Source organism: Sylvia atricapilla, chromosome 5 (assembly GCF_009819655.1).
Source record: "Sylvia atricapilla isolate bSylAtr1 chromosome 5, bSylAtr1.pri, whole genome shotgun sequence".
NCBI classification, from domain to species: Eukaryota; Metazoa; Chordata; class Aves; order Passeriformes; family Sylviidae; genus Sylvia; species Sylvia atricapilla.
In genome coordinates, this window is record NC_089144.1 from 10,631,012 (window position 1) to 10,744,748 (window position 113,737).

Here is a 113,737-nt window from a genome sequence, read left to right on the forward strand (position 1 = left end):
AGTTCATATACTGTACTACTTTCACAAAGATCACACTTTTTTTTTGCAAAAGACTTATTATATACAATACTATATCAAATGAAAGAAGCTTTAAGCAACTTTACAAGCGAAAGAAATACAGTATTTACAGCACTCGTCCGAGACATTAGAAACAGTCTATACATTAAATTACAATTTCTGCAAATAACTGATGAAACAAAAAGCCATGTCCACACCAAAACTATAAAAATCTGTATTGCATTGTTTCCTATCTCTATGCACACAAAAAACTGTTGACAGAAAATGGAAAAAAAAAATTGTTAGTGCCATCACTTAGCCTGTGTACTTATTTAATTACATATGTATAAAAGTAATATAGAAAACTTTCACTAAATGAATTTAACTGCAACAATAAAATTTTAAACATTATGCAGCATCAAACCTACTGCCAGAAAAAACAGCTGGAATGTCCACTTACAAAATAAAAAGAAATACCTAATACTGGCTTAACAGCACGTTTTCAGGAATTTTATAAAGCAAAAAATGGAAAGGATACAATGGAAGAGCACTGGTGTCTGCTTTTATACAAAGTATCATGTACAAGCTTTAAAAAGTACCTTGAATAGGTACATATTAAATATACAGAGTTTATATTACAGAACATTTTAAAAATGTTTCTAACTAAAGGGATCTGTTTTAATGCCACCCTGACCCATGGTAATTGTTCTGAAAGGTGGGCGGCACCTGTGCTCTGTGGATGGGGATCTGTCCTGGCACGGGCGAGGCCTGCTGCTGGCCCTGCACTCCGTGGGGAAGGCTGACGGAGCCGGGGTGAGGGCAGAACCCGGAAGCAGTAGGTGTTGCAATACTGTTTGGTCCTTGAGGTTGGATGTGAGGACCCTGACCGGGGAGTGGGCAATGAGGTCCTGTGCCAGCAGGCTGATGTTGAGGTCCAGGTCCTAACGTGGTGTGATGCGGGGCTTGGGAGGAGTAGGAGGAGACGCTGGTGTGAGCGGCGGCAGGGAAATGGGGGGCTCCTTGATGCGAGGGGTGGTGTAAGCCTTGCGCCGAGGGCGGGTGGTGCCCCGAGCCCAGGACGGTGGAGGGAGGGGGGCGGCGGGGGAGGCGGCGCCGAGCTGACAACGTGCTGGTGTTGTGCTTGCAAACCTTGGTGTCCCGGCGAAGGGTGGGGAGCTTGGTGGTGGGGGAGAGGACCTGGTGGCGGAGGTGGTGGTGGCAAATGGTGACCAGCAGCTTGAGAATGAATGTGTGACCCAGGAGCCACCGCCATGGCGTGAACTGGACCGACAACGTGTGCTACAGAGTGCTGCTGATGAGTACTTTGCTGCTGGACGAGGTGGGGGCCTGGAGCAGGGGGCGGTGGAGGAGGAGGAGGAGCAGCAGATGCCGATGTCTGGTGATGAATACTGGGGTTCTGAGAGGGCAAAAAATGCCCTGCAGCTACGTGGTGTCCTGGCACTGTTTGCTGACCCGCAGTGCCAGGAAGTGCTTGATTTGGTCCAGATGAAAACACAGTCTGTTGGGGTATGCTGCCCTTCAGCTGGCTGTAGCTCTGAAAGTTTCCAGAGGGCTGCTGGCTTTGATAGTAAGTAGAAGAAGGGGGTGGAGGAGGAGGGGGAGGTGGCGCATTGCTGTTCAAATTTTGTTGGTTAAACTGGCTGTAGGAAGCTGAAGATTGTCCTGATGTTGTCTGAGTGAAGAGGGGGCCGCTAGCCTGCGCCTGGTTACTGGGCTGGAGGGTTGGTGCTGCCGGGTAGAAGTTTCTGTGTGTTTCCCTCTGGGGCGTTCCAACTTGAGGTGACTGTGGATGATGAGGTCTGTATGGAGATCCCAGCTGCTGTGAGTGAGGCTTTGGTGAAAGGTAACCGTGCTGCACAGGCGGATGGGGGGTAGAAGACTTGGGGGGGTTTTCTACGTGAGGCGAAGGGGGGCAATGCAGCTTCAAAGGTGCGGAAGGCAACTTCTGTGAATGGGAAAGTTGCTCAGCAGAGCTGCGCAGATGTGGCTGAGATGGATGAGTTTTTGAAAGTGCTTGGACGCTGTTTGTCAGCTGCTTCTGTTGCAGCTCAGGTTTTGGAGGATTCGCACATTCAGTCTCAGGTGCGTTAGCTGCAGTTTCCCAGTGCGAATCCGGTTTTGTGGGTGTTTTCCCAAGTGGCTGTGCTGAAACTACAGGACTCGGTGAAGAGGGCTGCAATGGAAAGAAAGGCAGTCAGTGCTCAGAGTTCAAAATACTCAACCATGCATACGATAAAACAGAACATCTCAGAACACTCAGACTGAAAAAAAGTGCTCAGGTGCAGGATATATATTGCTGTGAAAAAATAAGAAAGTAAGCTTAAGAAGGCACTGTTTAGCAAGTATGTAGTAATAGTTCTTTCAAGTCAAAGCCTACTGAAGTATATTTTGAAGTTGTAACAGAAATATGATCCATTAGGTCAAAGTCTGAATCCATTCTTTGTTGAAAGTTTTAGATTTCTGAGTCTGAAAAAAGTAATTCCAGAGAAGACTACTTAGAGAAATAAAGCAATTTTTAGAGCGATTTAATGTTTTGAAGCTGCGGAAGTACAAGCAAACAGACTAAATGTGACATCCTGAATTACTTCATTTAACATGGCAACTACTCAACATCCTTCTCCATATTATCAGAGCCCTGACTGCCAAACCCTGGAAGAGCAAGAGCAAGCTCCTGTTAAGAGTAAATCACATCACTGCTGCTGGTTCTGAGTGTCAGTTGTTCAGCATTCTTCACAGCTCAGATACAATCTCTTCTCTGTCTACAGAGTGTAAGATCATCCATAAACATGTACAGCTACTGAAAACACAGCACATAAACCTATTTTTTAGTGTATGCAAACGTCTGTGTTAAATTACTGCACAGACAGATGAACATGTGTGTAGTAAATCCTGTGATTAACATTTTTAAAGATAAATCAGAGATGGATGGAACTATTCCTGTGCATATTGTGCAAACACCTTTCATTACCTTGCTTGCTTTTGATGGACTCTTACAAGTCCTTTGTGAAGTATCTGGGGACGGACATTCAGAAGTTGGCTCTGGATTTTCAGAATCAGGTTCTACAGAAATAAAGCAGAGAAAAATATCAAGGTGGGAAAATGAAATCTTGTGCAGAGAGTTTATATTTGACTTTAAAAGAGCTATTAAAGCTGTTGTTAGACCATTGAATATGTCAAGTGTCATACAAGGTCCTCTGCTTACTGACCTTCTGTAATTTCAGTGAAAGAAGGGACCTTAAGCTGCAACTGGGAAATGAGATTTGAATGAGATGGAGACTGAACATGAGACGGTGAGCATGGCCTACAAGGTGATTCTCCCCCTACAGATGAAGCAGACCCAAACACAGTATTAGAATTATTACAGATTACCATGGGGGAACTGGTTAGATTTATATCTCTTCAAAACAATACATCAACTCACCACTGTCCTTGTCTTTCCTATGATCACTGAGAAGTAAAGCTCTCTGATAACTTCGTTCTCTCACTTGTTCCACAGAGGTTGATGCAGTCCTGCAAGAGAAGTCCATTTTAAATTTAAGAGGATGTACTCCTGTGGACCAAATTTAGGACAATGTACAGGCACAAACTGAGTCAGAAACTTCACAGTGTTGGCTGCATGTAACAACCAAGTAACTGGTTGTGCATAAGGAACATTATTACTTAATTGGTTTGTATCTATTTTCTCCCACTTTAACTACAGCCATTTCCTGCAACCTTGTTACATTAAAAAAAGGGCATTTCCTCTTATTAAGGAAGTATCTGTAGTTATGTGGGCTTTGTCTAAACAACTGAAAAGAAAAAAAATAAAAGGTCACAGTTACTGGTTCATAGTCTCAATTTGTAGAAAACTGTCGTCTTCTAGAATTGGAAATAGTTATCTGGTTTGTTTTTAAGAATCTGCTCTTTAATAGTGGATGCATAGCTGTAAACTGTGTACTACTATAAATTATCTACTTAAGCTTCTACACTTGAATTGTCAGATAGTGGGTATGCAGTGACAGTCACATCTCTCTTACAATCCATCACATCTCTCAATCACAACCTGACCAAGAACATCCTAAGTGACAGTGCTCCACAAAATGATTTTCCTTTCTGGCAAGGATGTATGGCATCACTTCACAATACTGCTGCACTGGAATAAATTTTGGTGCTGCTCTGCAAGGTTACTGCAATATCTGAGTAATAAATTCTTCCCTGTTTGCCTGTTTCCACAATTTAGCTTCTGCACAATGAATTTAACAGCCACTTTTCAGTGAAACACTGAAGACTGCACTTATGTTCTTCCTTCAACTGACTTTACAAAAACCTTCTTTTCTGGAATAGTTCAAACATCTGAGCAGAAGGATGTTCAACACCTAAGCATGGTTCATCCCCATGACAGTGAGGCCTTCACTACAGCATGAAGAACATCTGCAGGATTTATTCTGCACTAATAACGTTTGGGAGACAGTGATCATCTATTTTGAATCTACCAAAAACTCAGTGAAAAATCTGTGCAGTGTTTTACACAGACTGAAGTCACTCTACACTCCACCTCTCCTGAGGATCAGGGGTTGTTTGGAGTACCTGGCATTGCACACACTGCCCAAACACCAACAGTGCTGTGAGTGTCACCACATGCTCCCCCCTGAGCAGGAGCTGCTGGCCAGGCTGCCTTCAGCCCTGCACAGGGCAACTCAGCAACAGCAAACATCCCACACACGTTCCAGCCTCATGACTGAAAACCAGACCTCCTAAGGTCTTCCAGAAGCCTTTGCTAACCAGCACTGATTATTCTCCTGCTGTGCCTTATGCCCTTACAGTAGTTTTGGAAAAGCTTTTAGATTTAACAGGAAAAATTTGCTTCACAGACAAAGCAGTGGAAATACAAGGACACAAATGCTCAAAACAATATCTATTTTGCCGTTAGAAGATAAAAAAGCAGAATTACAATAATTTAATAAATATGGGTAATTCTTCACATATTGAAATCATTATGAGATGTCTGCTGTACTTCTGAGGACAAAGGTAAGACAACTCTTTTACAAAGCTGGAAGAAGGGCTTCCCAGTCAGTAATCTGCAACAACAGCCTTAATGGAAAATAGATCTCAAATACCAAAGACTTAGATTTACATAAATAATTCTTCTGAATTCTAGTCCTGCAGTTTTGTGACTTACCACTGAACTTCTGGTTCACTCTTGTCACTGGAGGAAGATTCCTTAATTGCACAGCTGTTGCCAGTGTCTTCTGGAGCCGCATTATAAACAGTAGTTGGCAGTGGTACAGGCAGGCTTGCAGTGTTATCAGTTTGCTCCCCGTTTTCACCACTGTTGTTATACCCATCACTAGCACCATTATTACTACTTGTATTTGCTCCACCAGCAGCTTGAGGAGATACAGTAACCAGGGGGAAGTTGTCTGTCTTTGAGCCACTTTTTCGAGCTTCACGTTGCCTCTTACGGTATTCTAACAAGGACACCTAAGGGAGAAAAAAAAACACAAACCAACATTAGAAAGGAAGTTTTACCCTTTTTATTTCTCACAGTTTCTACTAAATGCACTATATTTCAATAAGATGTACCATGTAATTGGTTCTAAAAAAAAAAAGGGCAGAGATTAATTGAAGGTATTTCACCACATCTGCAGTGGAATTTACAAAGTACTGAGCTACTACCAACTGTTAAGGTGGTATTAAACACTTTTGCCAAAAGAAGAATTATGTGTTCTGCCTCAGCGAAGAAGCAGATGACACAGGTCAGCAAAAGGTCCACTGCTGAAGTCATTCTGTTGCTTGTAGTTACAAGGGGCTCTACAGTTTCTCCTGGAACTGTAGAATTTTAATTATAATGATCTAGTAAAGCTAATTTCAAGAGATGTCACATCCTGCTCTCAGACTGATTCTCTTGCATGAGAACCCACTACCCTTCTGCTTCATATAGCAAAGGATTCACTAAGCTCTTCATGCCTTCTTTTTAACATAGAGAATTTGCAACTTACTTTTCCCAGTTCATTTTGAATCTGTCTTTACTACTTTAGGAGATTCTGATTAAAAACATATTTTTAAGCTAACTCTATTACCAAAAATAATGACACACAGTTCCTATTTCATGTATATAAAAATCACTACACCAAAGTTCCACAGAACAGAAAATAGTTTTGCTGGTTAGTAAATTGCCTCCAGTGAAAAAAACACACATGCAAATGTTTTCACCATGAATCTTCAGAATTTGAAGTACAAAGCTGAAATACTGACCTTCAGACCTACTTTATTCAGTAACTACACTAGTTTGGTAAAAATTACTATAAATTTTCTTCCAGGTTTTAACACCCTGCTCTGAACCATACAGCATCCACACCAACAAACTAAAGTGCAATGATGAAAAAAATTAATGTTTAACTGGCTTAAATCAATAAAACTGGACATCCATTTCTACAGAGAGAAGAACCAGAACAGCTGCTCTGTTTGCAGTCCTATTGGGGTTTTGTTTGTTTGCTTTCAAACAGATCAGAGACCCATCCATATGTCAGGGTAAAACCAGTGAAAAATACCTGATTTTGCATAAAAAGTTCAGGTTAAGAACTGATCCTGCTGTCACACAATTTTGTATTATTTCCACATCATGTGACAGGGAGCCCCTAAAGAACACTGCCTTAAAGAAAGCTTAAATGTTAAGAAACCCATGTAGTGTGGCCACAGGGTACAGGTCTGTATTGGTAAAAGACTTGTGCAATAGTATGAAAAAAGAGGAGCAAATGACCACAGAAATGTAGAAATACACAAAAACATCCTGCAAAGACCTACCTAAGGATATTGCTGTCTTACATGACCCTAGGGAAAAAGCTTTTATAAGACTCCTACAAAATTCCTGAATTATCACCTTTCACCTTAGGTGGGATCCAGCCACCAGATTTTTTTTTTTTTTTTTTAATACTGTCTGAAGTTTCAAATTTTTAAGTGTCCTCGGAAATCCTGAACCCCTTTCTTTCAGGGATACAGATGCAATTTCCTCTGGTTGTTTCTTCAAACTGAGACTTTTAAACAGGAATCCAGGGATTGGGAGGTGTCAGGGGGCAGCCACACCTTTTTTTTATTGGAGGATTAGTGTAACATAAGCTCTCAGCAGTAATAACTTGGAACAATCTTTACCAGCAAGAGAAGTGGGGAGGGTTACTGAAGTATAAAGTGCTGAGATTTCTGAAGACTAATTTAGCCTTCAAAAAAAGAAGACTGTCAAGTTACAAGAATTTTGGCTTACGTTTTCTTTTTGGGTTTGCCAAAACAGCAGGGCCACAGTAACACACACAAAATCGATCAAATTGTCACACTGTGACCAGGTAAGATCAGAGCTCCTACAATATTGCTCCATTTATGTCTCTGCTCAAAGCAAGTGAACAAAAATCCTATTTTGATGGAGAACTACTGAAGGCAGACTCCTCACTGCTCCCCAGCAGGATGCCCCAGAGGAGCAGGCATGTACAAGGTGACCAGAAAACCCCAAGCCCCCTTGTGCAGGCAGGTACACACACAGAAAACTCCACCCTCCTCATCACTACTTCCATGAAGAAAATAAATCACACCTTTCAAACAAGAAAGATTACTAGAGTCTGTGATGAGACAGAAAAGGTAAGCTGGCACACTGGAGACCACTGTCTCTCATCTTTGTCATTCTTTCTGCAAAGGGAGTCAACCTGACAGTACTATGCAGTCTAAGAATTATGCAAAGTAACTTCCAATCCTGGTTTTAGTTAACCAGGACTAAATCACTTATCTACAAGAGACTACTACATTTAAATTGTGCTTATTTTTCAAACAATATTAAAAAAAAACCCACAGAAACCTAAACCAAACAAACAAACAACAACAAAAAAAAAAACACCCAACAACCTCATCAAATTAAGCCAAGAAAAATATTTCTTGGAACTAAGGATTTCGGTGCAGTTCTAACTTTAAAGTCTGAGTAGCATAAATTTGTTGTTGCAATTTCTTGCAGTAATTCATAACAGATGTTCACAGTATACGGTTTTATGATACTAGTACATATTCTGTATAACAGAGTACTGTAACACCAGGTGGCATAAGGAACCATTTTCAAAACTGAAAAGCAATTATTTATTGGGCAATTCATTTAAGACTCATATGAAATAGAATTTGTATCTTTTATGTTGAAAAAATAAATTTACTAACGGGTTTATGCAGCTTTGCTCTTTGCCCTTCATTACTTCTGCATGTCTACTACACTACAGCATGTAAATATGAGCCATCAGTTGACTTTTATTACATTGGGGTTCATTCTGTTATAGAAATACCATTAGCAGACAACAGAAAACAGATGAAATTATTCTTAAAGTTATAACCTTTTTCTTCTGTGGAGGGTTCTGGGGTGTGCAATTTCCATCCATCAGACTGTCGTTACTGACAGTCCTTCCAAAGCCAGGTGCAATTCCATCTTCTGAAGTACAAAAAACAGATGCTTCCATGAACATGCCTCTTGCATCGTCTTGAATCAGGCACTTTGACTCACTTATTCTGAATCCACCTCCTACCTCCAACTGATGTGAAGGAGTCAAGTCCCTCAAATTAGAATTCATTGAGAAATTTACACCTGTCCTGTCAGGACTTTTTACCCAGGAAGTATAAATTGTGCCCCGTCCACAATGAGCAGTTTCTAATTGGCTGTTTGAATCAGTCCTATCATGTGTGGGGGCTTCCAGGTTTTTATGCAGTGCACTTTGCTCAATTACTTCGAGTCCCAGCTGGAGGTCTGACACAGATTCCATTTCTCCAGTGCATTGCCGTGTGACATCAGTCCTATTTCTTGGACTAGAATATCCAATAGTCTTTATTTCTTGCAAGCCCATTTCTGTCAGGTTGGAATTTCTGAAAGAATTCAGTGCTAGAATCGATGTTCTGTCATAACCCTGCATGAAGAAAGAACATGTAATATTTTTTCACACTCCATCAAACCTCCAACTATTTGATATTCAGATATGCCTTTAAATGGGATTAAAGGCCTTCCAATACCATGAATATATCTCTTTTAAGAAACAATTCTACAGCCACTCAGTTCTACTTTCCCACATATTAGGTTAAAGCATTTTAATAAAATGTACATTAACCAAAGTAAAAATAAACATTAAATGCCAAGTTTTATTTATGACGGGCAGAAGAAGGGGAGGAGCTTCAAAATGAGCAAGTCTCAGGCCAGGAAGCTAGAAAGCACGTGCTTCAACATAAAAGCAACCCTCCTCAGTGTCAGAACACCTATTTCAAGGAGGGAGAAGGAAGAAGTTTTTCCAAGACACTTCAGAATTTCAGGACGAAGCCCCACGGCAGGACACATGCATCCTGCAGGCTGGGAGTACACAGGCATATTCCAGTAGCACTTGCCCTTCAACTAATCCACCACCTATGCTGACTTAGTAACTTTCTGCTCTGCTCTCACTTTGAGCGTAACTGAGATCAACAAAGACAATTAAGAAATGCTGGAAACAAGAAGAAATGTTAATCTGAATCTATCTACAGCCTGGAAAGCAAAGCCTCCACTTTCATCTATCTACAAATTGCAGTAGTTCTTTCCATTACAGGAGTTGATCCTGATCCTAAATCAGGACTTTCAAGTGATACAGAAAGAAACCAATTTAAAATAGAGAATGTAACAGGCAAAGTGGAAATATAAAGCAGTAAGCAAGTAAAACCTATGGGGAAGTTACCCTTTAAGTTCTCAGAAACTTGCAGTGGTTGGTGAAAAGCATTCACCAAGAACAGAGAAGCCATACGGGTGAAATTGAGATACCATTCACAGGTTTTGCAAATTTCCTTACCTCTTGACTGTAAGCTCGCCTTTTTATTTCTGGGGAACTGTCAGGTGAGGAAATATTCTAAATAAACAAGAAGAAATCGCAAGTCAATTAATTTTTTACCCTAGAGGAATACCTCCCCACACACATTTTGTAGCAGGAGTACAAATACTGATTTACACTGCAACATCTGAACACTTTTTCTGAATGCTCGAAAATTCGCTATAAATCTCACCTCAAAGTGCATGGTATTTCCATGTGTACATGGAGTTACAGGAGTAACTGGTGAATATATGGGTTTGTAACCATTTCGACAGGCTTCATCTTCTGTTTTCACCCTTGGAGGAGTAGCAAACAACGATGGTTCGGAGGCAGTGGTGTCAGCATGGGTTGGTGTGGCATAGGGAGAGGGAGTTGGTGTGGAGGTTTCTGAGAAGGCAGACTCCAACAGCTGATACAGTCTTCGTTTTTTTAGTGGCGTGGTTAGATCTGTGTGTTAAAATTCAGAAAGAAGTTACAGGATTTCTAGAGGTCACAATCACTTACAGTTAACTTAGAGTTGTTTAAGCACTTTATGTAATGAAATTGCGAATTCCAAATTAAAGAATTCTAAGATTGAAAAAGTCTCTGAAAGGCAGGCTTCCTGAGAGAAACTTTTAACAGCCTACAAGCTTCCTGAAAAATAAACTCTTAACCTACAGATATATCAATAACTGAATTCTGTGTGCTAGGGTGCTGGGAAGAACTGTCTATGTCTCCAGAAAAGGTAAAGTCAACTTCTATGCATTTTTAAGACTGTTCAGCTAAAAGGTGGTTTTCGTGTGCTCCGATTTTCTATTATGCCTACAAGATTACATAGCTTTTCCCCTTGTGTGCTACACTGGCCTACCAAGTTTTAAAGGGATTCTAAGTATATAAAAGTACAGAAAATTAAATTTATAACCTGACTTCTTAATACCAATACCAAAACCATTAGTCTTTTGTTGTCTGTAAATGCTAGGAAATAGAACAGTTTCTTATCTAATATACATTAAAGGGCGAAAAACTCCCAACCACTATGCAACGAAGCATCTCTTTCAAAGAAAGTATCAGGAAAACATGGAAATACCCCTGGAATTTTCATCACGTCAAAAACACAGTGCCCCACAATCAGCTACTTCAACATAGCTCTTATGTAGTGTGTTTACGAAAGCTTCACACCTGTTAAGGAACAGCTGTCATTCAGTAATAAAGGACTTTTATGTTCACCATTGATTGCCGGACTTCTGGATCTCTCTTGTGATGGCGAATTAAATCTGTCAATTGTTGTTGAATTTTCTTCTTCCAAGGCCTGCTTCAACCAACGCTGTAACACAACAAGTTCCAATTAGTGACTTCAAACTTTAATGACTAACTTTTCAAAGTGTGTAACATGACTCGTTTGCCAAACAGCCTTTTTTCTGCCTGAATTTATGCTAGTAAATAAAGACTTCTTTTTAATTAATATGGGATAGAACACTACAGCAAAGGGAAGCATTACCTTCTTACAGGAGCCAGTAATGTTTTCCACAGGTTCTTTTTTCCTCCTCTTTTCTGAAAGGAATGGGGAAGTAAAACGGATATAGTGCTTTGGAGTTGAATACACGTGTGGACTGTAAGTGAGACCAGGTAAGGAATTCAGCTGAGTAGCCAGAACTTCAGGGTCGGTGGTTATGCGCAGAGGCCTCTCTGGCAGAGTGTCTGTTGGCTTCCCTGCTTTATCGCTCTTTTCACTTAACCATTCACTAACCAAGTGCTAAACAGAGAGAGAGAAAAAAAAAATAAATAGTGTTTATGAGTGTGTTCACCGGTGGGTTTTAGAAAGCGTTTAGTTCAGTTATTTATCTAGACAACTATTACCTGAACCAGAAACAGTCTGTTTCCAGGCTCCAAGTTTAAGAATGCTTGGCAAGAATGAGGTCAGTTTCAGAGAAATTATGGGAACAGCAGAAGAAATCAGTACAGATTCACTTACACACCAGTTTGGTGGAAGGGTGGGGTGTTGTTTTGTTGTTGTAAAATCCACTTAGCTCTTTTGCATTTAATTCTCACTGAACATTACAATACAACTGCCCAGATTAATTCTATTTAGGATGTCAATTTAGTAACAGAATTCTAAAACAAAACTTAAACTTGTGCCTGAGCACCCAGGCTGAGGAGAAACAGTGTAACATTAATAGAGCAGGTTAAAGAAAAACCCCATGTCAGATTCCCATACTGTCAGGACTGTGCCTCTGTCAACAACATGTCAGGCAGCTGCACTGAAAACTCTTCAACTGTAATAGTAAATGTTTAATTTAATACAAAGACACACTGGCCTAAAAAGGCTATTCCTTCCTAGCTAGTTCAGTGTTTTAAAAAATATAACAGTAGATTTTAGTTTCTATTAACAGTTAACCAACTTCCTAGATTTTAAAATTATTCAAAATTAAGGACGTGCAACATTAAATAATATTAATATGATACTAACGCTTTAACACAAATTATAATGATATCTTTTATTTTAGACTGTCTTTGAAAATTCCATTTTTATTTTATTAATTTTTAAAGCAAGACCTTCTCTGCACTTAGGGTACACTGGGTGCCATTCAGACACTTTAGAGATACCTGAAGCCTAAATTTTACTGCACTTTTTTGCTGTTTCATAGTATTAAGGATGTCTTCATTCTCTTCTGCTATGCAACAAGAAAGAAATTAAGAAAGTTTCTAGTGTTCCTCATCACAAGAATATAAGAGTGATGCAAATAAGCAAGGTTGCAGAACGACTCAGGTACCTTTTGGGAAAAAAAATCTAAATTATGTTTGGGGGTTAAAGATTAAAAAAATCTTGAAATTTTAATTTTTCTTTTGACAAGAGGTTTTAACCTATGACTTCCTCCCCGTTCTCATCCATTGATTAGGTTTTTCAGCACCTCTTGTAAATCACACTACAAATACTTTTTAATGCGTTCTGTGAATTTTAAAGCAGAAAGCTGTACTGCTTTAGTTGCACTTGCAGATTTAAGATTTCTGAGTGTCTTTTAATACTGTATTAAGTTTTTTGCACTGCAGTCCAGTGGAAAGAAATTCAAAAGCAAAGCATCAAAGAGTAAAGAATTTTCCCTCCAGACATGCACATGCACATTTGGGGTGTTTAGATCCAGTCACTTGAGAACAGACATCTGAAAAGTACTAGAAGCTAGTGATTTCCTTGGACATACTGTTTGTTAGCTGAAACATACAATGGACAAAGGAGGGAAAGGCAACTTTTACTTCCTTGGGTTTTTCTTTACATTCAGCTTTAGTTATGTTTTGGTTATGTGTATTATTTCAATCCGTTTAGAAAGCCCATTTAGAAAACATTCTGTTCCAAAATTTCTCTGAAGATGTACTTTGGAAGTGTCTTAAACCCAAACTAATATCCACCAAAGCATGTTACACATTTTAATCTACTACCAGTGAGTGGCTATACAATGATGATTTTTCAAGAAGTGAGTAAACATTTTAAAAAACCATACATGCAGCTGCATACTGATGAAGCAGCCTATAATTTTTGAAAAACTCTTGTTAAGGTCCATCTTTTCTGCATCCCTCAAGAGACTTACCTTCTTTGTTTTTGGGTACTTAGTAGGGCATTTACTAAGTGCTGGAGCTTCTGTTTCAGTAACCATTTCTGTAACAACAGTTTCTGTTTCAGGCTCAGCTACCAGTGCTGCATTCTCAGTTTCGTTATGCTGGGAAGTTACTTCCACATCAGGAGAGGAGGGCTGGATATCTGAACACATGCTGACGGTCCTGTGTCGCCTGCGCTGCTGCCCAATGTGAGTTCTGCTCCGGGAGAAGCTTTTCCTCTGTTTAGCTCTATTAACTTTAGCTGGGGTGGGCTTGGTGGCAGCTTCTTCTTTTGCTGGTTCCTGGGACAAGACAGAAGTCTGGTAAACAGATCTAAATGCGTATACACAGTTAGAGCTACTTATCTTTATCAGACTAAAAAAAAAACCAGTCAGTTCCCTCTCCTTTTATAGGTCCAAAAAGTCTCCATCTCATTTTTGTTGCTGAACTACAAAACTTCTCTCCTTCTTGAAGGGAAATGACAGGATTTCCTACAGTTTCCTCCCAAACATGTGTTGTATCATCAGCAGTATTCACACACACCTATCAACAGTCAGATCATCACAGATTTGTGTAAGAACTGACAGTCATTCATCCACAGAAACCAACTGCTTATATCATGGTGTCTTTCGGTCCAATATCCTTTTTGTAACTCCTAGTTTACTAGGTGTACAGCTTTGTCACAAAAGGTACTTCAGAGAATGCTGACACACATAGCTCAGGTAAACAACCTGGACTGAGAATCATTATATGAGCATTTGAAAGCTAAGAAGCATCCACTGACAGTGGAGTTAAAAACTGTTTATAAAACATTAAGTATCATCTGCAAGAACTCAGAAAAAAACAGACGTTACTAATTTCCTTTAAAATAACAAAGATTGTAATACTATGCTCCCGAAAAACCCACTCAAGAAACAAATTATTCTCCAATGGTTACAGAGGGTGGCTAAGGGCAGTCACCTCCTGTGAGAAATGATAAATCTGATACCACCTCCTGATAAATGATAAATCTGGTATCACCTCCTGATAAATGCTTCTATCCTGAACTTCAAAGACACACTGAATTCTACAGCTAGTGTGTGCATGCTTGCATAAATTCATGTATCTGGAATTCTTAATTTAAGAATTATATATGTATCTTATGTGCAAAAAAAATCAGGCACTAATAAAATATAATGTCAAAAAAACACAGATTTTGGTCACATATATTTGAGTTCAGAGGAAAAAAAATTCATTTATTTTAACATGCAGCTCACCATCCAAATTGACAAAATATGCAATGTTAAAGGCAAGCTTTAAAATAAAGCTCCAGATAGCTACCTGAATAAATTCAGCATCATTGAGAATCTGTGCCTCCTTGCATTCTGATTTAACCTCCGTTTTTGCTGTGCTGATTCTTTCCAAAGCCTGTTCTCTTCTTTTTTCTCTTTTTTCTAGTCTGGCAAAAGCTTGCAGGATAGCTTCCATTTTCCGTTCTTCTCTTGTCTGACGGATTTAACAACAATCATCATCAGTTTTAGTCAATCTTTCATGTATATAAATAGGCAATTACTCTATTTTTTAAGTACTTCAAAACATGTTCGATGTACGTCTGACATAAAGATCAAGTTCAGCAGAATCTCAGATTAAAGGGACATGTTACAATCTCTGCAAAAACTAGACTTGGGAAGAAAGGCTTGCACCCACACCAGCCTGACAAACAAGAGAATCCTATTCTGGATTTAAGAACTTGCTTAATTTTTTGAATACTTATCCAAAAACAGCGCTTTTTAAGATGTTACTTTTATTAACGCTCTTCCAGCAAAATCTGAAAATCAGGATTTCTGAGACATTTTATTCAAGTAGGGAATTCAAATAAAAAAAAAGGGGAAAATCTTGATTCCCAATGCTATCTATAAAAATGGCTACTACAAATAACAAGCAATAATAGAGCAAATAATTTGATCTAAAATGGGCATGGCAGAAATCATCTGAAGACACTAAAAAATGGCATGCAATTGAAGATAAAAGCAGATTTTTGTCAGAATGCAGTGATGAACCCAGATGAACTGTTCTCAAATAGCAAGTCTTGCATTTTAAGGGTAAGTTCATGTGAGGATCTGACGTTGCACATGCGCAGATTGTACAAGTCCACAAAAAGGCAGCAATTAGCATGGGAAGAGCAGGTGTCACTAAGCCTTAATGATGCCTTTCAGGCAGCTACTTGCTTCCCAACTTACCATCTTCCTTTTCCTTTCTGCAATCTGCTCCTCTGATTCCATTTCTACTTCATTGCTAATAGGAGTTTTTTCTTCTATATCATCAATAAAATCTGGCTCCTGAAAGATAGAAATGACTGTTTTACAGAAGTTCTACTCCTCTTACAAACCACAGTGAGCTAAAAGTTACACAGAACTAAGAATTCTCAGATCACTACATCAAAAGAAACCAAACCAACAAATCAGGATCAAAGTGTTCCAGCCCCACTCCCTCATCCCACCAAGCAAAAAGAAGTATCAGAATTAAACCTTCAAAACCAAGGAAACCTCTGGACACTAACAATGGCCACTGCTCTAACTACATTATAATCTGTTAAATAGTTAGGAGTTTTATATTATACATCCCCAAAAATAGTATTAATTTTAATGAAATAGAATGAATGCTTAAGTAGATATTACCAATTACACAGAAGTTTTTCTCAGCTCAGAAGTGCATTCAGCTGAAGTCACATTTTCCATTTAAACACTCACTCTATAACCTAATGACAGTGCCATATCAAACAGAAATACAAAAGTCACCTAACTAACAGTGGATTTCTGTTTTGAAAGAAAACGCAAGCATGGATATGTAACTCTGAAACCAATTACGTGTTCACTAGTCCTATATGCAATTTCACTTTTACATAAAGGACTAGACAAAGATTTAAAGTCTGTCTTAAAATACATATCTAAACACAGAAACCAGGCAATTAGTAGCTTTTTTCCTGGGGTGATACAGATGATGCTACCATAAAGAAAGTGTATGGGAAAATGTAAATGTACTTTTAACAGCTTTTTTCTTCCCACAATTCCTTCAGTTTTGTAAAACAATAAAGGTTCTCCTGTGACTGTTCTATATAAGCACCACATATTACATTAAAAGGTCAGGAGAAGATTCCATAAATCAGCTATCACGTCTCAAAAACATGACACAAAACACAAATCAAAATTCACTTAACATCAGAAAGCTGAAATACTATGTCTCTGGCAACCCTAATTTGCAAGTCACATGCATGCCTTCTGGACTTGCATGCATTTTTAAGCTACATAGCTACTAACATGCCAGAACAATTTATCACCTTGGGAAATCTGGATGTCACTATGCTTATTTTTACCTTATTTTCTTCAGTCCTAAAATGATGTTTCAAGAAGTAGAATTGCTCCCTCCCAGAATAACTCCCTTTTCTCTGCCCCTAAACCATCACCAAAACCCATCATACAAAAAAAAATCATCACCACCACCCTCAAAATGAAGAAATATAGTTACTAAGGTAACAATCTAATCATGTTAAACAGTTGTCTTTAATAGCTGCTCTTCAAAATTAATAATTTATGTCATGAACCCCTCCCAGTAGTTCTTTCAAACTGACATATTAAAAAAAAAACCAAAAAAACCCCCAAAAAAACTAATTTAGAATTTACTATGTACATTACCAGGTAGCTTTACCCTATTACCTACAAAACACACTTTCCTCTTCCCAACCAAATTAAACATGGAGCTGCAGTCAACACCCAGTATTCTGGGTTTGAGTCCTGTTTTAAGAGCAGGGCTACATACTGCTATGTTGAAAATACTTCTGAGTAACATGGGCAAACTAACCAAAAGGCACTTCAGGATGGACTGGGAGCTCCTGAAACCATGACATGAGGCCTTCACATCAAAGAGTCACAAAGACATCCAGAGGAAAAAAGTCCAACATACCTTTCATTACAACCAAATACTAAGGAAAAGTGAAAATAATATATACAATTCTAAACAGCTTATCCATTATTTTGACTTTTGATAAATCTCCACATTGCTTTTCAGTGACTTGCTAAAACTCCTTCAGTAGCTCTAAAAAGACAGTATCTGCATCTAAAAGCTTTTATTTCTGAGCAACTTTGTGTCAGTACCTGATTATTGGAAATAGACAGCCTGAGGGGAGAGAGCTTCCTCTGTTTATTATCTGCAATTTTCATTTTGGTGGCTGCTCCTTCACAATCTAACGTGATGTTCTGATTTTGAGTCTCCTTTTCTCTGGAAGCATCTTTCTCTTTCTTTCCCTTTTTCCTTCTAGTTTCATATCCAGTATTGATGTTTTCTGTAGGCTCGGAACGTCTGAGGACTGGACACTCAGGATTTTCTTTGAGGCAAGCACAATCCACTTTGTATTTACTGCAAATAATGAAATTCAAGGAGGCATATTTGATTAGGTTGTACAGCAATGAGACCCTTCAATATTACATCACTGATATTTCACATTAAACATCTGCTATAATGCAAACCCAGCCACATTAAAATGCAGGTGACTCAAGCTTTCACCACAATATACAACACTACTGTAATTCAAAAACCTTTTCCACCAGTTAATTGAAATTTTGACTTCTTTAGTTTTGCCACACAGTAATCTTTTAAATTCAAGGTTAGTATTCTGCTTGAAAGACAAAAGGCATCTAAAACCCGAGTATCATCCTGGGTGGAAATATAACCAACACAAAACAATCACATGCATGGAAGTCAGAGAGTTCACTTTATATGCAAAGATGGCAGACAATTTACAGCACGGGCACACCAAACTCAGAGTCGCTTTGCACAATTTTAAGCTCCACTTGGATACACAGGAAACATTATTCAAACACATTCAACTGGAAGGGGCTGTCAGCTGTTTCAGGTACTAAACACAACTACTAGGTATTTTTAGAAGGAGTATGTCTACCCTTAACAGAGCCCAGTATCCTGAGACAGTCTGAATCCACTGAGATTACCACATGTACTCTGTGGTTGTACATAGCTCACAGAGGCAGCACTGCATCCAAGTTGGCTTCAGAGCAGGCCACAGAAATGCAGTAATAAAAACATGCAACTCTGCCCACGCACTCACTGTTCATTGTAAATACAGTGCCTAAGGAGCCTTGTGTTATTAAAACACGCAAGAAAGTAAATGAACAAAACCAAAGCCACTCTGAATTGCATAGTAACTTAATAAGCACTAGATGTATTTTAGAACAGCATTCTGAAATACTTACCAATTTCCATAATCAAAATCAAATGCTATGGTAATCTCTGCTCCCTTTGGAATGTTATGGATGGAGTAAATATAAAGGTGAATTGTTCCATCTTCAATTACATGCCTCACCTACAGTCAAGAGAATATTATTATATTATCATGAATCACTTTCAAGTTCTTGTATAAGAATTGTAGGGACTGCTCAAATTATCAGGAATCTCAAGGAAAAGGAGATTCCTAATGAAATAAAACCTAGTTTAACTTCCTAAATGGGCTCACCTCTGCATTTGGTGTACACGAACGCCTGATAAATCGAGCTTCATTTCCGAAAGTCCTTGCATCGACACACATTTCTAGCCCATGGAATTTGGAGTAAAACAAAACAAATGGGTAGGGCCTGAAAAACACATAAGAAAACCAGGAATTTCATCGTTTTTGAAGATGCTAAATAGTGCTTACTCTTCTTATCAGTCACCTTTGCAACATGACACTTGGCACAATACAACAAATCTGGAGGGTAATCTAAGAATGACATGTTTGTATTTAAGCTTCATGATTTCAACAGGTACATTCCTCAAATATATTCTTGGAATACCTCAAGATGGAGTTACAGCCCTGTATCATCTGCATAGGATCTAGAGGGAGAATGCTTAAAGAGCAAGCACTAGACATGGAAGTGACACAGTTCATATTTTTCAAATTTCTTACAATTTTTCTTATGAAAAGGCCCAAAATGAAACTCAGAAGTTTATATTCCACAGAAAATATTTTTTTAAAAAAGTAAGACCATCACACCCCTGCCTAACATCTGCAGCATCACTAGCGCCAACCCTCCTGAAGGAAAAGAGCCTCCAAATACTTGGTGAAGTCATGCTTATTTAAGTTCTGCTATTCCAAGTGCCAAGGAGCCCTTCTATTTTTACTGAGCAAAGGCTGTGCGTTCTATCTCCTCCAACAGGCCTTCTGCAAACTCCCAAGTAAGTGTGTTCATACAGTTAAGTGGCAGCATTGAAACCAATCCACAGGAAAGAAGGAACAGTCACACACAACTAGACAACACTGGCAGTAAAATGGCCCCAAGCTGACCTGTGTCCAATTGCACTCTCAGCCTCATGGACTTAAAATCCATTTCTCTCACAAAAGATAATGCCTTTACCATTAACATATGAATTGTTTTAGGATGGAAGAACCTGTCTACTTCCTGGTTTAATGTGCACAACTACCCCACTGAGCATGCAGAAATCCTGTAATCAGGGAGGAACAAAGAAGAGAAAACCAGCTCCTGAATAAATCTGGAAGGATATCCAGAAGAGAAATGGACAGAAAAGGTTCCAGCTGTCACTATTTTGCAAGAGACAAAGTAAAAAGCAAGACACTACTAGTAACTAAAATCCACTTGTGCTTGAGACAACAGTTTGGCAAACACCACTTCAACAATTACTTTACTGAAACATTAGGAATGAACAAACCTTTTAAAGAAATATCCATTAGCTTCAAATTGTTCTCTCAGCATGAACTTTCCTCTGTATTCAATAATAAGTGCATCAGGAGGCAAGTCTTTAATGGCCTTTAAAATTTTCTTGTTTTTTTGCACGTAACTCTGTAAAGACATAGATTCATTTATGAATTTTCACTTTCATTTTCCCACCATTAATAGCAGCTTATACTTTCACAACTATTAAACAATTTTATGTGAACTAAAATAGCCCCTCCTTTTTTGTATCTAAAACCTCCAGACTGAACTGACCAAGCTGTCCTGCTCCCCTAGCAATGGTATTAGTTTTCAGTTTAGATACGAGGAATGCTGTGGCCCTAGCTCTCCAGGACATGGCTGAAAACCAACATACTCTTGTTCTCACAATTCGAGTACTACAGCCTTTAGCGCACTTGACTCTCACCATGACTAGGATGAACTGCTGCATTGTTGTGCACAACACTTTTAAAAGGCTTCAATTTCTTTGAACAAAACAAAACATGCAGACATAAAATGACATTCACAATTCATTCAGGGAAAAACCAAGAGCGAAATAACATAATATTTTTTTTTAAAAAAAAGAATCCTGAGATAGTTTCCAAATTCATTTTCATATCTTTAGATGGAAGGATGGCTTTAATTAAAAACCAATACATACCCTGGCAATTAGTGAACTCACACCTCTCATAATTGTCATCACCAATCAAAAAGGAAGTAGCCTCTATGTAGGCAAAAGGCTCTGTAAGTAGGGATATTCCTCTAAGGAGGGTGTCCCATATGCCATGATGGTCTTTGAGAAAAAGAAGCAAAGATGCTTCCATTAATCTGCTACAGTAACCACTCCTCAAGATTTCTGCTACAAAATGCTAAGTCTTTTACACGACTTTGATTTCAAGCCAGTAACTGATAAGTTACTGATAAGTAAGGCTAGAAAAAGGCATTGTATGATTTCTTCATAAACTAGAAACGACAGGATCACAAGTTAAAAAAAAAAAAAAAATATCAGTATCAGAAACATCACCCATAAACATCCAGAACACTTACCATACCTTAAGAAAAATGTAGACAATTAAAATCTTGATAGATATAGTAGGGGAAAAAAAATTTAGTTTCATTGATTCTTTTATTCTAACCATTCCAGGTATCTCTCACAGAGAAACAGCAGCAAAGTTGACTAAAGCTGACTGTGTGTCAAGAGACAGTCTAAGGGCAACCCAATGCTCAGGCTGAGACTAACACCTAGCTAATTTTTGGAATAAATGATATGCAAATGTAAACAACCACGGTGGTACATAATACATAAAAATCAGTTACAAATACTGAAAAATGTGTTAAAATTCTGATACTCAGATGCAGTAAGACAAAGAACAGAAAGTGAATGCTAAGTCCTTTTTATTTCTTTCTCTCTCTTTTTTTTTTTTTTTTTTTTTTTTTTTTGTTAGGGCTGTTTTGATTGGTTAGGGTTTTTTTAAAGTATCTAATGTCATGGCACAAACACAGCATGCAGTAACACAACAGGGCACAGCTCATTACCTCTACTGGAGGTTTGAAAATCAGATTGCTGGTGCTGACTTCTTTTTTGTCATTTCCATTGCCTAATCTGAGAGCTATTTTTTGTGCCTCTCTCTGGACACCTTCACTGTATTGGTTATTATTTGCTTCTTCGTAACGATCCATCCATGCCTTGATTTTAGTCTCCCATCCAAAGTTCGAACTGTCAGTAGGATCAATCTCTGGAGCTGAGCCCTAAAAATTGAAGTAAGTGACTAGATATTAGAAGGTTAAGATATTACAATAAAAAGAAAAATTCTACAACAAGACACAAAATGATAGGCAAAGGTATGCCACTGATTTACGGTTCTGGTTTTTTTAGCAAGTCTGGTATAAAACTTTATATTACATCAAAACATTGAGTTAAATTCAGTCCCATTACATTTGTTCTTTCAAGAATTTTATTATTTAGTAAGTATCACCCAAGTTCAGGAATACGTTCCCTTCTCAAGAGTGATTCCTGCTCTCAGTGGGATGAGAATGGAGAGTGACACTGTTTCCTCCCACAACTGCACTGCATCACGAATCTAAGTGCAGGAACCGGAGGGTCAGATTTCCCTGCCCACTCAACTTTTGTGAACATATGCAAGTAACAGAGAACTCCAGCTTTTATCCTATAATACACAGACTTGATTTTCCCCTTTCAACTTCAAAGATCATGCCATATCTTTTCTTCCGCTGCATAACTTGCTAAACTTTACTAATCATACACCTGCTACATGAAGGTTGTGACTCTAATGTTACAGGCTTTGCACATAAAATTTTTCTCTCCTTAGCTGCTCCTCACTATACAATTTTCTTCTGCAGTGCTTCAGATCCTTTCACTTTTAAAGAAAGTGCCATTGTACCTCCAGACCTCACAAGCAGCAGCCAGGCTGCAGCCAACCAAAGCTCCTTACGGACAGCAGCAGCCAGCCAACGCTCCCTTTTCTATCCACCTGAGCAGAGACACTATTAAACATTAATAAAACACAAGTAGTTCAGCAATTCAAATTACCTGTTTACATTTCTTTTGTGAATGAAGAAAACCATACACACAAACAGCATTTCAAAGGTGTGATGCTAGGACAACCATGAAAAAACAATAGAACCTTACAAGCACCGTATTAAAAAAACCCCACAAAATTAGAGATTTTTCTTCCCCAATTCCGTCTCCGCTGCTCCCAAGGCACATCTCACACATTTGAAGCATAAATTGCATCCCATTTGCTTTTATATGTACCAAGCATGAATGGACTATGGAATACCTAGTTCTCCCATCATGCACAATTTTATGTCACAGAGAATTTAAAGACTGCTGTAACACTTAAATCTTACAAAAGAGACATTCCATTACAATTCCCTCAGACTATGCCAGTATCAGTGAGTAAAATCCTGCCAGATACACAGGAGTCCCACCAGGTCTAGATGGAGGTTTGACAGAGCAGAACCACTAACTTAGCTTTCAAATTCAACATAGCCATTTCATCATTTCACTGCTTAACAGTTATTGAAAAGCTGGAGCCACTAAGTTCAAATGAGGTGTTCACTCAATGTTACCCCCTTGCATAGCACACAATAGCCCAAATTAATCCACTGGCTCTTGAAATAAATATTTGCACTAATTATTTCAGGTAATTTTTCAGGACAAAGATGTAGTGCTCAGACCTTAATTTTAAATCCCTGTGATACATACATAATGTATTAGTTACCAAGAAGAGAATATTGTAGTGCTTAGTGTATAGCCCCAATTATACTCTTGATGCTTAGTATTAATGCCTTGTACAGTTAAGGCCTGATACAAAACTCAAACAAAATCACATTACCTTTACTCTTGAAGACTTCCTGGATCCTTCTCGAAATGCCTGGAATAAAATTAGATATTCATATTCACTGGAGGAAATACAAAATCTCTTAAGGAATTGAAAACCTATTAACAAATTAACAACTTTTCAATTAAAAATGCAAGATGAAAACAACAGAATAAACTATGCTGAAATCTCAAGAAGGTAAGAGATTACATCTCACAAAATGTATTTTAAAAACCAATTCAGCATTCCAACTTAAGTGCACAGTACTCAGGTAACTCTACCTTTCTCTCACATTACAAATTGACTCTCCAGAATTTCAGAATCCAAGCCAAAATATCAGAGGTAACAGAAGAATACACAGTAACAGATTTGTATTGAAAATCGTTCAATCAAAAGGAAACATTTTACTAAGTATTTCCGAAAAGACATCAGTAACTTATTCTGACTTTCAAGTTTTAAAGGACGAAATTCTCATCCCAACAAATGATATTAACTATGAAAACCACTTGTTTAGAAAGTTCCATGGACTTTACTTCTTCACACATATTTTGTCCTCACATATATGCTGTTTATATATCTGTAGTATAACATCAGTATTTTTTTACTCTAGTTTAGCAGCTAACTTCCTGACAGCACACTTCCACACAATTTCTACTCAAATAAATGGAGTCATATCAGGACAACCAATGGTAAACATTTCTGTCCTTAAAAACCATCACAAATTAAGAGTGGCAAAGAATTCTTCTTTGGGTATCCCAAAGCTTGTTCTGCACCACCTCTAGCTATTTCAAGTCCAGTAAATGCAATTGCAGTGCTGAGATTCTGCCTCAATTATAAAACTGAATTTGCCCAGGCAGGATATATTAATTTAAAATAAGGAAGAGTCATGGGGGTCAGGCACCCAGGAAGACTATCATTTACTGCAGAGTTATACATTTCAACCTAAAACCAAGTAGTAAAATAGACTGATTTTAAAATCAGTGTCTCTTGTAAGGAATGTCACATAGCTATAGTTTATAACACAAAGTAGTAAGAAAAATTACATTCACTTACTTTTTTACATTTTGCTATGTTCTGTTCTTTCTCTCCACTTTTTTTCCTCTTCTTATCATTGACTTTTGTAACTCTTGTAGCAGTTAAAGTAATTGTCGTTGGTGTATGTTGATAAGCAGTATACAGTTCCACAGGAACCTCATCACCACTTTCTGTTGCACTGGTGTCCCCATCTTTAAAACAAAGAATATCCTGTAAATAATGAAGTACTGCAGAAAGAACATTCACTAATTACTCTACATCCAGAGTAGATCTGTGTACATCTGTACATCTAGAGTACATCTGTGCTTTCCAAACACAAGAATTCATACTGACAAATGCTCCAAGCACTCCTATGCAAAATTCACCAACAGTTGCAACAGCATGAAAATGAAGGACCAATAAGAAACCAGTAATTAAGAGCAGTTTGTAATGCAAGGTAAGAAAAAGGTACCAGATTAAATTCCATTCTCTGAGTGGAATTAACGATTGTATTCCATTTTAAGCAAAATTATAATCAGAATAAAAAAAGGTAAAAAAAAAAAATCTGTTAACTCATTCATTTATATATATCTTTTACTTGTAATATGGTGTTTGGATTCTCTCAGATGACTGTACTCTAGAAGGGATTAAAATTAATGACTGACCAGCATTTCTTGTGAAGCTCAACTAATTAATCACATGTAAGTCATAATCAACGACTTCAGCTGCAATCTGCACTGTGAAGTGCCTTTCTCAGGGTAAATATGTCAACTTACCCAAAAGCCTTTTGTACTCAAAATCCTCTAACAGTAATGTTGTGCTACTCAGGAAGAGAAAAGAGACCATCAGACACAAACTGATAGATACCTTTTCTTTGTGCTGTGCTCTTACAGACCTAAAGGCCAAAGCCTGAAATTTAGCATACATCAGCATTTATGTCAGACAAACACACATCCTGACCTGAAACAGGATTACCCTAGTTCTGTCAAGATGAAAGGCTGTGAAGGATGGGGAGGATTGGAAGAGAGACGATGCACACAGATAAGAGACTGCTGTTTCCATGTGCTCAGTACAGGCTTCTCAGATTTTAGCAGCTTTTTCAAACACTGTACATTCAGTAATACACTCCACACCAAGCAAAACTTTCTCATACAGCACAGAAGCAGGCTGTACAAATACTTGATACGAGAGCAGAGAAAACATTCCTTCTGATCTCAGAAGGGTATTGCTTTAATCAGTGCACTCAGCAGTCCTAATTCTCAAAACCTTCTTTACTAAATAAAGAACTCTAGCTACTGGTTACTCTGGATTTTTCCTGCTCACATCATTCCTTAACAGGATTCTGCTTCTGTGCATAGCAAACAACCTCATTTTACCATCTTGGTTATTCTTCTGAACACCTTATCAGGCACATAATTACACTTCATAAATTAGGAATTGATGATGTTTCCTGAATTTGTTTACATCTCTGCTGAGAACACTTTCTAAATGAGCATAGAAAGCACACAGAAAGAAGAAATGTCTAATCAAAGAAGAACAGCAGAATAACCAATACCTGAGAAATAGAAACCTCAGAATAGAAACTTAAAATTGTCAATGTCAATGTAGCCCATACACTAGTGCCTACAGAATCATGACATCACAGCCACACACCTCTCCCCTTTGCCCCAAATCCCACAATTCCCTAAGGAATCTGTCTTCCTTAGGGAAGCAACACTTCAGTATTGTTGCCTATACTGTGCTCTAACTTACTGTAAAGAATAATTACCTCAACTGAACATGTAATTACATGGAGTTGTTTTGAGACACTCCTTCCTAACCTACATAACCTGCTTTCACTTTGAAGAGCCTTGGTAAAGCACCTAAGGGGAGATCTTGAGTTTGCATGTCAGAAGCATGATACAAACTCTCTGAATTTCACAAGCTATGGGCCCAGATTCCTTTACCCATAAGCAGCAAGTGATCTCAATAGCATCAATTTCAAGACCAAACAGCTTAAAGCAACATCCTTGTGTGAGTTATATATCTAGATGTTGTATCTTAAAAAAATTACCAAAAAAACCAAAATTAACCCACCAAGCAAGCCCAAAACATCCAGTATACAACTGAGTACAGCTTAACAAAGGTGCTCACTTCACCAAACCACAGTAGGTAATCCACTGCACAGAACTGGACTTTTATACCAGAAAAACAAATCAGTATCTCATACAACCACAGGCCTCAAAACAATGAACTAAAAATGTTGCCAGAAAAAACAGGTGATGCAGTTACACATAAAAGCTTAACACACACAATTTTCTATCACGTGAAATGTTCAATTAAAAGCTCTTTTCTTGAAGCAAACCAGCTGATCTATTACCTCTCCCCACTGTTTACCTTTGGATGAAACACACCTAAGCCAGGAACACTTTAGGTATCTTTACAACAAAAACACTATAGTCTAAAGAAGTCTCATATCTAAATGAAAAGCCCTGTATGTATGGACTTGTTCATCAAAGAGCATCCAAATTATGCAGTCTTACTTTTTATCAAACACCTGTAAATTATTAATAATTAAAAGTAACATTCTGCTTCTTTAGATACTATTGAGCATCTACAAACATTGAAAAGATCCATTCAAATTGATGCCACTTTTGCTTTTCTAACTTGAAATCATCTGTGAAAACTGCCCATTTTACTAAAGTCTCACACAGTTTATACCCAAAATCATTAAGTCCAACTGAACTGTAGAGCAGCCAATGTAAAGTGCACTCACCCAAGCTAAATGGAAATCAAGAGATGTAAGCATAGACATTCAGGTTATGTATTGTAAATCAATCTCCATCAATACTGCACTTTGACCACATTTTAGATTAAAGAGAACCATAATTTGCCTTTCTTTCAAACTGTTTTGATACTTTTACTTCACCATTTAATATTTCCTTTCCTACAAAATGCTTTTAATGGATTTAGAATACTGGTCATCAAGACTGAGGAGAGTTAAACACTAACTTCAAAGGTAAGATCTCATCAGCTCCTCCAAAGATTTTTTAATCTCTCTTCCCTTAAGTTTACAGTCAATGATCAGTGTGCCTACAAATCCCAGGAGATTATTTCAAGAGTTCAGATCATCAGCTTCCCCTACTCGTTATGAAAATCCAAGTTCAACCTCACAGTATTATCAGACCACTCAGTGAACTCATTAACTCCAAATGAGTTATAAATCTACTTGTTCTAATATTTTAGTAAAATCAGCAAAAATAATGAAATAAATTCTAAAATTTTTTAGAGTTTAAATTTGATTGACCTAGTAGGTCAACCAAAACTGTATATAATCAGCTCGGTTTTGTTAAAATTAAAACAGACCAAAAAAAAAAATAAATTGTGGTTTTGTAAGTAGGTCATTAATGCCTTTAAAAGGAGTTTAGGCAACTTAGTACCAGACAATACCAAATGTCAACTGCACCAAGAAGCACAGTTGTGCCACACATCCCCCAAACTTTCTGAAGCCATATGGAGTGGGCAGCAGGACCATATCTACATGGTACTTTTAAAAGAAATTTTAAAATACACAAATACACTCCACTACTTCAAAGACATGATCCAGAAGTAAAACATGTTCCATTTAGGAGGATGACCTCCTCCCAAGTTATTACTTTTGTAATAGAGCTTAAAAGTACCAGCTGTCAACCAAGAATTCTACAACACACTTTGGTGATGGCCAGACAGAAATCCTGACCAGAGTCCTGAGGTTTGAAATCCCCTGAACAGGTACAAGAATATTTGTATAAAATACACAGACTGAAACGGATACTTGCACCACACAACACCTTGGTTATCCAGGGCAAAAACCCCTCAAAACATCATTATTACCTACATCATATTAACTCAGTTTAGCAACTTTTCCCATTGTCTAAACAAAGCCAGAGCCATACCAAAACACCAATCTACACCCAACATTTAAGAATTAGGATTTCTTCCTGAAACTTTTTTCCAGAATGGAAGTAGATTTAGAAACCCTCTCTCATGCCAAAAGAACAAAGCTTTTCCACCTTATTTTCAGCACGTTATAGTCTAAGGAGTTACAGTTGTTATAAAAGCAACATTGCTTACTAAGAAACTCGAACACTGTTTAACAGATTGCATTATTCTATACTGCTATAAAAAACCCCAGAGTGCTGAAAACCATTAATTAAACACATGGAATTACAGCAATTCTGATAGGATGTTATCTTGGTAACAACACAGTCAAGTAAAAGGCATTGATTGGCTGAACCTTATACACTGAAGGCTCTCAAAACTGCAGGAACCATGTATGCACTCTTTAAGTCCATATATGTAATTTATGGTTATTTTATGACCTATACTAAGGAAAGAGCTTTAAATTTTACTCACCTGACATATTTTCCCTTTTCCTTCGTTGCAACAGCACTGCTCTTTCTTTATCTAAACTCCTGAAATTAGAAAATCAATCAGTGCATTTAAGTATTAAAACAGACCTCTAGCATTTCCCACTGACTATTACAGAATAAACAGTGAAGTAACTGAATGTTCAGATACTTAGAAAAGTATCACTTGAGCACTGTCCCATTTCATTTTAGAGTTCAAAATCAACAGAACTACTTACCTGGGTTGGCAACGTTCACACAGATATATGTCAGGAATATGCTGTCTGTCAATCCCCATGCAGTCAATGTGCTGCCAGACACTACAAAAACACCAAAACAAAACCCCAATTTTGAAGTACAATTTCTAAAACTGCATGCACAATACACAGAGAAAGTAAGCTATTCTTATTTTTACTGTCATCTTTATTAGATTCAATGCTGCCTAAAACAGCATTGTAATCACTGTCTTTGCCACCACTCTGCTAGCTGACTTATTTTCTCCCTTGGAAATTTTTCTCTAACAGCAGAAATAAAATTTAAATTATCACAATAGAGAACAAGACACAGACAAATACCCTCAGCAACAAGACTTATGCTTTACATGGCAACAAGTTTTAAACAGAAGGATTCAATTTTCTTTTAGAAGCGGGTACATAAAATATTTTTATATACAGAAATATACACTAAAATACAGTTTGATTTCCTTATATACTTTAAGAGAAAAATAGATACACATTTTTATACATCCTGTTATAAACTGGTAGTACTGTTGTACAGCACAGAAACAGCTTTAAATGCTTCCCAGAGTCAGGGCAGTGACTGCTTCCTAGACTGTAGGCTAACCTAAACATGTAGTTTACACTCATCCCTACACTGCTAGAAGGACAAGGGACACAAAAATAATTATCTTCCCACTGGGACAGAGTTGTGGTAAATTCACAACTCCTCACAGAGAATATAATCTTCAAAGGAAAAAGACTACCTAACTGGTGATTGCCTACAACTCCACTGCTAGAAAAACATCTCAAATAAAGAGCAAGATTATCAGAATCAAGTGCCATCAGAAATTACTAACAAGCTTGTTACACATGCAGACAGAAGAATGGAGACCAAATTAGTATTTTAATTAGCTATAACTATCCTTTTATAAATACAAAAATATCTAAAATCCAGCAGCATTAACTGAATGTAAAAATACAGGTTAATATTGAATAGAAACACAAGATTTGTCTTCTCCTGTTAAGTATTTCAGCTCTAAAAATTTCTAACCTTATTTTTCTTATTTCAAGTATTTAATAGCAGTCTCTTATTGTACTGTGATCAAGTAAGTGCTTAAGCATAAACTCAGAAGTCTAAATATTTAACTTCAGCTTCTCCAATAAGAATCTAGGTAAGTCTTTTAATGCTTATTAACTGAATCCTTTGAAAAATAAAGAGTAATCAGAAAGATCATGAACAGTGAAACCAGTATTTGAGAAGTTTCCTTTACATTGCTTTGCATCCTTCAAGTTCTTTGATTCACATATACATTAATTCACCAAGATTCTTTATTACTCAGTACATGCAGACTAAGTAATGCCTGGGTCTTCATTTTACCGTACTAACAAATAATTTGGGACAGAGTACCAGAGACATCCTTTTTAGGGGGAAAAAAGGTATAGCCTTATTAAGCAGCAATGCACAAGCAAAGGCATGGCCAAATTAATGAGTAGTCAAGACTGATTGGAATTAAATAATAAAATACTTACTGGTCTTAACTGACTATGTTGCCTATTAGAAAACCACACAATCTTCAAGCACTTTTCTGATGGAAGGAAATTTCTTGTGATTCGATGTAATTAAAACACCATTCTTTTATTTAAAACTACTTTCAGTGCAGCCTTAAGTTATACGTCACTTTTACTTTTTGATTTATTTTAGTTTGCATTACCTGCATTTGTCACAACAGATCATATATCCATCATCATGTGTAAAGCCACAAATGCATCTGGTAATATCCGTTCCATAGCTTCCATCCTCTGACGTACTGATGGTAGTAGCACTGGAGGTTTCATCGAAGTTGGGAGTGGTAAATATGCCTACTTCATTCTTGCTTATAAGCACTGATGGAGGAGGAGAAGCTGGAGGCGTTGGAGGAGGCCGAGCACCATAGTTATGGTCCTAGAATTTTGTGAAAAGGTAATTTATCATAAATGCTCATACACCAATGGTTATTCCAGCCAAAATGTAAGAATTCATCTGGCAAACAACTTCAAGCTTCTTATTTTTGCAGTAAAAGGTTAAAATTTTCGTTATATCCCAACTGATTCGTATTTTCTAACTTCTCAACTATGCTGTACACTTAAGTGCACTGTGCTCTGCTTCTGACAGACCATTTTTAGCCAACTTACCCAACTCCCACTAAGATATAGAAATATAAGCATGAGTATGTTTTGCCATATAAAAATAGCAGACTTTTACATCATACATCTTGTACAGAATAGCTGGCACAAAACTTACCGCATAGGGCAAACCAATGTAACTGTGTGAATGTGAGCCGCTGGTATACAACTGGTGAGGGTAACTGTTCGATTTTTCAACTACCACAGGGCTAGCTTCTACAGATTCTGGTCTGCAAGGCAAAAGACAGATTGAAGAACAAATGCAATTACTATGTAATTTATATTAATAAATTGGAGTTGCTTGCTGCACAACTTCTAATTAATTCCCTGCTGATTCTGTTTAAGGGAGCATATGGGGGCAGGAACAAACCTGCAGGCCCCCCCGTAGCCCCCTGATTGAGCGGTAAGAGAAGGAATTCTGCCCAAGGACTGACGATGCGTTCCGAGGGCTGCGCGGCGCTGGAGCCCGGCAGCGACACACAGCGGCAGCGGGCGGGGCCCCGACCGCTCCTGCAAACACAAACCCCAACCAGGGCAAATCCTCTGAACAAGGCAGCTGCTACTGATTTAAATTTAAAGAGAAAGATAAAGGTGATAATAATTTGTGAGATAAGGTTAGCAGCGCCTTCTTCGATATACAAACTGTGGTTTATATGCCCTAAACCACCATACAAAACAAGAAAGATGAAGAGATGGTAGAACAGGAAGATCTGAGCACAAAAAATTACATCTTCACAGCCTTTTTCGAGCAGTTATTCATGTGTGCATGACTGAGATAACTTGCAGGTTTTTTGCTGCTCCATATGATTTAATCACACTAAGATAAATGAATCCAGGTTACCTAAAGTAGGGGGGTTTTTAAACAACAAAAAGGCACCATAAAATATCAACATTTTAAACTGGACTTGAGTCACATTAGAAATCAGGTCTGGTTCAGTTTTCTAATTTTACCTTTATTATGTGTGAATTCTATTTACTTTCACATATCTTACTAATTCCTTGAGCTGATTTTTAAAATAAACTTGGTATTTCTGAATCACAGATTAAAACAGATACTGATGGAATTTTTTCTTATACATTAAGATATTTAATAGAGGCTTTTTTGCTATGCCATGAAGCAATACTAGTTTGATTTAAGAGGACACTAGCAACTTACATTTGTTACTTTTTGGAAAAGAGATAATTAATCATTAACTTTCTGAACAAAATGCAATAGTTCCAGATCCCTTTCAAAGTGTCCTACTAATGGCTTTGGTGGCCCATTTCTTCTTATGAGCTTTTTCCCATGTGAGGTTAGTACACAGTAAAATTGTTTAAGAAGAAACTAGTTAAAAGCACTTCTGGAGGAGGGCTTTAGTTTCTAGAGTCCAAAGAAAATAATAATTTTTAAAAGATCACTGTCTCCAACAGTTGTCAGCTGCCTTTTTTTGAGAGAGGGAATAAAGATGTGAGCACACAAATCATGTGAAGTACTAACATTAAAAACACAACTTCTGACTAGCATGAGACAAACCCAATCTGACAGCTCTTGTTCTTTCTTACCTCATAAACCCAGAAAAATCCTCATTTACTCTCTTACACCCCTTCACAACTTGAAAATACAATTTTATTTGGAGTTGGTTAGAATTAGCTTCTAGAAGCAGCTTAGAACTTTAGCTTATGACCAAAACAAAGACAAAAGATGAAAAAAACTGTGTCTTTCCAACCCATCTGCCTTTACCTATTTACCAACACACTGTGCAGTAATCACACATCTTTTCTGTGCTCTAGTAATCCTGACGACCTTGCCAACAACTAAAGTGCCAGCAAATGAGGCATTAGCTATGCATCCATCATGACTAGGGCAGAAATAAGCTTCTTCAATAACAAACAGGCCTTAACCACTGTGTACCTCTACTGCTATTCTTCCCCATTTCCTGAATGGAACAAGCAGTAGCACAGGTACTCTCACTCAACCTACTCCATTTTCAGAGCAGGAAGGCATACTAATAAAGGACAGGCAGGAGGGGATTCGGGTACAATCCATCCAGGATTAATTTAAGAGAGTTTCCTTCATTTAAAAATAAATATTACTATGACCCAAATACCAGCTACTTAAACACAGGAACAGTCAGTGAAAGATACCAGAATGAAAGTGTCCTAAAAAGAGAGATTGTGTATTTCATCAACTGACTACAAAAAGACAGTCCAGCTCTCTTTCAGGGTATGAGAAAAGACAATATACCCAACACCTTACATCCATTTCTTATTACTCCTACAATTTATAAACCACTTCAGAGAACAAAATTTAATATTTAGATGCAGAACAATGGTGGGAAGCAGGAGTGTAAAGCTTCCAAAATCATTCATTCATCACCAACTGTTTTAACATTGATAAAGCAGAATCGGAGAACAACGTTACTAAGAAAAAGGCACATCTTTAACAAGGAAAACCAGAAAAATGGCGGGAGAAAAATCATATGATGCAGAAAGGCAACTATTAAAAAAATGTGGAGCACAATCAGCTTTCAGTAGAACTTTTTCCAAATGCTTATCCAGGCACAGACACTATCTTAAATGATAACAGATGCTCAGTAGAGCTCTGAATGTAACTGTTACTGTGCCATTTACCCACTGCACTGGGCTGGGGAAGAAACCAAGAACTACAGTTAGGAGCTCCAAGAGAATTCACAGAAGTCAGAAATTAACTATCATAAGCTTCCTTTACAGTCAACAGCAAAGTAATACAGACCCCATAACACAGTACAGAATGGGCACCATTTTTCCAGAGAGCCACAGACAGAAATAATTTTGACAGACAGGTTACTGAATTCCTTATTCCTCCTGGTTTTGCCAAACATGTGCATGACCTTAAACAAAGAAGACACCCTCTACACTCCTGTTTGTTCAAAGGTCAAGCCCTTCTTCTGAAATAAGCATCTCAAAAATGCACAGCTTTGAGAAGAAATGTCTCTTGGCGAAATATTTAACTGTATAGATGATTAAAGAATGAGATACTACAAAATTTAAAAAATCAAGCTTTACATTTTTTTGGCTAAAGTACCAGAGCCCAAGAAGCAAGGCACTAACTACTGTACTACAGACAAACACCCCCTCATCTCACCATTGGCATTCCTACTGCCATCCCAGAAAGCAAGTTTTCAAGAGGAAAAAGCGCAAGCATTCAGATCTGTGAGAACACTGTGAGGCTTTCCTTGCTTGTATTTTTGGCCATTAGCCAGTTCTCTCAGAGACTGAGGTACTAAGCCTGTCAGCCTTCTTATCATACCACATTTTTCAGCTTCACCTCAAACAACTGCACTCTTTACTGTGTAACTAAGAAAGATATTTATTGTATTTTTGGTTTTTACCAAAACTGCAATGGTTGTATTACAACACAGTATATTTGAAGCTTGATCAAAATGTTAATATTATTTTCTAAATAAACAAACATTACTGTGATAAACTGACCATGGTATTTTGCTAAAATACCATATATACTTATGATGTGTTGTGGTCAGCAATTCAAAACTGGGCAAAATGTTCACAGGAAACAGAACAAAAAGCTCTACACAAAAGCTTTCCACGTTGCTCTTGGGCTGCAGTGATTTAAGCCATTCCTGTACCTTAAAAACAGAAATATAATATTTTCTAAAATCAATTTAAAAAGATACCCACATTAAACAAACAAACAAAAAGCCTCGAGAAAATTTTCATACAGCAAGTAAACAACTACATGTTCTGGGTCATCTCCTACTGCTGGATTCTAAAATGGAAACGAATTATTCTGCATGTTGCCAGCAGATGGCATTAGTGAGAAACTAAAGCAACACTCCAGACCAGTTAATTTACAAAACATCAGTCTCTACAGCATTCATAGTTGACTTATATTAAGGAAATCAACCAGCAATGATTCAAAGAAAGTCAGTTCATCTCTAATACGTGATCTCTCTCACGTCATTCCTTTTAAATACTGCTTTGTTTCTGACAACTTAGTAATAAATTAAAAAAAAAAAAAAAAAGGAAAAGAAAAAAAACCCACATAAGTTTTTGACTAATACCCAAAATACAATCCGTTAGGATTTGGGGCCATCGGCCCACTTCCATAAATATGTATGTATTCAAATGGCAAACAAAACCTCACTAAAATTAAAATGTTCCAAGACAGATGGGCTATCCAAGTTTTAGGCTGTGAAAACCTAACTAAGAGTACTTCCTGAAAATGTGTCAGAACTCCTAATGTAACCTCAGCAACATCACTCTTCCACAATCCAATTTGATAGGTCTAATTTTGAAGTTCAGGTTTGTTTCCTGTTTGTACCAGCACATCTGAACAGTATCTAGCTGAAAAGATCATCTCAGATAAAAGAATACAATATATTTTGCATGAGAAATATTTTCTGTTTCAAGATACTTCATCTAACCAAAGCCATTTGACAGGCTTCAATACCTAGACAAGGGCTGTTTCTCTACCAGGGAGTGGGCTCTGCTACCTAAGCACCTTGCAGCAGGCCCTGCAAGTACAGGCTGGCCCGATATTATCTCTGTTTAAGACTACACCAATGTTCTTTTTCTCCTGGATACTGAACTCAGTACAGTGATCTGTACACTGGGATTTTGAGGTTTATCATACAGGCCTTCTCTCTAAAAGACATGTATATATATATACTAAAAGCAGAAAAGCAGTTCCATCAATGGCATTTCCCAATGTGTAGCTTATGCTGTAAGCTACACAAGCACTCTCTGAAGCCAGGAAGCAAATTTTGAACCCACAGAAATGGCTTGTTCTGCTTACTGCTACAAAGACCTTACCACTAGGAAGTCACACATCCTCATCTTTAGTAAGATCCACAAGTAAAGGCAAAGTATGTGTGTTTTGACTATGATGACACGAAGGTCTATCTGGAGACCCTACTTAAGCACACGTAACTTAAGAAACAAACTATTTCACCCAGTTTTTAAAATCCTTAAACCTCTTAGTAGACTATTCTACACCCAGCTATTTACTACAATTATTTAAATAATACGTGGAACTATTAGTCATAGAAATTATCTCCTTTTTTAATAGGCTTTTGCCTTGGTTTGAAGCATAAGGAAAAATCTTTCCGCACCGAGAGACTGCACTACACAAAGAGCTTTTCCCTAAGCTTCTTCTCCTGCATAATCAAGTTTGCCACTCCCCCACTCTTGTGTTTGCTCATGTTCCAGCAACTGATGAAGCAATATCAGACCTGCCAGTCACAGTGGAAAAATTCCAGCTCCTCCCTCTTGGGAAATCCCCAGAAGCTGCTCAAAGACCATCTAGGACTGTTACTAATACTCTCTATATTCAACACGCTACTCTCTGGAAGAAAGTGTACAAGAACAAAAAGTAAACCACACAGATAGTGACAGAAAAGGTTTATAGCTGTGTAAACTGGTAGGTTAGGGACACACCTTTGTGTCACCTGTGACAGTGACATGGCTTTTGAATCAGCGCACGCCAATCATGCAGCTACACATTTCAACGTGAGTACAGCAGAGATGACAAGAATTCATCTAACTGGTAACAGCCACTTAACAGCTGAAGAAAAGCAGCTCCTAACTGGGTTGCTCTGCCACAGTATCAAGCAAATAACACATTGTGAACTCTATCTTGTTTATACTGAAAGCTGAATTTATTTATTTTAATTTCAGCATGACATGCTGTGTCTGCAAGGAATGTCAGCAACCTCAGGAATCATGACCTTCTTTAAACATAAAAAAAAAAAAAAAGCACAGGAAAAGATAACAAAAAGAAATGTGAATGGTTCACTAAAGCTAAAAAAAAAAATCTGCACTAAGGTAAATAGTGTTCATAATATGAAAACATAAAACAACTTTAAAAATTTAATGTAACAAAAAATTTTGAATTCCAAATTCTTGGTTCTCCTCAAATAAACAGCACAAACCTAGAATAGCCTCATATATAACTGGAAGTAGAGAAACATCCTTTTAAAAAGCTGTTCTAGAGTTCTGCTCAAACTTTCCTTCAAGGTTTGGAAGAACAACCATTTACTTCTTAAACATTTGACAGTCATGTTGATGCTACACAATGGAAAGGTTTGTTTGACAAGGATCATATCCAGTCAGAGATTAACAATACCTAGACCTTAGCCTTCAATACTGTACAGGAGACTAGGAGGAAAAAAATAGGAAAGAACCACAACACAAAAAAACCACACATGCACAACAAAACCTCCCCAAACTTAACAAAAAAACCCTCAAGCCACCCTCCCCATCCCTAAAACCCAGAAACTCACTACATTTAAGCTCAGCCTTCAATTTTCATTAAGAAATGCATCTTTGTCTTAATTACTACTTTCTTGCAGTTTAATCCACCAAATTGATTTATCTTTCTAATGTGCAGAATGCCCCCCAAAATTTAAATGTAGTTAGAAAGGAAACTGAAATGGCAAAATATCTGAAGTATGAGAAGTAAACAAAGAATCATCTTTATTTCTCAGTCTGATAAGCAAGGAAAATACGTGTTTGTAGAAACCATTTAGCATCTCTTCTTTGCTCCCCCTGAAGTGGAAGAAACTGACACAAGAATAAAGCGACAGTTATTAATTTAAGTAATTAAAGATTCAACAAAACTAAGGAAACTTTTAATTTTTCTCCAACTGTATTCAAAAAACAGTCATGAAGGACAAAATAGAAGTAATTAAAAGTAAGTAAAGAAAACTTACAAATTATGCTCACATACTTACTCTGAGCCTGCAGCCATTTCCAAATAAGAAGTATCTGCTGTGTCAACCCCCAATGGGATCACTATGCTCATGACGTTCGTTTCTGATAAATTCGATTACTACGGAGTCCTATGCATTGGTATCCAAAACACTGGGGCATGCCAGCCACAGTGCTCATTGCAAACATCTAAGTGCATCCACAAACCCTGTCAAAAACACAATAAAACATGCACAAGATGAAGTCAGTTCATTTTAAACACAGGCAATTCTACATCAAATATTTATTTCAACTTAAAAAAATTCAACACTTATATCTGTCACAATTACTTAATTAGTTTTATTTTACACAAGCAAAAGCAAAAACATTCAACCTTCTGTAAAAGTTAACTGCAAATAAACTGCTTTAAAGAATGTGATGATCTTAACACCTGAACCTGGAAATATTAAAAATGGACAATTTATGATTAAAAACCCCAGTACAACCAGGGAAGTGCCAGAGACTCATTTTACAGCAGATTTACCAAATATGAAATACATTTACTTACTACCCTGTGTTGTCAAAGCTTAGTTGCTGTACCTTTCAACAGAAACCTAGTTAGAGAATTTGCAAGTAGGTCATAGGCAATACTGTTCACTTTTGTTTTGCACTTAATTCCAATGTCTTAGCTACCCTTTAGTATTTTTTAAGAAACAAAATCATTCCATTAGTTCACAGTAATGATAGGAAACATTTTCCATTTTAATAAATCACCATTAGAATATACTACGCCTATTCAGTGCCACTTCTGGGAGTGATTTTTTAAAGGAGTAAAATAGAAACAATCAAGTAGTAGTTTTTAACGGTGGAGGAGCAAACTACAATCTGCTTGACTTGCATGAGTGAATACAGGATCGGATCTGTATGCCAGTTACTACCAGTCCCCCACTTCCCTTACTGCATAGGGCACAACACCCAACCAAGTACAGGAGAAATGCAAACTGCTCTCAGCTGTTCACAGCTTAGTAAACTCCTTGATACACGAATACAGACCAAGTTTTACTCATGTGACCAGGTAATTCAAGTAAAACAGTATCTTCGGTACTTATGTAACAAATAACTGCAAACTCTTGCCAAAACGTCTAAGTGCATGACCACAGACCACTTGGCGAAGAAGCACATACAGTGCCTAATAATGACACTCCTCTCACACCACAAAATGCTGTACCTTAGCTGATGTCTGCATGAGCACAACAATTTTGTGATCAATGTATTTTCGTAGTCTCACAGAATGTGCTGAGCTGGAAGAATCAAGACCAACTCCCAGGCCTGCACAGCACCATTCCCAAGAGTCACTCCATGTGCCCGAGAGCATTGTCCCAACACTTCCTGAACTCTGTCAGGCTGGAGCTGTGACCACTGTCCTGGGAGCCTGTTCCAGTGCCCAACCACCCTCTGGGTGAAGAACAACCTTTTCCTAATACTGAAACCTAAACATCCCCCAACACAACTTCAGGCCATTCCCTCAGGTCCTGTCACTGGTCACCACAGAGAAGGGATCAATGTCTGTCCCTCCTCTTCATGTGGATGTTGTAACTGCAGTGAGGTCTCCCCTCAGTCTCCTCCAGGCTGAACAGACCAAGTGACCTCAGCCCCTCCTCACACAGGTTCTTCTCAAGGCCCTTCACCATCTTTGTTGCCCTCCTCTGGACACTCTCTCACAGTTCAGTGCCCTTTTTATACTGTAGTGCCCAAAGCTGCCCCCAGCACTCGAGATGAGGCTGTCCCAGCGCAGAGCAGAGCGGGACAATCCCCTCCCTTGCCCGGCTGGCCATGCTGTGCCTGATGGCCTCAGGACATGGGGCTGTCAGGGCACTGCTGACTGACCTTCAACCTGCCATTGACCAGGAGCCCCAGGTCCCTTTCCATGGCTCTGCTTTCCAGCCTCTCATTGCCCAGTCTGTCCATACATTCAGGGTTGCCCCACGCCAGGTGCAGAATCTGGCATTTTTCCTTGTTGAACCTAATTTTAACATGCTATCCCTGCCAAACTGACAAAAAGCACAAGCCCCTGGTGAAAAATGGACTTTAGACAAACACTGTGAATTTAATCTGAATTATCTTCTTTTATTTATTAGGTCAGAACCTTCAGGATGACAAAGTGGCATGTACAAGATACCTCTAAAGTATGAGATGGCAGCAAGTCTTCCTCTAACTTCCTAAATTTTAAAACACTACTGAAGATTGGCAATTAACTTAAGAACATGCCAAGATGTTTGAAGTGCCTAAACTTACAGTTAATTCATTCTCCCTCTAGACACCGAAGGTGTGTTTTGCTCCTACTTTGGTGACACACCAAACAGAATGAACTGGAAAGCTGTCGAGGCAAGCAACCATTGAAATGTTCTGCTTTCCTCATTTAAACACTGAGCATTTTCTTACCAACTACCACAAGCAACAAACCACATCATTAGCTATGTAAAAATTTAAGAAAAAACATACTATTTTCAAGAATAAGTTAGCAAGAAAAACATGTTATATCAAAAGGAGGTGTAGAATATTTTTAGTAGAAGGCTTGAAAAAACCATAAACCTCTTGAACAGTTTAAGAGACCCACCCTTACAGATAACTCCACTCGCAGGGCAGAACCCTGAACAGCTGCACTGACAACTTACAGGAAACATCAACTCACCATTTAGTTCCCATCTTCTGAAAAAATAGAAAATTTACCCAATAACTGAAAGGACACCACAAATCTTTAAAATCCAGCTAAATCCAGCCCAGGGTTAATGGCCGGTCCATCACTCCCTGCACTGTGACCTATGCTAACAAATCATTAGAAGAAAGGATTTTTTTCTTTATGCCTGTTACTAGGTAATTCTAAAAAAACAGCTTTAGTGGTTCAGTGGAGGTCTAAAGGCCATTGGACAACACTGCCTGGGATCCTCACTTACAAAGATGTTTCCTGCACCTAAACTTGATTTTGGTGGTAGTGTGGTTTTTCTTAAAACGTTTTCTTTAAACACTTCGGCCAGGTAGAGCATCAGCTGTAAAATAACACAAGCAAAAACACCCTGGAGACTGATGGAAGTGAAGAACATGCTTATACAGCTGTCTAATGGGCCGTGACATCTCCAAACTTACATAAAACAACTGAGGTTACCAAATCATCATATATTCAAGTGACCTCCACTGTCAACACAAAAAAAGACTTGCTTACCAAATCTGATAATCAACTGATATTTGGGGCTTTTTTTTTAATGTAATGCAGAAAAATGAAGCGCTATCCATGTATTTTTAGAGCTATGTATAGACTGAAAATCAATGGCTAAAGCATGTCCCAATTAATGACAATCTCTGACAAAGCAAATACATCACCATTCTTGCTAAAAAAGCCATCAGGACAACAACAACAGCAACAACCCAAAGAAAAACAAGGGGGACACAGCCAAAATAAGCTTCCTACCCTATGGCAAGCCATTCAAATACAGCTCTGTCAGAAATCAGTCAAAAATTCTAATAGCCTGATCCACACTGAGTAAAATCAGAAACTTGACAAATAAAGATTTTTATGCCTGAAGAGCATTACACAGACGTTTTATCTAAAAGGAAGTGGAACATTACTGCAATACTAACTCACTGTTTTTTACCACCTTCTTCATCACACACATAGAACCCCCCCAAACCTTTCTTTGCCTATAGTTCATATGGAAGAATGGAGGCAGTCACCAGCTTGCAATACCTACACAGTCAAGTTAATTCAAACAAACACTGCTCATTATTTATGAGTGGCCATCCTCAACAAATGCCCATAATGGAAGCAGGGAAGATCTAGGATAAATTAATAACAATACACACACTTATTAAACAAAACTATGACCTTATATATAGGCCATCCAATTATGATCACTACTGTGATGTCAAATTTGGAATGATGGAAAATAATAATTTTCTGCCATGTCAGAAACAGACACACTGTCATGACATATTAATATTCCCAGTATTTGTATAAGATCAGAAAGAAAATAACACAACCACTGAGGAATTTGATCTATGAAGAGACGTCTTATCCTTTGAAGCCTGGTATTTTAGATGAGTCATAAAATACTATCTGCTGTCATGATTTGGTACTTTCCAATTCCTACAAGTATCCATCTATTTTGAGTAATTATTCTTTCAGAACTGAGACAAACTGTCATCCTTGGCCTTTAAGAAACTCTTTTCATAGGTACATTCATTTCCACAACGCAGTGTTTAAGAAAGTCTTTCTTTGTGCAGTATGTGAATTTGAAAGACAGGAAGACCACACTGGTTTCTCCAGGCAATTTCAGGGTCACAGAGTTAAAAGCCACTATCTAAAACCTGCTAGCCCAAAGTTCATTGATCAGCTCTTCACTGGGCAAAGTGGTTCATCCATTGTACCTTTATTAACAACAGCAGAGCCCCTCCAGTTTTGTTAGTCTACTTTATTAATGATAGTACACTCTAAGCTCTAAAAGAATTTTGGCAATTTCTTAGATTCACCAAATTTTCTCATGATCACCCTACAGCTGTATTATGTGAGAAAAAACACCCCTTATTCAAATAAATTTTGCTTTTATTTAGTTACAGTAAAAAATTTTTATCTTGCCCTAATAATAAAATGTTCATCTTAAAACCAGACAAATTTCTGTTCAACCTGGTTAAAACGTTTATCTTGTGCAAGATCTGCCTCCTCACACCCATCACACTTCACCCTTCATTCATATTGGTTTACTTTTAATGGCACTCTCATTGTCTCTAGAGAATACACAGGAGCTTTTTGACTCAACAGCCACATCAAGACTGAAATACCAGAAGCGTCACCACACTTCTCAAGATCCACTTTATGACACCAAGACCCTGTTTGTAAAAATTAATTGTACTCAAACAACAGAAGTATAAGAGTGCAATACATTCCAAAATATTAATCTCTGTGGCTCTGTACAGGGAACATAATTCATGCATTAAAGAACAGGAAATAACTCACACTTTATCCCTGAGGTATTCCACTAAAACAACATTATTCTGTGGTCTCACAGAGACCACATGTTTCCTCTCTGTCATGTCCTGCTAAGATCACTTGTGTCACCTCAGAAGAAAAAACTTAACTTTTCCACTGGTACACGAAGGAGGAAAAACCCCCAAATACAGACAGCTCAGCTCTTCAATCAGAAGGTGTGTGATCATGAAATAGTTTTGAACCTGCTAGACCCTATGCTGTATGTCTAAGAATACTAAAGTACTGTATGTCTAATAATACTAAAAGACTGTATGTCTAAGAATACTAAAGCTCTTGCTTAGATGCACAGATACAGAACATTTCATAAAAATAAATTATAAGAGATGGTGGCAATTGTTACACCTCTAACAAATTATTTGTTTTAAACATAAAAAACCCCCACCAAAACCCTAAAGGGACATAAATATATAACAAGACAGCATTATTACTTATAATGCTTACAATAATATTATTTATTACAATATGGTGAGGGTTTTTAGTTATTTGGGTTTTTTCAACCACGTTTATGTCTAATACTATGAAAACCAAGGAGGGAAAAAAATGAATGGAAGCTGCCTTTGCTATTCTTCTTCACATCTCTGACATCTTTTACACATCGTCACTTGTTCCTTGTTTTTCCCTTCCCATGAATCAATTTTCAGATTCTGCTGTCATGTGACAAATACAAAAAAGCATACAAAAGTTACAAAAAATACATTTACTGTAGAAGTTAGGAACAGAATTCAAAGCAACTTGAAACTTAACATTTGTTTTCTAATTTATAAAGGGACATAAGCAGAATCATGAATTAAGCTTACAATTAAATTACACCCTACCTCAAATAAAAGAATTTTCCTACATACACAGACTAAACTAACTTAAGTAAGCTGATTGCTAAATCAGTTCAAGTTTCTCACATCACTAGGTATTACAGAAATACTAAATCTTTTTGTTACTATTTTTACTTCAATATATATGTAAAGTTCTTCAATATTTTTCTGTCAATTGCAGTTATCAGCCATTACCTATCTACAATTACAAGAGAAAAAATATTAAATGGTTTAGATCCTTCGAGATTTGGGAGATTTCATCACAGAATGCCTCTACAAAGAGAATGACCAGGATGTCCATAAACACAGAGGTTTAAGGGGAAAAAATCTTATTCTAATTAGCCAGTAATTAGGCTAGTGCATTAGATGCAACAGTGCTGATTTAAGATAAATAATTATTTAGATTTTATACTAATGCATACCACATCATCTTGAAGTCCCTAACTAATGCCACTACAGAAATATTAGCTAACCAAATTAGCATCTCTTTACTCTGTATTTTCACAAGGTCCATATACAAAATCCCCATAACTAGAGTTGAAAAATTAATCAAAACCTTCCAGCTTATCTACATATGACAACTACCCTTCCTTAAAAGCAGCATTAAAAAAATAAAAAATTTCAAAAAACTTGAAATATGTATTACAAAATACATAGAAGGTCAAAGTGGGGAAGGTGAAACTTTCCCATGTGTAGTAAATTGAGTAAAGAAAATGGACAAGGGTAATTGTCAGTCCCCAACGCTTAAAAAGTTACATTGTTTCCCAATTCACCCACCAATGGACAGTTCACCTCATGTTTATGCAGAGCTTATTTCCCCTGAACACAAGCACAGAAGAGGCTCTCTTTTGCTAAGCTATGAGTACTGGTAAACCCCTTCCCTCACACCTTTAAATCCAGGCAAGAAATTAGTAACCATTTCCTGGAGCAGAACTAAGTATCAGAACACACACAGGATATATTAAGGCTCATTTCAATGAGACGAGTATGAATATTAAGGGAATTAACTTGAAGCAACAAATGAAATTTGCTGGAACAGTCAATTTTCCACTCAAGTACTGACTAAGGAACAAGAGAAAGAGTAGAAGAGTTATGAGATTTACAGATAAAAACAATTTAGTGTTAAAACACAATCTATCTACATGACAGTCTTGAGTCAAGCAAGACCTTTCAGTTTAACTGGCACACAATGCTAACCTGCTTGTAACTTAAAGCCAATTTGAATGTAAAAATGTTCAACGGCAGCACTAAAATCAAACCAGAACTCTTTAACTTCCATTTGCCCCCAGTAGAAAATTCACTCTTACTGTGAGTCCAGGATGGCTCCAAAGTTACAAAGGATCACTACAAAACTAATTACAGTTTCCCGTATCAGCAAGGTCTTCCAGGCAAGGTGCAAAGATTTCCAAGGTTGTATTACTCCTTTCAGACCTCTGCTACCTCCTGCATATCTTATTGTCAGTTACCTGCTTATACAAAGTCATCTCAGGTAATAGATGGCCAAAAGGTAATACTCTGTTTTATTGCACTCTATTACTTCACCGTGCATCTTCTACGGGTAAGTTGCATTTATTGAGAATACAATCTAAGCATTCTCCTCCTCCCTCCAATTACATCACATGTGTACACACATTTTGCAATCACGAGCAAAAGCAATTCTTGTCATACTTTCCTTCAGATTTACAGGCCAATAATTTTAACCCGTGGTCATGGGAACCATCCTGGACGTCAGGAAATCCCCAAGAAGGGACCTAAGGAAAGTTGGTATACCCAGCACAATCTACCCAGGAGAACCCGAACTAAAAATGCAACTATCAATAATTTGTCAGAGTTCACAAACACACAGTGAAAACTGATGCCCTGAACTTCATAAGACAAACAAATTAAGCTTTACTACTTGGCTTTCTTACCTACAGGTATTTTGTCCCTTTGGAATTTTTTTGTTTGCTTGTTTTGGTTTGGGAGGTGTGTGTGTTGGGTTCTGTTTGTTTGTTGGACTTGCTTGATTTTTTTAACTTTCTTTTTAATTAGGAAAGGAAAAAGACTTAAAGAAGATTTCAATAAATAAAATCATGCTACTTTCTAAACTGCTACTTTCTACTACTGCTCTGAGCATACAAGTCTAACAAGAATTAGATTATTTTCAAAATTAGCAAGAGAAACTGGCATTTTAATGGTAGACTCTAGATATCCTTCCAAACATGAACTATACTGTGCACATGTGTATATGTGTATGTAAATGCTTGTATCAACACACAAATATGGAAAAAACTGGCATATATATCTACACATATCATAAATAAATGTATAAAGTAATCAATATTTATTCATTGCTGTCTGTTTCTCAGGAGGTAACACACCTTTAATCAGACCTAGAAGCACAATACATGAATAAATGACTAATCTTACATGCAAGGAAGTTTTCTGTTTCCCCATACATGCTTCATAACTGTACAGATTTTCCTAAGAGATTAGGATGGATATTCAACTTCCAGATGTGACACCACTGCAATTACTGTGAGAGTAAGTACTGAGTAAGAACTGTGAAGGCTTAGAAACAACTGCAAGTTCAAATTCAAGACCTTAGCTACTGTCTGCTGCTTTCTGTGGTAAGCTAACAGATAAATTAGCAATTTACTTCTAATTTGTGCTGAGACAGAAAAAAAGGGGAGTAGGAAAAATAAGACATAGCAGGCACTCTCAAATATACAAATTATGAGCTATTAATGACCAAGTCCTGCAAATCATATAGGAACAACAACTTGTTCTAGAAGAGATCTGGTATTTGTAGTGCGTGCTCCAACATTCCCATGGATTTAATGTTTTCTATATCCCTCTCAGCAGTATCTTCTCCCTCATTACAATATGAATTGCTTCTAGCCTCACTCACAACCCCCTCAATAACCTCCTATGCTGTTCAGGGTCACCTACACATAGTGAGCACTAATGTCCATCTAGCTCCTTCTCACGTGCCCCGTCAGACAGACAAAAACCCAAGAATGTACCTGCCATGGCTGGTTTGAAGTCACACAGGGTAGAAATGGCTAAAATCATTATGCTTCCTCTCCCTGTTTCTCACAGGACATTGCTCATGGCTGCCCCCATCTCCTTTTGGATTTTCAGTAAGCTTCAGAGAGCTTCAGGCTACAAAGTTCCCAGCCCTGTCAAATTTCTGGTTTATTACATTATTGGTTGTACTGACACAGACCTACTTAATCATTAGACCATCTTATTTAAGAAACACTGTTATTACAATCAACTACGAAGTAAGACTCCTCCAACTTTGCTTTTAAAATAGTGCCAATAAGCATGATTTAGTAGCACAGAATCACATAATGGCTTGGGTTAGAAGGGACCTGGAAAGATCACCCAGTTCCAACATCTCTGCTGTAGAGGGACACCTCCACCTCTGGTGCCAGGCTGGACACCTGGCCGAGGGACACCTCTGGTGCCAGGCTGGACACCTGGCCGAGGGACACCTCTGGTGCCAGGCTGGACACCTGGCCGAGGGACACCTCTGGTGCCAGGCTGGACACCTGGCCAAGGGACACCTCTGGCGCCAGGCTGCTCAGGGTCCCCATCCAGCCTGGGCTTCAACACTTCCAGTGACAGGACATCCATAACCACTCTGGGCAACCAGTTTCAGCTTATGAACATCCTGAGGCAAACGCAGGGTTTTACATTCAACAAAGGCCACAGTCATGTTTGGAATGACAGCTGAACTTAATGAATTGGTCAGAGTTTAGCATCCAAAACAGAGAAATAAAACCCCCTGCCTCCTTCTTGGTATCCAAGATTTATGCATAAAACCCTGGAGTTTCCATCACGTAACATGGTTTCCATCGGCACACAGGTCATAACAGGCCCTACACAGACTCCAGTCTGCACAAAGCAAGCCACACTTGTAAGTACAAACCAAGAGTCAGTCAGCCAGTTTAGCCAAGCCTCTGCTATACACCAAAGCCTCTGTCCACTGGACAAAAGCTGTTTTCCTTTACTTGCTGTTCCAGTAGTGCTGCTCTTGCCTATTCCTGTGAATGAAAGCAAGGTCTCTTACTCAACTATTCACGCCAGTCTCTTAAAACATGAAGACTTGCCCTTACCTCTTCTCTCTCTTCACTCCTTTTCTTCTCTCAGTGGAAGTTAGACAAAATATGGGACTAGGAAGAGAAACAGAGTGAGTGGCAGAAGAGAAATAAAGGTAAAAGCAGTTACAGAAAGAATATGAATTAGTTTATTGAACAGAAATCTATTAAAGAAGCAGCTAGCAGAGATACACTAAAGCACACCATGCTCACAGATTTTAGGTTTTCTATCTGCAGAACTCAACACCCAGGATTGAAAATTAACTGCCAATTGCCTGATGTCTGTAAGTTTACTAAACATTTGCTGCACTTCTGAAAATAAATCCCATGAGAAAAGGCCTAGCCATTCAAAACCCATCAATTATTCGAGCTAGACAGCCAAGGAACTGTAAAATACAAAACAAGTACAGCACATGAAGAGGAGAAAAATTAGTTTTTAATAGCAATATTGCTTATTGCTTGGAGAAGTACATATTACCTACCTAACATTAGCCTGCTACAGTCTATCACTTGGAAATGTAAAATGCCTTTAAAGAAAAATTCAAAGGCTAAGAACACTAATAAAGTAGTTTCCCAGTAAAAACACCTTGGCTTTATGTAATTTTTTTTGGCATCAGCTATTTTACTGCAAATGATTATTTCTGCATCTAGCACAAAATGGTAAAAAGCTGTTGATTAAACTTAGATAAACTGCTCATATGTGACATAGCAATAACTCTTGAAGAAAACATTTGATCTGTCACCTTGCACTATTATTCTTGACAAACATCCTAAAATAGAAAGGCTTTCTGCAAGTATATACAGCCCACATTGTGTAAGAATACCCCAATTCACATCTACAACTGTATGGGCTACGTCTACTTACTTTTATTAAATATAACAGTATGTACCTCATGCAGATTCAGTCACCAATATTCCTCCCAACAAGTAGATTTTGGGTAAAAAAAAAAAACGTGGCTGAGAACAGATATTGGTATTGCCTCCAACACCATAAACATTTTGTGGGCTTCGTGATACCAAATAAACAAATTAATTTTTCTAAGCTGCTTAATAATACTTGGGAGTCTACTGTAATTATTAGCTACGCACTACAGAAGAAGTAAATTCTTTTGACTTATTTCAAGTCTGACTTCAGCCAAGCATAGTTTTGTTCTGGTACGTTTTCATTTATGTAATTTCAAAAACCAGCTCCTCTTTTTTATCCATGGCATTTGATTTACCTAAACAGCTCAACAGTGCTTCTACTTTTACTCAGGGAAACAATTTGTAGATGTTTACCTAAGTGCTGCACTTCTGCCTAGGAATCTAAACACAAGCAAGTCAGAAAGTCACATTCTTTCAAACACAGATTTTTAATTCCTTCTGGCAGTCAGAACTCCTCTGTGTAATTTTAACTACAGTTCAACCTGGACTGCATCTTTTGGTAACAATCTGGCAGTATTTCAACGTTCTCTACAAAAACTTGGGGAAGATACTGGCAAGAAAAAATGAGGGAACAGATGGAGGGACTATTTCATGTTCAAGGACACACAAAAACCACAGAAGTGTAAGATCAAAAGATCATTCCTACTTTCAAGAAAACAAAACCAATTTCATTTTCAATTGCAATTATTTTGCAAAACTGTATTTCAATTGCAATAATTTTGCAAAATGTATTATTTGGGTTAAGAGATTTCCATTCCATGCATTTAACTCTTTTTTCAACAAAGGTTTCAGTATGTTCTTCAACTGCAGTAACAGAGATATAGAATACCTGATCTTTAAATAAGTACAAAGAAATTCTGCCCAGCGAGGGAAGCTCAATAAACAGCTTTAATTTTCACTACTACTGCCATACGGAAGGGAACAAAAAGCAGTGTTTGGCTTTTGTCTTTCAGCACAAAAGGTACCACTGGAAAGTAAGACAGAGAACAAACATTTAAAAGAACCCCACAACACACTCATTCATAAAAATCCTTCATAATATTAAAGATAATAAAGATTTGCATCAAATATTCCTATCCTAAGCAGAATTTTTAGAAAACCAGCGGAATTGCTTGGTAAGGTGTTTGAGGGAAGAATCTTACCCTTATCACCAGTAAAATAACTACTGTATCTTTTATGAATTATATATAAAGTATTCATGTTTCTTTCACAGTTCTAGAATGATAGGTTTGGAAACCAAAGAAGACATGTAATCACTCTGTACCTTCCTCAAAAGTTATATATAAGTTGCTGTAATTCTCAAGTCTTCAGTTTGAGCAGAACTGACTAAAACCACTCCTTACTGGGAAACTTTCTTTAAACCAACAGCTAAAGCAGAATTAACTGTCTAGACTTGAATTTCACCTGTCTTGCAACCATTTTCAACTCAGGCCCATAATAACCATTCTAATCAGAAGTTAGAACTAGTTGCCTCTGTCTACTCAAGGCAAGCTAAGACCATCACTGACTGCCAATAAGTATCTTCAGCCCTAACAATTTAGAAGAGTTAAAGAGTAATGAGCACCAAACAAATTTAAACATTCAGAACTCCTCCAAAGTAAAAGGTCAAAGGCCCTAATCTACCATTCTATACAGAACTTCAAATTCTTGAGTGGCAAACACAGGCTATTAGTTTTATCAGTTTTTGTGACTGATAAATAACTGTTCTGCACAACATCTTTAAGTCTGAAATGTAGAGAGACGTGAATCTGACGAATGGACCATTTGGTGAATAAGGAACTGGCTGCATGGTTGCACTCTGTATGAGTTGCAAGCTGTCAAGCTTCATGTCAAAGTGGAGACAAGTGATGAGTGGGATTCTTCACAAACTGGTATTGGGACCACAGCTGTTTAAAATCTTAGTTGGTGACATGGATTAAACACTCTCTCACTCAGCACCGTGAAGCTCTGCGGTGTGCCCAATACGCTGGAGGGAAGGGATATCACCCAGAGGGACCCTGACAGGCTTGAGGTGGGCCTGTGTGAACCTCACAAAGCTCCATACATCCAAGTGCAAGGTGCTGCACCCATGTCAGGGAAGCACAAGCACAGCCTGGGCAGAGAACAGCTGGAGAAAGAGGCCTGAGGAGGACAGAGGTTTGCAGGTGCTGGTTGATGAGCAGCACGCCGCAACTACGCAGCGTGCACTCTCAGCTCAGAAAGCCAACCATGCCCTGGGCTGCACCAAGAGCAGCATGGGCAGCAGGTCAAGGGAGGTCAGCCTGCCCCTCCACTCTGCTCTCAAGAAATCCCACCTGCAGTTCTTTGTCAAGCTCTGCAACACAAGAAAGAAGTGGACCTGTTAGAGCAGATCCAGAGGAGGTGACAATGATAATCCAGAGGCCTAAGCACCTCTCCTAGAAAGGCTGAGAGAACCGGGGTTACTCAGCCTGGAGAAGGCTCCGAACACCTCAGTGAAGTCTAAATACCCAGAAAAGGCTTTTTTAAATAAGGGAGAGTGACTTTTTACAAGAGTAGAGAACAATTTTAAACAAAAAAGATGAAAGACTTCAGTTAGATGGCAGGAAGGAATTCTTCCCAGTGAGGGTGCTGAAGCACTAGGAGCAGGCTGCCCAGGGGAGCAGTGCAGGTCCCATTCTGGGAAGCTCAAGGGCAGACTTTGATGAGGCTCTGAGCACCCAGGGCTGCTGGAAGGTGTCCCTGCTCACGGCAAGGGCGCTGGAACAAAGTGGTTTTGAAGGTCCCTTACAGCTCACACCATTATATGATAAGGGGGCCAACAACAGATTATATGGCTTCCTTCTTAAGTTGCAATATAAAGTACAATAATGTCATTAAAATTTAGTCTTATCATCTTGTCTTTGAACTGGATGGCAATTTACTTTTGTGATGAAGATATAAAAGTGAATGATTACCTAGATTATGATGGTATAAAATAGAAAAAACACAACCACAAATGAGAATAAAATAAAAAAGCTTTCCTTAACCTAACCCTGCCATATTTTAGTATCTACACTATTTAGTATGAAATTTTAGTACCTACACTATCCAAGTGCTAATTTAAAACTCTAAAACTAAGAACAATACTATTTTGGCAAGTGCCTGACTTGCAAAACTGCTGGTCCCTTCAAAGGCTCACTTAGGTTTTTATAGCGTTGGCTCTCCACCTAAGCAGTGTATGAACTATCACATAAACAAGAGGTAGCACCCTGGTAATACAAAATGCGAAAGTAACAAGCATACTCACACAGGATGTGCAATCTGCGTGCTACTATAATACATTCTTCACACACACTTTTGAAACACGGCACTTGAATGAACATCATTTACTGTAGTTCTTACCTATATTTTAATTTTGAAATATAAGATACAAAACCACTTAGGCATGTTAAAAAAAATATACTCTGTGCAATAAAAGTGTCAGTCTTCAAAAGTTTACAGATAACCTTATTAAAATTTTCTAGCAACCAAGACAGCTTTCATCTTGCCTGTTTCATTAATACATTAAGATTTGCAAGAGGAAATAAAAATAATCTCAATATCTCCTAGCAAGTATATGAAACCCTGGAAAGGTTTCTTTTAAGTACTTGTTTGTTATGCCTTAAAGGTTAACAGCAGCTCTCCTTTGAACACAACTACAGCAGGTTTTCTTCTGTAATGTGAAGGCCATGATCAGAATTTTGGATCCGCAAAGAGATTAGGTTCTGTGGGTACAACTCTTCGTTTACTAAGAAAATGTAAACACTGTAGTAGAAAGAAATAGCCATCTTGTACCATTCAAAAGATAACTACAATTAATATTTTAAATAATCCAGAATTCGGAAGCACCGAATCGAGGGTTTTTTTTCCCCTAATCCACATTCCACATCCGTGGAAACTTTTTTCCCCCCACAGATGCCTTAAGTGGCACTCTCAGCAATAAATCAGAGCTATTTACACAGTGGAAACACTTAAACAGTGTACCTGTTGAAGAAACACTGTCCGACAAAATCTGCTTTTGAGAGATTCACAAATGCTCATTTGTAAGGAAGTCAAGAGGCAAATAACATAGATGCACCTCTTTAGGATCTCTGCAGAAGTCTGAACTGGCATCTATTTTATATCTTCACCCATCTATGTCCCTCCCACTAAATTTTGTTAGAATGTCACGTGAGAACAGCAAAATACTTTCATTAAACCTTCATTTACATTAATCTAGTTAGAACAATACCACGATTCCACAATTACATACACCAGCCCTTAACTCAGTCCCACAAATAGTCCTTACTAAAATTAGTATTAGCATGCAAGCAAAATTAAGACTGTCCTCAGTCAAACCAAGATCAGAAACGGAGAAAGACTTCAGCCTTCAGTGTGACACTGATTTCTGTATTTCTGCTGCTTTCCAACAAAACTTTAATAGTTGTGTGTGCTGAAACTGTCCAAGAGAAATCAGGAGCTGCATTACCTCAAATTAACCTGAAAAGGTAACTTAGTCCTAAGAGAAACTTTCCCCAGATATAGTCTGAAGAGTCAGTATTATTTCTCCTCTGGAATTTCCCAGAGGGCAAAAACACTCACCCAAAAGGCTAAGTGACAATTAAGCAAATTTTTCCTTTAGAAATGAAAAACCTGAAGATACATAAATGGTTTCATAATTCCAATAAATACTACTAGATTTGTAACACAACGTTTGTTGAACAGAAATATGCCTTAAAAAAAGAAGGAATTTAGATTTCAACCCTTCCCTCTTTCAACAAATTTGTGTTAGTGGGGGGAGGGGATTTCATTCTTTATGAATATATAAATAAAAACATCAATGGAGTTAAAAAAATAAAGGTAGACTTTGTTTTGTAGTCTCATCTCCTTAAAACAAATCTGCTTTTACAAATGGAGAAACTGAGTCACAAAGGCAAACTGACTCATTAAAACTCATACAGGAAAACTGAAAGATCTCTAAACTCCCAAAATGTTCTTAGTGCACAAAATAAGCTGTAAAATTTGAAAATTAGTATTTTGGGGTTATTTCATTACCCTGCCCCAAACACTTTTTGTACAAAGTTATTTTCCTCTAATTGTGAATCAGATGTCTGCTTGAGAACATGACAGAGGCCATGAAAAGCTGCAGACTATAAAGCATCAAGAACAGGAGCTTTCAAATGAAGGCAAGGAAAGAAAAAGGCAAAAGGTTTCCATGAAAGCCTGTATACTCCCAGAAGTTTTTTTCATGTGCTTTTAAACAGAGAAAGACATGGTTCAGGGGAATAAAAATTGTATTTATATAAATAAAGATGATGGGAGCATGCCTTATTGGAGAATTAAGGAAATCACTCAGCCTCTGGCCTCAAAACACACTAAAGGCATGCATTAAGGACACCCTAAAAGTCTAACTATCTTACTGTTCAACTTCAGATATACCTCACATCCCACATCAGTGCTTCTAAATGGTATTCAAATTAAAATTCATCACAGATTGAAGACAGCTTTGCCCCTTCAATACCTCACTTTTGATTGCTTAAATCCAGAAGGTTCTAAAGCTATATTGGAACAGGAATTCATATCTCGTTAATTTAAAGGACAAGATTAAAGACAGACATTTAAAAAGGTGAAAATTTATTTTTTGTTATTGTTGCTTAAAACATACAATTTGCAGCCTCTGTAGCATGTATCAGAGTACACTACACCAACTACCAAATAATGAATCCTTGTGACCTCCCTTCCCCCCACTCAAACATATTTATAGTGGTGATACTAAAAGGTTCATATTTCATTTAGGAAAAAAATTAGAGGTTACGAACCGCACCTTCCCTCAGCACTTGTCTGTGTATTATCGAATTATACAGCAAAATACAAAATAAACTGGAGAAAAAATGTCATGCCAAGATCACACGGCAGCAGAAGAAATTCCGTGTCTTTAAATAAAGTAACAGGTTCTAATCTCTCGTGCATTATTCCCTTAAGTTCATTCTGTATTCTTTAACTACGAATACATGGATTTACTACACCGATGTCCAGCGAAGGTATTTCCTGGAAGATGAACGTGACGTTCGCAAATGTTCCCACAAAAAATTCAGCTGTCTTAGTGATCATAATCCACTACTGGCGTGGACAAATATTCCTGATTTTATGTCGCTGTAAGACACACAGTTGTACAGTATCGACCCCAAACGCAGGAGCTTTCCCCGTTTACTGAACTGACATACGTATTACCTTACAGCACCACATACACACCCCTCGAAGGAGCTGCCTGAGTCTGCTGCCTCTGTTTCCACCCCCCTTTTCCCCGACAAGAGTGGTCTCGTTCACTTGCCTTTCACACACATAACCAATAAAATTAATCAGCTGGAACACAGCATTTTTAAATCGCAGTAAAGTCAAGAGATGTTTTGTACGCTTTTTGAAGGGAAGGGCCTTTTCATTTAAACATAGTAAGGCACTAATATGCTGCAGACAACGCACTGCATGGGTGTGGAGGACCCGAGCTGATTAGATTACCACAACATCAGCCTGAGGCCGCCATTTTTAGAATCTCTAAAGGACAAAAGAGGGAAATTAATAAATTTACTCTACATTTTTTTAAAAGTAACTTTAAAAGTATAGTGATGATAACCAATTAATCATGCGTTGCAAGTACTGCCACGGATATCTCCTGCTTTTCTCTGATCTGAACCCTGAGTAACAAAAATGCTTCGTTATTATTCCTTTAAGCTACTGTAAATAAACAGACTAAAACATTCCTAAATCTAGATGCAGCACTGAACTTCTGCTTTTGACGACACGTAGTATGTACCATTTTAGGGACCTCGGGGCTTTCAGACACCACACATTCCCTAATAGCCGAGTATGGGGGAATACAGGACCTTTATAATCAGCTATATTATGTTTCTCTACCCTATTTAGTAGTACACAGTGAACCGTTTGTTTCTCTTCCCCTGTGTCCGCAGCAATACGGTCTAACCCCACCAACATTCACCGCTTCAGGAAGGAGAGACTGAAATATGCCACCCAGGGAACGCGAACAGTGGCTGCAGAAACTAAAGCAAGAAAGGGGTGCACCAGTGTAACTACTTACAGCCTCGAGAAAGGGGGTGGGGAGAGTGATCCCCTTTTAAATTGGCACAGAAACTCCTGGGGACAGCTCTCCGTTTGTCCAGCTTACACCACGAAACGGAGATATTAACAGGGAGGCAGGCAGGGAGGCGGGGGTGTGGAAGGCAAAGAGATTAGGCCTATAACGAGCCATTTTAGTACCACAAAGCAAAAATATACAGGATGGAGGAAAAGAATAAGCTTCCCCCAGCTTCGTAAAACTCAATACGCAGTCCCAATAACGCACAAACCCGTTCTGAAAACCGCCAGCCCAAGGAAGACTATGTTGTCACATAATAGCTCTTTTTGGCTCATTTTCCAAGCATAATGCATAAATCTGGCGTAACTGCCAAAAAATTCTCCTCAGCTCCTCCAGTTACAGTAACCCGCCATATTCATAAGATATAGCGACAGCCTGCCATTTTTTAACCAAACCTCACAAAAGGAAAAGCAAATTCAAGACAACCTCAACAGAAATTAAACATATTTCAGGCTGGGAAGGAGTTATACTCGCACCGAAGGTAATGAGACATTCCCCGTCGCATTTCACTCCCTTTTTCCAACCTCCCCCTCCCCCAAAGCACCCACAGCAGAATATGCTGTAATAACCAAAGACTCACCTGTAATGGTCACAGGCCAGGCAGCAGGACCCCTCAGCTGAGCCCCTTCTCTATCCCAACCAAAACAATGCAACAGCCCCACTGCGGATATCCCTACCCTAGGTAGGACTCAGCCCTCAGTAGGCTAGAGTTAAAGAAAGAAAAGGGAAAGAGGAGACCCCCCCTCCCCCCAAACCTAGCTCAGTGCGCAGAACCCTACAGGGACCAGCTCAAAGGCGCCTTTGCCCTGGGACCTGTGTACAAACCCCGCTGCTGCCGCCGCTGCTCCCGTGCCTCCCTCCCTCCAGCCTCCTACGCTCCCTTCTATGTCACTGCCTCTCTCTGGGAAAATGGCGTCCGCTCTCCCCTCCCTCCCCCTGCACGGGGCTCACCCGCCCCGCCTGACAGGGGCAGGGTTACCAAGGCGAAGCCAAACAGCCGCCATTTTGCTTACGGGCCGGGAGCTCAGCCCGCGCCCGCCGAGCCCTCAGAGTCCATTTTGCAACACACTGAACGGCTCCGGGGTCTGGGCGCGGCCGCAGACTGCGGCAGGGGCTGGGCAGGGGGGCCGTGAGGAGGGAAGTAGGGCAGCGGAGGAGGGGCGGCGGCGGCGGGGGCTGGCGCCGGGGGCGATCCGCAGCCCGCGCGGGAGGGGCGGGGGCTCCGTCCCGGCCTGTTGTGGGGCCGAGCGCGGGCCGGAGCCGGGCTCTCCGAGTCAGAGCTGCATCCTCGGAGGAATAAACGCCAAAACTCCCTTCTCGGCCGCTCTCACATCCCAAACCTTCGGCTTTTTCCTCACGACCGTCGATGCTGTCAGCATACCTGTTCTTTATGAATCTCTAATAGCACATTTTCGGCCTAAACTGCGCGAAAAGCCGGGCAGACCCGCCGGACCTCACGCAGAAGAACTACCTGAGGGGCGGGGAAGAGGGGAGCAAGAAAGGAGCGGGAATTTTTGCAGACCTGCTCAGGAGGTTTTGACTGAAATTCTCAGTAAGACACTCGAGGCTGAGAACCTTCCCCGAAGCGTTTAGGACTCAAAGGCAAGTGGGAGAAAGCTTCTTTCCTTACAGCGAGTGCGAGGGCACTCGCTGAAGGCATTTCTGTCCTGCAGGGAATGAGACGAGCAGCGAATGAGCCTCGTTTGCCCTTTAGGGAACGACGCTCGGGGAGCAGGAATGGGGCGCTTCCGTCCAGACCAGCGGGCGCTGCCAAAGCCGGGAGCTCGCTGAGCCTTTCAGGGCTGAGGCAGCCCCGGCCATTCGTAAGGAGCCCCTCTTCCTACCACCATATCTCCCTCCTCCCAGCTCCCGCTGTACCCGTACGCTGCCCTGCCTCCCCTGCCCGGCTTCAACCCCTCCAGCGATACGGCTGATGGAGGGAGGGGAGGCGGCGGCTGGGGTTTCGTTCGACGCCCACCAGGGGCTGAGCGAGCCTCCTTCAGTGCGCAAACTCGGGGCACCAGATAAAAGCTGGGCTGGCAGCTCTTACCCTGCCTCGATGGAGCCGCCACATTCGGGTGACTGGAGAAGCAGTTAGCAGCAGCGCCATAGACTAGCGTCCCCCCACACCTTGGGCACAGAGAGTTTGGGGCTCTAAACAGCTGCTGCTGCGGCAGGAGGGAGCCGAGGTGAAGGGATCTGCTAGCTGGTTGGACGCAGAGGAGGCGGCTGTAATGGGGCATTAAGTCTGAGGGAGGAGGGGGGGCGATTAAACGTCTTGTCATCATGGCGGAGTCTATGGGTATTTTTTTCCTGTCTAACTCTTCTGTGCGTGTGTCTCTTGTTTCTTTCTCTCTCTCTCTCCTTAGGGCGCTTGGCTGGGGCTGCTCGCTCGGGTTCTGCCTGTTGTTGCGCGAAATGGCGGCTGGCGTCTTGGTGGGTTTGGTTGTCGGTTTTTTTGTGTAGGGCTTTTTTTTTTTTTTTTTTTTTTTTTCCTCCCTTCCCCTCCTATTCCCCTCCCCGCACTTGTGCCTTGGCTGCAGCTCCGCAGCGAACCGCGGCGGAGCCCGAGTCAGGAGGGGGGCGGGAGCGGCGCGGCAGCCAATGGCCGGGCCGGCCCTGGTGGCCCGGCGTGCCCTGATTGGCTGGCGCTGACATCATCCTGCAGCAGGGGCAGCCGCAGCTGGGCAGGGTCGGGAGCTGCCGGGGGAGGCAAAGGCAGAAAACGGGCGCCATGATCTCAGCGCCAGGGAGGACTCCGCGGGCAGGGTGTCCCCGAAGAGCTGGCGAAAAGGAAAGCAGGACCAGGCCTGCGCTTCTCCTTCCCAAATAGCGCCGGGGCTGTGCCGAGACGAGCGGGAAACGAGCGAGAGGGGAGCAACTCGTGCCTGCCTTTGTAACTGCGTCAGTACAAGATGGCGCAGGGTGTCCCTGGAGAGGGAAGGGAGTTGCACGTCCGCCGGAGGTCATGTGACCGTGTTGCATTCCTGTGGGGTTTGGCTGCGGACCAAGCTGGCTTAGGCGGCGGCGGCTGCCCGGGAGAGCCCGGGCTTCCCTCCCCCTCCTCCCGCACAACGTCGTCGGTCCCGCGCTGGCTCCCTTCCCCCATCAGCCTTATGCACGAGGGTGTAGCTGCTGCCGAGGAAGGTTCTCGCTTCTCTCCTAACTCTCCACCCACCTCCAGGGTGTAGCTGCTCTTGGGGGAAGCTTTCCATTCCGCCCCCTCTCTGCGCAAGGCTCTACCCAGCGCCAGGGAAAGTTCCCCCTGGGCGCCTGCTGGCTCCGCCCGAGCGTGGGAGCCGGGTGCGCTCACGGTAGTGCCGCCCGCCCTCTGCCAAGGCGCTCCGCTCTGAGTTAAGTTCCAGCGGGTTCTGGGGTGGTTCTTACTGGAACAGTCGTTTTAAGCGACGTCTAAGTGACCTCATTAAAGCCGCTGAGGAAAACGCACAGGCTATGCGGAGTTGTTCTTCTGACGAGGACGTCTTGGCTGTTCTGGTGTTGCTCTGCCGGGGCTACGGGTGGAGGGGCCAAGGGAAAATCTGCCAGGTGTTCATGACTTCATTCTGTTTGAGCAGGAAAAGTGGATCGCTGTTCTTTCTGTGTTGTTGAATCCTATTGCAGGAGCTGAGCAGCTTTCTGTGGAGCGATACGTGTATTCCAAAGCCAGGCCGCAGATGGCCTGCATCTTCACGGGAATTGATCGATATACTGAGTGCAAATGAAAAATATTATTTGTAAATATTGCGAGGATTCCCCATGTTTTATTTTGAGGTCCGTAGGAAAATGAGCTTGTTACAGAGGTCTGGGTAGGCCTGGAAGGTTGGCAGATATATTTTCTGGGTCTTCTTTTTTTTTTTTTTCTCCGGTATTTCCTGGATGGGGAGTGAAAAAATGTATGTTTTCCAATCCTAACACTTTTCTTAAAGGAATGCAATTCCTGTTACTGTTTGGTTGAGGGCCTCATATTTTCAAAGCAATTCAATGCTAGTTCCCATGTCTTGTTCTTGTATGGCAGGGTGTAAATTTAGCCACTGCATCTAACCCAATGAACGAATTAGCAGTTAAAATTGTTGATGATATAAGGGTGTTGGTTGGTTCTATATAAAAATGTTTCACTTTCTCTGTTCTTAGTCTGTCCCTGGATAGATAGGATTTTTTTTTTTTCATTTTACCTCCACAGTAGCAATCTGATGGGGCATAAAGCTTGACTATTTCACAAATGTGCTGTTTGAGAACTGGAATGAAAGTAGAGTGTATGACTAATGGAGAAGATTCCTGTATAATAGATGCTCTTTAATATGTGTTACATAAGTAATATGGTGAGGTGGAGTTCAGTTACATAAGAACTGACTGGGGACTTGGGAACTACTGTAAGTAGTTCATATTGGTCACATATATATCCTGCAGGGCATCCCTGTCTTGTGGGTGGAGGGGTAGGAAAACAGGATTGGAAGCATCTAACAGCACTACATTTTTCCTTTGTAGGTTTATAGAGGATACCAGGAAAGAAAGGGAGAAGACGGTAATTAATGGCAGGGTATGAAGCTTTCAAAAGTCGGTAGCCTCATTTGAGCTTAGGTTTTAAAATGTAAGCTCTGTTTTCTAAAAGATCCCCCCATTTTTCAGTGTCAGAAGGCTGTCAGCTGAGTGTTGTGCCAGCTGACTTCTGTGCAGACTATGAAGAGGAAGATTCTTGAGTTCTAGATTGTGAGACTGTGCCCTTTTTTTTTAAGAAAAAAGAGCTTCCTGGCAATGGTGTTTAGAGGAGGTAGTTTGTTTGTTGATCAAACATTAAAATGACTGGATTACTGATTTTTCCTGTATGGGCATTATATGACACAAGGTAAATAGTCCTTTGTAATGGAAGCTTCCAGAGAGGCTTTCAGTGTACAGTGATTCTTTTAACGCAGCACTGATTTATGTGGGACGTGACATTGGAAATACTTTGTTGCAGATGTGTTAAAGGGAGAACCTTAGTTTCAACTACAGATGAGGGAAAAAAACATTTTATTAGTATTTGCGTTTAGGCATGTGTTCTGTAATTATGAGACAGTAATTGCCTGCCTCACTGTAAGAGAATTGTTTGCTTATGTTATAGAATAGTTTCTATAGAATACCAACTAGAATTTTAATTCTTAAAGCAGCCTTTTGGGTGGCTCACTTTGATAACAGATTTTGCTTGAAAACCAAGAAATTAATTACTTCAAAAGTTATCTCTGTAACTTGCAGCTTCTTGTAGCAGTGTTTGAATGGAGGCGTGGCTGTGCTTTTGTGATTCTATAGAAAGGAAGGCAAGTTTTCATGAACTAGTAGTAATTTCTTGTTTCAAGGTTGTTTTTATTAGCAGTTCTCAGGGAGGCAGTTATCTTGAAAGAAGCAGTAGCTCTGGCAGTGTTGAAGTGCAGTCTCAAAACGTTGTTTTACACATTCTGAATTATTTGTGCTGCAGGAGATGAGTAAAACTGAAATGTGTGTAGCTCTTTGAGGCAGGGCATTTGCCCTGTGGCCAGTCCAATGCCAGCTGTTCGAATTTTGAAGGAGAGAAAAGAGCTGTAGCAGAGAGACTGGGTAAAAAAATGGCGTGTAGTTTAGATTTATGGTAGCTTACCAGGGAAACAAGCAATTTCTACTGAACTACAATTTGTTCCCTAATGAGGGTACTTCAATGGGCTGGATGTTCTCCAGCAGTTAGACTTGTGGCTCTAACTCGCTGTGATAGCCTGTCTGTGCATGCATGTGTGGTCTGAACCCTTGCTAAGACTTGTTATTTAAACACTGTTGTTTACCTTTAGCCGTACAAAGGGACTTACAGGAGTTCAAGGGTATTTAGGGGAGAAAGGAGAGAGATTCTGAGTAACAGTGTAATAGATCCAACTGTGCATTAATGTCATGGTTGAGACAGTTGAAGTGCTCGTGCTGAAAGATGATCCTGCGCGTTTTTTCAGCTGTTCATTCTTGCTTCTGCGAGTGATCATGAGGGAAGTAGATGCAAAGAGTGGATCAAACATAAGCCTAATAGTAATGGATGGTTTTCTAATGTGGCTGTTCATTGTGTGGCTTAACAAACATTCCTGTTTGAACAGGACCAGAATGAAGCACCTGCTGGGAAAATGGAGATATGCAGCTTTTAATTACTAGTGAAGTTAGGTTTGTTTTTCTCAGGAAAGCTGCAGTTATTAGGGAGTTTGAGGGGTACCTCTTAAAGCCTTTGGCTTGTGTAACTGGAATCACTGAGCATGGCACTCTCAAAAAAACCCCTAAACTTTGAATATATAAGTCATTGTTAGGTCGACCTTCATCTGTGGGTGGCAAGAGCATTTCAGATTCACTGAATTAGTAGCCTTTTAAAATTGAGATGTTATTCTCAGCTACAGGCTAGTTAACTGTTCATGGGATTTTAGACTTAAGTTTGTTCTGTTGGAACAGGGTAAAATTGAAATAAGCTTGCTTTGTCCAGAAGTGGCTGATAATCTAATAGCTGGAATATTCAGTGAAGAATTATTCCTACAGGATGAGTTCTTAGCTAATTGTTAAAAATGATACCTGTGACTCACAGTAGTAACTAGCGAAATGAATTTGCATTATTTGCATGAGGTAAGAGAGTTCTGGTGGCTGACAGCTGATCAGTTTGTCCACCTGGGTTTATGTTCAATGCTCAAACAGCAACAGAACAAGAGCTTCCTTTGCAAACTGCTTTTGGCTTTGTTTTATGATGAACCTTTCTGGAAAAGTTGATATTTAGTAAGGATTTGTTTTAGCACAAAAATAGGTTATTGGCTGGTTCTACAATTCTTAACAGTTGAGTTCCTCATTTAAAGAAGCAACTTTAAAGCTGTTGTGTGGCCTCCTAATCCTGGAATTAGTGGGAATTTGTACCAGGTTCACTGCTATGACCTTTGGGTAGTGAAGTGGGGCAGTGGTTTGTTTTTTCCTTCCAGCATGACCTTGTTGTTACTTGAAGTAGAGTCTTTCTGATGAGCTACTAGTTGCTTTGGAGAGCAGTATTAAGGTCCATGTAGCTACTTTTGTAAGTGAGGTGGTGCTCAGGCACGATTATAATGCAGCACTAGCCCTGAAACGCTGTCAGTAGCAGTTCTTTGATGAAAATAACCAGTGATTGAATGACTCCTGAGTAGTTTATGCACAATGGTGCTTTTTGAAGCTGTTTAGGAAGAAAATAGGGCCAGTTCAGAGACTTGGACTGTGCCAGAGTTGGGAAATTACTGAACGGGAGACTAGCATCCCAAAAGTACTGCTGAAGTTGGTCCTTCAGAAGGCAAGAGTTTGTGTTTCTTGTAAGCTCAGAAACCAACCAAATCTTACCTGCTGTATTTTTGTGCTTATTAAGTATTGGACCAAAAAAAAAAAAAAAAAAAACAAAAACACCCAAACTATTGAAACTTCTTATTGTGACTCTTCCATCTGGGAGCTTGTTAATGTGACATGATCATGCAGTAGATGTTACTCAAAAGTAGAAATGCAACAGCTTCACTGCAGTAGTATGTCATGTCTCTTCAAAGGTTTAGGTTGTGAAGACTGCTGTAGTCCTACTCAGTGTGGTCTGTTAAAGTTCAAAACAGAAATACTCACCAGGCTGAGGGAGCTGGGGCTTTTCAACAGAGAAAAGAGAAGGCTCTTAGGGAGACCTCATTGCACCTTCCTGTGTTTAAAGGTGGCTTACAAAAAACAGAGTGACTTCTTACATGGGCACATAGTGATAGGAAATGGGTTTGAACTGAAAGATGAGAGGTCTAGATTGGATGTTAGAGATGCTTAGAGGATAGTGAGGCATTGGAACAGGTTGTCTGGAGGAGTTGTTCCCATTCCTGAAAGGGGCAGACTGGATGGGGCCCTGAACAACCTGGTCTGGTGGAGTTGTCCTTGCCCGTGCTATGGCTAGGAACTAGATGGTCTTGAAAGTGCTTCCAACCCAAACCATTCTATGGTGACAGCAGAGAGGTGTGCTGAGATTGGGTACCTTTTTGACATTGAGTACCACTGGTTGTAATGGATTGGTTTCCAGCAAGCTTCACTAGATTGATAACTGATGAAGCTTTCTTTTACTATTTCTTTTTAGTATTTTATTAACAAAAGTTAGTTTGTTTCTGTCCAATTGGCTGTTCTCTGTGGATTTTTGATAGCTATTTGATCCAGTGCTAGTAGAGCTGCTATAGAGGAACTATAAGTCCAAGTCCAAAACTAGTTTGTTTAGCAGGTAAGAGGTGCTAGAACTAGTGTGGAGGGCACAAGAACTTAAGGGGAAGTCGTAGCTGGGTAACAAGCATTAGCTTCCAGTTCTTTTGCTAAACTGCCTTCTTCCATGTTCCTGTTTTTATTTAGCAGGTTACTCATGATACAGGACTGTCATGTGATTCCCCAGATTTTAGTGAAGTAAGGTAAAAAAAAATTGGAGGTACAGAACTGTGCCACTTTATTACTGCAGACAAAGCAATCCCTCAAAGAGACTAGCCGATACTGAGCTAGTAATTGAATCTCTAACCTAAGAGGTGTTTTACCAGCTTTATTCCCTGGTATATGCTAAGCAACGCTTGTTCCACTTCATTTTGGGCCACAGTGTTTGTGGCCCAGTTTGTCAGGCTGATGATAGGTTGATGCTCTTATCTGTTGAGCCAGGGTAAGCTGCCTCAAATTCCATCCAGAGCAACTATGGGTCTTCTGCATAGAGATTTAATAAATCGTACTGAATGTCATTGTCACAGATACCCTGATTTAAAAGACTACTCTTCATAAAATGAAACTATTGCTTTTATCAGAGTGGTGCTACTTCAAATTCATTTCCAAAGCTGTGCTCCATCCAGGATACATATGCTGGAACAAGCTCATAAGCTTATAAAGGCATGCTGGGCAGTTGTCAGATCCTATTTTTAAACTGTTTCTGAGAAACACTGCTGCTTCCCTATCTTTGCATAGTCATAGGAAAGGCTATATTTTGTGCAGGAGCCACAGTGTCTGGGCTCAGCTAACAGTAATTTTTGAACTTGAGTGTCTCCTCTTCAGAGATAGTGCAGTTCAATTTTACTAACTGCTGTTGCAGAGGGGAGATGGTGGATCACTAGGAAGTAGTGGTAGTGGGCTATTGACTCCTTTACTCTAGGTATGAACAATAACAGATAACAGGTATCTTCACTCCTGTGACCAGTGACAGGGCTGGAGGAAATGGCATGAGGCTGAGGCACGGGAAGTGTGGGTTGGATATCAGGAAAAGGTTTTTCAGAGTGGTTGAGCACTAGAATTGGCTCCCCCAGGGAAGTGGTCACCGCACCAGCCTGAGTTTGTGAAGTGTTTGGACAATGCTGTCGGGCACATTTTGTGGTTCTTGGGGTGTCCTTTATGTGGCCAGGAGTTGGACTCCATTATCCTGGTGGATCCCTCCCAACTTGGTATACTCTTGTGATTCTACATCTGTGGTGCTTGATAGTCTAGCCAAACTTCAGTAGGAGTCCTGATGCCTGGTATCAGAGCACATGGCTCTGATATGTTCAGGGGAGTGCAAGAAGAGTTGAGAGCTTTAAATGATCTCTCTCGGTGAATCTTGCCCATAGTAGGTTTGTTTAATTTGCAAGTGATTTGCTGTACCCCACTTTCTATAATTGTGTGAGACTACTGTTTGCCACCTTTTAATTTTCACTAGCATTGGAAAATGGCATAAAAATGCAGCTGGGTTCTGTAGGCAAGTAGTATTTTAAGGCACTTTCTCCCTGTGTGTAACATTGCCTGCCTTAGTCTAGGCCAGACACTGCATATAGGTGTTCATGTACTCCTGTGCTGGAGAGGGAATTCCAGAACTGAAGGATTACTTCAGAGCATATGTATTATGTAGTTTGGGTCAAAAAACAAAGAATACCAATCAAGCATTTAGATTTGATTTTGTTTTCACTTAAAACTGGCAGGTGGGGATATTCCAAACTGGGGGAACTACTATGAACAGGAAGAAAATAATCATGCTGCTATATAATTAATTATACAGTGCAAAATCAACATACTGAGTTCTGCGTGTCTTAGAACCATTTCAGGACACTCCTGGGACCCTGCAATTGCTAGTGTAGAGCTAATCAATGGGAGGGAATCATAATTTCAAAGCAATATTTGGACTGAGAGTTTTAGCCACGCCTACTCTATTTCTAGGAGTTGACGGTGCAGGGTCTTCTGATTTCTCTTTTTCTAGAACAGGCAAACTCTTCTTCCACACTTCCCACAGATTATGTGCTACAGATATTAGTGGCCTTATAAGTGGAGCTGTTAGTTAAATTAGCTTGTCTTGTCTTCTGTTTCAGTGGTATTGTCTACTTAATAATCCTGTTCCCCTTTAAGTTAATTGAAGTAGTTAACAGAAACCAAGGAGAAGAGCAGCTACCTAAAATTCTGCCTTATAGGCCAAGTGTTTCTGCTTAAAGGAAGGAGTGGAACTCCAACAGCATTGGACCTATTTTAACCTCATCCTGCAGTGAGCAAAGCAGGGTGATCTTTTTGAAGGGTATGATACCTTTTGTCTGTTTGCTTAAACATATATCCTTTAACTTCAGTAATGTAATGACACTGAAATGGGCTATAGAACTTTTACCTTGTTTAAAACCAACCTCATCAATTCCACCTATTTCTGTAACCTAATAAGATTATACTCATACTTGCCATTCAATGTAGTGGCTGTGCCTTTGGTTTCAAATTTCTGCTGTGGATGATCCTCACAGCCTTCCAATGTAGCTGTAGATAGCACATTACAACTTAAAGGTATTGAACTGTCTACAAATGCTCCTTGTATGTAGAAGTAACTTTCTGAAAGGTGTTTCTGTGTGTCTGTAGATGCTGCAGTAAGCATAGATTTATTTTTTTTTCCTGTGGCCCACCCATGTATTGAACGAAGTGTCTTGCTCTGGGTGCTTCTTTTTGCTTGAATAGCATTGAGCAAGATTTATGTACTGATTGCACTAAGTAAAATTAAGCTGTACATTCTGGTTTGGATGTGTGTATTAATATATGTAGAACATCTGTTGCATCTTTTTAGAAATAGTATGTTGCGGTCTTGGACCACATTTCAAATCTGAAGCCTTTAAGGGATATCTGAAGTAATAATTTATGTAGTGGGGTTTTCTTACATGGTGCAAGAATGAGTATTGTTTTAGTATTAGTATTATCCTTCTGCATCATCTGTCCCTACTATAGAAATAGATCAGCAAAAAGGAAACAAAAAACTGAACTGGGTGTCCAAAAAAGCAGCTCCTGTAGATCTTGTTTTCCTTTGTGTGTTTCTAAGATTCTTGGTTGAATCTGAATTTTGGATGTGCCCAATTGGCACTGGAATGAAGGAGAGGGTTTTTTGCTATTAAGAAACATTTCTACTGTAGTTCATAAGCTGAAATCTTGCTCTGTTTGTCATATCATAAATAAAGATGAGATGTTTCATTAAGCTCATTCAATTTTCTGTTATATGAGTCTAATGTAAGCATTTATTTTAATATGTATTTTTGAGTCCCATTAAGCAGTAGCATGTCTGACATGTGATACCTTTTTGAAACTCCTTTAGTTCTAATTCTCAACTGGAAATGTTTGAATGGGGCTCCTGGTCTTTCTGGCTGTTCCAAGAATAAGAATTGAATATATTCAATAAGAATTGAATATATTCTTCTGTAAACACTGAGTATATACACAGTATATACCCAAGGTCCAATCAGCCTATTACCTGTTTTTCAGCATAGGGAAACTAAACCAGTGAAATATGAAATGCCAGTATATGTAAATAACTGTCCTTATAATTACAGATGGCCAAACGGAGGATGATGGAGGCCTCTACCTGTAACTGCAGCTCTTTAGAGGGGTGGGTGAAACAAAAAAGTATATTCCTGATGTTAACCAGAGAACAGGTGCTGGAAAAGTGTTTTTATCAGCATTGTAGGTTTTCTAAACTGTTGTTCACTTAGTATTTTAAAAAAGGGAACTGAAAAAAGCTTGAATTTGAATACATCACCAGTGGAGGGGTTGCCCCTAGCTGCAGCAACAAGATGGACTGTAAGAAGGGAACCTGACTGAAATCTGGCTGTCTTTGCTGGAAAATAAGCAGGCCTAACTTGTAGTTCTGGAACAGTGTACAGCTTTCAAGTAGCTCAAGGCTATGTATGTCTGTAATCATAGAAATTGTGAAAACAGAAGCATTGTATGCAACAAAGGAATTCTGAAAGACCACTTTAGAGGGGATCTGCATGTCAGTAACCTCCTTATTTCAAGCAGTTATGCTACATCCTACATCACATGATTCCTAGCTGTTGTGCAGCAGGAGAGCTTAGGCTTTTTCCATTCAGTCTCTGGAGCTTGTGGAGGGAAACACAGATTAGACTTGTATTTAACTATAACTTCCTTCCCTTTGGGAACTCATGTCTGAACTGCTACGGATTTCTGGCCGTGTGGTGTACTTTGGTTTCCTGCCCACATGTGAAATTTGAGTAAGCTTTGGAGTCTCAGGGTAGAGAGGGTGATTGGGAGACTTCTTTCTGTGGAAGTAGAAAGTCATTCCATGATTGTCTCCTTTCCCAGCTTTCTGCATGTGTACAACTAGGTCTACTCTGTATGTCATGATCAGCTGGTAGCATGGATGAGCTGACAGTGTAGCATGTGAGATTGATTTAAGCTTTTCTATTTTCAAACTTAAGGACTCTTTCAAAACTTCAGGGAGTTTTGCTGTATCTGAATGAAGTTATTTCTAAATGTTAAAAGAAAACGCTGGACTGAAGGCTAGCTTAAAGAATGGCAGGTTTATGCCTAAATTTTCACCTGCCAAACAGACTTTGCCAAAATCAGCTTACAGGTTTTCCATGCATTGAACAGATTGTGAGAAGTACATAAAGTAATCATGGAAACTGGCTGAAGAATGAGGGTTTGCAGTACAGAAAGGAAGGGGCTTATCTTTAACTAGATATGCACTTTACTTTGAATCTGGTTTTGGAATTAGATGTTCATGCCCAGTTTCTTTTGTGGCTTTTTGAAAGAGAAGAATTTCTAACAACCAAATCAGTCACCTTTTTGAATGCAGAACTGGAATAAGGAGGCCTGTGAGCATGCATGCCTCCAAAATCCTGCAAATGTCCTTTCACTTAAATTTGTTTGACTGGCATAATCAATCTTATGTTTTACAATGCTCAGTTACTAGGAATTTAATTTCCATGTTTATCTATAAAGTTTTGTAATTTTGTAATGTATGCAGTGTTTTTCCTAGCAATTTTCTCCTGCTTTTAAACTTATTTTTTTTCTACAACGTTGTACCCAGCTTTATTATTGAGGTGTTTGTTTCCTTTGCATCCTAATGTGAAAAAGAAACTCTGCTAAACCTGCAGATTTTCAAGACAGAGCAAGAGATGCTTGAAGAGGGGAAGCTGGTGCTCAAGTTCACAAACCGAAGTAGGCTTGTAGTTACAGCCTAACTGACTGGTAGGGAAAAGGCTGTAGTTTGAGAACAGCTGGCAACAGGCTCATGTCTATCCCCAGAAAAGTAAACTTCTCTGCCACAATCTCCAGATCTGTTTGGATAATGATAAAAAGATACTGAGCAAAATGCGGGAGTTTTGTGACTGTTTGCCCAGAGTATAAATATGTCAGTCTTTGAGTGCTTGTGTGGCTTAAATGCTGCAGAAAGGCTGTCTCAGTTATTTTTAGGCTGGGGGAGCAGGAAGAGTACTTGTTTCCTGTCTTCCCCTCCCCCAGGAACCGTGTGTACTTAATGAGGAGAAGAAATACAGCAACCCCTAAGTTGGTTTACCAGTTCCAGTTGAACAAGGTCAGTACATTTCCTGACCTGCTTTGTGGAGGGAGTAGCACAGCCCCTTTGACAGTATTCTCCCTTTTGAACCAGCTCAAAGGCATCAAGAGTTTCAACTGAAACAAGTCTGCAGTTTGCTTGGTAGTTGCATCTGAATCATCTCCAAAACAACAACTACTAAAGCTTGCAACCAGAGTTGCTGTTATGTGAACTTTGATGCTATGCACAGGCATGACTAACGTGAGAAATCAGTGAAACTGAATACTCCAGTTCCTCTTAGCTGTTGTAACATTAATGTATTTAGGTAATAACCATTAATATCTTCACATCAGCTGTTGTTTCTCTTGTACATAGCTACAAGTTCATCCTACTTGTAGATGTTGGTACACATCTCATGCTATAAAACAGAGAAATGTGATAACTTGGTACTTGTCCAGTTCAAGCTATACCAGACTGCTTCATTTGGCAGTTCAGGGCCTTTTTGTTACTTTGATCCACAGAGGCATAAAGAGAGCCATAGCAGTGTCTTGGATTTTTTCCTAAGGGAGAGAGGCAAAAGATGCATATGGTCCTGGTTACTGTAAAAAATAGTGCAAGACAACATAATTGCTTCTTTTCGTGTTGCATGAATATTGGCGGCAGTACACAGGTGTTAACTTTGGGAGGAAAAGTGTCTGGGCCTCTTTTATGAATCTTACTGTGTTTGCCATCAGTGTGCACGTATGCTTCATAAAAGTGATCTCTCTTCCTGACAAAAACCAGTCTGCAGCAATCCACCTAGAAGCACAGAGCTTCTTGGCACTGTGAAGCGTGTACAGAACAGGCTTAGAATCACTCAGGCAAGAAGCAGAAAAATACTAGCTTTGGCATGCAGAAGTGTCCCCATGTGTGGAGCCAGGATAGAAACAGCAGGCTTGTCCTAGCATGCTCCCCCAGCAGCTACACTACTATGCAGAGCTGTGCTTTTTCTTCAGACTTTTGTGTGTTTTCCACTTACTTTGCGATGGTGGTTATGCTGTCTTTGGGGATATTGGTTTGCAGTTAAGTCTAGGCTTTTGTTTCATTTCAAGTTAAGATGTTAGAAAACAGAACTGTTTTTGCTGGTTACTTTGATCCTTTTTGCTGTAGCAGAAATTTTGTGCTAGCGTTAGCTGCCTTGGGAAACAAACTGTGTATGAGAGGATACCAACTGAGAAAGCAATTTTTGGTATCTTGAATCCTAGAGAAAATGGAGCGTCTGCTTACAGAGACTTGCAACCTCTTGCATCACTAATTAGGCACAAGCAGTCAAATCTTAATCTGATGTCTGAATTATTCAGTTAAAAAGACACAGCAGAGTATGTTTACTTGACTAGTAAGAAAGTTAAGCAATTCCAGTTGGCTTCAAATATATTTTTAATTTGCAGATGAAAAACCAAGAATTTTGCTGCTAGTTAAACTTTGTCAGTAGTTCTGTGGACTTGTGCAGTTAGCTCTGGAGGGGATTCCCATTTTCTAACAGTTTTATTTTAATACGAAGTGAATCATAAACTAAAAATCATGTGAGCACTTTGCTAGTTAAATATTGGTAGGAGTATCTCTATGGAAAGATGAAAAGGAGCCTTTGTTATTAAACAGTATATAAATATAAGCTGAGGTGGTGAATCACATGAGGGGTGGGCATAGGTCAGCGTCCACTGCTTTCAGACACTAGGGTCTGCACACTGCAGGCAAGTCCTTAGTGGGTACTGAGGGGTGTGAACATAAGCAGGGCTGGTGCCTTCTCCTGTTGTTCTTGATGAAGTTGTAGGTGGTAGAATTGAGGCTGCAAGGTGAATCATGCTCCAGTTCTTGGTTTGATGCTTTAGAATAAAGTCTTTTGCTGCCTTTTTAAGAACTCACCAAAAAACTTGTCTAAGTTGTGAACCTTTCATGGGAAAAGAGTGGGGGGGGGGGGCAAAGTTGTGGTTTTAAGAAGCTTGTGTTTCAAAATAAGCCTTTCACAATCCTGCTTCTGGTGAGATTGTACATACTTCAGATGTGTGAAACAAGATGTGACTTCAGCATGTATCCTTTGTAGGCTAAAAACAACGTCATCTAGATACGGAAGACTGAACTAAGTTCTTAATACAGTGGTCACCCTGAGCTGCTCTAATCTGTGTATGAGCATGTATTACTGGTAGTTACTTCTAACTGCACCAAGGTCTGAGAAGAAAAAGGAAAGCAGCACGTGGTTACAGCTTTCTGGTGATGTTGAAGTATGGATAATAGGATGCAAATGGTAGATTGATGTGTGATACAGTAAGGCTAAAGGGGGTGCATTAAGGTGAAATTAGGGATTTCCAGTTAGGGAGATGGAACTGAAAGCTACAGGAAAGGGGCTGGGGAAATTGGTGAGGTGAGATGATATCGAGGAGAAGATTTTGGTGAGCTAATCCAAGAGTGAGAGAAGCACCTATGGTGAAGGGAGCCACTTTTAGAAGTAGTGAAAGAACAGGAAGCCTTACATGGGAACCTGCTGGAAGTTAATGTCTGTTAGCTAATGATACCTGTCATCAGGGAGTCAGTTTCTCGAATCATGGGATCACCAAAACGAGCTCTGAGACAGCTGGTGGGGTTTTCAGCTTGGCCTGTGGGCAGGAAGGAGGAGTCATGGAGCTGTTGTAAGTGGTTGGAAGAAAAGACAGTAACTACTTGGGTAGTAACCCAGCTGAGTAAAAAGTGATTAGCATAGGGCCATGTTCATCAAGGTGACTGGAGATCAACTCAGCCTTGAAACACGGCTTCTTAATGTGCCTGAACTAGGAAGTGTTGTGGATGTCAGAGGCAATCATGGCTTGAGACGTTCTCTTTAGTTGCTCTTTACCAGTTGTATGGGCTGTTGTTCTGATACCACAGTGTAGTGCTCCATCACCACCATCATTTGTGGGACTTTGCTGTGAACAAAGGACTGATGTGTTTAATAAGGAGATTACTTCTCCCTACTCTTGTATTCAGTTTTTGAGTTTGGGCTGACTGTGGACCTAAGATGAGTCAAAATAGAGGTATGATGTGAAACACAATCCCTCCAGGACCATACCACTGCAGAAACACCCTTTTTTTTTTTTTTCACTGTTTAACCATGTGAGGGATTTCCAAAGCACATCAGTGCCTCATGTCAGGGCACAGCTAACTAGAAACTATTGGCTTGAGGAAGAGGCAGAGATGGGGCAAAGTCTTTTTGAAGGCATATTGTTAAATATTACCATGAGATGCTCTCTACTGTAGTTTCATTGTTTTGTCACAATTTAACAAAACTATTCCTGCAGGAAATGAAGCAGGGATCTTTTACTGATAACATGACAAGAAATAAATTGGGCAACAGTATGCAGCCTGTAATTACAAGCCACGTAAAACAAGGGCTTCCAGTGGCCCAGGCAGTCTGTTCTGACTTTTCTCAACTTTCCCCTGCTTGTTTTCACAATGCTGCCAAACAACAGAGATGAGTAGAACTGGATTTTCTGCAAGTGTGTGTCTTCTGAGCATCAAACACTTTTAATTTTCATTTCGTGGATTAAAACAATGTAATAAAATGACCTTAATGACAGAGCAAGTCCTGCTTTTTCATAGATCTTTTTCTCCTACTCCTCCCCTTGCCTTTCCATGGTAACTCTGGAACCTCATGAGTTACTAGTAATGCTGGCAGAGGCTAATGTTTACAACTCAGTCTGTTTTTTGAATACAGGCTTCTCTAACAAATTAAAACCAGAAGGGAACGGCAGGGAGCAGAATGGAATTTATTTCTCTTATGTGGCTTGTGATGTTAACAAAACTCTTTGGGTATTTTTATTGTTATTTTGCCTAGAAAATGGCTTGTACCTTCTTTCTGTCCAGTCTCTGTAATGTGGAAACCTACAGCACTTACCCCAGCACACTGAAAGTCTTTGCTGAGATATGTTACTTTACTTCTACTGCAGTAACAGACTGTGATATAATCCTATTACTTTTTTTTTGGAAGAGTGTTTTACTGGGTTTTTTTCCAAGTTTCAAGGATCAGAACTAGTTAATCCATCCAGATTTTTCTGCTGTTCTTGCAAGGCTGATGGAGGTGAAGTGCAATTGTTTTGTTTTTGTTTTAACAAATCTTTCTCTTTTCTCAAACTATCCTAGGTGAAAGTACAATAAAGGAAGATTTGCTGAAATCTGAAGAGGGAGACAGGCTCAGTCCCTCAAACTCCAGTGGTTCCAGAATCTGTAATGTAGACAGGATAAAGATATTTTCTGTGCAGTTAATGTTGTGCTTTTGTTGCTGGTTTCTCAGGGGAAAAGACTCAACATGTTGAATCACAGAGACGTTGCTTCCTGCTGTTATTTCCTTGCAGCTCTCCCCTCCATGGCTGCAGGAGCTGTTTTTGCATAGTGCATTTTTGCTGGAGATGAAAACAGAAGCCAACCAGTTCTGTGCTGAATGTAGTAGTTTCTGACTCAAATTGTGTGGTAATTGTCAAAATATCATAGGGTGTGGTAGGAAGTGCTGTGTTAAACATGGCTGAGGATTTATTCCTTCATAATTTGCCTAGATGAGTATAACATACTAGTCTGAATTAACATATGAAAATGAGGGAAAGATTTCTTGATGTTTTCTAGTCACTTGAAACCTCATTGTGTGCAAAAATAAATTTCAGTATGCTGCAGTATTCATGGGGTTTTTTCCGATTTGGTCAGTCTTAACTCCTATTCTTTCTGATTTCCCAAGGAAAGGGAGAAAAGCTACTTTCTATAGCTTGAAAAATATTAACAAAAACCTGTGAGCACTGGAAATGTGATAGAGCTTCAGACTATGATCAGTTTCACTAGGAGTTAAAAACATGTAATCCTGGGAGTTATGGTAGTAAATTGCTAACAAGTGTTTTGACATACACAGCTGCTTCATACAGCAGCTTTCCTCATAGAAAAGAAGTATGCCTAGCAGCTTGTTACAGTACTGAGTTTTAGTGTCAAGTCTAAGATTGACATGTTTACTATGAAGACAAAGTTTACAAGAATTCACACGAACTCCACTTCTTCAGCAATTGTTCTTGATAAACCAGATCTTGCAGCTCCAAGAGGCAAACAGGAAAGGGGTGGTAGTCAAATTTTCAGGCAGATCAACTCCAGCAGGAGTTCAGCTCTCCAAATGTCAAATAGTGTCACACAGTGCAGTACTCCTCTGTATCATCTTTTTTCAAAAATGACTTCAGATCTGCTGTCTTTGTACTCTGCAGTGCTAGAGGACACTTCTGGATGAAGCCATTTTTTTCTTGTGTTTTAACCTCTGCTGTATGTTGTCCAGTCCTTGTTCAGCAAACAGTCCCTTTTGGTGGACTGTCCTCTAGTGCATTTTGGAGAAAAGGGAAGGAGTGGATCTCTAGATGAGTATCTGCAATATGGGACCTCAAAGGGCTGCCTGACATTGTTAAACCTGGTGACTTAGAGCATCTAGAAAAGCCACTTTGCAGGACAATCCTTCCCAGCACATTCCATCATGTTTCCAGTGCTTTTGAGTTTTTGTCTCTTGGCTCTAATGATCCTAGGTTGTGAATTGGCACCTAAGGCATCATATGAAGTGTAATTTGTGACATAATTTTAAATAAGTGAATCTTTCATCCTTAAATGTGGCTCTTGCTGGATTAAAATGGCTATATATTTTAATTAGGTATGGTCTGTGTGCCTAATTTGACATTAAAAATGCTTGAAAAAACAATATTAATGAAAATTTTCCTTCATGGTGAATGACAGATGTGTAATCTACTGTTAGACTCTGTGTGTGTGTGACTAACTGTTAAAGGAAAAGCATGTTTTCAGAGTGTGGTTTTTGGACTTCCAGACAGATTACACAAACTCAAAGAGGCCCAGCCCACATCCTGTGTAGAAAACCAGTGCACAGAAATGCTCATTGTTCTTCAGGGTTGTAAGTCACTGTATTTTGTGCCTTCCTTATATTTCTAAATATTGTTTAGAAAATACTAATGGAAAGGAACCACAGCAGCTTAACAAGTGCTTGGTCCTGCCAGGTACCGAGCACTTTGCTCTTACCAGAAGGTTGGGAGACTGGGATTAAAACATTGGGCTCCCTGGCTAGAGAACAAAGAGTTTGTGTTGGTAAAAGTAGCTGAGAGTGTTTGTCAGGTAAGTAAATCAATTGATAGTTAACATACTTTAAACCTGAAAGTTGTTTGTGTGTGGCTGTACCAATATTTAGGATCTCAGAGTGGGAGTTACAGAATATGAAGTTTCCTTTAAGCAGGGTGAGTTCTCCCTGACACTGATTCACCTCTGCTAGTTTCTACTGCAGAAAGAGGGAATATGGGGTGTCCAGATCTGATACCCCACCAGAAAGTGGTTACTGTTTCTGAATCTCTACCCGTGTTTATTGCTGAGTTGTGTTATTCCACCTGCAAACTAATGGACTTATCCATAAAGAAAGCTATCAAGTCAGAAATTGTAAAACCTGTTTACTCTTCACTTTTTTTAACCTACTTCATCATCTAGGGGCTTAATTTTTAAATAGCTGAGATGCTTTCATTTTTAACTTTTAAACAGGAAAAATGTTCCAGTGTTAATTTTAACCCCCTTACATTATGTTTTCAAAAAAGCAGCATCTTCTGTTTTTTGCTAGAGTTCAGTACCCATTTAAGACTAAAATATTTGGCTTTGATAATGCAGATGTAGCTAAGCAGAAGGCTGCCACAGGAGCAAGGTTGTATCCAGGCTTTCTACAGTCCTCTGAAAGAAATCGCTTCCCTTTAGTCTCCCTGAGTGTCCTGACTGTGCAGCATTCCCAAAACATGTGGCCCATAAAATGGGATTATAGTGAAGGCATTCAAGTAAACAGAAGTTCCCTCGGGATGAGATTTGCTTTTCCATGCGGAGCTCCTGTGTGCTGTAGCCGGGCACTGGAACGAATTCTTCTCTTGGTGACCCCAAGGGTGGAGAGCACCCAGGCCACCCTCTTGTTTTGGGGGCAGTCTCCTCCTGGCTGGCACAGTAAAATCCCCCTTTGCGGTGTTTTTGGAAGGACACACCCAATTGCAGGTTTCTTCCTGTGTCTCTTCAGTGTCTCTGTGTAACAATGAATGACCAGTCTCATGATGCAGCTAGAGCTGCCAGAAATCTGCAGCGAATGTACAGCTGTATCAGTCATTAATTGTGCAATATTGCTGAAGTGACCAAATGCTTTTGTTAGTTGTGTTCAGGGGTAAGTAGCTGCTTAAAGGTAAAAACCTTTGTGCTTCTATGTGCACACACAGTTACATTGGTGTATAACAGGGTATTTCTGTGATTGCACGATCCTGTTCAGCCTGTTGAAAGTATGCAACCTTGGCAGGCTTAGTCTGCAGTTTGAGTACTTTTGAATCTTTGTTGAGACTAAATTGTGTTGTCTCAGCAGGGAATATTTCCAGACCTGTTCCCTGCATCCATCCTGGCCTAAATAACTCAGGCTGTCATTGCTGCTCCACAGAATGATGCTGTGTGGGATGTCAGGGCACAAAGCCTTCAGACTTCCGTTCATTTGCTGTAGCATGTTTCATATTTTGAAAGAACTTGCCACAAATGGATGTTGTCCTACCTCTCCAGTGGCTGCTAGTCACCAGGAGAATGATTCAGTCAGTAGTGTTCCCTTATCATAGACTCATAGAATGGTCTGGGTTGAAAGAGATCTTAAAGATCATCTAATTCTACTCCCCTGCCATGGACTGGGACACCTTTGCCTAGACCACGTTACTCAGGGCCACATCCAGCCTGCCCTTGCTCACTCCCAGAGATGGGACAGCTGCAGCTTCTCTGGACAACCTGTTCTGGTGTTTCACCACTCCCACAGTAAAGTATTTCTTCCTGATATCTCATCTGAGTCTGCCCTCTTTCAGATTGAACCCATCCCCTTGTCTTATCACTACATGCCCTTGTAGGAAGTCCCTCTCTAGTCTTTCTGTAGGGTCCCTTTGTATACTGGAAGGCTCCTTATTGCCAGTAGCAAGGCTTCAGATGCTGGTGGCCTGGTCTTGGCTTCCTGCAGATGCTGCTCTGTACCACAGCATGCCTGCTTTTCTGCAGGGGGAAAGCTGCAATTGTAAATACTGTCCTTAAAACAGCAGGAATTAATGAATTCCCTTGGGTGACCTTATTCCACACACGGCATGTGTTTGTCATGTCCTTGATGTGCTACAGGGCAATAGTGAAGAATATGTCAAGAGATGCCTCCAGATTGGAAGACTGCCCTCTGCATTTGGTCAGCACAGCTTTATTGTGTACTGACTTTACCCTTTTTTAGAGGTGACTCTGAAAAGAAACTTGTAATTGTGAAGCTTTAAACCAATAGCACCAGTGAGAATTTTCAGATATCTGAAGAAACGTACATCAGAAATTCTTGGATTTTATTTCAGCACCTGCTACAAAGAAGTAGAGCAGCCCTGGGAACAGGCAAGACAACCCAGTTCCTGCTGCTGTCAAAAGCAGCAAATGCATTCATTTGTGTACTCCTATTGTAACCAAAGCAAAATTATTTGTTATGGATTCTAGATCAGGAGTCACTATTCTTTCTCTTGTTTGGTTTCTTTTGAAAGCCTTTGTAATGGGGAGCATGCTTACAAAATTAAGGGAGGTAAATTCGGGGCCTGTATCTCACACCACAGGTAAGTGCACTCAGAGTAATGTCATTGTCACATTGTACTCAGCTTTTGTTTCGACAGGGTCAGATTCTCTGCCCTCATCTACAGGGGGTATAAATGAGAGAAAGGCTGACTTAATTTGATGGCAGACTGTTGATAATAGTAGTGTTTATTTAAAGACTGCTTAATCCTATTTAAGGTTGGGATTTTCTGGAAAGTCTGATTTATGGATGTATTTTGTACAGGAGCCCATTTAAGAGCTGTATATCAATAAATCTGTCATTTGCTACATCTGCAGTGGTATTTCATCATATTTCAACTGTATGAGAGTTGACCAGGGTTATTAAATAAACTTTTCTGAAGGTCAGGGAGATTAATTGATGTTTTTAATACCTGCAGGTTTTAGGAAAACTGATGCTGAATTATGAGAGGAAGTACCAACTTAATAACTATTTTTCTAATAAATACAGATGATACAGCTCTAACTGCAGCGAACAAAAATTGTCATGTGAGTAACAGTAGCACCTGCTAGTATTTAATTTGTGTGGGATTGTTTATGTTATAGAAAATGGGAGTTTATGATCAAGCTTTTGAGAGGAATGATACATTGCTAAGGCTGCAATATTTTGTATTATACTGTACAGATTCTGTGTCATAACTCGGAGCATTTCTGAGCTTCCTTCCCTTTGTAGTCCACCTGCTTACCAGTGCTGTCAGGAAGGTGAAGTTGCAGTGAGCTGGGTCAGCAGGGGAAACCTCACTTTTCTTGCAGTGTTTGACTAATGCCAGTGTAGCTCTGGAATGTCTTGTTAAAGAGTCAAGTAGGTGCCAGTGCGAGGGAAGCAGGAGAGGGAATCTCCTGTTTCGGCAGCAGTTGGCATTCAGTTGGCTTTACAGTTTCATGAAGTCCTGTCTGTAAGTTACACCCACATCTGGAAATCTGTGGTTGTTGAAGGCTTGTCTCCTGCCAAGTGCCACCCCTCTCCTGAGCACTGCCACTGTTTTTGTCAGCTGCTTAAGAAAAAGGCAGGTAGGGACACCAACTTGGCTGTCTGTGAGCTTATAGGATCTGGTTAGAAATTTCTAGGACTGATGGAGAGAGAACTGCTTAACACATTAGCTTCAGATGGGCCTGTATGTTCACATTACAAGATGAAATAGGTGACTCTTGGGTGACTATAAAGAAGCATTAGCTCAGACCTGGGCAGCCACAATTTTCTGGAAAATGAAGGAATCCCATAGAAAGACAGATGCAAGAAAATTACCAAGACAGTTGGTAGTGCGCTAGTATAACTTGGGCGGGGGGGGGGGGGGGGGGGGGAAGAAAGGAAGGAGAGATTTAGAAATCCCAGTCAGTTTATCTGGATCATTAGAGTGGTGTCAGAGTACTGAAATTTGTGGACTGGGGTAAGACAGTACAAGGTCACCATCACCTTGGAGAAAAAGAAAAGGCTCCAAGCAGTGTCTCTCCAAGGAGCTGGTTTTTTACTATCTACTGTTAAAAGTGACACTGGAGATTAGTAAAACTGAAAGACATTAGATGAACCAAACCCTTTTCTTGTTTTCTGGTTAGCGCCATTGTTAGCATTCTTGGCAGAACTTCACAGATGTTTTCCGTGGTTTTTCTGCTTGGTTACACTTCCTGTCTCATTTATTGGCATAATGATGTCATTCTCACACACCACTGGGGAGGAGCACAGTGGTGTGCTCTGCACCAACTTCTGCAAGAAAGGCTTTCTTTTGCCCCTACAAGAAGACCTTGCTCCTGCTGTGATGGCTAAACTCCAAATGGAAGGTCCCTTTTTTTGAGCCTCCCCTGGATGGAAGTGGGAAGGAGGTAGGAGGAAGAAGAGGCAGCAGAAGTGCCCATGTCATGCCATCTTCAGTAGGAAGCTACTTAGAGGAATGTCTGTGTTCACCTAATGTGGGTGAGCACCTGGAGCTTGTGTAGGTCTCTGTGTGCCTCTGGAGCCTGTGGGTGGCTGTAGAAGAGAAGGCAAGGGTGGGGAATATGCTTTCCCTAAGCAAACAACACAGTGACAAAGCAGGAATGGGAGCTTCAAACACAGCCCTGCTCCTCTGGCCAGGCAGCCCTGCTCATGGGAGGAGAGCACTGATTAAGTCCTATTTGCCCAGTGCTGTTTCATGGACCAGAAGAGCAGTAGGGTTTGTTTCTCTGGTTCTCCTGCCTGTCCCAAGAAGGCAGCACGGATGGAGCAGTTTGTCCTTGGGGATGTTGCTGCAGGAGATGGAGGAATGTGGCTTCAAGAGGGCGAGTAGGTGGCCCTGCAGCCCTGGGGAGCAGTCTGGGCCTGCTGCTTGGTGAGGTCTGAACCTGTGCACAGGCCAGGTTCTGTACAAGCTGCAATTATGCGGGGTGCTTTAAAGTGGTAGAAATCAGCGTGTTAAAATGAACTTGGGGAAACTTCTTAAATCTGGCTCGAAGGGGCTCTTCCAGCATGAGTCATCTGCAGCTGTGGAGAAGCCTTGGGCCGAGCCTTCCTCCCTCCTGCTGAATGGATGTGTCAGAGTGCTCAGAACCAAGGCAGGGAGAAAAAATCCCCCAGTTCATTTTCATAAAGAGGTATGCATGGGAGAATTCTCCATGGGGGCACCGGTGGAGTTTGTAGCTCTGTGTTTTTCAGTCTCTCAGCTCCACATGAGAGCGTTGTGCAGCTTGAAACACCCTGAGCCCATCCCCAGGAAGCAGACAATAGTGTTGATATGCCTGTTGCTACAGAGGAAGTGGCTTCTGTTACAACCAACAAGCAATCTGCCAAAGTCCAGAGTTGGGGTGGTTGCCAGAATAAATTTGACATAAAATTATTTTGACTCTTTGGCTTTTGTTTTGTTGTCTGGAGCTGTTTCCCTTGCTTCCTAACATTTAAATCTCACATATGGCAGGATTTCCACCCCCTCACACCCTCTCCCCCTCCCGCCCCCCCAAAAAAATTAATACAGACTTTGAAATTGTTAGTATGAGCATCCAGTCTTTATTTAATAGATGATGAAAGTATTCTTAAATGCTTTCAGGAGGGTAGCAGAACTGAAGCTAAATCATACGTAGCTATGGCGTTGCTCTGGGCTTTGTCGTGCTGTTGGAAATAGGACATACTATTGCAGAAAAGACAATGTGTGGAAGTTGGACTTGAGATGTTGGAGGCATCAGGCGCCCTCTTGTGCTGTTTCTCCAGGAGCAGCGTAAGGTGAGCAGCTTCCCGGGAGCAGAGGCTGAGCCAAGCTTCAGCCTTGGTTTTAGTTTAGTTTGGAGGGTAACTGGTGTGTGCTTTGGCACCTAATTGTGACCCAGTTTGGTTCTGGTGTGTAAGATTTACTTGTTGATGGGTCTATAGACTTCATCTTAGCTACAGTGTGGCCATTCAAAATGAAGCTTTGAAGAGAAAAAAGAGACTTAAACTTACATTTTCCAGAAGACAAAAATCTTCAGATTCACACAAAAGTAGCAATGTCTGCTAAGTACTAAATTTCACTGATGGGCCAGATTTTAAATTGAATTTCAAACTTCACTGACTGTTAATAATAGGATGCAAGTTTAGATTTTTTTTTTGTTTGATTGTTTAGATTGTGCTGTATGTTTATAATCATTCACCTCTTTTGGCTGTAATAGTATCAGGAAAGTGTGCTGCATCTCCTTGGAAGTCAGTTGTGGGTCCAGTCAAATACTTTTTCAGATTGCTTGCTGCAACTGTCTGAAAATACCTCATTTTTCCAGATAACAGACCATAAGCAGAAGTACAAACTCCAGACTAAATGAGGTACATCAATTTGCAAAGTTAACTAAACACCTATTTCAGATCTGAAAACATGGGTCGTTGGTGACAATGCCTAACGAAATGTTTCACCTTTTTTTGATATGTAGAACTCAAAGTCATTCAGAGGACACAGATACCATTTTTCTGGCCTGATGCAGTCTCAAACTTACTGGTACCTCCAGGATGCAGACACAACTAAGCATAACATGTGCCTTGCCAGCACTTTCCTGGCTCTTCAGACTTTAGAGATGTTGCTGCTTTCAGGCTCGTTGACCCAGAGCAGTTTTGGAGTGGAGTGCCTGCCATTCTGTGACAACATAGCAAAATAGTAATTTCTACAAAGTTCATCTCTGCATGAAAGTTCCTGAGGATTATGACCATTTCACAGAGCAGCAGCTAGAATATAAAAGGAGAATTACTGTGCTGGGCCTGGCTGAGATCCATCTATCTGATACTGATCCTGTCTGCAGCAGACACTGTAAGCAGGTACTGTAATAAAAACCTAAGAGAGCTATAAACACTTTTTCCTAGATTGCTGTCCCAGCTTCCAACGATTTGTGGAGTTTATTTATTTTGCAAACCTTGATAGATTTAATTCCCAAGATTTTTCCAGTCCTCCATGGAGCTAATACTAAACCTTGTTGCACTGATGAACTCGGTCCATTGTGAGCACTGAGCGTCTTGTCTCCTGTCTCCTAATCTTAATAATTATTTGCCTCAGAAGGACCATCTCAGGACCATGGCTGGTGCTGTGTGAAAAGCAATCCAGACTGACATTTGGGAATCTGTGGAGTACTACTGGGTAGAAAGTGGTGGGAAGGTACCCTTCCTTTGCCCACTGAAGTCTATGTGCTTACATTTTCTCTCCATGAAGAGGATGGGGGAAGTCTTCTGACAGAGATTAAGAAAAAAAGTTTTTGTAAGTACAGTTTTTCTGAGTGTTTTGCAAAGTACTGTGTGAAGATCTTCAAAAGGCACAGAACTTGTGTGGATTGCATAGCTAAATAGCTAATGGAAATGAATTCAGAGATAAATCTCCTGAGCAAAATCAGCCATTCCTGAGAACAGAATGTTGTCATCAATAATTTGAGCAAAGTGTGTAGTCGTTGTCTTGTTAGCCCTACCTATTTTAAAATATCAACAAAAGGCTCCTTGTAGTTGCACAGCTTTATGTCAGTATTTAAAAATTTTGCAGTGCCAGGTGTGATGTAGCTTCTGGGGAAAGATCATTCACAGATTTAGTCCTAAATTACCCAATGAAATGAAGCAAAATATGAGAAAGGGGGGAAAAAAGCTCAGACAAATCCAGCAACTTGGGAGTAAGTCATCTTTGTAGTTTTTCTAAGTATCTGAATTACTGCTCAAAAAATAATGGAGTAACAATTTGCAGAAGACTGTCAGCTATACTGTAATGTTTTGATAAAACAAAGAAATGCACATATTAGCACAGGCCTGATAAGTCTGTGGGTTCAAATGTGTGCACTGAGCATGTACAAGAACTTACATTGCTGAAGTACAGGAGCAACACTTAGGAAAAAACTGAATCCAAATTGCTGCTTCACATCCTGTTCTGCTGTTTCACAGTAAGTGTGTATATCTGCTTTTCCCTAAAATATACCATGTATTTGTATGAATAGGAGATGAGATGGTCAGTGCTCACAATGAACCAAGTTCATCAGTGCAACAAGGATGCTGTGAATGCAAAAGTTTAATATTACACAATTTATGACATAACTGAAAAGTAGTATATTCCATTTACAGGAAGAAGGATGGGGGCAGGCAAGAGTGTGTGTAGCAGAGCTGCTGTTTTGCAGCAATCCTTGTTCAGTATTGCAGCAGTTAACTCCTGCCTTTTAAAAAATGAATTGTTTAATTCCACCTTCCTAGATGTGTCCAGGAGCCAACTCTGAGCTCCATTGCCACATTCTGTCCTTGCGTGTGAGATTATATTTCCAGATAAGCATGAATAGAGTTCAAATGAATCTATCAATAATCAGTGGAAAGGATGTCATAATGCAAAGTCTGATACTGTGCAAAAATATACAAGTCCTTGAAAACGTGTTTGGAAAGGAACTGCTTTATTCTTAACATAGCTGCAGGTCTGGCAGCAACAGCTCATGAAGAGGTGTGGAAATGAGCTGAACAGACTCCCTGCTGGCAAGGAGAGTTAGGAGGCTGTGTGCTATCGATAGGAGACTGACTCCTCATTTTACATCCCTTTGGGTGAAGGAGGGTAAATGATTTTTCTTTGCTGATGAAACACATTGTGAGGCAAAGCCACAATCGAGAAGGAAAAAAAAGAGCGTTGAATGGAAATAAAATCTCTAAACTCAAGTGAAATAAGGTATGTAAGATTCTGGGGTTTTTTGTTTTGGTGTTGTCATAATCTCTTAGATTCGTTGCAATGAATTCAGCTAAAAGAAGATGTATGAGGAAGGTGGGGAGAGGAAGAGATGGCTGAAGATGAAACACACCTTTTTAATTGCTCCATTGCTTATTCTCTGATTTGGATCTGCTTATAATTAAGCTAAACTATTTCCAATGGAATTTTTCTTTGAAGTATTTGCAGCAATGCAGAGTATGTGTGGTGCTGTGCTGAGTCTAAGGAAAGGGCAAACAGAAATACTCCCTTGTCCTGTGAATGCCACAGTCTCTCTCAGGACTCCCATGACTGTTAAGCAGGCACTTTTCCCAAAATCGACTTTCTTACTGCATTGTTTATAGGGAACTTGAAAAGCACTCTGCAATGATGCCCTCTGGTGACTCCAAAAATTTCTACACTATAATGAAATAAAAAACAAGACAGAATTTGGCCTGCTAAATACTCTGGCAAGTTGGACTAGTTAATAAAGGCTAACAAGCAAGCCAGAGCTCCTAGAGCTTAATCAGGCAATAGAAGCCATACACATACAGAGGTCCAGGTGTTGTAGGAGCAGAGCTGCAATGTGTAAGACAGTCTCTCACCCCACCATGCAAGTAATCTCTTGTACATTAACAATAAAAAGAAACCTGCCTTTTGGCAGTGCAAACTGATAATTTATTTTCTAGTGCTTCCAGAAAAGATGAAACAAGCCTCTTGAGCTTTTCTTGGAGCAGAGAATGTGGAGGATGTTAATTGATGATATGAAATCTTAGAAATTAACCAGCTGTGCAAAGAAATGTCTTTAGTAATTCTATACTTAGTGTGGCTGCCATACAGTCTCTGTAAAGCTGATTTCTTCCATGCACTGTTTTCTCACCTAGATATTGCTTTTTATATGCACAATCTGTCTGTAGCATCTAATGTCTCTGCATTTACTGCCCATCGTTTCCCCACCATACAGGCACACATGACTAGTATTGTACTGACTCTGGAGCTGTGTGGTTCTTCCTCTGTTCTGGTTGAAAAGGACACTTTTTTATTTGCAGTTTTGTGTTATTTTACAGCCAGATCTGTGGTTGTATCGTGTCTGCAGACTAGTGCAGATGGAAGCAAACAAGTAATTGTGGCTGGGAATGGATGGAGGAAGTGTGGGCATCCCCTTCAGTATTGCTTCTGTTTTAAATCATGACTGTGAAGCTATGTTCTGATCTGTATGGATGCAACACTGGCAAGGTAATAAGATTATTGAACTCTGGGGCAGTTAGCCTAGCAGAAATCCATCCACAAGCAGATACAAGCAAGGTAATGAGTAGGGGATAAACAAAAAAGCCCCAAGCAAACAACCAAAACAACAAAAAAACCCAACACAAAACAAACACAAAAAGCCCCGAATCCTCCACCCAAAACTGTTAATAACTTTGTGTAAGGTATGAAGTATTAACTAATTACTTCATCTTTATTACCTGAATTGTCAAATTAGGCTTATACTCCCAATAACTGTATCAGCCTAAGTAACTCTGCTTTTAGGCATTCTTCTCCTATGCCATGCTTGGGAGAGGATGCATGTCTTCTCATTCCTGTCCTTTGCAAAATAGCCCCTTAGGCACAGTGTAGATAAACTGGTTTTTATGCATATTTTCTCTAAGAAAAACTAAAACAAAATATTTCTTCTGACATGATACATACTTTGATCTTGAATGTTAAGATCAGGAGGTGCAAGTAAGATTTTTTTTCTTACTTACCAAACAGTATAATCTGTAGCATCTTCTTCACTAACTTCTTCATTAAGTCAGTAATTTCCCTTTCTACTGCAGTTTGTATTTTAGGAAAATACCTTATCTTGATTTTACAGGCCATTTAGTATCTGTAGAGGAGTTTGTGATATCATTTTTAGGTCTGATAATGCATCAGGGAGGAGCTGTTTTTCTGTGCTAGCATTTGCAGTGTTTCAGTGTACATATCTTGCAGTCACAGAGTGCATGCTTCTGACCTGAACAGTTACCCAGGTTCTTCGAGGAGGAGAATAAACCCTTTGATAAATTCATACATCTTTAGGGCAGGATCTATGAATGTAGCACACCAAAATTAGTACTTTTCTTGTTGGCCATGCCCAACCTTTCATTTCTAGCTAAGCTGATGTTTTGAAGAGGCCCTGCTTCCTTCATGATCAAAACTGGAGTTGCTTGCTCTGTCTGCTGGCCTGCTGATTCTTTCACACAGGCTCATGTGGCTCAACCAGTTGTCTTCAAGCTCCTCTTTCTATTGCAAATTTAAATCCCATGTAGTGTACTTGAGCAGTGATTTTTACTGTGTCCAACCATTTTCCTCCATAAAGGAACTTCATTGTTCTTCAATTTAGCCTCAGTGAAGCTGTCAAGCTCACTGCCCTCTCCTCCTGAGCTGGGGACTGATCAAAGGTACGTGTGATGTCTTGTGCTTTCCACAGTCTGACAGCCTTTGAGATCATGAAAACAGCAGTAGAAGGAGACATGGGTTTTGGTGTGGTTGTATGACTGGTTGTAGAATATTGTCCGTTTGTACACATCTCAGCTGTACAGCAGGTCTGTTATACTGTCTGTTATCACAGCACAAGGAATGTGTAACAAGAGCTGATTTGAGTACAATGCCCATTAAGTGGTCTGCTTTTATTTTTCCAGTCCTCTCCATCCATGAGTTACTCTGTTCTAGCAGCTAGAGCAAGACCTGGAAAGGAACATGTATTCTACAGTGATTTGGGGGACAGCTGTGATGCTCATGAGCTTTTGGATGTAAATGTGCTTGTATATTTCTTCTTATCCTATGCAGAGGGAACTTCAAGGCAGCATTTTTCAAGATTATGCCTTTGGGTAAACTGGTATAGGGACTGCTGGTATAGATAGCTCCTTAGGAGAGGCTGCCAAAAGGAGATTTTTGCCTCAGTTACAATTCAGATAATTTGCCTGATAATCTTACACTGGTGAAAGAGCTGCTCCTACAGGTCATTGACCCCAGGACAGGACATGAAACTTGTCAGTTAGCTGAAGTTGTGTGCAAATCGGGTCACCAAAGTCCATTTCTCTCTATGCTTTGTTATGGTGGGTTTAGGAGTTTTGAGCAGAGAGGTATTGGCTACAGGGGAAGAGTTGCAGAAATACAAAGAACCATGCAGAGCTATAGAGAAGTGTCACACCTGAGGTACGTGGGCAATTATCCTTCAATGTCATCAATGAGAGGGTGTCTGCAGTCAGACAACTCCTCCACAGACGTGTTGAGGCAAGTGGCAGCTCTGCAGTGGAGAAGAATGTCCCCAGTGCAGCTTTCCCAGAAGCACCTTCACTGGAGGTTTCCTGCCCAGGAGTTAATTTGCTAGTGAAAACTCATCAGTCTGCAGAGCCTGGGGTGACAGAGTTGTGGGCAGATTGCTCTCACGGGGATGAGGATGCACAGCTGTAAGCAAGCCTAATTAAGGCCTCTGACAAACTTTCCATTGTAACTGCACCAGTAATTGTCAGGATCTATAAAGTAAATAAAGGCTAGTTGTTCTCTCAGTCCTGAGAGTTGCAGAAGTTTATAATCATCCTATCTTATCAGGAATGAAATACATAGAGGCCTATTAAAGGAGGCAGTGGTTGCTATTCACTGGTGATTTGTTAACAAATAGAAGCTTTCAGAAACAGCTCAAGATGAGTCTGGCAGCAGACGACCTATAATTTTAAGATTGGGGAAATGTTTAGAAAATGGAAGCAGAGCATAGCAGAACTCACAGCCTGGTAATTCCCATGAGCTTATCTAGAGCTTGAGCTGCTATCACGAGTGAGACCCTGAGTATTTGAGCCTCCTGAACTATACAGGTTTGTACTGCAAGTCACCCTTCTGGGAAAAAGAGACGAGTGTTTCTGACAGATTAGTTCTGTGAGTGGCATTTTCCCTCCCAAGACACCAGCATTATAAATAGCACTGATACCAAGGTCTACTTACTCTATAGACATTATAGCCTAGCCTTCTCTTAATTAAAAAGTAGTTCACTTGAAGGTGATAATTGCAAAGAGTGGTCCAGTTATGAAGATACTGGGCCCAAATCTTCTGTAACTCCTGTAAACAAATTTTGCTTGATTCTGGCAGCACAAACCAGTTTTAAATCCGGTTTGAAATGCCTAGCATTCATGGAAGTCCAGTGCATAGGGCAATGGACAGAAAAAAAAAAGGTGCCACCCCAACAGGTACCTTCTACCAAGAAGCCCAGTTGGTAAGGATTATGTAGGAGAAGCAGTCTGGAGTCAACACCTGAAAGCTGACTTTTCACGTGGGACAGGAAATTGTTGAATGTCTGGAGTAACTGGTTTATTTGCTGTCAGCTTTTCAATCTCCTAAACAAGATAAATACAGTGTCACCTGGAGTTTGTGAGGCCCTGTGCTGGTATTGTGGACACACTCCTGCATAGGAGAGGGTGGTGAAGCAGAATAATTAAAGCATCCCACTGTGCAGCCAGATGTGCAAGTTTATGTCTTCATTTGCTAGCCCCTCACCAATGAAGGTGAAAGAGGTCTTTTGGGATCAGTTAAGTCCAAGGAAGCCAGGTGGTATATTAACATCTTTCCTCCAGGACAGCGTTAACTGCAGAAATGGAAGTGCCTTGGACTTGTTCACCTGCTAGATTACTCCAATCTGCCAAGCATTTGAACTTTTCAGCCTGGATTCATTCAGACTCTTAGGTTGGTATTAAAAAATGGGTCTGTTGCCATGTACCATTAGGATACTGCTTGAGTTCCCAGGATCATCTGTCTTACAGTAATACTTCAGCATGTGCCTCAGAGTAAGACACAAACCCAAAGGGATTCACTGGTTGTATGACTGCAAAGGCACATTCTTCTTTCTTGGCTCTGATGCACATACCTTGGGGAATATTTGATTGATGCATATGGTAAGATACCAGCATGCATTGATTAAGTATATCACACAAAAAAGGGTGTTCAGTTGCTATTGCATAAGAATAAACCCGCTTGTTCTTTTGAAACATCCTGGCATGGTTGGATTCAAGAATTATTTATTAGGGAGACTTTAAAGAAGGATGAAAGTAAGAAATCCTATGAGAAAGTTTTGTTTGTTTCTGATATTCTCTCCATCCCTCCCTCACCCTGAACTGTTCAATATGGTTAGAAGGAAAATCCTTTCCAAACCCTTTCAATCTAAAATATCACCAGATGGAGCAAAAGGAAAGCCAAACTTGCCCCAGAAGCATTCCCACACTGAAATGTGAGGTGCTCCAGCCTCAAAGTTTGGGATAAGGGAAACTATGAGTAGCAAGATGTCTATACTGTTTGTGGAGGGGGGATCACGGAGTGTCTCGCACCTTGGATGCTTCAGGGGACAATTTGGCAGAGCAGAAGTCATCTTTCAGTTTGATGACGTGGTGACTCTGGTGGCAATACCAGCCTACAGACCTCTGTCTTCTTCTCTGCCCCTCTTTGCCTGTTTCCATGCCATGGGGCACAATACTTGTGACTGGATTCAAGCAGTTCCCTACAAACAGCACTGGGGTGGTGAGGTGCACTTGTGCACTCTGCTGAATAAGGTCCTTGCTTTAAGCCTGTAGGTATGTTCTGGAAGGCTCTGCTTCAGCTTCAACTCCATCAAATCACGATCCTGGGAAATAAAACATCATCGAATGTGGTGTCCCTGTGCTTCAGAGCAGCTGTGGAGGCATAGGGAAGGTTCAGATGTAGGTAATAATTTGCTGCCTGAGCTCCACCAAAACTGCTCAGTTGCATCGCCTCTTTTAATGAGCAGAACTGTCACAACACTGCGTTCAGTAACAGGACTTTGAGGAGAGTTTAAATTCAATAAAGATGGAAATAGAGTTTACTAAACAGCTATAACTTTTTCTAGTCATACTGGACAGGAGAGGAGACACAAAGAATTTCAGGTGCTGCAAGATTAGATGAGCTAGAACTACCTCAAGTTTTGTAACACAAATCTGGATTTCTAACTGCTTGCTAAAGAAAAAGAGTACAAACAATTACCTAAAAGCTTATTTTTCTATGACATTTGTTGTTACAAAGAAAATGAGAGAAACTGCATGCCAACATTTATTATAATTTCATTAGTATCCAAGTAGATCTAGTTTATGTGGAGGTTCTGTTTTCAAGATGAGGATCAAATGAATCTCATCTGACAGACAATTGAGTTATAAAGGCTTCACATGAGAACTGTTCTCCAAGCTAATGTAAACAAGACATATTGATTAATAAGGTCGGACATACAATAGGGAGCTAAATTATGGCAGGACTCATCAACCAGCAACACATGCTAGACCTCAAAGGGTACAAGTTAGCATGCAGTAAGGCAAATGTTTTGAATTAACCCTAGTATTTTATCCTCTGGGCAGTAGAACTAGAAGTTAGAGGAAATATGTTTATAAACCTAGAAGTAAGATGACTCCATGTGACAAGTTGTAAAGACTTGAATTTCTCCCAAAGACTCACATATTTTTAGTGTTAAATATCAGTGTAATTATTAAATTTTGCATGAAAACCCCAAGGAAAAAAACTGTAGCATAAATGTAACAGCTGAGACTTAAAATTTATGTTCTGGGAACTGACTGAAACCGCACAAGCAGAAGATTCATGTAGCAAAATGTTGAAAGGGCATCCCTGCTAAATGCCTTGTGAAAAGTGCTAAGCAAACTGGAATAGTTCCAAAATATGTAGGTGGGATTGCTCTTCACAATGCTGGGATTTACTCTATTATTGTCCAAGTGACTCAGCTGAAATTGCCCACAATCTACTAGACATACTTTATTGTCAATACATTTTGCCCTGGCCTTTCCTCTCTGTGGCTACATGGCCTTAATTCACCTAAATTTCTAGCACGGTGGTGCCAAGTGGTCCTGATAACACCGCTGTACTTTCCATATCCAGATATTATGTAGACTCGTCTGCATTTTCAGGACAGTGTGTCATTGCCTTGTATCAACATTTTCTTTGTTAATCTACTGCCAAGAGAAAGATACTGCCCTCCCTGCTTTTGGACTGAGCGCCTTCTCTTCTGTCACATTGCCACTTGCTAAATGACCTTGAAACTGATTCCCAAACACAGAAAAGCACTTATTTGAAGCCATGGTGCTTAATTAAACAGTCAATCCATGAATCGTGTTTGCTCTTACTGTGGCAGAGCAAATAGGCCTTTTGTCATTCAAAGATGGACTGGGTTAGATCAGCTTTGTGCAGATAAAACCACAAGGTTTCCACTTCTGTATCCCACATCTATGGGATGATATCCCCTGATGTTGTAGTCCACCACTCTTTGACAGAAAACAGGCTGTTCTTCCTGCCTTTTTATCTAGAATACTGTTTAACTTAAATATTGGATCAGAATTTGGTCAGTCAATTCACAGAAGTTCATGTAATCTCAAATGGAGATTAAAATCCAACCCAATGCAGGGATTGCAGTATTTTTTTTTTTAGGGCAGTCAGTGCCAGCAGCTTCAGTAGAAGGTTTAAGAAGTTCTTTAGAGGACAAGTATCAGATATTCTTGAATTCTACCTCTGAGCATTTGAGGGACAGGGCTCTGAAGCACAGTGGTTTATACCTCTAGCAGTTTTTCAATCCTATCTAAAAAGGTCAAGCATTTTCATTACCATCTTAACTGTGCAGTGATGTTTTGGAACCTAGCTCTAAACAATACCTATTGACAGGGATTTTGTAGGTTGCCTTAAGGTGTCACCTTCCTCTGCTCTTACAAATCTGCTGTTTGTAATTGCCTCACTTTCCTTTTTCCTGTTTCCCTTATTCACCTGTCGTACTAAGATACATGTGGGACCTCCTAAGCACTTTTTGTCTTCTGGTTCTGGTATTTCACTCAGTAAATCAGATGCCTGTGCACTAAGTTTCCCTCCATCTCTGCTGTTTCCCCAGGGAAGGAAACCTTGTTGGAAGGCATGTTGGCCACCAGGAGATGCTTTGGCCAGGTACCATGCAGGTCAGAGCATCCAGTTCCCCTAAGTCTAGGCTCAGCTCTGGTGCTCTTTCTCTATATTCTGTTTGTGTAAAGTTCTCTGTATAATATTTTACTTTAACATAAAAGTCCCTATATTTATCTATGTTTTAATCAATAATTCTCATATAAATACCTTACTATGCTCTTTAAGATGAAGCAAAAACTTACCATTGCTCTGTATTAAGTCTTCTTAAGCACACTGGATATCCTAGTGCCAAAACAGCTGCTCTTTTATTTTGGATGAGGGCCACAGATCTTAAAAATTGTGTAAGAATCTAATTCCTTTAAAAAATTTAGTCACAAAAAGAGATTCTAAATTTAATTGACCACTTCTAGAAATGCAGGCCAAACAAAGTGTGCTGAAACTTGCTGCTTTGGTTGTGAATTTGCAAGATGAAACAAGATAATCTCTGTCTCACAAGGGTTCCTGTTACCAGCCAGGATAAGGAAGAGGCTTTTCCTGGAGCAAGCTGCCAGAAAGAGACAGGACCTAACAGCTAACAGGGAAAGAAACCTATAAACTGAACTCCACTAGTGCTAGTAGGCCAAATTGTAGGGACTGTGGAGATGATGGGGGACTGCAGGAAGAAAACAGGTGGCTGAATTTTGAGATATGTGAAGAAATTTAAAAAAAAAAACCCAGTATTTTATAGGATACTGAATGGCACAAAATAACTATTGGACCCCAGGCTAGCACTTTTCAAACCACTCTATTGACAACATGTCATAACCAGACCAGAACACAACTACAAATAACAGTAGGAAGTCTACCTACATTGTGCCAAGAGAGTGAGTCAGTGTTAGTCATTTGGTGCTTTTCTTAATAATTTGGGGTTTTACTCAAATACTACTGAAACTCACTCCTCTCCTCCCTCTGTAGTACCAGAGGGTATTTCATGTGTATATATATATATATATATGTGTGTGTGTGTGTATTTTTTTCCTCAGATTTCATGCCATCACTTTGTCTGCCCACAACATTTACCAAACTTCTTACCATCCTTATTAAAAATTAAACTTGCTTATTAAAAAAAATTCTCTCAGAAGCTTCCCAGCAAAGTGTCTCAGCCCTTTGCAAAGCACAAGTATTACATGGAACAGAAAGCTCTGTGGAGAAAAGGGAGAACTTGTTCTGTTTCGGTGACAATAATTCCCTTCATCTTTATACCTATGTAATCACTAGTATACAGAAAGGATGTTTAATACTGGTCTAGCAACATCTTTTTAGGATTAAAGTATGCTGTACACAAAACAGCAAAGACAGCCCTTCTTACATCCTTTGACTATTTTTTTTTTTTCAGTTTTTTAAAGGACTTGTTTTGAGATTTCTAATAACTGATTAAATAACTATCAATATATTTAATAATGTAACCCATTGTTACACTTAGGTATTTTAATTTCTCAACATTCTGTGCTTTGAAAGTCTGTACTGCCATTTGAAACAAACTAGGAATAGCTCATTTAGAGGATTTTGCTAGAATATCCATTGACCAACCCTTGTAACTTAATTATTTATCATGCCTCAATTAAAAACAGCCTTTTTTAATGGGTAACAGCTTTCTATGGCATTGATACTCCCTCTTCTGCAAGCGAAGTTACATGTGTGGGGAGCTGCCTATGGGATGGAGGGGAACACAGAACACCACAGGCCCCTCTCAGATTTATTGTGGCAGGTCTGCACTCCAAGGGACTAGTTTCTGGAGAACCCAAACAAGGTGTAAGTTAAATCATGCTTTATAGATCAGCTGCAATCCTCTTTTGTCCCAAATGTGGAGAACACCAGGTGTGCTGTTTTATATGTAAAGCAATATCTTATGGGGAAGGCAAGTTTGGTCATACTGATTGATTAAATCAGGTTTTTAAGGACCATGGTTGACCTAAGAAATCTACGAAGAGCATACATCCACAGAAATGCCTTCTCTTCATTAAGAACAGTCAGCTAAGAGGGTCACTGAATTCAGGATCAAACCTCATCTTCAGGTGTCACAGTCCAGTAGGGAGGTAAATTTGGTTGAGAAAAATATCTTGCATTAAACTAAGTTCTAAGAGAACTTTTTATGTGTCACAGAACTAAACCCTCTATACCAGTACAGTGATTCCTAGCCTAGTTTTGGCCTTAGGGAAAGATGGTCACCCAGATGAGGCTGAGCTAAGATTTGGGAATTAGCATGTGTCAGGCACCCTTTCCAGTGGGTTGCCTGGGTGAAGCCGTGCTGCTTTAGAGGCTGAGACTTCAATGGAAAGGGTGTTCGCCATTCTCTGCCAGAGAATGGTTTCAGACAAGTTTAATTTACTTTAATGAGTTAATTTTAATTTATATACATGGAACTGGGGAGTGTGGGTGAAACCTTAGAGGGACAGGCATTGCAGCTGCCTTGGCTTTTCTCCTGCCCCAGGGGATTCAGATCTCCGTGGTGTTTATGGATTCTCTGCTGCTGCACAGCAGGGGAATGTCTCCTGCTCCCAGTTTCAAGTAGTTTTGTAGCAAATGGAGATGTGAGGAAGCAGGGTGGCCATTGAAGGAGTGGTATCAATACCTGAATGTATTAGTGTTACCCTGTGCTGTTGATTTCCTGCCAGAGGCCCCAGCTACAGATCAGCTTCTAGGAGGGAAGGGAAACCTTTCCAAAAGGAGTAGCACCTCATGTGAACTTCCCGTCCTGTGTCTGTGCTGCTGGGGACCAGCTGTGGACTGTGTGTCAGTCACTGATGAAGATCACTCACGAGGCATAATTTAGCATTATTCTCTGTGATGATCCCATCATTACTGACCCACACAAGTTGGCAGGGTGGGAAGGGTTGCAGTGCCTATGGCTGCATGTGTGCACGTAAGCACATGAACTGTTTGCCAGGTACAAAACCCCATCTACCTCCCACTGCTGTACCTTTGAGTGGATCTTTTGAGTCAGGACTAAGAAATCTGCAGACAAGCAGCATCCCTTGTGTAAACAAACGTGCTTGCAGGCAGGCATTGGGGCCCTATCAGAAAATAAGATGGTTGGAATGATAAAAGTACCAGTATAGTCTTGAAGGAGCTGGCTTTGCTAAGAATGTGCGGCTTCATTAAGAAGTTTTTGTGGGTTAAAGCATGTCTGAGCTGGTAAAAGTAAATGAGGGGTAGGCCCTGATGCCCAGGCGAACACCCAAAATGGCTGCACTCCCAAGGCAAAATTTTGGAGCTGACAGAGTTCCTGCAGGGTGAAACTGCTGAGCAGAAAATGCTAAAATGCTTTCATTAAACCACAGAGAGGAGGAAAAGGCAGGTATTTCTCAGGAAGGAGAGCATTTTTTGGTGTTTCCTCATGGGACTCAACTGCAATGGATCAGAGAGAAGTCATTGCTTCAGACAGGAGCTCTGGCCCTTAATGCCCTTGGCATCTTCCTGCAAAGAAGAATAAGGATGCAGAGGTGTTACAAACCAGCCTACCCAGAGAAATGCGGTTGAGGGGCTGGTACTGCCCCCTTGCTGTGGCAGCCCTCAGCCCTGCCATGGCAGGAGCTTGGGTCTGGACATGCTGGGGACACCCTCCACCTACTCTCTTGATTATTTTTTACGTGCCTAATTTCTTTGGAAGTGTTCAATTGATTTAAAGTGCACATCAAAGTGGCACCAAGAGCAAACAGGTTCTCCACAGAAATCCTGTGAATTGTTGCTCAGCCATTCACTGTTGCAGGCAAAAGAGGCACCAGGAGATGCAAGAAGGAAATTTTCAAAGTTAATTATTTACTGGTTTATAGACTTTCAGCTACTTCAGCCTGGCAGGTTTGATAAGGAGGCCTGGAGCTTCAGCAGAAGCAATTAGTGTGACTTCTATGAGATATTAGTGAGCGATTGTGCCATTGTTTATTTCCTGTAAAGTGACAGACTACTGGACAGGGTTTGTTTGCTGTTAGTAGATTATTTGTGTCAGGGTGGATGAATTCACAAGAACGGCAAGTAGGAGTGAGAACACTACAAAGATTTTCTCCAAGACAGTAAAAGGACATGCACTTCTCCCCATCTTGTTCTCTAACACATCTTCTCTTGCCTTTTTTTTTTTTTTTTTTTTTTTTTTTTTTGGTGATGTTTGTTGTTGTTTGTTTTGGTTCGGGTTTTTTTGTTTGTTTCGTTTTGGGGTTTTTTTGTGGGGTTTTGGGGGTTTTTTTGGGGTTTTTTTTTTGGTGTTAATAATGGTGATGATCCTCAGAGCCAGGTTTGTATTGGTATAAGCCCTGAGAAGAGCCCAGGGGGAGAACAAGAGTGAATGAGTAAATGGATGCTGGCAAAGGGACAAATCAGGGGGCAGATTTGTGCATCAGTCCTACAAGACTAGCAAGAAGGTGGAGGTGTCCTTGATAATCAATATTGAAGAAAACAGTGAAAGAAGTAGCAAAGGTAGTATTTTTCTCCATTTGCAAATAGGTTTCCTTTTCCAGTTTGTATCGCTTCCTGCCAGACATGAAACTGAACTCCTTTGTATGTAGGAATAATCCAGTTCACCTCAAGCCAATTCCTGTCAGGTCTGAAAATGAAACATGAGAACTGCTAAAAATAAGCAACAACAGGGCATGAAATAAATAATCTACTGCTTTGTCCCAGGAGAAATACCTTCGGACTTGGTCATCAGCAAGTAATTATCCTTGTGGGAACTGGCTAAGAGGTTAACATATCTAAAGTACATAGCTGACCTTGTCTTGGGGAAGATAGTGGCCCAGGATACTTTTGAGGCCCTTTTCAGATATGATTTTAGGAATAATGCTATAGAACTTATTTAGAAAGCTTCTCTTTTCAGCAGGGAGTGATTTATAATTTGGCTTTCTTTTTTTCTGGAACTCCCGAGCATTTGGAAACTTCAGAAGTTCTCAAGGCCAATATTCAATTGTTACAACTTTTGGAAGCATTGTGAAAGATAAAGACCAAGGAACCGAGGATGAATGGGAAATGTACTTTCTAAAATGCTTTAGTCCAAATAAATACTTAAAATCTGTGAGTACCAGTACAGCCAGAAAAGGAAGTAGAATGGAAAATTTTGCACACAAAATACTGTTCAGCTTGATGTTGGGAAAAACTGATACTGGAAATCAGCAAAGCCATCTGAAGCAAACAGGCTATTCTTTGTGAGAATACCTAAAGTTCTTTGTAACTTTAAAAGACACAATAACTCTTAGGAAATCATGTAAATTAATATGAACCACCAGAGACATCCCAAGGATGGAATGCAAGGCAAAAAAAAAAAAAAAAAAAAAAAAAAAAAGGGCCTCTCACGGCACTTTTGAAGTGATGCAAATCTGCAACAGTGAAACCAAGATTGCCACAAACAGCACTGTGACCATACAGTCAATTTCAACACTTGTACTTAGGACTTTTAATTCCAAGGTTTCTTGAAGGTTGAGTGGACTGAATGGCAAAAAAGAAGTCTTGTCTGCCCTCCCTCCTTATGTGCTGAACCTCAGCTGGGCTAATTCTTTGCAGCTGCCCAGGCAGAGAGCCAGACCCTTCAGGTAGTGGATTATGGACAGAACAAGAGAAGGAGTTCTGGCAACCTCACAAACGGTACACCCTTGGGCAGGGGAAAGCCCAGAAAATACCAAAGTGCCCGGTATTGCTCTCTCTCACATGGGCTTTGTAAAGAGCATCCAGCAAAGCAGCATAATGTAGCAGTGAGACTCCAAAACCTAGACCATGGTGAAGGGGAAGGTGTAGTCAACTCTGCTCTTTTCAATCAGGACACACAATTTTACATATCTTCATTAGGGGCCTTTAATGCATGTGCACAATAAAATTAATGTGGACGTTAAAAACCTCTTTTGCACTATACTCCTGTCATTCTGTCATCCCTCCATCCTCCCTTCCTTTATGCTGACCAAACCTCTAATACACTGTGTTTGGAGTTCTCCTCTCAATAATTTTTTTCTTTTTGAAAATATTTGGTACTCTTGTGATTTAATTGCTTTATTATTATATTTCTCTTTAAATAAATGCTCTCTGTTGTAGTCTTTGGCACAGCACCTTCCCTTCCCCTAATAGAAGCTGTCTCATAGAATTAAAGAATAATTTAGGTTGGAAGGGATCTTAAAGGCCACATTTTTTCCAACCCCCTTGGTGTGGATGGGGACACCTTCCACTAGACCAGGTTGCCTAGAGACCCATCCAACCTGGCCTTGAACACTTCCAGGGATGGAGTATCCACAACTTCTCTGGGCAACCCGTGCCAGTGTTTCACCAGCCTGATTGTAAAAAAATTCTTCCTTATATTTAGTTTAAATCTTGTAACTTAATCTATCACCCCTTGTCCTATCACTACAGGCAACAGGAACACATATGTGAAGTGCAGAGAACTTAGAAATGATTAAACAAAAAAATCGCTATCACATTTGTCACAGAACTGTTGCTCTGCTGCTCTTTACTGGGATTCAGCTGGGATAATCTCTCTCCCAGTCTTTTACTTAGCTTTAGTGCCAACAGGACAGTGACAGTAGGTTGGACTAGATGACCTTCAGCTTGAGGACTCAAAGGGAAGCCTGTACTGGATTGACATATTATGTTCAAGCACTCTACACGATGACTGTGTGTGCAGAGTTAAATCTGCTACATCCTGATCCCATTGGTGACACTGTGCAATAGCCTGGACAACCCACTCAGCACTTGCACAGATGGTCCAAAACACCTCACACGTGTGTCAGACCTGTGTCAGACATGAAGGGCATTTGCTGTGAAGTCCATCTCTTGTGTCACCACTGAGACCACTGGATATGCAGAGACTGCACTGGACAAGTGTGGCCACCAGCAGGATGCACTGGATGTGCCCACTGCTCCCAGGACAGTCCTTCCAACCCGAACTATTGAATGTTTCTTATTCAGAGGGGGATGCTGGTCAGCGCTGGGGACACCCAAACCCAGCCCCAGGGCAGTTCCCTGCGTGGATGGCCGAGACTGTGCATCAGGAAGGAGCTCTTGTTTCCTGCTCGCTGTGCTCGCCCTTGTTCTCCTTAAAACCTGAGGCCAAAAGGAGAGAGCTTGGGAAAGCAAAGTCTGCTTGGAAAGTTTCGACTCTTCTTGCTTATGAAGGATTAGCCTTGCCCTTGTCAATCAAGCGACCCGGAGATTTAGATTAGCAGCATGAAGACTGCCTGTCACCAGCCAAGGTCTAAGCGTTGTTTCTTGAATGCAATCAAAAGCCTGTCCTCCTGCGGAGGGTTGGCAGGCCCTGCTGAATCCCTCGGCAGGCCTGGAGCCGAGGCCGCTGGGGCCAGGCTGTGCTGGGTTTGGAGAGGTCCGTAAGGAAATGCAGGCTCCGGCTGCGGGGAGAACAGCACCGCCCTGGGAACCAGCCTGCCAAAATCTGCCTCCGATAAAACAGCCCAACCCATCCTGTAAAGACTTTTACTGAAAAAAATCTTGAAATAATGGCAGAGGAAATGACAGGAACTCAGGCCTCCCTCCCCGCCCTGGCCAGACAGTGGCTGGCTTTTCCCCCCACGCCGTGTCTCCGGGGACGGGCTGGGGCAGGCATCGCGCTGCTCCGCGCTCCGCTCCTGTACCAGCGGGGAAATGTAGCCTCAATTCCAGGGATTGCAGCCGCAGGAGAGGGGGGAACACAGCGGCGACTCTGGCCTCGGTGACATTTTGCTTATTTATACCAGCTGCAGATCTTACCTGGGACCTGGAGAGACTTTAGTGTGGCTTTCCTCATTTGCGTTTAAGAGGGCATTCAATTAACGCAAGTGCCGCATACTGAAATACCTGCTTTACGAGGGGGCAGGGCTGAACAGTTTAAAAATACGTAGGATTTTGGATTGTATTACTTCCTATGGAACAGTTTCCAGTTCTGCTGCCTCAGACTATGTATCTCTTCCCTTAAGGGCGGATGAGATATAAAGAAACCACACCCATATTTTTATCAAGAAGGTGAGGCCATTGTGTTTGATTTTTTTACCTTGTGGTTTACAACGTGTCAGATCCTGGTGAGACAGTCTGAATCTGGCATTGGTTTGGCACCTTTGTAAATTGCTGAACATCACAAGAGGATAATAAGAAATATGCTGTACATGCTCTACCTGCCCTCCATCCTGTCTGGCTTCCTTGGATGGCTCTGAACATTATTCTGTGTGCAACATCCCTCTGTTGCACAGCTTGCCTTTAATGCTGGGGTGGCTGGTGGTTTTTTTTTTTTTTTTACTCTGGTGGGCACTAATGTGTTCCTGTCCCAAAGCAGCTACAGAGGAGCAATGTGTCAGTGTTAATGTATGTGCATGTAAGTGATCATCAGTCTGCAGGTACAGTCCTGTGCTGAGGAAATTATGCTCTTGGGAGCTATGTTTCTAACTCCTCAAGATTCACCCGAAAAAAACTCCAACTTTTAATTTGTGGAATTGCACAGACGGAGGCAGCGGGACACAAGCAGGAAACATGAGAAGACAGAGAAAAAAAGCCACAGAGATGCTGCAGTGTTTGGTAACAAGTAGGTTCCCCCCTTCCCCAGGATTCCTTCTGAAGGTTCCCATCAGCACCTTCCACTTGGTTGGCTTCACAGACCGTCACCCTGCATCCTGGGTGGTGGCAGCAGCCAGCAGGACATTTCCTGTACCTTTGCACAGCTCCAAGGTTCGTAAAGCTACTCCAGACTCCAGAGAAAGTGTGTGAAGCCTGTTCAGCCTGTATGGAGAAGCTGACATTGCCTCGAGGCAGGGAAGGGACACAGAAACCACCAAGTGATCCAGCCAGCCATGGGAAGAGTCACAGAATGAAAGAAGCGAGCAGGCTTCGCCCTGATCTTTGGGCATCTGCAGTCGCTCTGAGGCTGCAAACCACTCGTGGCTTGTCTGTCATCTCCTGCAGGGCAGAGCGGGTTGTGTAGGCAACATAAAGGGCACACGAGTCCCACTCCAGTCCAGACTATAAAACTGGTTTGAATGAAAACAGATTGGGGCACTTCTTGGACTGTGGGCAGACATCATCTCTGGGATGTCGCAGTTCCCTCTGAGCCTCTGTTGGTGGGTTGTCCTTTTGCTGCCTCCATGGAGCGTTGGCCTTCCTCCCATCCCATGACACAACTCCCTGGTTTTGTTTCTTTGGTGGGCGACCGGAGAAGTGTGTGGCAGCAGCGCGGTGACCTCGGGCAGGGCCGTGACAGCTGCGGTGGGAATAAAAGCCTCCAGCTGGCGGCTCTCCCTGCGGAGTGTCCTGTCTGCCACGGTTCTGTTGGTGCCTGATGAAGACGTGAGCCCTTCTCAGCTGTTCTCTGCAGCTGCGATGGCAGGGATGCCCTCAGATCTGCGTTCAGGCCAGGACAGGCACTCGCTAATCCCCTCCAGGAAAGTTCCTGCGGTTTGTTCCAAACGCACGCTCTGAACCGGCTGATCCGGCGGGTGGGCCGCTCTGGCGGGCGCTGACACATGTGCTGCTCTCGCTGAAGGTCGCCTGCTGCCCCAGGGCAGTGACAAAATGTCCCCAGCCAGGCCTCTGCTTGCAGCCCTGCAAGCTTCTCTTCCAAACCCTCTGCAGTTCTGGGCCATTTCCCCTGCAGCTTTTAGTGCTTTTTGTCCTTCCTTAGTTTAAAACAACATTTCTGTTGCTTCTCTGGTGAGATTAGTGAAGGCTTGAAGGATGTTCATCTTACTTTTTCTCGTTAGATCTTGTTATACACCCAGGTCATGAAGTAATTTATCGAAAAGAAGCAGATGGTGTGAAAATATGACTGTTTCCAAATTCCACAGCATCCTAGCAGATGCCATTTTAACCTTGACCTGTGATTTTCTGTTGCCTGGTTAATCTGGCCCGGGAGAAATTTCAGGAAGTTGTGCAGAGCAAAAGGGTGCAGCTTGGTTTTTCATTGTTTTCACTGCTCCTGCTTGGATATGGCACAGGAAAACAAGGGGAAAATATCCTTTTGCTGGGACTCAATCCCATGTTTCTCGTGAACCTTGAGTTCAATCAAGCTTTGATAAAATGGAAACTGAGGGAATGCAGAGCACTTTGAGGGAAGAATAGTGCTCAGTGCAGTGCATGTGCTTCACATTTGGCTGAAGGTTGTTTGCTTCTCTTAGCTCCTTCAAGTAATTTTTCTAGCATCTATACATAAATAACTTGCCATGGCAAACATCAACTCCGAATTCCACAATTCTATCTTTGCTCAGGAATATTTATTGAAAATAGCTTTTTTTCCCCTTATAAGCCTAATGAAACTTGGAAATGCTTCTTTTCCAGTCAAATAATGTTAATTATACTGCATTTGGATAAAATGTATTATGTCAGCTGGAAGCCAGGCTGCTTTGTGAGCTGTCTGGAGGGCTCTGGTAAATTAAATCGAGTAAATCCCCTTCCTTCAGTTTAAGTTGCTTTTCCTAAGTCATGACTCCTCCCTCCTAACTCTTTTGTGGCTCTTCCCCTCCTTCCCAACTTCTCTGCCGATGCTGATGCTCTCAGAGGAGTCACCAGATGACCCTGTATACTCATCCTAATTGCCAGTTTCTAATAATCATTACTTTTTAAATGTGAGTGGCAAACTGCCTTCTGTGAGCCCCATGATAGGCTCACCTAGTCCATGCAGGGAGGTGCAGGAAAGAGCTAGGGGCAGTTCCTCATTGAACAACAGCAGGAAGATTTGCTAAAGCCTGTCTTTCAGGGCTGTCTGGGTTTTACATGCTGTGATACACAGTCTGTGCACACATACCACTGCACTTAGAAATGCCCTGATCAAGGCCAACTATTGCTTGGCTGAAAATCTTGATTCCAAACTTGAAATAGAGGCAGCTTGCTATGTACTAACAATGAATTACCCTCCTACTTACACATTTTTGTCATATTTATTTGAGTAGCTTCAAATTCCAGATGTATGGAAGGCTTTGTTGTCAGATAAAAAAATCTCTGTAGTCAAAGTCATCTCTCTTCCCTGTCTCAGGTAGCATTTACAGCTGACTCATCCGTGTCTGACTCACCTGATGCCACAGCAATTGCTTTCAGGACAGTCCTGAGAATGGACAGTTAATTACAGGTAGGAAATCTGGGATGCTGCAGGCAGAATCGTGGGTGGGGTTGTGTTGTCCTAGGAGGAGCTGCCATTCCCATAGATAAATGAGAGGTTCTGCTGTGTCTTGGGAGCAATGGGCGCATCCAGTGCATCCTGCTGGTGGTCACACTTGTCCAGTACAGTCTCTGCATATTCAGTGGTCTCAGTGGTGACATAGAGATGGACTTCACAGCAAATGCCCTTCATGTCTGCCACGTGTGAGGTGTTTTGGACCATCTGTGCAAGTGCTGAGTGGGTTGTCTAGGGTATTGTACAGTGTCACCAATGGGATCGGGATGTAGCAGACTTAACTTTGCACACACAGTCATCGTGTAGAGTGCTTGAACAAAATATGTCAATCCAGTACAGGCTTCCCTTTGAGTCCCCAAGCTGGTGTTCCTCCATGCATTTTGGCACTGATAATCGTGTGACCATAAGGTAGGTTGAACCAGCTCAGTGCTGAAGCTGACTGTGCTCATACATCAGCACCAGTATTGATACTGGAGAGGTGATGGGAGAGGGCAGGGGCAGGCAGGGCTGCTCCTCTTGACAGCAGCTCATGCTTAGGTTGACATAAGCCAGCCACGGCAGCAGATTCTCAGTGATTCATCTGGGATTTTAGCATGTTGGATAGCCAAGGTAAAAATGTGGCTGAGGCTCATGCTTTGATGAAGCTGATGAAGATTTGAGACCAGCAGAGAAATTTCTGCTTCTGTCTGGTAAAGAGGACATAACTGGGGTACTGGGACAGCTGGTAGTTCTGAGGGAGCTGGCCTGGACACAGGGTGGACTAATCCCTGCCACAAGAAACAACCAGGATCACCAAGCCACAGGGCTGGACGTATGTGGGGACAGAAATTGCATCTGCTGATCTTCTGCTAGTTAAGCTTTCTGACCAGTCCCAGGAAAAGGATCCCTCTTGATCTCTCACAGCTGTAGCATTTAAGTACATAGCTTTTTCTAGTAGCACATCTAGTCCTTAACACAGTGAAGTCTTGAGCTGTGGTGCTCAAGCCCTGCTGATTCTCTGTCTCTTCCTTCTGTGATGACCCCAAAACCTGTGCACAACTGCAGCGTATCAGTGTCTTTGGACCTTCCCTTGACTTTGGGGGTTTGGAGGTACCACTGGGCTTCTCACCTAACAACATGGTGTGCAAAATGTTAATCTTGCTCTGGACTGTACTGGGGCTCTGGAATACTCTGTCTTCATAAATATTTCTCCTCCCTTGCCCTTTTGGAAGTCATTTCCCTTTACTTCCTGTTATATTCAATAAATCTCTTTACTTAAAAAGGGACTAACCATCTGGCATCTGGGATAGAGAAGACAAAGGAAAGGCAACAAGTTGAATGCTGGACTGTGAGTTAAAAAACTTCATCTGTAAAATCCTAACATGGAAACATGCTGAAGAAAGGAGGGAACAGGAGTGAGAACTGGGAAAACTGCTTCAGGCTGTTGTTTCTGGCACAATGCCCAGCAGGCACTGCACCAGGCAGACCTAGAGCCTGTTTTCCCTGCTGTGTGCTGCTTCATTTTCTGGCCTGGGACGACATCTGGCTGGCATATTCTTTTCCACACCTTTGGATGAGTGCTCTTTTTAGCTAGTTGCTGCAGTATTTGGCATTAAAATATAGTGAGTTAGACTACAAAGTAGCATAAGATTGGCTTAAAAATAATAAGGCTTAAGTGCAGTTGAGCTTTGAGTACTTTTTGTTTGCCTTCTGGGTTTAAAAACTTCACAATATATGATGTCCATATTTTCCTGCATTTCACCATGACTCGTGAGTGTTCAGAAGTCACCTTAAGAATAGGAAAAAAATCCACCAAACAAACCAAAACCACAACACCACCAACAAAATAAAGCAAAACAAACGTATTACATCCATACCTCTTTATTGAGAAGTCCAGGATAAACTATTTGGGTTTACAGATTAACACTAGTTATTATAAACTCTCAAAGAAAAAGATAGGGTATTTAGCAATAGAAAGTGAAAGGGAGATGGTGGAAAGAGAAAACCCACAGAAATGGGGAACATGACTCATTACCTTCAAGAGGTTGTTCAAGTCCAGTAAGAAATAGCGGCTGTGATGATGTAACACCACACAGTTGTCTCCAGATTTTGAGTGCTTTCCCAGTGTCTGGAAAGGCTTCTCCCAGTAGCAGAGAGGGGTCCCAGATGAACAGAATTCACAGTCTGGAAGCAGACACCACTGACTGCAGTGCTGGTTGTCACTACAGCACCAAGCCGACCTGTGTGCTCCTACATCCACCAACTTGTACCAGCACAAGGAACTTGAGCTTAACTTCTTTCATTTCCTTCTGGGTTTAAGCAGCACCTTTGCATAACAAATGTTTCAGTTTTCACGGACAACCTGTTGCAAATCTTCCATTCTACCCCAGCAATGCAAAACAACTTTCACAAAACCTGGTGTTTTTATATAACATGAAGCAGAGGTCCTGTGAGCTGGCAGAGTTGTTTAATGTACTGTCCAGGCTGCAGGCACAGGTCTGGGAGCCAGATGTTAGCTCAACCTGAGTTTTTCTAGCTGGGGAATTCTGGAGAAAACACAGCTACAAATATGAGGGTTATGCACCAATGATTTTCCTGTTGGTCTATATACCTTTATTACTTCTCAACACAGTAATAAAGCTTTCTGGCTTTACTTCTTACAGGTAGAATGGATAAGCTTAGGTGAAATACATCCCTTCCAAACTACAGCAAGAATATAATTCAGTACCAATGACAAGTTAGCACTACTAATACATTAAAATCTGGCCTCTGTGCACATGCCTATGAGTTAAAACCATACTGTAAGAAGATTGGAATGGTACCCTTTAAGAGTGTAGCCACACACATAGCAGCTGCTCTGGTATCATGTGTCAGCATCTCCCCGTTGATATTTACTTAATTAATTTGTGAGATTAATTAAGCATTGGAGCAGCCTGCCCAGAAATATCATGTGCTTTTCAGCACTGATGTTTATTGGACCTGAATGGAGAGTGCCCTGACCCCAAGGAGCTTGGAGGTTCCAAGCACTAGAGGCATCCCAAAGCCCCTCCAACATGAGTGTTCCTGCAGGACTGGGACTCCATGCTTCCCAGGCACGGAGTCTGAGCTTCTTCTGAGGTTCTGAGATTCTTCTCTGCCCTTTCCAGTTTATAGAAGTTCAGCTGAGGCTCTTCATCCTCTGTTATTCTTGTAAAAAGGAAAAAAACCCAAACCCAAACATGCTACTGAAAAACAGTAAAATGTGATGTGTTTGTGAGTTTTTTATGGGTTCTGAATACAGATATACATGTATTTTACTTTTTTACTTTGGAGAAGCCTGTAAAGGTAGAGAAGCAGCAAAAAAGGGAAGGAATATATAATGAATATATAATTATACAGAGCATATACATAATATATGATTTATTTGGTGGCAGCTGGAGGTGTGATCTACCTATAAGATCAGAAGCACAGTCTAGAAATGACTGGCAAATCTGAGTATCACCTCCTGTGGTTGTTCCTCAGAGCTCAACACAACAGTGACTCCTGTCCTGCAAAAGCAGTAGGCAGAGTAATTATTTCAGAGCAGGCAGAGTTATTATTAAGCGTGCTCACACACATGCAATGCCATGTTATTTAACAAATTAATTCTGAAGGCCCATTGTCTAAGGCCTCTGAGAAGACTACCAGGTGCCTCAGTATGAAATACATGAAATATATGTGTGGTGATACTTTCTTATTGCTTTGGGAGCTGCCCTAAGATCCTGTCCCAACCCTAGTGTTGGCTTTGGACTTTTTCCAGTTTATTTCTCTGGGCTTTGCTATATCCTCAGCCATTTCCTTCCTCAGGTTGTGCCTGTGTAGGATGGCCCTGCCTCTGGTTCCTGTTCTCCAACTCCTTTGGGAGTGGCAGGGGCCTGGGGACATCACTTTGGGAGGCTGCACAGCCTCACCAAGCAGGAAGATTTTGCTGTTACTGCTATTCCTGCCACAGCCTGGGTCCCACTGCACCTCACAGCATGCTTTTTGTCATGGTCAATGCATTAATGGCTTCTGGAGTCCCTGCATTCTTCGTCTGGGATTAGGGGCTTTAGCTGCTCCCAGCCCTCAGCCTGGTAATCCATAATCAGATTTCATCCTTTTAGCATTTCTCAGAGCAAATGCTATCTAGGTTGACCTAAATCTGACGTTCTGTTCCTTTAGGGACCATTAATTTTCTATGTTCTGTCACCTTTGAAGATGCTCATAGTCTCCTATTGCATGATCATAGCTCATCAATGCCACATTTAGTATCATCTCAGAGTCGTTATTTCAGTAGCCTCCTTAACCTCTGCTTTTTCAACAAGAGCAATTTGGAGGAATGCTGACCAGTTGTGGTTTTCTCCTGGTACAGGGCTTTGACTTAAACTACTTAACTTTTCCATTTGTTCTGAGGCCTCCTACTTCTGCTGTTCTGTCCCTCCATTCCATGCTCCCAAACACCACTCAGAGCTTTGATAACCTGCAGCCTGTCTGGCTCATGCTGGAGCTGAGAGTGGGTCTGCAGACAGCACCAAGCTGAGTGGTGCACGTCTGAGGGATGGGATGTCATAGGGAAGGAGGTGGGCAAGCTGCAGAAGTGGGCCCATGGCAACCTCATGAATTTCAGCAAGGCCAGGTGCAGGGTCCTAGTGACAAGACAAGTGATAATATTTTAAAACTGGAAGGGAGTAGGTTAGATTAGATGTTAGGAAAAATTCTTTTCCTGTGAGGTTTGTGAGACACTGGTACAGACTGCCCAGAGAAGCTGTGGATGCCCAATCCCTGGAAGTGTTCAAGGCTGGGTAGGATGGGCTTTCAGCAGCCTGGTCTAGTGGAGGGTGTCCCTACCCATGGAAGAGGGTTGGAACTGGGTGATCTTTAAGGTCCCTTTGAACCCAAACCATTCTATGGTTCTTTGAGGGGGTAAATAGAAATTAGTGTCTGTCGTATCTGGGAAATGCAGAAGCCTGTCCTTAGGAAGTGTTGGGCTCAATAGGTCTGGAAAATGTTTTAAAAATGTTAAGCAAAGTTCTCATCCACGTTTAAAGAGATAAAGCTCATTCTTCTCAGTCTTGAGAAATTGAAACAAAAACACAGAAGTTCTCAAACTTTGTCTCAGTGTGAGTTAATATGGTGATGGTTTCGTCTCTCAGATTTTGCCCTTTCTGGGAGGCACGGGAGGTAAAATGTGCGCTGGTTTTGTTACCTTGATCTCTATGAACGCAAATGCAAAGCTTTCTGTAAGTAACCAGCTCCCGAGAACGACGCCCGCAGAGGCTGGTGAGCCATTAGATGGCAGCACAGATAAGGACAACATCCATCGTGCCTGGTGTTGCTCCAGGAAAGCCTCTCCACTGCTTTCAGCATCCCCAAGGCATCTCGTGGGTGAAGAATTTTCACATTACTTAAAGCAAAATAAATTAAAACCTGTAAACGAGGATTTTCATATTATAGTAAAGCATATAAAATAAAAATTACCCCCTCTCCCCAAACAGCGATGGCATGTATTAAGCATGAAGTTCTTTCAGAATTTCTGAATTATTTTATTCCTTATCCTTCTCAAGCATACATAAATTCAGCTACAGTGACTAAAACAGCTTCTTTCTTGATGACATGTATAGTAGCTTATCACCTAAAAGCTCTTCTAGAAAGCTCCATCACCAGGCATCTCAGCTCATGGCCTCAGGAGCATAATATTTTACATTACTTTCAGTTGCCATTTGAGAAACTCAACGAATACAGCAGGCACTTAGTAGACCCTCAGAATATTCCAGTAACAGTTAAACTAATTTCATTTTTTAATGGAAAATATTGAAGCAAATAGATAGGAGACCTAATTTTCTTTTTCAGACTGGATATCTTGCTTATTACTAATTTTGCATTGCGTTGGCTTAAAGTTATACAAAGGAGAATCAATTGCTAATTGCGTGCCTGTAAACCTGACATTTGTGCTCACATCCCAGATTTTTGCCTGATATCTTGTGAGAAACCCATGCTTGAGAGTTGTCAAAGTGATGAGGTTCCTGGTTTTTGCTATGGCAGAGAAAAATTCCCACCTTCCTGTGCTGGCATCTGACAGGAGAATCCTCTTTGTGTAACTGGTAATGTAGCTGATAATCTAGAGCATCTTCTGGTGTTAAACTGTGGAAGTACTGTTAAAAATATGTGCTAATCATATCAAAGAAACTTCATTCTAGCATATAGGATTTTGGCAGTCTTTATTTCATTGTTCCCCTAAGAAATGATTAACAATAATATATAATTTTGCTTATTAATAATCATAGCAGCTATATTAGGCTAATAAAAAGCTACCTTGCACTTGAACAAAATCAGGAGTAATAATCCATGTTGTTACACCAATTCAAAACTGGTTTATGGAGCTTAATTCAGCCCCAGCTCCTAGCTTTTTGGAGCATCTTCACTCTCAGGCTGTTTTCCCAGGTGACTGAGCTGATGTTCAGACCTGGAGGCTGGTCTCACACTGGTGATCTCAGGAAATGCTTTGCAGCAGCTTTTGGAGCTGTTTTAAAAGGAGAAGAGCTTTGTAGTGTCTCATAGGCAATTAGGGGCCACATCTCCTCTTGGGAGTTGATGAGCACAGTGTGTCTGCTTATCCTTTTTATCCCTGCAGATTTGCCTCTTGCAGAGACAATACTTCTCTCGTCCCTTTGTGAAGTGGAAAAGCTGTGCCCCCTTCCCCGTGGGGCTATGGGACTATCTGGAAGAAAGGAAGGATATATCACTTTACTTTTTAAAATGGAAAAGGCATTTCAGAAGACAGCATAAAGTAACACTAAGCAAAAATTTAAGAGGGACAGATGGGTAATAGAAAGGATCACATCAGTGTCTGATCACTGCAAACATTGCCTTTGTGTTTTCAGCACCACAGCACAAACATTATTTTATCTAAGGGGAAGAGAATGGACTTTTAAACTACACATTCTACCTTCTGCAGAATTCCAGGCCTGCTGTGCAAGTCTCTTCTCAAATTATTAATGTAGGCCAATGAGGATCACAGACCAAGGTGGCAGGGCTGCGAGCATGCCTAATGTGTGCAGGTCCTTCCAGCTACTCCAACAGCAGGCAAAGCCATTCTGTTCTGTACAGAGCTTCCTGGGAAGGGGAAATGTGTAAATCTCTTGAGTTTAGCACATGGGGAAAAAAAAGTGTGGCTTTCTAGCACTACCTCAAAACCTATTCAGCATATGGCTGTCTTCTCAATGTGTAAACTGGTTAGGGGTGGATTTTTTATTTATTTTAAACTGTCTAGATCTTATTCCACTTCAAATCCTCAGAGATTTGGATCAGAGAATTGCATGAAACTGCTAAAACTTTTAAATGTTTGAAGGATATCAGACCAGCAGTTAAAACAGACAGAAAGCAGCTGGGCCCAGCATTAGATTTTCCTCCTTAGAACGGGGAAAGATGGATGGTGTGAGGGAAGCTGATCTGTTACCCCAATCAAAATGTGTCAGAGCCTGGGAGTTTGGGCATAACTAGACCCCAGTCACAATAATCTCTAGATCATCTCCAAATGCAGATACTGCTGCATCAGCAGCATGGAGGCAAATCCAGAATCTCTTTGACAAGGAAGTACTTACCTCCTGTTGGTGCAAGGTTTGGAATGATGTGAGAGCCCCTGATGGCTGCAGTGTAGCTTCACATGGTGAAATTAGAGGGTGATCAACTTCTGCGCTTTGCTGTGTCATCCAAATCACTTGTTTGGGATTTCCAGTCTATTTTTAAATAACTGAAATGCATTGCCTATAAAAATGAATGGCATCCTACAAACCTGGCAGTTCTCTATTTAACCATGATTAACTTATAAATAATTTACACTCTTCTTTCTCTTACTATAAGCTGAGTTTTACACCAAACAGAGTAATCAGGAACTTTATGTCATTGTCCATATATGGACACGTAGCCAAGTACCAGAGGGTGGAGATGACTTACCAACAAAGTTCTATGAGGAATTCAACCCATGAACACAAATCCCAGGACTCATTAAGGGATCTGATTCTGCTTGGACTTTACATACCTGAGGGACCTCTGTAGGTACAGATGTGAAGGAGGTGTCCAGGCTTGTGTTCAGAGGGGCAGTAATCCCAACAACACCTGCCCTTGCCACAGACGAGCTGGAGAAAAGCACTATCACACTTTATTTTAGTATGCTACAAAAGTCATTGTTGAACTTTATTAGGTACTTTAATAATACCAAGCATACTTTGAAGTAACAAAAATTATTGTTATTATTACTTTTACAGAAAATCAGGTATTTCAACAGTTTTCTTTACAGTTTGTTGACTTAAAAAGAAATTACAGTTGACAAGTTACAATGGGGTGGGATGGGAAAGTGGTAACATTTAAAAAGATAAAACATACTATTCTTACTGAGTCAACATTTAATGATGTACATCCTGGTATGTCTCTCCTTCTGACTGTGTACAAATGGTACATATTCACTGAGCTGCCCTGACAGGGTTGTGATCTCTTGTGATGGCACTTTTTTTGCAATGTTCGTGTATACTTAGAAAGAACTTTTACATTACACCATCACCATGATGCTAAACAAAATAATATAATACAGAGAAACCCTGTTTTGGTGATTTCTGTCACAGCAGAAGTGCCATGACTGCAATAATGTGGGATAGAGGTAAACTCAAGGAGCAAATGAAGATGGTGATATGAGAGCACATCCAGAAAACAAACTCTTTCACAGGCTTTGAGGTGTAAGTGTGATTGTGAGCCAACAAGAGCAGAGAATGAGCATGGGCTTCACTGAGACACCACTTAACAGGGACTCCTGAATGCATCCGGCCCCTGAGGATGTGCATTTTCCAGCTGACACTGGTTGGACCAACCAGAGATTTAAAAACCTGTCTGAAGTGGGCCCTAAAATGAGTTTATGCTGCCTCATGTGTGAACTACTTGATTTTTACCTTCCATCCCCTTCAGGTCAATAGCAGGTACTGCGAAGATGTTTATGATGGTTGACTGATTTGGGTGGAGTTTTTGACCAGCTAGTGCTGGTCCTTTAGAAGTCAGGAGAATCTTCTACATCCAGTTACAAGAGCAGCTTCAGATTAAAAAAATCGTTGTTTATTTTTTTTAAGATGCTGCCCAAATTCACACATAAATTTACTTGGTTGACATCCAAGTGAAGTCAGTGACACATTGGTACCTTGGTAGTTGGATAGAAAAGTTATCTAATTCCCTGTATTTGTTTACTGGCAGTTTGCTCAAAGATAATTTTCCTTTCAAAAGTAAAATAATTTTTTTGAGATTCATGCACTAAATTCTGGAATAATTTGTGTTGTGCAGTCAATAGTTAAAAAGCAGTTTTAACTCATGTTTACCTCATGTCCTCAGCATTTTACATTACTTGGGATCAAGACTAGCAATTAATTATTATTTTAGCCGTTTCCCTGGAAAGCCAAAGAACGAAGAAACAGGCTTTAAAAGCCCTGAAGGAATCAGCACTGCAGTGTTCGTTTTGCACTGGATTCATCTGTGGTACACAGGAGAACTTAGAGGCATGTAGGGAGCAACGTGCTCGTGGGCAGTCCTGAGCCAGGACAGACCTGTGGAGTGTTAGAGAGGAGCAGAGAGGGGGTCCCTGCCTCCTTCTGTTGCTCTGTGCCTGGTGCTTGGCCTTTCACCAAGAAATATTTGTGTGCCTGCTCCTGTTTTACTTCTTGGTGACTTCTGGAACGGAGAGTGCCCTCTGGGACCTGGGGAGGGAATCACTCCCCCACCAGTGCCCCAGGGCCATTTGCATCCAGCCCTCACATGGCTATTTGCAACATGTATTTGCTTACTAGTCTCCTAATTTTTGTACTGAGTTAGTGTGTTTAAACTCAAGGGTTTATTCAGTTGTATTGAGTTTAATTTTAAGGCTTTATTAGATGACCTTGTCTGATTGGCATTAGCATGGGCCACAGAGTGTCACTCCCCAGTTGTATGGCAGAACAGGGGAAAGAAACACCCTTGGAGTGAGCAGCAGTGTGTTACATTTAAGGGGTATGTTACTTTCTCCTATTAGAAAAGAAACCAAGGGGTTTTATTTTGTCACTTCAAATACAAACAATTCTATGCATCTTGGGAGATTTTATAGCATTATGATATTCAGTCAGACATACCTTAGAGTATATATGCTTCATAGAACTAGAATATAGGTCAGAAATAAATTTTGAGTCTTAAGTTTGTTACAGACATATTAATTGGAACATATATGCAGTAAAAATTGAGAAGCTTTACAGTTTTAGTCAACTTATTATACAGTGAAGTAAATGAAGTGCAGCAATGTAGCAGTAAAAGTTACGCTTTTTCCACTAGGTGATGAAAACATTCAGAGTCTATAAATGCTAATTTAAGAGAGATGTCCTAACAGCTTCTTGGCTACTGGGATAGGAATAGTCTGA

At 40.5% G+C, this 113,737-nt stretch overlaps 1 protein-coding gene and 1 long non-coding RNA gene across 5 annotated transcripts; one reads left to right on the top strand and one right to left on the bottom strand.

Annotated features, from left to right (window-relative positions):
- Nucleotides 1-539: 539 nt before the first annotated feature.
- Nucleotides 540-56,781, bottom strand: KMT2E (lysine methyltransferase 2E (inactive)). Its single transcript, XM_066318673.1, is given in 27 exon segments — nucleotides 540-1,093; nucleotides 1,095-2,191; nucleotides 2,987-3,078; nucleotides 3,225-3,338; nucleotides 3,440-3,528; nucleotides 5,177-5,478; nucleotides 8,355-8,918; nucleotides 9,822-9,878; nucleotides 10,033-10,286; nucleotides 10,998-11,142; nucleotides 11,317-11,571; nucleotides 13,400-13,708; nucleotides 14,727-14,891; nucleotides 15,626-15,724; nucleotides 17,537-17,798; nucleotides 18,650-18,759; nucleotides 18,910-19,027; nucleotides 20,100-20,230; nucleotides 21,638-21,850; nucleotides 23,461-23,499; nucleotides 24,499-24,671; nucleotides 28,834-28,892; nucleotides 29,066-29,146; nucleotides 30,757-30,986; nucleotides 31,326-31,437; nucleotides 37,918-38,102; nucleotides 56,421-56,781. Coding segments are annotated over 26 exon segments (5,559 nt in total). The 5' UTR covers nucleotides 37,989-38,102; nucleotides 56,421-56,781; the 3' UTR covers nucleotides 540-675.
- A 280-nt stretch (nucleotides 56,782-57,061) lies between these two features.
- LOC136361044 (uncharacterized) lies at nucleotides 57,062-89,421 on the top strand. Of its 4 annotated transcripts, XR_010743561.1 has the most exons (5): nucleotides 57,062-58,276; nucleotides 81,245-81,417; nucleotides 82,092-82,470; nucleotides 82,709-84,328; nucleotides 85,393-89,421. It is a non-coding gene; the product is annotated as an uncharacterized lncRNA (long non-coding RNA). The 4 variants fall into 4 exon arrangements; XR_010743563.1 differs by lacking the exons at nucleotides 81,245-81,417; nucleotides 82,092-82,470; nucleotides 82,709-84,328; nucleotides 85,393-89,421 and adding exons at nucleotides 58,509-59,320; nucleotides 73,885-75,254; XR_010743564.1 differs by lacking the exons at nucleotides 81,245-81,417; nucleotides 82,092-82,470; nucleotides 82,709-84,328; nucleotides 85,393-89,421 and adding an exon at nucleotides 80,857-81,037.
- Nucleotides 89,422-113,737: the final 24,316 nt, after the last annotated feature.